The sequence below is a fragment of the Engystomops pustulosus genome, chromosome 3 (assembly GCF_040894005.1).
Source record: "Engystomops pustulosus chromosome 3, aEngPut4.maternal, whole genome shotgun sequence".
NCBI lineage: Eukaryota > Metazoa > Chordata > Amphibia > Anura > Leptodactylidae > Engystomops > Engystomops pustulosus.
In genome coordinates this window covers 42,632,994-42,742,062 of record NC_092413.1, presented here as the reverse complement: position 1 = coordinate 42,742,062, position 109,069 = coordinate 42,632,994, and the positions used below count along the sequence as shown (strand labels likewise).

The 109,069-nt window shown below is 42.3% G+C and overlaps 1 long non-coding RNA gene across 1 annotated transcript; it reads right to left on the bottom strand.

Moving 5' to 3' along the window:
- Positions 1–35,933: 35,933 nt before the first annotated feature.
- Positions 35,934–108,322, bottom strand: LOC140120455 (uncharacterized). The gene is made up of 3 exons (XR_011853800.1): positions 108,010–108,322; positions 89,227–89,356; positions 35,934–36,035 (listed from the first exon to the last, which is right to left on the bottom strand). It is a non-coding gene; the product is annotated as an uncharacterized lncRNA (long non-coding RNA).
- Positions 108,323–109,069: the final 747 nt, after the last annotated feature.

Genomic DNA, 109,069 nt, shown 5'->3' with positions numbered 1-109,069 from the left:
CTGTTTTGAATTACAATCTCCAACCGAACAGCATTAGGTATTGTATGTTGCAGGGTTCGGGGGACTCTTTTTCTACTTCCTTTTGATCTTTTTTTTTTCTTCTCCTATTTGGGTGAGGAAGGATGGGTAGTAGAAAGCAATTAAAAAATACCACTAAATCTAGGCTGTCTGATGTGGGAAGTTCCCCGGGAGAGAAAAAGAGGGATGGCAAGATGGAAAGATTCCTGCAATCCCCTGGAACTATACAGGGAAAAGGGAAAAAGGTGGAAGAGGGAAAGAACGGGACAGGTGTCCCGCAGAGGGCTAGTGATGAATCCCTGGAAAAATCTAATATGGAGGAAACAGGGCCGATTCTAGCTTTTTTGCTGCCTGAGGCGAAAACTGAAATGCTGCCCCCCCCCCCCACAAAAAAAAAATAAAATCCTTGCCCTGATCACCTTCTATATTCAGCCCACTGAATTTACATATGCAACTTAACACTAGCGCTATGTGTACAGGAGCGGGCCTTGACCGGATTGTTCATACGTTCCTATGGAAACACATGTGATCGGTAACCAGAACCTGGTGTCTTGCATTAAAACAATACAAAACACCGGGCTCTGATTGCTTACCGCTGCAAAAATTGTGATTATTTCATTTCTTCTACCCCAGAAAGTGGCATAGAAGCAGTGATAATTGTCCCCCATAAATTAAATAGTATTTACACTAAAAGCACATAAATACGCAACACATTCTATCTGTACAAATACATACATACCACTTACTACATACATACAACTTACTACATTAACATTCCACATTAATACACATTCCTAATCTATACATACATCAGCCATATATATGAAATAAACCACTACTACTCCTATAATGATCATGACTTACATTCTTCTTCAGAGGATCTTGCTGGTACATCACCAGGTGGTAGATGGAGGGGGCAAAAGAGTAACTGAGGGGGTCAAATGCGGACTAAAATGAGAAAGCAGGAGGAGCATACACAGCATCACATACAGCAGGATACATAGCATCATATACAGCAGGATACATAGCATCACATACAGCAGGATACATAGCATCATATACAGCAGACAGCAGCATGTACAGCATCACACACAGCATCACACGCAGCAGCATACACACGCAGCAGCATATACACGCAGCAGCATATACACGCAGCAACATACACACGCAGAAGGCAGCAGCATACACAGCATCACATACAGCAGGCAGCAGCATACACAGCATCACATACAGCAGGCAGCAGCATACACAGCATCACATACAGCAGGCAGCAGCATACACAGCATCACATACAGCAGGCAGCAGCATACACAGCATCACATACAGCAGGCAGCAGCATACATAGCATCATATACAGCATACACAGCATCACACACAGCAGCATACACAGCATCACACACAGCATCACACACAGCAGGTAGCAGCATACACAGCATACATAAAGAGTATACACACAAAACATCATACACAGCAGGCAGCGGCATACACACAGCATATACATGCAGCATACCTGTAGCTTACACACAGCAGCAGCATACACACACAGCAGCAGCATGCACACACAGCAGCAGCATGCACACACAGCAGCAGCAGCATGCACACACAGCAGCAGCAGCATGCACACACAGCAGCAACATGCACACACACAGCATACCTGTAGTTTACACACAGCATACACATAGCTGCTGATGAAGTTCAGGAGCTCCGAGCTGGTGGGCGGGACTTGCTCATCTGAGCTTCTAGAGCAGGTGCAGAGCTGAGCTCACCCAAGGTTCCTTTGCTGGCTGTCCGAGGCTGTGGTGGAGCAGCAGCAAAGTGATAACACTCCAACTGACTGCTGCTCCACCAGGCAGTGAAGCCTCCGCACAGGCTTCCCGCTCACCCTTCTCCTTCATCAGCCCACTGGGAGACGGTATTGCCCTTCCTCCTGCCGGCAACGCTGCTGTTCATGGACGCAGGCGGCATGACATCATCAGATGCCGCCTGCGTCCTCCATACATCAGCACTACTGTGAGGAATCGTGGCAGTGGCAGGTCCGTACTGCTTGTGGGTGATTCGGGCAAGTGCCCAAATCACCTACATCTGTTTTGCCGCCTGCCTCAGGGCTCCGCATCTGCCGCCTGAGGCGAAATTTTCATCCCGCCTCATGGCAGATGCGGCCCTGGGAGGAAAGTAATTTGATTTGTAAAGCGCCACGTAATTTGATGGCGCTATATAAATAAAGATTATAATTATTATTATAAAGTATCGGTGGAGGTGAAGGTGAGGAACCCGAGACAGAGATCTCTCTCAGGGACATTTCAGCCCAGATCTCACAGTGCTTAGCAGCAGTGGGTAATGTTCTGAAAGAGATTGGAGACCTGAAAGGCGACATGGGTCTCATCAGACAGGATATAAGCAATCTAAAGACCCGCACAGAGGAAGTTGAGGGAAAAGTGGGGACGATAGAGGACACAGCGGTAGCTATGGAAAAGAGAATAAAAAGTTTGGAAAAGAAAGAGTTAGAGACCCGGCAGAAATTATTGGATTTGGGAAATCGCTTAAGAAGGAATAATCTCCGTATGGTAGGATTACCAGAGGGTGCGGAAGGAAACAACACTACCAGATTTATCTCAGAGTGGTTGGAAACTACCTTTTCGGAGAAGGTCCGATCTAAGGTCTTTCTGGTGGATCGAGCCCATCGGGTCCCAGCGAGGCCTCGCCCGGTTGGTGCACACCCCAGAAACATCCTGACCCGGCTCCTGTCACCAAGAGATAGGGATAATATCCTTAAGGCGGCCAGGACCATGGATCATTTGCAATACAATGGCTCGCCTATCATAATCTTTCCTGATTATCCCCATGAGGTACAGAAAAAGCGAGCAAGCTACTTCAATGTTAAAAAAAGATTGAGGGAAAAGGGGGTTGTATACTCTTTATCCTATCCAGCTAAATTGAAAGTGGTGTTTAAGGGAAAGTCAGTATTTTTTGAGAATGCTGAAGAAGCAAATAAGTGGGTGGAGAGGGAACTAAAGATCTGAGCTAGACAGGCTGGTGCTGTTGCCCCAGCTACGAAAGGCGCTTGAGAATGAGTCTAAGGGTACAGCACCTTAGACAGCGGGGGAGGGGAGGGTGTGGTGAAAGGCGGTTGACGGCAGGGATGAGTGGTAAGGACCAACACATCAATGGTCTTCTCTGATATGTAATGGTAAAAATATTATCCTGGAATGTGCGGGGTGTAAATGATAAGCTTAAAAGAAAGGCAGTGTTTGATCTATGCCTCTCACATCAACCGGATGAGATATGCCTCCAGGGAACACATATGATGGGTGATACATGTAGAAAGCTGTTCAAGCCCTGGCTAAGTCACTACTACCATGCCACTTATTCGTCCTATGCCCGAGGAGTGAGCATAATGATATGTAAGAAGGTTCAGTTTGAAGAAATGGATGTAAAAATCGACAACCTTGGCAGATATATAATTTTGTATGGATCTCTGAATGGCCTTGTGTTAGTGGGAATATATTTCCCCCCCACTGCGCCCGTAGATGCCCTAGTTAATATTACAAACCGACTAAGTAAATATGAAGGAGCTTCAATATTTTTGATAGGAGATTTTAATCATGTGATCAATGAGGGGCTAGATAGAATCAAAGGTAGATCTCTTTTCCCTCCAAAAATACAGCAATCTGATACACTGTTTGGAAGATTGATAGATGAGCTGGGATATAGAGATGTTTGGAGAGAAAGAAACCCAAGCAGGAGAGCCTTTACATGTTATTCTAAGTCACATGAGTCTCTATCAAGGATAGACCTGATCTTGGGGAATGAAATGGGAAGTGCATTAGTGGAGGGGATATCCTTTGGAGCCAGGGGCTTATCAGATCATTCCCCGGTTTGTTTTACATTGAAAAGAGCTGAATTGAGGGGCATTGTCTTTTGTAAGATTAAGCCCTTTTTGTTTGATCTAGTGAAGGATAAATCAGATATAAATGGGGAAATCCACTTTTTTATTAGCAGTAACATGGGGGAGGGTGATATCCGGATAGTATAGGATGCACTGAAGGCGTACCTGAGGGGAATATTAAAAGAACAGATCAATCGGTTTAAAAGGACAGAAAAAGAGTCATACCAATTACTGAAGTCAAAGGTGATAGAATTAGAGGATCAACTTGTGGAAAACCCTACGGAGGAAAATAGACGGATATGGATAGAGGCACAGGAAGGTTTGAGGAAATTTGGTATAGAACAAGCTACTATGAAGACAAAAAGGCAAATGAGTAGGTCTATATTAGGTCAATATACATCCATGGAAAAACTAGCTAACTTGTTAAAGAACCAGAATACAAGGAATAGAATAGGTGCTATAAAAGGTAATAATGGCCGGTTAGTGGTCAGCCAAGACGGGATAAGAGAGGAGTTTCGGCATCATTTTGAAAAATTGTATACTTCGGAGAAAGAAGTGGGGGGAAAGGTGATGAATGAAGTATTAGATACAGTATGTATACCCCGCTTGACCCCGGAGGAGAAGGATTTATTGGAGGCCCCACTGAATTTGGAAGTCATTAAAAAACTTGACTAAGGGGAAAGCTGTAGGCTCTGATGGAATTCCACCTGAGGTAATGCTACAATATGTGGATGTATTACTTCCCGTATTGTTAAAAGTTTATAATTATTCTTTTCAAAAAGGCTTGTTGCCTCAGTCCCTGAGAGAGGCGATAATAATCTTAATCCTAAAGGAGGGGAAATGGACTCATATCGACCGATCTCCCTGCTGAACACAGATTATAAGTTACTAGCCAAAGTACTTGCAACTAGACTGCAAAAAGTTATACGATCTATAGTCCATGAGGACCAGTCGGGGTTCATGTCAGGGAGGTCGGTCAGAGACAACATTCTGCGTTTGTGGTGGTATGTGCAGTCCCCTTGTGAGGCAGTGGGGAAGAGGGCGGTGGTCTCACTCGACGCGGTCAAGGCTTTTGGCCGACTCAGGTGCACCCTCAGTGCTTGCCAACGAGAGGGTGATTTTGAGGAAGTAGTACACCTATTGGAGGCTTATTTCACCCCACACATGGATAAGAAAAGAATGCTCGAAAAAAGTTTTTTGTGTATGTGGGCACGCTCAAAAACGGTCTCGGAAGTGAATCACAATATTTCAATATTTAATACCACATTCAAAGTATAGATAAAAAGTATAGATAAAAACATTCACAATGGTCTTGATATAATAACAGATGGTTGAATTACTACATGTACTGGAATTTGATTATTACTCGATAGCTCTGACAAATTTGAAGTGTGTATACACTTATGTGTTTACTGTAAACTTGTGTGTTTACTGTGGACTGGTGTGTTCACTGTGAACTGTAAACTTTTGTGTCCACTGTAAACTTATGTGTTTTACTGTAAACTTATATGTTCACTGTAAACTTGTGTGTCCACCGTAAACCTATGTGTCCACTGCAAACTTATGTGTTTACTGCAAACTTATGTGCCCACTGTAAACCAATTTGTTTACTGTAAACTTTTGTGTCTACTGTAAACTTTTGTGTTTACCGTAAACTTATATGTTTACTGTGGATATCAGATAAAACAACGTTACACAAAAATCAATTGAACTTGCATGTATGAAGAAATATTAAAATGTCCAAAAAGTAAAAGACAAAAAACAAAAAACAATAAACAATAATCAATAATGAATGTCCAAAGTTGTGAGTCCTAAAAAATAAAAATAAAAATAAAAATAAAAATAAAAAATAAAAAGTAAAAAGTTTTTTATTTTTATTTTTATTTTTATTTTTATTTTTTTTTATTTTTTATTTTTTATTTTTTATTTTTATTTTTATTTTTATTTTTTATTTTTTATTTTTTATTTTTTATTTTTTATTTTTATTTTTATTTTTATTTTTATTTTTTAGGACTCACAACTTTGTAAAAAAGTTTACAGTTCACAGTGAACACACCAGTCCACAGTAAACACACAAGTTTACAGTAAACACATAAGTGTATACACACTTCAAATTTGTCAGAGCTATCGAGTAATAATCAAATTCCAGTACATGTAGTAATTCAACCATCTGTTATTATATCAAGACCATTGTGAATGTTTTTATCTATACTTTTTATCTATACTTTGAATGTGGTATTAAATATTGAAATATTGTGATTCACTTCCGAGACCGTTTTTGAGCGTGCCCACATACACAAAAAACTTTTTTCGAATTTTCTCATTGGGGCCCTTTTTGGTGTTAAGACCCTTTGTGGCTGCACCCAAGGCGGTGTGACAGAGATCAATAAGTGCCACTAAACCCACTGTATAAGAAAAGAATGCTGTCCAAGGTTTATAAAATCCTACAACAAAAGAAAATATATCCTCCTGCCAAGGAGTGTTTTGATAAATGGAAGAAAGATGTGATAAACCTAACGGTGGAAGAGTGGACGGACGCATTGCATATGATAAAAAAAATGACTAAAAATATGTCTTATATCCTAACACAAGTATATATAGTACATAGGGTGCATATAACGCCTAAACGTTTAAATTATTTTCGAAAAAAAAAAAAAATGAAGAAAAATGCCCTAGATGTAACTTAATGGATGCTGACTTGATACATATGCTATGGAGATGTCCAAAACTTCACCGGTATTGGATGGAGGTAATAGGAAAACTAGAGTCAGTATTTGAATCTAACATACCGTTGAGTGTGCAGGTGTGTATTTTGGGCACGAGATTGGGTATAAGAGGAGTGTTAAAGAATGTTATTTATATATTGAAAGGCCTGTTGATAGCCAGAAAAGTAATCCTCTATCATTGGAAGGATAAAGAACCACCCAAGGAGAGCGAATGGGAGGCAAGATTTGATATGGTATGTTACGCTGGTAGACTGGAGGCTATGGACAGGGGAGACACGATAGAGAAAGCCTGGGAAGTGTGGTTAAATAGACAACGCTAGAGGGATGATATGATAAACGTCCTAAGCAACGTGGCATAGTTGGTTGCTTTAATATTGCAAGATACTCAAGATAGCCGTCAACTGCAGGGGGGAGGGGGGAGGAGGGCAGGTGAGGGGGTGGGGGAGGAGGGCAGGTGAGGGGGTGGGGGAGGAGGGCAGGTGAGGGGGGGGAGGGCAGGTGAGGGGGGGGGAGTGCAGGGGGAGGGTTTGAGGTAAAAATAAACAAAAAATAAGTTAACTTAAATGTATATTTTGTATGATGTCTAGTGGGATAACAATTACTGAACTGTGGATTGCTGTGCAAATATGTTTCATTATTTTATCCCTGTGTAAGTTTTGTAAACAAAAACTGTTGAATTTATATATGAATAAAATTATTAAAAAAAAAAAAAGCAAAAAAAAAATATTGGAAGCACACAGCAGTTCTCTTCAATGGGAAATACAGTAATCTATTTGAATGGCTGTATTGTCCACTGCTATATCAGAGCCATGCGGCCATGGAGAGAGGAGGGGTGAGGAGCACTTCACCCCCTCCTGCACCCAGCTGTATGGTCTGCTCAGATATGCCTTACTATCAGTAATGGTTCAGCAAGTGTTGGTGTGGGATAAATACTAAGGATTTAAAGAAGAAGAATACAGTAGCAATGAAAGGAGAAATAAATACCACACAAATCTAGGAAAGTTTAAAAATATATCATCCCAAAACACATAACAGACAAAGATACAAAAAGCAGGTTGCGGACCCAATGCACTATCCAAGCAGTTTAGCTTTTGATCACCACTAATGGCATTGTCACTAAGCCCCTCCAATTTTCACCCTTACACTCCTATAAAGAGAAATGGGATTTGGTATTTCTAGGACACTGCCATTTGCTACTCCCAGGCCACTTAGGGGGAACCTGTGCCCCAGTGGACAGTGGAATCCTCATGCAGCTCCCAGTGGGGTAGGATGCTTTTAATAATCAAAGGTGAGTACTGGTTGGTTGAGGCAGATTGGCCTATTGAATATCGAGAATTGATATAGGACTATTTCTTGGGACACATAACCAGGAACAGGATTGAGTGCAAGGGTCAGAACAGGTGGAAGAGCAATGGAATGGCCTTTATGGCACATCACAGGTTACACAGGTTTTAAAAGGAAGGAAGCATTATATAAGTGCCTAACATTTTAAACAAAGAATAAAATATGACAGCCATTACTTGCCATTAAGTTCTACCTCTCTCTTCGATGTATGTTTTTGTTTGTGAAACATTTTGTATCTACTTTCAAAATTTTCCGACCTTTTAGCTTTCTCATCTTTTATGTACTGAAAACATTACTCATTGTATCAAATAATATGACTCATGTGTAACTTTTTTAGGATCTTGAATGGAGAGAACTGCAAAAAATAATAATATAATGCTGCCTTCTGATATGAAACACAAATGATAAAGATCAAGAAGTGGTGTAACCTGCATCGGCCTGGCCCACCGGAGGACTGGCGAATCATGTGACCTTGTGCTCTGAGTTTACATTGTTCCGTCGCAGGCAGACATTATTTCCTTTTGAGACTGAACACCGAATACCTTTTCAGGCTTTGCCCAACTGATTTCTGGTGCTGTCGATTGAGATTATTTCATTGGGGCAGATTTACTTACCCGGTCCATTCGCAATCCAGCGGCGCGTTCTCTGTTGTAGATTCGGGTCCGGCCAGGATTCATTAAGGCAGTTCCTCCGGTGTCCACCAGGTGGCGCTGCTGCGCTCAAGAGCATTGGAACGCACTCAAGTTCACTGGCCTATTCCTAGTGAAGGTAAGTGCAAGCTCCGTGACACTTTTTTTTTTTAAATGCAGCGGTTTTTCCGAATCCGTCGGGTTTTTGTTCGGCCACGCCCCCTGATTTCCGTCGCCTGCATGCCAGTGCCGAAGCGCCACAATCCGGGGCGGGGGCAATACAGGGAACATCGTCGCAAATCAGAAATATTCGGGTAACACGTCGGGAAAACGCGAATCGGGCCCTTAGTAAATGACCCCCAGTGTGTCTGCACCTGCACAATATGGAATGCCTTAAATTGTCGTGTCAGCCTATGCCAGAACACTGTGCCATACACCTCAGGCAGAACGGAAGGGGGGAGGGGGAGGGGCTCTGACTATACTGGGCTGCTGGGCGAACCCTGTGGCTATACTGGGCTACTAGGGGGCTTTGAATATACTGAGATTCTGGTGAGGGTCTGTGGTTATACTGGGCTGCTGCGTGGGTCCTTCTCATTATAATGGATGCTACTTTACTAGCTGCTGGGGGGATCCTGTGATTATATTGGGCTGGTGGGGAGTCTCTGTCATTATACTGGGCTGCTGGGGGCCCTGTGACTATAATGGGCTGCAGAGCAGGACCTGTCACTTAGGGTAGTGTCTCTTCATACCTGATGTCAGCATTGGTGTGAGACACTGTATGGAGTACCCACTTACTTAAAAATGTAACCTAATATATTACTACTGGATGGGGCAGGGGGGGCACACTTTTATAGCTTGTCTTCTGCCTATGACAATTTTTGATGTGGCTGTTCTGTGACTATACTGGGCTGCTAGGGAGCCTTGTGACTATACTGGTTGCTACAGTCCTGTTACAATATTGGCTACGGTAGAACCACTGTGCTTAATTTGGGGAAACTGTTACTATATTGAATACTGTGTGGGCATAGTGACTAAATTGATTTTTGTGGGGATGCTGTTAATGTTTTGACAACTATAAGGACATCATTACTACAATGCCTATTGTGGCCCGCGCCATTATGATACTTACTACAGTCGGGTCAATGCTGCAAAATTGCCTACTGTGGGACACTATACAATGTGGCTATTGTTTGAAGTGAGAAACCTAAATTTTTTGTCCCTGCCTCCTAGGGATCACACTGGCTGTCGAAGATTTAAATGGCCAGCGCATTGGTGCACTGGCTGAACACCTCCACCTTATAATCCAGCACCTCCCTTCCTGCCTTGCTGGATCTTTTGAGTCCTTTGTTGCTGTGTTCCTGTGTTGCCATGTTCCTGTATTCCTGTTTCCATCCAGTGGCTTCAAGTTCTCTGGGCTTGGCTACGTTTCCAAAGCAATCACTGTCATTGTTTTTGGATCTTATCTCTTGTATGGACTGTGCCAGGCTGTCTGCTGAAGTTCAGGACCAACGAGGAAAGTAGGGAGCCAATTTAGCATATTGGATTGTGAAAATACCCTGACTGAAATTGAATATTTCTAACTACCCTGGGCCGTCAGACAACCTGAAGGATCCGGACAATGCGCAAGACTTAACATTTAGAATTGTGTCGCAAGACACGCACTTACAAGCACTGGGAAGAAGGTGAACTCTGGCGGACCTCGGCGGGGAAGCAACGGATGCAGGAACTCGGGCGCACGATCTTAGTGAATCACGGCAGAATCCTCGTCGGACAACGCATCGGGGGATCGCGACAGGACCGGGTAAGTAAATCTGCCCCATTGTGTCTGTTGCTTTCAGAGCCATGTACACCCACCACCCAGAGGTGATGACAAGAAGACTGCATTGGGAGATCAGGAAAAGGTGAGTTTTTCTACAGCATACATCAGCACATACACAGGGGGAGGTGTAGCAGTTTCTGCATACACTGGGCCATTATATGTCAGGGGGCTAGAGAAGGGAGTTATTATAGTGCCCCTTTTCTGTGGCTATGATAATTGGCTATTGTGGGTGCACTGTGACTATTGCCTACTGCGGAAGCGCTGTAGCTATTCAGAGCACTGACACAATTAGCTACCAGTTGACCCTTTGACTATTTGCTACTATGTAGGGCACAATGACTATTTTCTATTGTATGGGCACATACTGGCTATGCTTGTGTCTCTGGTTATTTAACAATGTTTTAAGCTTTGTGGTCGACCTCAAGTGTATGATAGTAATGGTAATGGTGTATGGCACGGGTGCCCCCGCGATCCCTCTCTCGGATTGCGGGCGTATGCATGTCCTTCCTTGTGCCCCCGTGGCTGTCGCTCCCCTGGACTCACCGGTCCGGGCTCCTGTACTTCAGAGGACTGCTGTGCGCGCTCTTCCCCGCTTCCTAGGGATCGCAATGGCTGTCGGGAATTTAAAGGGCCAGCGCATTGGTGCGCTAGCTGAACACATCCACCTTATAATCAGGCACCTCCCTTCCTGCCTTGCCGGATCTTTGTGCTTAGACCATTGAGAAAGCTTCCTTGCGACATTCTTGAGTATTCCAGTGTGTTACTACTCCTGAGTCCTGTGTTGCCGTGTTCTTGTGTTGCCGTGTTCCTGCATTCTTGTGTTCCCGCTCTCCTGTGTTCCTACGTTCCTGTATCCTGTGTCCCTGTGTTCCTGTTCCCATCTGCCTGGACCACCCGTTGCTGATCCCGGAATGGCCTTGACCCTGCATCTCTGCTGCCTGCCCTGATCCTGTGCCTGGACCTGACCACAAGACTGTCTTCCGCTAAGGTACCTCGACCCTGGCTGCCACCGCGGGCTAGCCGCACCTGTGGAACGACCTGGTGGTATCCCGGCTCTGGTGAAGACCTGGTGCCACTTAGATTCCTGTCCCAGGTGTCGGCTAGTAGCAACTCCCGCGGTAGTCCAGAGGATCCACTGATCCTGAATCCTGACACTGTATAAGTGTAACTACTTAACCAGGTATACACATTTACATAGTAATGAAATAATATTTGTCCCTTTTATGGCAACAATGAGGCTGATATTGCCCCAGTGAAAATAAGTTTGATACCCCTGTTTTACATGATAAATTAAGCAGGGGGGGTGGGCTTTAACTGGTATAGGATATTGACCCTATTGTCACATGTGAAGGTTAATCCTTCCTATATTTGCTGTTAACTCCAGAAGAAACACTATCACGTCATGTAACACCTAAACAGCTCTCTGTGAATATGTGTGTAATTTCTAATAATACTGCCATAAAGTGTCAGTCTTTCAACAGCAAATTTTTCAAGTCCTAAAACAGTGTTATTTCTGGCTTATGGAGATTGGCCTCTGCAGTTTAGTCATTAATGCATGTGATTGAGATACTTCCATTTTGTGAGTAACTCAATATTTGTTAAAGTACACAACTAGCTACAATGAGGTGGGTGTATCTCAGGGTGATACTAAAAGCTCCATGTGTAAAATGGCCCAAAACAGAACAATTTTGTAGGGTAATATTGATTTGACCCCTTTGTAATATACAGTATATTCTGAAGTCGATAACTTTTTCATACTTTCTTATACAGAACTGTGTAAGATGTCATTTTTTGCAAAACAAGCTGATACCATTTTGTGGACTGTAGGATCCTTTTGATCACTTTTTATTAAAAGTTTTATGTTTTGTGAAGTTAATAAAAGTGTTGATACTGGTAGGTTGTTTAGATTGTGAGCCCCATGGGACAGGGATCAATTTGCCATGCTTTGTGCAGCGCTGCGTAATCTGTGTCCGCTATATAAAAAAAGAATTATTATTATCGGAACATTTGGCCACTATATTCCATTCTGACCTTTTACCAATGGGAATAATTGTTTTATATTTTGATAGATAAGATATTATGGGACATGGCAATAGCATGTTTATGATTGTTTTATTTTAATTAGATATTTTATTTTTTTTTAAACTTTATTTTTTTTTACAGTTTTTAGGCCCCCTAGGGTAAGTGAACCATAGGGAGGGGGGGGGTGTCTTTTGACTTATACCATTTACTGTATTGCAGTTTATAGGCTTTTTATAGCAAATCCTGCGACATGACCAGCCTATAATAGTATATAAGAGACCATCTTAGTATCATAGACTTTAGAAGAGACAACTGAGGTGTCACTTTATCAAAATAGCAGAGGACGAAAAGAGATTAATAACTAGAAAAAACAGTATTCATTTGATGACATATATTGTAAAATTTCTCATATTGACTTGTAATTTTGATTCATATAAAGTTTGAAAACCATTAGAAATAAGATAATGTTACATAATCCATATGTGTCATCCTTTGTCAGTAAAGTTTGGCTGAGGATGGGTTGATCAGTTATTTTTATTTATGGTGTATTCCTTTCCTAATAGCCTTGAATGATTTCTACCACACCCCTCTGTCCCTTATGAACTCTGCTTTGGTTTACTAACAGTTAATTCACTTTGACATAATCTCTCCCCACTCCCATTGCTGCCATGTCTGATGTCAGCGATATGAGCCAATCATCTCCTGGACCAGGACTCTGGCATCTCATAAATTGCTTTGTGGACTAATGCTCCTCACCTGCTATAGTCAGTCTTATACTAAAGCTGCTGTTTGTTCTGTCAGATTCTTTCTCCTTTTGTCTAGTTATTTTGTACTGCATTGGTTCTGACCCGTATTTGGAGACTCTGTGTTTGCACTTTGACACAAGAAGGAAAAATCAGTCCAGTTATCTCCTACCACTAATGGCAGGCAGGCCAATTAGGCAGGGATAGCTGGGAAGGAGGTTTAGTTTCAGGGCCACTGTCATTTGCATATAATGATCACCTTTAGACAACATTTTAAATTTTCTAAATTAGTTTCTAGCATCAGAAACAGGGGTGATACATTTTGAATCTTTAATAATAATAATAATAATAATTACACAGATTATGCAGCTCTGCACAGAACTTGCCAAATCCCTGTCCCCAATGGGGCTCACAATCTAATCAACCTACCAGTATGTTTTGGAGTGTGGGAGGAAACCGGAGGACCCCGGAAGAAACTCATGCAAACACAGAGAGAACATACAAACTAAAGATGTTGACCTGGATGGGACTTGAACGCAGGACCCCACCGTGCTGCCATCTTTCTTTCCGTACATCAATGCACTCCAGAAAATTTAGGTTATCAGTATATAGTATATATTTAAAATATGGACAAAGAAATCTCTTTCCAGAGTATCATTTTTTGTGTAGTGCTTCTTGATACGGGTGCCAGTTTCCTTGCTCTGTCCACCGCACCGTTCTTTATTTCACTCCTTGCTTGTAGATGACGTTGACCTTTTAGAATCTCTAAACCTTGAAATTTGCTCCTGACAATCTCATTCAGATATTGGCCATATAAAACAGCTACTCCCACAGGAATTTCCCTGAGAAAAACCCATCCCTTCCAATATTCTGTGCAGGTGTTCTCACTCTGTGGTTTTATCTGTGCTCCTGTCTTATGATCCTTTGCCTGTTTTCTGACTTTCTAAACCTCCTCTGCACACCCTGACCTATCATCTGACTGTGCAAGACCTCTGTCTGCCTAACCTCGGAGTGACCCCTGACCACTTCTCTGTAGTTTTTTTCCCTTGTAACATCCTTGTAACGCCAAGCTTACTTCCTTAGTGTATCTTCCAGATTTATTCCTTCATCCTCATCTGGGGCCTAAGCAGAGCACTCATAGAGCCAGTAATCATGTTATGGATGTACATTCAAGACATTCCCATACTAATTGGGAATTTTTGTGGCTTCAGGTGAGTTCTTCATGATGTCTTCTATTCACAGTACTTAGTTAAATGATCTCTAAGAACCTTCAAGCTGCTACGTGGAAGAGACTATGTAACTTTATGCTTTGTCTGTTGAAGTTTTATTGGAAAGGGTTTGTCCACTTTACCTCATGTTTTTGTAATGTGTGTAAGTGTGAGGGGTCAGGATATTAGGTAATTTACCATTATACATCTATTAAAAGTTCTGCACCACTTTCTTGATATGGAATGTGAAGCCTCCTGTCTTTTACCTCATCAGCTGGACATTACTGTCCATAACATGGCTGCAGGAGGGTCATGGGATCTCTAACTGTCCATAGCTAATCGCCCTGCCAGGACCTTATCATAGTATACATGAATAAAAGATCAAGGTCCTTATTTCATTGACAGTTAGAGATCACATGATCACATATTAAGAAAGTGGAGCAGAATTTTTAATAGATGTATATTGGTAAATTACCTAATATCTTGTCCACACACTTACACACAGATTACAAAAACATGAGGTAAACTGGTCAACCCCTTTAACCAAGATATAGTTACTTTACATTAAAATAACCTTATATTACATCTTGGTTAGATTTTACTAGACGGCTTGAAGGAAATGCTACAATCAAGTGGAAATGTTTTGAGGTTTTTGGAGACCAAAATCAAGGTTCTTCATTGTAAAGGATGGTGGCATCAACATTGTTCAGCAGTCTTCAGGATGTCCCAAAAAGACTTAGAGAGGGCGTGAGCATGGTAGCCATTTATCCAACTAATGGAAACCGTGTCAGTGGAATGGCTATTTAACAACTGTTACCAATAAAAGTCAAAATCAAATATAACTTTTAAAGCTGCATTTGCTATATACAGGGAAAGAACCTGCTTGTTTCCGACTATGTTGTCTGTATGCTGTATGGCTCAGAGCAGAACAGGACTGCCCTTATCATGTCTCTTTTTCAGCTTCATGTACTAATTCCACATAATCTCTCATGGTAGTCATGTATAGATTATTTCGAAACTGTGTCTGGCATCAAAGGAATAAATGCAGCACTGGGCAATTTTTTTCGCTCTTAAAAATCTTCAAATCTTCCACTTCTTAAAAACTTAAATGCAGCATTCATTTATTTATTTATTTATTTTTATTATATTTAAACTTTTAATTAAAATTCTGAACTATTTTTCAGACCCCCTAGGGTATTTTAACACTGAATTGTCAGATTAATCCTACCATATACTGCCATACTACAGTATGGCAGTACATGGGTATTTTCCACATTATCTACTATAGTGTGTAAATAATGCACACTGTAATAGATAAAAATTAGTCTCAGTTTTTATATGACCCGAGGCTGTCATGTTAACAGAGATCACAGCTTCCCGATAACATCACGGGGAGCGTCAATCTAAGTCGATATGGCGGCCCCCGGCTTTTTAACCCCTTAACGCTGAAGCCACTTTTCACCTTCCTGACACGGCCCATTTTTTCAAATCTGCCCTGTGTCACTATACATGGTTATAACTTTGGAACGCTTTAACATATCCAGTTGATTTTGAAATTGTTTTTTCGTGACACATTGTACTTCATGTTGGTGGAGAAATTTAATCAATATGTTTAGTATTTATTTATGAAATAAATGGAAATTTGGCAAAAATTTTGAAAAAAACAATGTTTTCCAAATTCAAAATTTTCTACTTTTTGGAAAGTTGGTCATATCACTAACATTTTCCATATGTCTGCTTTAACTTGGCATCATTTTTCAAACATCTTTTCCTTTTTTTAGGATGTTAGGAGGCTTATAACTTTAGGTGCAATTTTTTAGATTTTCACAAAAATCATCAAAACCTACTTTTGGAGGGTGAATTTAGTTAGAAGTGACTTTATAAGGCCCACATGACAGGAAACACCCACAAATGACACCATTTTAGAAACTACAGCCCTCAAAATATTCAAAACAACCTTTGGGAATTTTGTTAACCCTATGAACGTTTCATGAGGGTGAAAGATAAATGAAAGTGAAATTACAGAAATGTAATTTTATCTTGCTATAGATTCATTGAACACTAAAATTTGCACCTTCACAATGGGTTAAAAAGGAAAATGCATTTTACAATGTTGAGGGCAATTCCTCCTGAGTATGCCAATGCCCATTTTGTCACTGTACCCTGCTGTACGGGCACAGGGGGGCACTTGGAATGGAAAGAGCGTTGTTTTGTTTTTGGAGGGCAAATATGGCTGAAAAAGTTTTCATGTGACAGGATGCATTTGGAGAGCCATAATGGTACCAAAACAGAGGAAAGCCCCAACAAGAGACACCATTTTGGAAAGTACACCCCTTGGAGAGTTTAGCAAGGTGTAATTTGTGCATTTGCCCCAACAGGTGTTTGATTCAATTAGGCCCCAAAAGGGAAAAAGGTGAAAATTTTCTCAAAAAAGTCACTTTTACCCCAAATTTTTGTAAGCCACAAGGGATAAAAGATGAAACAACCGCATAAATGTGTAAAACTATTTCTCCTAAGCACAGAACTGCACCACTTTTGCATATAAAGTGTTGTATGGGTACGCAGTGAAGCTCAGAAGGGAAAGAGGGGCTTTGGCCTTTTAGAAGCCAGATTTGACAATCATCCTTTACATGTGTCAGGATTCATTTGGAGAGCCCTTGTGGTACCAAAACACAGGGGAACCCCAACAAGTGTCACCATTTTGGAAAGTGCACCCTTTGGAGAATTTAGCAAGGTGTAATATGTGTATTTTCCCCTACAGGTGTTTGCTTCAAATAGGTCCCTAAAAGGAAAAAGATGAACATTTTCCCAAAAAAGTCACTTTTACGGCTAATTTTTGTATCCCATAAGGCATTAAAGATGAAACAACCCCAAAAAATGTGTACTAGCATTTCTCCCAAGTATAAAATTGCCCCACACATGCAAATAAAATGTTGTATGGGTACGCAGTGAAGCTCAGAATGGAAAGAGGGGCGTTGGACTTTTAGAAGCCAAATTTGACATACATCCTTTACATGTGTCAGGATGCATTTAGAGAGCCGTAGTGGTACCAAAACAGAGCGCAACCCCAACAAGTATCACCATTTTGGAAAGCACACCCCTTAGAGAATTTAGCAAGGGGTAATATGTGTATTTGTCCGTAAAGGTGTTTGATTTAATTAGGACTTAAATAGGAAAAAGGTAAAAATTTTCCTATAAAGGTCATTTTACCCCTAATTTTTTATAGCCACAAGGGATAAAAAAATGTAATAACCCCACAAAATGTCTAAACCTTTTTCTCTCGAGTGTAGAAGTACCCCACATTTGTATATAAAATGTTGTATGGGCGTACAGTAAAAGAAAAGGGGGATGTTTGCCTTTTAGAAGCCAAATTTGACAGAAATGTTTGACATGCATTTGGAGAACCCTAGTGGTATAAAACAGATAAGAATCCGAAAAGTGACCCTAATTTTTGAATGCACACCCCTTAGAGAATTTTGCAATGTGTAATATATGTATTTGCCCCTACAGGTGAATGATCCAATTAGGCCCTAAACATTAAAAAGGTGAAAATTTTCCTATAAATGTCACTTTACCCCTAATTTTTGTAAGTCACAAGGGATAATATATTAAATAACCCCGAAAAAGGTGTAAAACTATTTCTCCCGAGTGTAGAAGTACCCCACATGTGCATATAAAATGCTTTATGGGCGCACAGTAGAGGAAAAGAGGGATGTCTGTCCTTTAGAGGCCAAATTTGACAGAAATCCTTCATATGTGTCAGGATACATTTGGAGAGCTGTAGTGGTACCAAAACAGAGGAAAACCTGAAAAGTGACCCTAATTGTTGAATGTACACCCCTTGGGGAATTTAGCAAGGTGTAATATGTGGTGTAGTGTAATACACGTGGTGAAATGAGCATTTTGAACATACAGGTGGTTTCCAAATATCATGTGCGAGATGGAAATTGCAATTATTTCTGGAAAGTTCAGTGCCCGTTATGTGGCGCCCCTTATGAAATAATGAAGGGGTATAGGGAGCAACGTGACCCAACAGTTGTTACAATTATTCATTTTACCGAAATTAATTTACAACAGGTTGGGCGAGAATTGTGAATGTGTTGTGTATAAGGAGGTAGAATATACCAAGGGACCAACTAAACTTTTGTCACTCTGGAGTTGTCGCAGGTCTCTTAGTAGTATGTAGTGTCCATCCTAACTCCTCTTTTGGAACAGACTCTTTATTGAGTCCTACTTTTAGAAGCAGCAGAATTCACCGGGAAAATGCTGTCCTGGCAAAACACAGGAACATCTAAACCAGAGGTACTGGGGCCCCGTCCTTCTTGTCCCAATATTAGTTTCCTAATGTCTTCCTCTTGAAAACGGAGAAATGATACGGCAGGACATGCACATTGGAACAGCTCGTAAGAGTTGTATACCATAATCTGTACAATGTGCACGGCCAGCACTTTTGTACCAAATCTTGGTTTTTTGTAGGGAAATTATCGCCAAGTGTTGCTCTTATTCACCCTAGCGATGCCCCTTATGACGAATATTGCTGCTTTTGGCTGGACCAAATCGACCAGCCAATAGCGGCAAACATGGACAGAGGGGGGCAACAAAACCCCTCTGGACCGCAAGGCAAAATTGGTGGCTGTCAGGAACAGCCGCCACCCTGCCCCGATCACCGTGTCTACAGACATGGTGATCGGTATTACTGACGTCATAAGTAAATTCGCTGCTATTGGCTGGTCTGAATTGATGAGCCAGTAGCAGCGATCATGTGGGGGGGACGTAACCCTTCTGGTCCATGGGGCAGGATGGATGGCTGTCAGGAACAGCCGCCAACTAGCCCCGATCACTGTCTGAACCGTGTTGGCAAGTCACTACCCGCCGAACCGTTCTATAACAACGTGCGTTGGGAATAGGCTATACAATCTTTATTTATTTTTTAAGCAATTTAGACACGTAAGGGCTTATTTTTTGCGAGATGAGATGCACTGTAAAAAAACCCTTCATTTTAGTGGGTTTTTAGCTTATTGAAGCAATTTTATTAACTTTTTACGTGTGGAGGAAAATAAAATCATCAATTCTTGTTTTGGATTTTTAGCATTTTTTTGGGGGGGTGTTCACTGTAGCATAACAATAATATATTATCTTTATTCTACGGATCACTACGATTACGGTGATACCTCATTTATATAGTTTTGTTTATATTTGTCCAATTATATTGTATATAAAATGTTGTATGGGCGTACAGTAAAAGAAAAGGGGGATGTTTGCCTTTTAGAAGCCAAATTTGACAGAAATGTTTGACATGCATTTGGAGAACCCTAGTGGTATAAAACAGATAAGAATCCGAAAAGTGACCCTAATTTTTGAATGCACACCCCTTAGAGAATTTTGCAATGTGTAATATATGTATTTGCCCCTACAGGTGAATGATCCAATTAGGCCCTAAACATTAAAAAGGTGAAAATTTTCCTATAAATGTCACTTTACCCCTAATTTTTGTAAGTCACAAGGGATAATATATTAAATAACCCCGAAAAAGGTGTAAAACTATTTCTCCCGAGTGTAGAAGGACAAGACAGGACAAGTTGTTCTTTTCATTGGTATCATTTTGGTGCTTGTAACTTTTTCGGATAACTTTTTAGAACATTTTTTGTAAAGCAATTTGATAAAAAGTTTACATTTTTGGCACGTTTTTGGCCGAGGGGGTCCAATTATGTTTAGGATTTATTGTACAGATTGTTACGGACGCAGCGATACCAAATAAGTGGGGTTTTTTTGTGATTTAGTGTTTTTTATACTTTATTACTTGTGTACAGGGAAATGTGGTGTTTGGGGGAACTTTCACTTTCTTTTATTATTTATTTTTATTTTAAAAAAACCTTTATTTATTTTTTTTACTTTTTTTACAGGTAATGACATCTAAGCTTGAACAAGTGATCTTCTGATCACTTGTTCAAGCTCTTTTACAGCTTACACAGTGCAATACAGATGTATTGCACTGTGTAATGTAAGGCACTGAGCATGCTGCGCATGCCCAGTGTCTTACAGCCGGGTCCTGCCAGAAGGCAGGGACCCGGCTTCCGGATGAAGATCGTGCAGCCCCGGGCACCGGCAGTCCCGGGGCTGCGATCGGAGCAGCGGACCCCCCCGGTAAGCGCCGCGGGGGGGTCCGATTCACCTTTACTAAACTTTAAATGCCTCTAACACGCCACGTTCAGCGCGACCGCGGCGTGTTAGGGGTTAACACCCGCGATCGGAGAAATCTCCGATCGCGGGTGTTAGAGGCAGGTGTCGGCTATAATATATAGCTGACACCCGCAGCTTCTGGCCCCGGCTCCGTTCAGGAGCCGGGGCCAGAAGCTTGACGTAATAATACTGCATTTTGCGGGAACGCACCTCCCGCCATGCAGTACTATTACGTCAAATGTCGGGAAGGGGTTAATGTCAATTTAATGCTAATGTGTGACGTACACGTCAATAAGAGTTAATTTTCACCATGTATTTCACTAAGTATTTGTACTGTCAAAAAGGAATCATACAAGCATTACTATAAACAGTATGCTTAAATAGGTATTTATTATTCGGGATGCAAAAGACCATTGTACCCAAGTTTTATATTTCAATATATGTCTACTGTTTAGACCTTATGGTTGTCTGCATTTCAGGGAAAAAATCTAAAATTATTCCCGACTAGTCAGTTTTATAATTATAATTGTTCCCATGTAAATCAATGTCAATAAAATTTTTGCAATGGCTTAATATTTTTATTCTTAGCATCAGACATATGACCTCTTATACGTGTTTTAAGGGGAAGCCCAGCATTGAATGTGTTAATGGAGGGGGTGAATGTTTGAGTAATTGAACCTGGACCAAACTTCCAGGTTGGTTTTGACCAAACTCTGCGAACCCGAACCTGGAGGGGTCCGCTCACCCCTACTTGAACACATAAAACTGTCTTATAACATTGTCTTCTTTATGATCTATGGATCGGGCCTGTTTTCATGTTCTTTTTGTATATAGTCAATTTGGGGATATCATGAGATTTAACAACTCATCTCTACTTGTCCTCATGGTTAAATATTCTCAGTTTCTTTGTATGTAGATAAAATAAAGCAGCGGTTATTCCCAATACTAAAACAATCTGCAATTTGCATTTTGTTTCTAAACCTCTCAACTTCAGAATATTTTTGCGTTGTATACATATTTTGTGTACATTTTTTATTTTTAGATGGCTTATTAAAAGGTATTTTCTTATGTCCCTTGTAGGACATATCCACAGAATTTGCTGTAAATGTGTGATCGAACTGCCCCTTACCCCCTGACCTATATCCGACAGCACAGCGCAGAATACCGTATTTTCCGGACTATAAGGCGCACTTAAAAGCATTGGATTTCCGTGGAAATCCAAAGTGCGCCTTATAGTCCGGTGCGCCCTATGTATGGCGCTGGGCACAGGGCAGCGGACCATACTTACATAGGTCCCCGCTACCGGAGATCTCCAGCGGGAGATCTGCTGTCTCCGGTAGCGGGGACCTATGTAAGTATGGTCCCCTGCCCTCCTCCACCTCCCCCTCACCTTCCCCGCTCACCTTCCCCGCGTTCCCCGTCGCGTCTCGGCGTCGCGTCTCGTCGCCGCGTCCCGTCGCCGCGTCACGTCGGGTCTCCGCCACGCCCCCGGACCTCCGCCACGCCCCCGGCTGCCGGACCCCGCGCCTTATAGTCCGATGCGCCTTATATATGTAATTATTACATATATAAGGCGCATCGGACTAATGCGCCTTATAGTCCGGTGCGCCCTATAGGGCAAAAAATACGGTAGATAGGAAGCCGCACTTGGATTGCTCTCTTTATTTGTATCTATATTCGTGTAATGTGCACTATAGACAAAAGCATCTTATTTAATTAAAATAATTAGTTTATTACACATCATGTATCTCTCTGTGCTGTACATATACCAAAGTTGTTTAGAATTTTTTTTAAATGTTGAGATTAAAAAAAATATGCAAAAATTGTCACAAATTTCATGCACAGAAACATGCAACTTTTTTATGGTACAAAACTGTACAATGAAAAGAAAGGGACATGGACCTAAGAGAAGTTGATGTTGTGTCTCTGTAGCACCCAGCACAATCACTCCTTCAGTAGTGTAGCTTCAGGCCCACAACATAGACATAAAGTCAACTGCTCCCAACTCTTGATGATAGGCCATCAATAGGCGTTCATGGCCAACCCTTTTAAATGACTTGTACCAAATTACATTATTGTAATAATAATAATTCTTTAGTTATATAGCGCACACAGATTATGTAGCGCTGCACAGAGTTTGCCAAATCAGTCCCTGTCCTTAATGGGCTCACAATCTAATCAACCTACCAGTATGTTTTGGAGTGTGGAAGGAAACCCACGCAAACACGGAGAGAACATACTCTTTGCAGATGTTGACCTGGATGGGACTTGAATCTCGTATTCACAGGATGTTATTATTATTTATTTACAGAGAACCATTGATTCCACAGTGTGGGTCATTCAGTAAGGGGTTCATACACTGACCGGCCACTATATTAGGTACACCTGTCCAACTGCTCGTTAACACTTAATTTGTAATCAGCCAATCACATGGTGGCAACTCAGTGCATTTAGGCATGTAGATATGGTCAAGACAATCTCCTGCAGTTCAAACCGAGCATCAGTATGGGGAAGAAAGGTGATTTGAGTGCCTTTGAACGTGGCATGGTTGTTGGTGCCAGAAGGGCTGGTCTGAGTATTTCAGAAACTGCCGATCTACTGGGATTTTCACGCACAACCATCTCTAGGGTTTACAGAGAATGGTCCGAAAAAGAAAAAAACATCCAATGAGCGGCAGTTCTGTGGGCGGAAATGCCTTGTTGATGGCAGAGGTCAGAGGAAAATGGGCAGACTGGTTCGAGCTGATAGAAAGGCAACAGTGACTCAAATCGCCACCCGTTACAACCAAGGTAGGCAGAAGAGCATCTCTGAACACACAGTACATCCAACTTTGAGGCAGATGGGCTACAGCAGCAGAAGACCACACTGGGTGCCACTCCTTTCAGCTAAGAACAGGAAACTGAGGCTACAATTTGCACAAGCTCATCGAAATTGGACAGTAGAAGATTGGAAAAACGTTGCCTGGTCTGATGAGTCTCGATTTCTGCAGCGACATTCGGATGGTAGGGTCAGAATTTGGCGTCAACAACATGAAAGCATGGATCCATCCTGCCTTGTATCAACGGTTCAGGCTGGTGGTGGTGGTGTCATGGTGTGGGGAATATTTTCTTGGCACTCTTTGGGCCCCTTGGTACCAATTGAGCAACGTTGCAACGCCACAGCCTACCTGAGTATTGTTGCTGACCATGTCCATCCCTTTATGACCACAATGTACCCAACATCTGATGGCTACTTTCAGCAGGATAATGCGCCATGTCATAAAGCTGGAATCATATCAGACTGGTTTCTTGAACATGACAATGAGTTCACTGTACTCAAATGGCCTCCACAGTCACCAGATCTCAATCCAATAGAGCATCTTTGGGATGTGGTGGAACGGGAGATTCGCATCACTGATGTGCAGCCGACAAATCTGCGGCAACTGTTTGATGCCATCATGTCAATATGGACCAAAATCTCTGAGGAATGCTTCCAGCACCTTGTTGAATCTATGCCACGAAGAATTGAGGCAGTTCTGAAGGCAAAAGGGGGTCCAACCCGTTACTAGCATGGTGTACCTAATAAAGTGGCCAGTGAGTGTATACATTAAGACAAGTAAAAATGCAAGTACAAAATTCAAAAACAATGAGTTCTGGAACAAGTGGAAGGAGGACCCTGCCCGTGATGGTAGATAGAGACGTGGTGAGGGAGCATCACAGTATAGGATACGGTATACGGGTTAATAATCTGTATGCTAAGGGTTCAACTGCTGGGACCTCCACCAATCACAGGAATCACTCTGACCAATGGGTGGAGCAGCAGGTTGGAGGACTTCCAACAAACATATTGGTGCCTCATTGGTGGGTACGAGAGGTCCAATGCACCAGTCCAGGAAACTAGCAACATAGGTTGAGAGAGATGGGTTATAAAGCTGTACATTCAGTCCACACATAAGGTATACTTATAATTCAGGTCATATGTGTAATCTTTATGTGAGGAGGAGCTGACAGTGTCACTTTAAATGACACTGGATAACTAGAATATGGGATTAATATACTTGTTTTTAGCGATTTCCTAACAATGAATCATTGACCATAAACTAATTACTCAATTTGGCTATTACAGTAAACTGTGGGATTGAATTAAATCATCTTAATAAAAATGTTGATAAATAGAAGATGGAAAAACGTTATGAAGGTATGAGACTATCCAAAGCAGCCCTGAAGTGCTATCAATCACAAGTAGCTTGTAAATGACAAAGACAGGATGATGCAAGAAGGTCAAGACATACCAAGGAGGCTAATGAACATCGGGAAGAATGAGGGGATAATGGAGTGTGGAAAATATGACCGGGAAGTTGAAAAGGGCAAGCTAAATATTTGCTGTCCACCTAGGGGAGAAATGTTGTATATATGACGCGTGTAAAGAATGTTCAAGTCCCCTGCTTAAGAACACCCAACTTACAGATGACCCCTAGTTACAAACGGCCCCATGGATGTTGGTAATTTACTGTAGTTTAGCCTTAGGCTACAATGATCAGCTATAACAGTTATCACAGGCGACTACAATAAAGCTTTATTGTTATTCCTGGTTCTTATAACAACCCAACGTTTTTAAAATCCAATTGTCACAGAGACCAAAAACAATTTTGTCTGGAGTTACAATTATAAAATATACAGTTCCGACTTACATACAAATTCCACCTAAGAAAGAACCTAGAGAATCTTGTATGTAATCCAGGGACTACCTATATACAAAATAGAATGGAACCATTTCGGGAAACTGCTTTATTCTATGACAATCTCCTGTAAAAGTAATATGACTGTTACATGATCTACTTGCTGAGGATCAGTGTAGTGGGACCACCATAGATCTTCACATTGAATGAAATAACAGGTCAAGTATGCAACCTGCTGCTTTATTCAATACTACACGAACATTAGAGATTACATAGTTAATCACTCTTTTTTACTGTTTATGAGAGTGCCAGAGAGAGCCATGTGCTGTGCTCAGCAATTTCTGATGCTCCCATAATATTGAATGGAATGACACAGTACATGCTTGGCCTGCCACTTCATTCAATTATGGCACTCCTGTTTGTGCAAGAGGCATACAGAATCATACGCTGAACGTGACTTCACCCAAATGTACAAAAGTTACATTTAAACTAGAAATCTTAAAGGAAACCTACCATCAATATCAAGCATGATAAACCTGGCGCACTTACTCATAGATCCAGGCACCAAGACTGTGGTCATATTCTTATATTTGTTATCCATGGCCTTATTCCTTCTAATATGAATTTATTATTCTAATAAGGGCTCCTGGGGGTGTTACCAGGGCCCTACATGCAGCATCACATGTGTTATCACACTGTCTCCCCTTCACATCTGCTCCCTCCTTGCGAAGTGTACCAGCCTGTAAACCCAGAGCATGGAGAGGCTGATTTTAGAAGGAAGGTAGTCAAATATAACAAAAATAAGATTACCACAGTCACGGTGCCTGGATCTATGAGTAAATGTCCCTGGTTTATCATGCTTGATTTTAAAGGTAGATTTCCTTAAAAGGAAATATAGCACCAGGATGAAGGATTGTAAACCAAGCACACTGACATACTAGTCTGTGTCCCCTCTGGCAGAATCTGCTCTTCTTTTAGCTTCTTATGCCCTGGCTTTTACAAAAAACAAGGCTTTTAAAATTATTCAAATGAAACTGGGGTCATTTGCATAAAGCCTTTTTTTTTTAAACAAGGGCATAGAAAGCTAAAAGAGAGACAGATACTGCCATAGATGTCCTTTAAATGGATGTATTACAGTTGCTCAATTGGCCATGGTTTGCACTTGCTATACCAAAAGGACTTAGTTGAAATTAAAAATATTTGTCGGTACAGGGCCAAATCCAAACCAAGATTTATAGCCCAGTGTAAAACCATTGATCAAAATTAGTGGATGACTTTTTAAGCAATTTAGTCAATTTAGATTTTTTTAGACAATTCTGCATTCATTCTGCAAACATATATATATATATAGGTATATTAAAAAAAATTTGAAACCCCAATATTAAAAAAATGACAACTTGGATTGCACAATGGTTTTTCATATTGTTTATTTTGGAATTTATTGTGCAGCAAATACATTTTTTCTTTTCACTTTCCTGAAAATGCAGAAGTAGTGTCAGATGAATGAACAGCGCGGTGAACGATTAGATGCTGAAGGCAATGCATTAGGAACTGATGGTAAATGATTTTCATCCAATCAGTTCCTGATGCAGTATCTACAACATCAAAATAGGAAAAAGGGGATGTGTTACTTCTAGAAATAGAACAGATATGATGACAAAATACAGTGCCAACCTACAATGAACTGCAAGTAAAAGAGGTAAAAGGAGAGAGCTCTCACAGGACAATACTGCATAGTATTAGGAGGAAATACACAACAAGATCACCGGCTTTGGGTTCTACACTACAGTCAGACAATGGGTTTTATAACCAAGCTAATGGTTTGCCCCAAACATCCATAAATGTAAAATGAATTAATTTTTTCCCCCAATAATGTTCTTCTGATAATCTACATGCTCATTGTAAGGCAGATTAGAATGTAAAGGTCTCTTATAGGCAGGAATGTTATGCACTTGGAGCCTGTGTCTATAAGAAATCTGGTGCACTGTGATGGGAACCTTTTTACCCAATGTGGGAGCCGGAGTCCTTTTCCTTTAGTTTTCCAATTATATGCCTGAAGACCCAGGTTGTCCGTTGCAAACCGCAGAAGAGGTTGTGAATAAGCCAAGATTTTCAGATGAGCTGACTCTCTGTAATAATTGTATGCTGGGAACCTTGTTTGTCCATTACTTTTATTCGTCAGCCATTGGTATGTCATAATTATGTGGTTCATCAGTTACTGTGCACGGAGTCTAACTGCATCAACTATAGTAACTGTCATCATCTCCTATGGTGCCCAGATACTTAGATAATTTAATTTAAAGCACAGATCTCACTGAGAATGTCTTTTTTAGCTGGTGACAGCTTCCAGTAGCCTATAATATACTGATTTTAGAAATTCTGAGGGGGAAAGGGGTCTTGCAGGCCTGTGTGTGCCTGTGTCAGTCTCTTCTCTTCCACACTCATGCAGCTCCCTCACCAATCCATACCTTTTGTCATGTGCACTGAGCAGGTAAGAGAGGGAGGGGGTGGTGTGGAGAAGAGGAAGAATTCAAGAGGAGACACAGGCACACACAGGCTTTAACAGTTCTTTCCCTGGGACTCACTATTCGCTGCTGGCAGGGAGCCAGGTAATGTGAAATAAACTATTATAAAATACTGAAATTATTCAGAATGCTCACTTGGGCATTTTTAAAATCAGCATAGCATAGGCTATTGGAACCTATCCCCAGCTAAACATGACATACCTGGTGACAGGTTTGCTTTAAGCAGAGAAATACTAAAAAAAGGCTTTGGGTAACTTGAGGAGAACTAAATCCATTGGGGATTCAATCCATGAAGCCTCTGTTGTACTGTCTCAACCTTACGCTCCCCATCATGAGGACATGCCTCAATCTTTAAGATGCAGTAATAGAAGGTAAAGTTGTGTGCATTTTTTGAAGGTTATGTTACTTTACATTTCAAGAGCATATTTGAACTTTTGTAGAAAAAAGTGAACACTACATAGGGCGACACATTTAACAACAGCAAAACACAAGCATGAATTTGTTAGCATCTCGAAACAAACCAGCGGATGAATAAACCTGACCAATTACTAGGCGCGCACATTAATCTGCATACCATTTAGCCTTTTACAGCTTCGCAATCTTTGATTGAGGTGATGCTTTAGACCTATTGATCCGTAAAAGCCGGGAACTGCAGTGTTTAGAATAATCCCAGAGACCACTGTGAGATAATTTATTAACTGCTCACAGTTGCCAGCTGAGATTAGGCCAATTCACAGCCACTTAGGTTATCCCTGCAAGTGTGTTCTTGTTCGATGCGTTCCTCTTCTAAATTCCTCCTTTACTGGGGATGGCTCCATTCCATACATGAGAACACCTGGCCACGGAGACGATCTGCAAACCTTTTAAGTCTTTGTTATTTATGTGTTTCATTTATAAAACTGTAAGCAGAAAAAAATGTTTACTTGTGGGCCAAAAAATACAGAAAATGTGTGCTCAGAGATCCAACAAAGAAAACGGTCAGTGAGTAAAGTGCAAGCACTAAAATGGTTTTATCTTATATGTATATTCTGTTGTTATTTGGTCCCACTGTAAAATGTGTAGCCTTGTATGGCAATTGTAGGGTCCTGATGGCTCCCAGGGTGATGTGCAATTGACCCTCTGGACCACCCTTATATTACTCCCCTGGTATTTGATATCTTGTGCTGGAAATTGATTAGTGCATACTCTTAATATTCACCAATGTTCAGGTTTTAGTATGACATTGTGGAGGATGAAATAGCTTGAGATTGATTGCTTAATATTCAATTTTATAAAAAAAGAAAAATTAGCTTCAAAGGCAAATAAACTGAGTAAAGTGCATTTTTTGATTGATATGAGTCACTGTTAGAGATTTTTATCTAGGACTCAAAACAGTCCTTCGTGTTGTAAAGGTGGCTTTCAAATTAAATATTTCATGGCTCCCGGTACCGGGGAGGAGAGAACAAAAACCTAAGACACACGTCAGTCTCTTAGTGTATGTAAAGATCTTCTCTCTTGTTTATTTCACAACCACAGTCGTATATCAGAAAAAGACAGAAGAGTCATCAAAGAGGTGTGAATAGAATACTGCAATGCTATTGGCCATAATGAATTCACCATCACATTCTGTAAGACATTCTCCCAAACGGTTAATGAATTATGCACTTTCTTCCCAGACCTTGTTCACAGTCATGTTTATACTATTTTCCCTGAGAAGAAAAAGATAAGCTGGCTCCAGAAACAAGATATAGAACTAAAGATGAAGGACAGACTGTATTCCCATTAAATGTCCAAGGGAATTAGCTGACAGGCGACCAAACAAGTTACATAAAATGAAGTTTGAATCATGACGTTAACTTGACAGTGCTTGACCCCCGTCTTGACCCTTGGCTAATACTTAAAATGGCGGACAGTCCCTTATTCTGGGATTTCTTAAGTCAAGATGGTGTCCGAAACCAGTGCGATCTCCTTAAGAGTCACTTTTAGAGTTTTGAAGCTGCCCCTATGCCAAAAGCATAATTTTAGGTACCATAGGGCTCAAAATAGAGATGTCTTAAGTTATGCTCCTCTTGCAGACTATTAATGTGACTCAGGCAATAATAACTCTTCTAGTTTTTTGGAGTTTTTTTGTAAATGGGCATGTTTTAACATTTGGAAAGTAAGAAGACTCCTTAGTGAGACTTGCTCCACTGGGGGGATTCTGGGAAATATGCAAATATGTTTTCCGCTCGGATTCTGTTCCTTATGACATAGATAGTGGTTTGACTTTAATCCCACATCATGTCATAAGGCTTTCTGAAAAGTCATGCTTGATGTAAAAGGAGGCTGCCTTACAAAGTAGCTAAGAAGCAATGGGGTGATCTATCCTCACATTGTCTGGTTTCATTTACTACTGTATGAGACTTATTTGTCTCAGTTGAGACTGGGGCGAATATGGGACAAATTAGTCTCAACTAGGGCAAAAACATCTCCCTGGTCTCATCCTAAAGATCCTAAAGGATCAGGTCCGTCCCGAAACGCGTAATCCAAATAAACTAACACTATTCAAATGAGCTACTGTGTGGAAGCTACTAAGAGTCGCTACTATCCCCTGGCGCCGTTCCAGTCCCTACTGGTACTCAACACTGAACCAACCAAACGTGTCTCGGCTGAACACTGAAGGCAGACTGTCAGGCAGCCACTCTGAGGGCAAATTTTATGGGATTTGGCACCCGTAAACCCCACCCGTGGTACGGTGACAGTAAAATGTATCATTTGTTGGTCTACCTTAGAGGGCGGTATTTCGCTTAATTTTCCCCTATTTAAAAGTAAATTACCTACCAGACAACCCTTTGTAGGAACTAGACACTATGGCAAGTTATGTGTTTCCTATCATATATACCAGGCACAAATTTGTCATGTTATTAATGGCTGTGCTTGATACGACAATGAGCTACAGCTTCATCTCATGCATGTGCATGATGTTGTAATACCAGTACTAAATGCAAGGAGATCTAGTGTAGTGTAATCGTGAAGATGTGGTGCCAAGAGTAGTAGATGGAGGGAGCCACAGCACCAAAGGAGTTAAAGTCTTTATTTACATCTCATCCAGGCATAGAAAAGCGACGTTTCGATTCCCACTGAATCTTTATCAAGCATGCCACCGATATAAAGCTCAGCTTACACCTGGATTCCACTTCACCCCCCGTTATTAATACCAGAGACAATAGCACATCTCTTTTTTTTAAACTATAATTAAAGGGGTATTCTCGTCTGGGCATTCACATTCAGTTTGATAAATATGCCATATATAAACATTTCTTCAATTAGATGTTATTAAAAAAAAATGTTCCTGTGTGAAGATAATTTCTCATAAATGTATTCATGTTGTCCCTTAGAAACGAGATAGCTTCCTCGGATACGGCCACCTCTGCCCGAGAGATTGCACAAATAAACAAAAGGTTATTGTATATAAAATGTCCTGGAGTTACTGCATGTCCCACAGCCGTCCTGTGGTAATGATTGCTGAATCCTGGTGGTCCGGCAGCACTCTATAGCGTAAGTCTGGCCACCTCTGCCAGAGTGTGACGTGGTCGTATCCGAGGAGGCCATTTGGTTTCTAAGGGACCATATGACTACATTTATGAGAAATTATCTTCACACAGGAACATTCTTTTTAATAACATCCAATTGAAGAAATGTTTATATATGGCAGATTAGTGAAACTGAATGTGAGTGCCCAGACGAGAATACCCCTTTAAGGGAAGCGCAGCGGTGAGTAATGTGAGGTCCATTGAAGTAATTGGGGTGCGAAAGGAGGGTCTTCAATTTCTGGTCTCGATTATGATCTCCTTAAATGGAGCAGGTATTACCCTGATGCAGGTATGAAATCAGCCGACCATGGCCTGTGTTATGAATATGCTATCACTTAAAATAAATCTTTTACTTGCATTTGTAGTCAGCAAAAGTGCACCATGCCCTAAGAAAATGTACATAACCCACTACAAACACAGAATTTTCAAAGGACAGAAGAACCTATAACAGTGTTTTCAATAGCCAAGGAATGTTTGAATGGTTGATTCTTTGCAAATTATGTTTCACGACTTGAGTATTAAATTGTTCAAGGTCATATTTTAAATTCTTTAGAAAATGTGATGAAATTTTAAGACTTGCTACAACAAGCTTAAAATACAGTGATAAAGCAAGCATATGAAATCACAATGTAATGGAGCTGGCTGAACAATCCGAGTATGCTTGAACTCCTCCAAAATAAGGGCATTCATTTCAGACTATGTATAATAACTTGTGTATAAAATAGATCTGTATTACAAATTTAAGGGGTCTTATTGCATGGTAGCAAATACAGCAAATTATGGAGAACCTAATACTTACCTATTGTCTTACCGTGCTTAATTCAGGCTGTCAGTCCAATAGGTTCAGTATTGCTGAACTATTGAGAATTACATTGTTTTGTTGCATGATAAGAGTGTTGAAGTTTAGTAAAACATGGTGGATCCTGATGAAATCCTTCTCTGTCATTATTACATATCTTTCTGTGTTCTCCAGAAGTCAAAATTTCTGGAGGATGATGGAACTGGCTCCTGTCACACTTAAGTTGCAATTAAAATTTCCTGACTTATGGTGTCTTTGATTATACAGATGAATGTAAAGAGGAGGACACGTACACTGTCCTCCTATCAGGATGCAATATGACACTGTGGTGAGGCATCATGGGATTGATAGCAAAGAACATGGGAAAAGAAAATTGACCGATATTTAAGAATTAACATGCTGTTTGTTTAGAAACAGAGAAGAGTCTAAACTGCAGGGCAATGAGTACATTATATAAAAATGAAGTCTAGAAAGTGAAGTGACAGAGAGAGGGAGTAGTACATTACCAAACATCTCAGCAGCTTTCCTACTAAATCATCTCTTGAGACAAAGTCATGAACAGGGTCGTAACTACACTGGTAGCAGCCATAGCAGCCGCTATGGGGCCCGATGTGTCAGGGGGCCCCGTCATCTGATCTGACACTAAAGAATGGAACATGTGCATCATTATATACATATTATGCTGCACATTGTACAGCATAATATGTATAAAACATGTATGTGATGTATATATGCTGTATATGTGTGTGTATCTGTGATGTGTATATGCTATACGTGTGTACACCGTATTTTTCGGACTATAAGGGGCACAAAAAATCCTTAGATTTTTTCAGAAATCAAAGGTGCGCCTTATAGTCCAGTGCACCTTATATAAGAACCGCACTTACAGACAACAGCTGCCTTGAACTCTGCAAAGGTCTGCCACCTGCTGGCCATTCATCCTTATAATCCGGTGCGCCTTATAATTCGGTGCGCCTTATATATGAACCTAGACGTTTTAGCAGGCATTTATTGATGGTGCGCCTTATAATCCGGTGCGCCTTATAGTCTGAAAAATACTGTATATGCTGTACGTGTGTATATATGTTGTACACCTGTATAAGGCTCTGTATATGTGCTCACATGTGTAAGATTGTATAAATGTGTATGTTTAAATGAAGAACTGTGTATATATAAGTAATATGTATGTAGTTGTAAGTGAGAAGAAATCCGCTATGGGGGCGCTGCATCTCCTACTTACGCCCCTGGTCATAAAGCTCCCATACATACAGTATACACAGTTCCTTTTGACAACTTTGTGGTAATGTCATTTGAAGCCTCATTTTATAACATTAAATAAAGTTCAGGTAGAAAAGTTGAAAAAAAGAAAACTAAAAAATGTCTTCTCAGTCATTCGGAAAATGGGAGATGTTTTTTTAATTGATTTATAAAGCGTTGCAGAATTTGATGGCACTATATAAATAAAGAAAATTATTATTATTAATTCGATTTTTTTGGGATGGGGGGTTACCATGCTCTCAGAGTGCCAGGAGGATATATTTTGGAGGGTCCGTATAATAACAGATTAACCTTTGTCCACATGTCTCTTAATATATAGAACATAGAAAGAATTTAGAACATACAAAACGAACGCACCGAGGCGATATTATAGACATTTGCCACTTTCACTCTCAGGCTCCCTGTACACAAATGTGTTATGTTCTCAGGCCTTTATCTATAAACTGATCTGTAATTACGGACCGCAGGCAGATGACACCTTAATGTGAGAGTGTAAAATCCTTTAGAACAAAAATGGATAAGGATGAAATGCACAACAATGAAAGCAATGTTCTTGTGTGTGTAGCCTTAGCCTGGAAATTTCCACATCTCAAAGTCAGGCATAATAACTCAATCCATAAGTTAAAAAAATGTGCACAAAAATATCCTCTAAAAATCCTTCTAAAATTGACAGATATCATTACTGTTATCTACCTTTCTACATGTATCTGGTTTGATGATTCTCTAAATTGGAAAAAAAAGGATTATAGCTTAGGAATGTAGGGAGATGCCACATTTTTGGCAAAAATCCTTATGGGCAGATATCCATATGCCAGATTGTGATCTACTCCAAGTCTTGCACTTGTCAGAAAGCAGAGGGTTGTATGTAGATGCACTGTGTACTGTACATGAAGGTGATATGCAAGAACATATGAAAGTATTTCACTCCATTCTACCGGTGTGTCTATAAAATGGGCTGCAGATATTCCCATCACATTCCATGCTTAATTGTGCTTGGGAGGAGATAAGCAAAATATTTGCAGCATGAACAAGAAGTATGTAAGAAATGCTGAGGATGTTTCCCTGCCATAAATAAACACAAAAATCAACCGAGGTATAAATGTAATGGAAGAGACTGAGGCAAAAACACAGATAAAATAAAAGAATAAAAATAATTGGCGGGGGAAAACGGGCACACCCAAAATTGACTTGTCCTGGTACCTGCTAGGGGAATAGTAGAATCTAGGTTACGTTCTGTCTTTGCTAGTCTGAACACTGCCTTACTCTATTCCTGGCTTTTTTAGATTGATTTCCACCACACCTGTCCGTCTCTTGTGGATTTGCTCTGGGTTGCAAACAATTAAGATAGTTGAGATGGGCAAACTCTATTTCCACTCACATTTCTACCTTGCTGGATGGATCGGAACTCTCATAGAAAGTTTGCCTACCAAATCACCAGTGCTTGCTATAAGTCTTACTTTTTGCTTGCTGGCATCTATCTTGACTTCTGTATTTTGGATTTCTTGACCCTTTCCTGTTGTCTGACCATCTTTTTTGCAGCTCAATTCTGTCCTACATTATCCTCTTGGTTCTGACCCATATCTGTTAACTACTCTTCTATGATTGTATTGCCCAGTCTTTGTCTCTGGATTTGCACTTTGGCACAGGATAGGAATGTAGACTAGTCCTCACGTACCATGTAGGGTGGGCCTGACAATTAGGTACGACAGCTAGTCTTAGGGTTAAATGTCCTAGTCCAGTGATGGCGAACCTTTTAGCGACCGAGTGCCCAAACTGCAACCCAAAACCCCCCTTATTTATTGTGAGGTGCCAAACAAAAATTAAAGCAGTAACTTATTGCTCGCTTTTCAACAACTTTCAAGCATACTGGCCTCCTGAAAACAGCAACACAGTAGAAAGATGGAAAATTTTCATCATTTTGGCTTCTTTCCAGTGTCCCTCTGTACACAGAGAAAATCGTGGGGCCAACAGGAGGTCCTCCAAAGTAATTCGGCCCTGTCTACTTATTCTCCCTCTTCCTAGAGTCCCAAATAGCGAAGTAAGTATCAAAATATCACTGAAAGCAGCATCTTTTAAGTTACTTGGAACTGCAGGAAGATTCTTTCAGTCCTGTCTGGTGTGCTGGGGCGATGGCCCGGGTGCCCACAGAAAGGTCTCTGAGTGCCGCCTCTGGCACCCGTGCCATAGGTTCGCCACCACTGTCCTAGTCTCTACTTCCTGCATTATATTAACATAACAGTTTCTAGATTGGATTTTGAAGTGGAAAGAATCCAAAACTGCTCAGACTGCTGGGATTCCCACCAATCATTAGAATGGGAACCCATTAAACTGAAGAACAGGAATCCCATTCTCACTTATGGAGCAGGTTGAGGACCTGCCTTGCTGTTCCATTCATTAGTATACGAGTGTCAGAAGTTTCCAGAAGTCTATCGGACTTATTGTCCCCTATCCTGTAGATTGTGGATAACTTGGTAACTTAGAACACTTAAGAATGGGATGTTAGATACTTACAGTCATTTTTAAATGTACAATAAATACTTACCGTCATAGTTCTTTATCACAAAACCATTGTACATACTATCCCAGCCGGTTTAATTTTCCAGGTGTCTCCATCATTGTATATTCATTCCAGAATTCAGAATTTTCAGATCTTTAAAATATAAAATATAGATTGAGTAATATTTTCATGGTGACTGGTTAGATTTTTAAAGGGTCCTTAACAAACATTTTATAAATCAATAATAGACAGAAATGTAAGAAACGTTGTAGAAAGTTGACCCCTTTCACTATCCTTTTCAAATCCCTAGCTTCAGAAATTCTTTCTGAACTCTCGATCTCTTTGAAATCTCTGCTGATTTAGCTGTGCCTGCTCAGCAAAGTATCAAAGGTACCGGGGCCCATGAATGCCTAGGGGTAGAGAATGGTAGATAATAGGCGAGTCTATTGAGACGTGATGATGTACATAAGATTAGGCTTTCTGTGTTTATTCACATTAGTACTGTTCCATAGTGCTGTATAATAACCTCCATGCAGCTTCTGGGAAAGCATATTATTGAGAAAGCAGAAACTTTTGTTTTCTCCCTTAGGCTACATGCACACTGCCGCTGCACGCCGTACCGTAGTACGGCAAGCACATGGCAGCGCACGGGGAGAGGAGGAGGAGGTGAGTGCTGCTCACCCCCACCCCTCTCCATAGGAACATATGGCACATGGCACGGTAACACGGGAAAAGATGGGACGTGTCCTATCTTTTCCCGGGCTATGGAGTGATACGGTGCCGCACGTGTGCTGCACCGTACCGCTCCCGTACAGTGCCATGAGCCATAAAAGTGTATGGGGGACGTATATTGGCCGTATATACGTCGGCTGTATATACGTCCCCCATACATGTGTGTGAATGTAGCCTTAGAGACATCACAGTAGCTAGTCTCCACAATATTCATAACTGACATTTAGATTGTGGCCCAGATATATTAAACCATTTTTTGTCTAACATTGACTGAAAAGGATGTCTCTTATTAAAGTTTCTGCGACAGTTTTGTGTTGCGGCTGCATTTGTCCAATACTTTACAGACATTTTCAACTAGAGGGGTGTGTTAGTGCTTAGGCTGCATTCACATAGATGTGTGCCTCCATGGCCTCCTTCTTTCTAAAAGGAACTTTAAAGTTATGCTAATGAAGCAGAAGGGCTCTGCCCGAGCCCCTCCTTGCCTTGGCTTACAGCAGCAGAGGATGGGGGAAATGCTCCTGCACAGTGTAACATCCAGTAAAGCTGGCACAGCATGGGTGGGCTATGGTAACACCCTTGTGTCTAATTAGAATAATTTAAAAAGTTGATTTTAAAATGAAGGAAACCATGGATAACAAATATAAGAATATAATCACAGTCACGGTACCTGGCTCTATGAGTAAGTGTCCCTGGTTTATTAATTCTTGATTTTGATGGTAGATTTTGTCTTGTGGGGAATGCAGTTAAAATACTAATGATGGGAACTTTAATTACATGCAAGGAGAGCATAATTGTACAATATACAATGCCATGTCCCATCACATGCCCTATATGTTATAGGTTTATTCAACTTCAAAACAAATACTCTATGAAGTGTTTAATTTCTATACGAGGTGTAGATAATCTGATAACACATATGTGGGATTTAATCATGCTTTACTCTGGCAAATATATCTGTCTAGTGGTATGATAATGACCTGGGAATTGGGCCAAATTGAATTTTGTTTCCTTTTTATTATGTTTTATTAGGTTTTTCTACTGGGCAAAGTGCCCAGAGTAAAAAATTATAGATGATCACATTGTTAACTGCAATCAAAATCAGGGCCACACAAGCATATTTAGTTCCATACTGAAATCCGATATAAACTGCAGATAAAATGTAATTTTGAAGTTTTTACATACAATCAATGTCACTAATGAGCTGGTAAATGAAATCTGTGAACATGTAAAATTATTCATGTTATGAAAAGATAATTAAAAGACATCTACCACCAGATTTCCTAATGGTAGTCGCCCCGAACTTACTTGCCCGTCCCATCTGTCAGGGGATGATCTCACTTTTATGAAGTCCTGGTACATCGGCATTGCTCTAAAAAACACTTTATAAAGATATTCAAATGATCTGGGTGACATAGGCCTCAGCGCCTCTCGGCTCCGCCCCTGAACACATAGGGGAGTGTGCATATATCAGCAGGAGGCGGAACCAAAAGACACTCAGGTGCCGTAGTCCTTGGAATATCTTTAGAAAGTCTTTTTTAGAACAATGCTGATGTCCCAGGACTTCATGGAAATGAGATCATCCCCTGACAGAGGGCACAAGCAAGTAGGTTTGGGACATCTACCATCAGTAAATGAGCTGCACTAAGCTGACTTGTATAGGACTTTCTGGACAATTATCATAAAAGCCTGTGCTTCCTGCACCACTGGATGTTCTAAGTGGCTTTCCAAGGGATGGGTCTCATCGATATGGTGCATCGACTAAGACAAAACACTGTTAATATTCTTAACGCTTGGAATATTGTAAATATTCCACTAATTCATAAAGAAATGCAGCTAGTAAGTAGCAATTTAAACATACAGCAAGGAGTTTACTAAGAACAGTGCAGTGTGTACTATGTGCAGTCTGCCTGTGTATAGTGTAGAGGGCGCCAGATTTAGGATTTCTGGCACCCGTTCTTCATGAATTTGGCACCCTCTGCACTTCTCTGACAGAGTGCACCACATTTTTTGGTGCTCCTTTAATGTGGGGTGTGTGACACAATTCTGTTGGACTTTGTATGTGTAATCTGGTCCCCGGTTTTCTGACAGAAAACTGGCGCACGGGCCTTAGTAAATTATCCCCCACAGTCTGATACCAGAGATGTAGTAAGATGATTTACATTTCCTAGCTTTTGCAGTTTCCAGGAAGAGAAACTAAAGAATTCCATGTTTACCCATCCAAGAGTATTAATAAGAGATTGGTGACAGTTCGACAACCAAGAACTCCACTGGCCAAGTGGCATCACCAAATATATCCTTTGTGGGGTACCGGCCAAGTGGCATCACCAAATATATCCTTTGTGGGGTACCGGCCGGTACCTCACTGTTAGAGATTTTTTTATCTAGGACTTAAAACAGTCCTTCATGTTGTACAGGTGACTTTTAAATTAAATATGTCATGGCTCCCGGTACCAGGAGGAGAGAACAAACCCAAGACACGTCAGTCTCTTAGTGTATGTAAAGATCTTCTCCCCCGTTTTAATCTCTCAAATGCATAATATCACAGACAGAAAAAAACAGCATTTGGGGGGGGGGGCATGAAGAAGGAGATAAGAATACTGTAATGCTATTGGCCATGATGAATACACCGTCACATTCTGTGAAAAAAATTAACAGGCCTTGTTCACAAACATGTTTATACTACAGAATGTACAGAGAATGTCTCCAGAAACTTCTTGATAACCAAAACAAATAATAAGAAAACAGAGGCCGAAGGACAGTAAAAATGCCAAGGATAATATGAAAGGAAAACAACAGTTTAGATAAGAAAAATAGCTGAATTAAAACATTTAACTCTATTGCTTCTGAGTGGGCAACATACACCCCCCCCCTTCCCCAGACCAGACCTGTAATGGCGTCTGTTAAGTTCTCTTGGTCAAGATGGCCGCCGTAGAGGAATATATCACCAACACCCACGAAGGATATATTGGGTGATGGCACTTGTACATTCTGTTTTAATGTATACCTGTTGTCGGAGGAAATAAAGCTTGGAAACTTTTAAAAAGGATTTACCAGTGCTGGAGTGAATTATCTTTACTTGAGCATTTATGTTAAACGTCGAGGTCCGGGCGTGCTCCTGAGCACGGTTTAGGATGAAGGTGAGCCTTTAAACAAACACTCTCTCTTATCGAAAGTTACTACAGGCTTGTAAAGAACTGAATGAAAGTTGAGCCTAGCCATTACCGAATCCATCATAGGACCCTCAGTATTCCTTTCAATGCACTGCATCAAGTGATGACCAGGTGAGCAACAGGTGATATGTACCTGGACATTGTTTTTTCTTGACAATATCCCCCACCTTGCCCTCTTTCATTGTTTTTTGGTTCTTTTCTATAAACGTTACTGAATCGATGGAATTGACTACTCCTGACTTTATCAAGTATATAATGGTGTTGCAAGCACTTCTGCTCTTATCTGATTAAAGGGGGCAGGGGATGATGGACCCCCACCAATCTAATGCAAATATATATATATATATATATATATATATATATATATATATATATACATATACTGAATGCAGCAGCTCAGACATGACAGTGCCCAAAAATCACTTACAGCAAATTGAATAAATAATCTAGTATTAAAAATATTTTAGTAAAAATAAATGATATGAGTATGTTATAGGTAATGTATTTCTAATTTTTATAACGCCTCTATTTCTATTTTATATTCTTATTGCATACACTACAATCATTCTGATATGTGCATCTTAGTCACCACTAGACTTGGAGTCTACAAGGATAACTCATATTCTTTGTAGATCAGTAATCCAGCTGTATGCAGGACATTGTTTAGCAGCTGTAAGATTTATCTGTGGTGAAATAGTTGCCTTATGACCAAGGGCTATTGTTCTATTCTGTTTCTATGAACCAACGCATACTATACAGTTTCTATCTTCTTCTAATCTGTGTTGTCAATGTCATTTGCATTGCAACAAAGTGAACTGTCACTTGTCCTTGAGCGGCTGTCCACAATGGCTGTTAAATAGCATCTGGCACGTGCCTTTTGTAAACCTCTACGAGGGCAGAGACCACCCATTGCTTGGCTACAGTTTCTGTAGCAACAGTTAAGCAGCACGCGCTTCATTATTTCAACAATGCTACCCCCTCCGCCTCTGCAGGTGTGAGTCATGCAGCTCCACAAGAGAGGTCATTGGTTTTAACTTGTCCATGTTCCTGGGTATTAGGAGAGTAACCTCATAAATACAGAATGAGTTATATAATTAATTTTAGGTTTCCGATTGGTTGGATCCTTGTTAGTTTTCTATGAAACAGAGAGTGCTAGAATTTCTTGCCCACAAAATTTAAGCAATTTTTACTAAATGGCAAATTACAATCGATACAGAGGGGCTCATTTTCTAAGGGTCCGAACGACACACTTTCATCGGGTTTCGCAATTATTTGCAACAAATTGCCCCAGGTTTTTGGCGCACGCAATCGGATTGTGGCGCATCGGCGCCGGCTTGCATGCGACAGAAACCGGGGGCGTGGCCGTCAGACAACCCAACGGATACGGACAAACCGCGGAATTTAAAAAAGGAAATGTGTCGCAAGATCAAGCACTCACATGCACTAGGAAGAAGTAGGTGAACTCCGGCAGACCACGGCGCAGAAGCGACACATGCAGGAACTTGGGCGCATGATGAATTGCGCCGGAACCGAATCCTGGTCGGACAACGCACCGCAGGATCGCGATGGGACCAGGTAAGTAAATCTGCCCCAGTGATTCTGAATTACGGTACATCTATGCATCTAGGCTATTTGAGAGTATTGTGCCTTTTCAGTAACAATCCAAGGGTAAAAAACATTTTGCCCTAGCAAATTATGCTAACGTACTATAGAGAAAATGTTTTACATATTAAAGGAAATGTCCAATGAAGACAACTAAGAATGACATTGGCTCAGCAACTGGCTGATCAACAGGTGCCAGGTCAGTAACCACTGGAGATATTGGGGCACAATTACTAAGGGTCCGCTGAACGCATTTCCGTCAGGTTTCCCAAATTTTTCCGTTATGCGCTGCATTTAACTGGGGTTTTTGGCGCATGCGATCAGATTTTGGCACATCGCCACCTGCTTTTATGCGACACAAATCAGGGGTGGGTCGTCGGACGATCCGACGGATTCGGACAACACGCAAGATTTAACAATTCAAATTGTGTCGCAAGCCCTGCACTCACATACACCAGGAAGAAGAAGGTGAACTCCGGCGGACCTCAGCGGAGAAGCGAGACATGCAGGATCTCGGGCGCACGATATTGGTAAATCGCACCGGACTTCATCTTCGTTGGACCGTCCGGATCGGGGATCGCGGTAAGTAAATGTGCCCAATTATCTCTCGTTGACTAATGTTCAATGACATATAATATCTCCAGTGGTTACTGAACTGGCACCAGTTGATCAGCCAAATCCTGAGCCAAAGTCATTCTTAGTTGACTACATGAGACACTTCCTTTAATACAGTTTGTTTCCATCTGTATTTTTATTAGGTTTTGAAAGAGAAAAAGTACAACTCAGATAAAGTCATATCAAAACATTGAGCATTGAGAACACAAAGTTCATTGCAGGGATCTTCTTTATAAATTCACAGTACAAGGAACAATATTGGAACCATCAGAAAGAGAAATCAAACAGGAACCTTCATAGATCTGATAGACCATTTAGTTTAACAACTTTTTTACCTACATTTTACCTACAGAAGCACTGCATGACCAATAAGTCCAGTCCAGTGGCAGGGCCCCTAATGAAGAAAAGTTAATCAAATGAATCACCATTCATGTACACCAAAGAGAGAGCTATTTACAAGCTGATCTAAACCAAAGATCATTCCCAGAGGAACGGGGGTCTGTGGCTGCATAAAACCTAAGGCTGGAAGAGGACATGCTCTATTTTTTGTGTTGTGGCTGCCTGGATTGGTCATGGTGTGGTGATTTAATGGAAGCCCGCAATAGACCTCTATTTGTGCATCCAGACCATGGCCACCAATACGATCATGCACGGGAACGCACATAGCATGGATCAGGACTAGTGTGCACTACTTGAATGTGATGACACTTGACCAGCCAGGCAACAGAGTGTACTGTGCAAGTTATCTACTGTATATAGAGGGCATGGGATTGTGACCATGGTGCAAGGCAAAAACAATAGAACAGTATAATAATATGAGCTTATTTTGCAGCATTATAAAGGACAAACAAAATCCTATATTTCATTTTTGCACAGGTACAAAAAAAAATACAGTATCCAATATAACAGATGGTTACATTGAAAGTAGCCACAACGGCAAATAATTCTGTAGTAAATGTTGTTTAGCAGCATCTTCATTAGAACCAGTTTAGATTCTTAAATTTTGTCTATGTAAAGCCTTGACCAAGAGCCAACACACTTTTTCAATTACAATGAGCACAGAACGTAACATCTTGATCCACCCCCCACCAGCATCCTTTGTACAAGTCAGATTCTAGGACTTAGTCATCAAGGGCGTACTCTGCTTGTAACTGTACTCTAGGTCAGTGAACACTTGGGGGAACAAAAAAGGAGATAATATTTTGCAACTATTTACAGAGAAGAAGTAACAATTGAAACAAAGTGCAAGTCATTCATTCAGATTTGCATTATTCATATCTCTAACCATAGATCACATTGTTACCCATTCACATAATTTTAGTGTTATCAAACTTTTGCATTTATTATGTAACAGCTGTAGAAACTTGAGAGTTGTAACAATACTGCATTCACTTTTATCCGCGGCAGTCGGAGCAGTACTGCAATCTCTGGCCATGGAAAGGCATAACACAAACCCATCTCATGGCCAAAGACCATGTACAGTAGCCCTAGTCAGAGGTCAATGAAAAGAAGGGTAAAGGCAGCCATTCTTTATCATTTTCATTCAGTTTTTCAAGTTACTGTATGTTATCTTCACAGTGTAAAGGTAACAACACTTGAAGTATGCAAATATGTTTTCCAAGAGGTTAAATGCAAAACTATGGGGAAAATTTACTTACCTGGTCCTGCCGTGATCCCGGATTCGGACGTTCCGACGAGGATGAAGTCCGGTGCAAATCATGAAGAACGTGCGCCCAAGTTCCTGCATCCGTCGCTTCCCAGCCGAGGTCTGCCGGAGTTCACCTTTTTGTTACCGGTGCTTGTAAGTGCCTGTCTTGCGACACAATTCTAAATGTTAAATCTTGCGCATCGTCCGAATCCGTAGGGTTGTCCGACGGCCACGCCCCCATTTCTGTCATGTGCAAGCCTGCACCGATGCGCCAAAATCTGATCGCGTGCGCTAAAATCCCCCGTTAAATGCGGCGCAAAACGGAAATCGTCGAGAAACCTGACGAAAATCCGCTCCGTGGACCCTTAGCCTCCTTTTTCTGCTTTGAAAAGCAGCCCCCTTAATACCAAGCACGACCTACAAAAGTCTAATAACATGATGTGGGATAAAACACCTGAAGGGGAATTACTCAAAGATATTACCTAAAAGATGTAAAATGAAATCAAATGCAAAAAACTGCAAGTATAATAAATAATATGATTCAATTTAACAAATTTGGCCCTATAGTGTTGGAATTAGTACCTTGGGTTCCTAGACAAAATGCTCAAAAAGTGCCATTGGGTTAGTGGACATTGGGACAGAATTTAATATTCCCTATAGGAACTTTTCCAAAGTGCAGGACCATAGGAGGAGATTGATCTAATTGAGCCAATGGTGTGTTTTGCTTATTGAAATGGTGCATTTTATTACCCTTTTGCACCCTGTTCCCACTTTGAAAAGATGGAGATGCCCTGCCAAATTGATGGGGATGGTGTAGAATTAACCCTGGTGTGGAAGGAATCTGGACACACAGGGGCTTATTTACTAAGGTCCTGCGGCCACACTTTGGTCAGGTTTTCTGACATTTTCGGGATTTGCATCACTGGGACAGGTATTTAACTGGGGATTAAACTGTAATGAGTACAGATGAGTAAATGTGCTCCACAGTCTCAGAGCCGTTTAGTATATCCCTCCTGCCGTGCCGAGGGGTAGGAACATCAGATCCCGGGAAGTGCCCCATGATAAATCCCCCTTTGTCCTTACGTCTGTAATACTACTAAGGCAAGTAATAAAATGTTTCTGCCAATCGTGCAGTAGATAATTTTGCCAGCCAGTTTCAAAGCTATTCATTAAAATCATCAGTAAGACATATGGTATAACAGGATAACATTACAAAACTGGATGCTGCAATAAGCTGATAATAAGGAGAAAATGTTACCTAAATTAACTGAACAAAAAGGAATTTTAAAGGCCAAGAATTAGGAATGTCAATTAGTGGAAATGTGGAAACGGACTAGGGAAACTTGTAATGAATATATCTGATAAACTAGAACTAATTGTCTCTCTATAACGATACTGCAATAAAAGTTATGGGTCAGGATTTCTGCTGAAAAGAAGAGAGAAATATAATAACATGCATGGTCCTTTTTCCAGAAAGCTTGTCACTGACTGATTTCCTAATGCCTTTTACTATGCCCAGAGGGAATGTAAAGAAACTCTTATTTCCTGCATGTGTACATACAGGTCAATGACTACACACGTGTCTCCTATTGTAATTGTTATATGTACACGGAAAGCCAACTTATCACTTATATGTTTCCTAGATTATATAAATATTGGGGCACATTTACTTACCTTTTCGAGGAGTTCACGAAAGTGCATTGTCTGACGATCATGCACTGTGCCGCGATTCACTAAGATTGTGTGCCCGATATATTAATGTGACATGTAGTATTTAATGGTTCATGCACAACACTGTTGGATTTAGAATGTGAACCTTGACTGTTTAAGGGAACATATCGCCACAAAATAAACTACTGTTTAAAGGGGTTGTCCACTTTCAGCTAATAATTAATATAGTTTATGAAAGGAAAAGTTATGCAATTTCCCAATATACTTTCTGTATCCATTCCTCGCGGTTTGCTAGATCTCTGCTTGATCTCATTCTATAGAAAGATCCTATGTTTACTACCAGGGGACAGAAATCTTTCCATGGTCATGTGATGTCACACAGGTGCACAGCTCATTATAACACACAGCTCTGTTACTGTCTGTGATATAATAAGTCGTGCACCTGTGTGACATCACATGACCATGGAAAGACTTTTTAGCTATGGAAGTAAACTGAAAAGATTCCTATAGAAGCAAAGATAGCAGAGATATAGAAAATAATTGTCAGGCTTGCGGGTTGTGGATCCTCTGGACAACTGCAAATGATGACACAGCCACTACCTGGGACCGGAGTCTAAGTGGTACCCGGTTTTCACCAGAGCCCGCCGCAAAGCGGGTTAGACAAGCTGCGGCGTGGTACCATCAGGTCGTTCCTCAGGCGTGACTTGTCTGCAGTGGCGGCCAAGGTTGAGGTGGTACAGAAACAGCAGTCAAGCTTGAGGTCAAAGTCCAGGCACAGGGTCAGGGCAGGCGGAAAAGATGCAACATCAGAATCTAATCCGGGGTCAGCAACAGGAGGTCCAGGCAGAGGGGTACGGAAACACAGCACACAGGACAGCAGCACGGAGGGACACTGGTACACGGGAACACGGAGGAGGTCAGGTAACACAGGTACATGGAGGGACTCAGGAACGCAGGAGACACTGGAACGCAGGAGACACAGGAACGCAGGAGACACAGGAACGCAGGAGACTCACAATAGAGCTTTCTCTTAGGCTGAGAAGCACAAAGATCCGGCAGGGTGAGATGGGAGAGGCAGATATAAATAGCCTCATTGGAAATGGGCAGCGCCAATTAATGGCGCGCTGGCCCTTTAAATTTTTTAAGGCACGGGGACGCGAGCACACGGAGCGAGGCCGGGACTCGGGAGGGGGAGAGGTATGAGGTGCTGGCACTGCGCCTGCGGGGAGCGGGAGGCAAGGGTGAGCCCGCGACCCGCGATATGGGTTGCGGGACCACCCGTGATAATCATGAGGAATTGCTACAGAAAGTGTATTGGAAAATTGTATAACTTTCCCTTACACAAAGAATATTGATTAGTCGCTAAGAAAAAAGGCTAAAAGTTTTTTATGTTAAACACATTTTACAAAATGTTTGAAGTTTTTTTTTCTACTTTTCTACAATGAGTGCATTTAAATGAACTCTGCCTCGAAATAACGAGCACTTCCTGTAGAGATCACTTCTCAACACTCATTTCATCATTTTTTCAGGTAGGATTCCAACAATAGGTATCACACACTTATATACATTTAGACAACACAACACAGAGTTTGACCCCCTGGCCTACCTTGTCTCCCATCCAGGGTCGGACTGGGGTGCCAAGGGCCCACCAGTGAAATTATTTCTGGGGGCCCACCAGCTGCTTCATGGATACATGCGAGCCACCCCCTTGTATATTTTCATTGCGTTTCTGAACGTGCTGGAAATTCAAGGTGTGAATGCAGCCTGTGGCCATGTTCACACATTGCATTTTTTGGAAAGACGAACTGTTCCTCTTCCATTTGAATGCATGTCTTTTTGCCATTCAGCAGACAAACTTTAAGTTTCTGCAACAAAAAAAACGTAATGTGTGAACGCAGCCTCAGGCTTCCTGCACACTACACTTTTACAGTTCTTGGTATGCAAACAATGGCCCCATGGGTTGCTTGTCATCGGGATGCAAGTACATAATAATAGCCTGAACCGCAAACATGGATAGGACCTGCTCTGTCATTTGCAGCTCAGGCATAATCACAACCTGAGTGAAGTTGGCCCCCCCACCTTGTTCAAATCAAACAAAATTGGTGTCAAACGTTTGTGCTACGTTTGTGCTGGTTTGTGCAGCAGAAATTTTCGTTTGTGCCGCTATCGTTTTTAAGATTTTAATGAAAGTTTCCAGAGGTCATCAGAGGTCAACCAGCCCCCCCCACATTGCCCAAATCAAACAAAACTGGTGCCGAACAATTCTGCTATGTTTGTGCTGGTTTGTGCTGTGCAAATTTTTGTTTGTGCTGCTTTTGTTTTGAATATATGAAGAAAAAATTAAAGTTCAAAAGTTCAGCCAGCCCCCGCACATTAACCAAATCAAACAAAACTGGTGTCAAACGTTAGTGCTACGTTTGTGCTGGTTTGTGCAGCAAAAATTTTCATTTGTGCCGCTATCATTTTTAATATATTCATACTTTTTTGCAGAGGTCATCAGAGTTCATTTCTTCCAAAGTACAATGTGTTTGCTAGCTCCCCCTGGTGATCAAGCCAGGGAAGTGTCACTAGGTTTGTTTTTAACCAGTTCATCCTAAACACCTCAAACACCTGAACATACCTTAAAAATTATAGGGGCACAAACAAAAATTTTTGCTGCACAAACCAGCACAAACGTAGCACTAACGTTTGACACCAGTTTTGTTTGATTCAGTTAATGTGCTTGAACTTTTGAACTTTAATTTTTTGTTCATATATTCAAAACAAAAGCAGCACAAACAAAAATTTGCGCAGCACAAACCAGCACAAACGTAGCAGAATTGTTCGGCACCAGTTTTGTTTGATTTGGGCAATGTGGGGGGGCTGGTTGACCTCTGATGACCTCTGGAATCTTTCGTTAAAATCTCGAAAACGATGGCGGCACAAACAAAAATTTCTGCTGCATAAACCAGCACAAACGTAGCACAAACGTTTGACACCAATTTTGTTTGATTTGAACAAGGTGGGGGGGCCAACTTCACTCAGGTATAATCACAGCCATGTGCAGGAGCCCATAGAAGTAAATGAGGACGTGTACAACAATCCTGCAGAAAACAAGCCTCACGCCGTGGTCACACATACTGCTAGGCGTCCGTTCATAACGCGATGCTAGCGCAGAGGGGGTGGTCCTCAGCCCGAACGCACATGCGTTTTACAGAGAAACGCATGCGATCGGCTTATCAATCGCATGCATTTCCCTGGAAAAGCACATGCGTTTGGGCCTAGGACCTCCCCCTGTGCACTAGCGACGCGTTATGAACTGACGCCTAGCAGTATGTGTGACCACGGCCTAAGGCCCCATGCACACTTTTTGTTTTTTGATGAGTTTTAACTGCATTGGAAACCGCAAAAGGGAAGGGCTTTGTCAGAACACATATGTCTTTCTGCTGAAACACTTTTGTTTTGGAATGAGCCCCTCCCTGTTTTATTTTTAATTAAAACAGATCAAGAACTGCAACGTGTGAATGGGGCCTGAGGCTTGTTATCTGCCTGTGGATAGGGCCTAACTTGTCTTCGTGGGAAAACCCCTTTAAGACATTTTTTTTTTGTACCAAAGATTTTCATTTTTTATATAAAAACTGAATAAAAAGCTTTCTGAATTTGGTGTCCTCGTGATCACACTTACCCAAGGAATTAAGGGGAGGTATGATTGGGCACAGTGAAAGCCGTACATACGTAGCCCACAAGAAAATGGCAGAAGTACGGTTTTTAGGCAATTTTACATCATTGGGATTTTTTTCCCGCTTTCCAGTACATGGCATAGAATATTAAATACCATCACTAGGAAGGACAATTTGTTATGCAGAAAACAAGCCCCATACAGCTCTGTACATGGAAATAACACAGTTATGGACTTATAAAGACGGGGAGGTAAAAATGGAAAATCAAAGATGAAAATGGTCTGGCCTTTAACCCTTTAAGGGTTAATATTCCGTGAAGTGCACTAGGATGCTGGAGAAAAATTCCGAATGTGGTATAAATGACAAAAAAAGTTGCATTATTTTTATTACAGGCTCGGTTTTACAACTTTCACACACCTCTTACTTTTTGAAACTTTGATGTACGGAGCTGGAGAAGCTGACGTTTTTAGTGATATCAGTTTGTGAAGTGAAGAAGTTTTTTCATCACTTTTTATTCAAATGTTTGTGCATTGAAATGGTGATGAATCTGCAATTTGGACACCATGACAGGTGGGGGGGTTATACTGAGGCTGCGGTCACACGTAACGCTGGGTATGCTGGTAATACTGAGGCTGCGGTCACACGTAACGCGGGGTATGCTGGTAATACAGAGGCTGCGGTCACATGTAACACGGGGTATGCTGGTAATACAGAGGCTGCGGTCACAGGTAACGCGGGGTATGCTGGTAATACTGAGGCTGCGGTCACACGTAATGCGGGGTATGCTGGTAATACTGAGGCTGCGGTCACATGTAACACGGGGTATGCTGGTAATACTGAGGCTGCGGTCACACGTAACGCGGGGTATGCTGGTAATACTGAGGCTGCGGTCACACGTAACGCGGGGTATGCTGGTAATACTGAGGCTGCGGTCACACGTAACGCAGGGTATGGTGGTAATACTGAGGCTGCAGTTACACGTAACACGGACTATGCTGGTAATACTGAGGCTGCGGTCATATGTAACACGGGGTATGCTGGTAATACTGAGGCTGCAGTCACATGTAACACTTCCTCTAGCCCTGGCATTTGGACAATACAAGACACCGGGTGCGAGTTATCCATCACATGCGTTTACATAGAAGCCCACCCCTGTGCACTTTGATTCCAATTCTAAACACAGTCAGCGCGTTACGTGTGAGATCACTCCTTATTCTACAGCAACACTTAATACAGTCAATCAAAGTACTACAACTTTCAGCATCTCATTCAACTGCTGGGAGTTGTAGTTCTTGAGTCCACTGTTATTCTATATATATGTACACATTGCAGGGATGTCATGAGGTGCACTGTGTGTGTGTAATGTGATGCACTTTTATTTTGTACCTTTTTCTTGTGCTGGAAGCCATCATGGGGAGAGCAGCAGCTCCTCATCTATCCTGAGCTCCTGCACATGAGTGCAGCCTGTTCTGTGCCAGGGGAGGACACTCCAGCAGCAGCTCCTCATCCATCCTGAGCTCCTGCACATGAGTGCAGCCTGTGCTGTGCCAGTGGGAGGACACTCCAGCAGCAGCTGCTAGCTGATTGGTGGCCCCTGATGTCTGTCATGACCAGGAGGAAGGGGGCCCCCTGTGACAACTAGGGGGCCCACGTCCTCTGGTCTGTAATTAGTGACAGCTCACTGTCTGCTCCTCCAGTGAATCAGGGGCCATGTTCTCCTGCAGTGACGCAGGGGCTGAGGTGCTCAGTGCAGGGAGGAGGAAATGTCTTACTCACTGCCCCAGCGCTGCTGTGGGAAGAGCAGAGAACCTGTCTCTCCCTCCTGCAGGACGTCATAGTCCCCCCTGCTGCCCCCCTCCTCCAGCCTCAGCTGAATGTGCCTGCTCACAGACACAGGCAGGAGATGGTGACTCATGATAAGGGCCCACCGGGGCTTTGACCGGTATCCCGGCAGGCCAGTCCGAGCCTGCTCCCATCCATACTTTTTTTGTGGCAAGAAGGGTGTAAAAGGGCCAAAAAGACAGAATTGAGACTTTGGCATGGCTTGTATGCCAGAAAACTGGTTAATACCTTGGTCTCATTGGGGCACATTTTCTTACCCGCCCGGAGGAGTTCACCGAAAGTCCATTGCCCAATGATTATGCGCCCAATATCCTGCATTTGTCACCTCCCCGCTCAGGTCCGCCGGAGTTCACCTTCTTCTTCCTGGTGCATGTAAGTGCTTGATCTTGCGACACAATTTGAAAGTTAAATCCCGCTCATAGCCCCCCCCCCCATTTGTTGCATGAAAGCCAGCGCTGCTGCGACAGAAAACGATTGCGTGAGACACAATTCCCTGTTAAATACCGGTCACAGCAGCGCAAAACCCGAAAACGTCAGAATGTCCGATGAAAGTGTGTCTGCGGACCCTTAGTAAATAAGCCCCATTGTCTTACTAGACACAGCTACCTTGGTGCAGCACCAAGCAGATGTATTTACATTGAGAAGCTTCTCTAACCGATCTTGCTGGAACAGTATTTTACAGTAGTCTTGCCCTCTGTTCTGGCTCATACCATAGGGGCACCATTATATGCTGCCCATGTGCCCACTAGGGAATAAAGACAGGGGTTTGTCTTCCAATGTCTGACTGAATGGAGCAGATTTCTCAAAAGTGTCCTAAATATACAGGGGGATCACCTCTTTTGTAGCAAATGTTACAAAAGTGTCTAACATCAATAAGATTAATAAATATGCCCCTGTGTTACCAGAATTGTGCACCAGGTACAAAAAACCCCCCTAACAAATGAAAAAAAGCTAAGAAACGGCTAAGAGACCGTGCCAATAATTCCCAAACAGCTGTCATTCACATATGGCTCGTATAAGAACACCCACACCATGTCTTGTGGTTTGTCACTCGCTAATGTAGATTTGGCTTGGAACTAGAGATACTCCCATTGACACATTTTAGTGAATAATTCATCCTAAATGAAATTGGACTCATGCCTCCCATGTTATAAGCACATTGCCGTGCGATCATAAATAAGATCCATTATGTCGCTTCTGAAGCACTGACCCCATCTGAAACATCGTCCCCTAAATGCCATCGGTGGCTGCTTGATGTGCAGCAGATAAATATTCGGATCTAATAGAGAACTACTATTAACCCCGGCCATGCTGGCAGAGAGTCAATTTCAGACCAGCTGTCATACGCCAAACACTACGTAGAATCTCATAGACATAAGTCGTCTAGTATAATAAGCAGTGTTTATATACCAATTTGATAACTGGCAAAAAATGTGATGACACGATAAAACTTGGACTTATGCCGACAGCTGTATCTTGTCATTTTCACTGACAGAAATATGCTTCGTATTTGCAGATCAAGTGGCGAGTATCAAGTACAAATCTGAGGACTAGAAAGAGTTTGGAATAACTAATTTTGCCTCAATGCTTCTCAGCAGAATGATAGTAACCGGCATTTCACATCAAACATGTGTTTCAGTCTGCAACTAGCATGTTATAGAGCAGGAAGAGTTGAGCAGATTTACAGATTTATTTACCAGGACCTAATATAATTAAAAAAAAAACATTCATGCTGTTCATTGGGGGAGATTTATCACTGATTTTTTGGCGTAAAAAAGTGGCAAAATAAATAACAAATGAAATCCCCCCCACCCATAAATAGTGCCTTAAACATAGAACCACTGCTCCTGCAACACCGTGCAAAAGCCAGATTTGCAATTTCCGATTATTTAAAATAATGGCAAAAAAAAAGCTGCATGGTCACTCCCCTCCTGGTGTATTCACTGTTGTTGCAATTTACTCTACTTGTGATTATTTAAAGAACATGTACCACCAGGATGAAGGATTGTAAACCAAGCACACTGACATACTGGTGTGTGCTCCCTCTGTTATGTTCTGCTCTTTCTGTAGCTTCTTAGGGGCTTATTTTTAAGGAAAAAAAGTTTCAAGAATTATGCAGGTGAACCTGAGGAGCCCTGGCTCCATAGATGTCAATGCAGCCTGGAGCCCCTGAGGCTCATTTACATAATATTTAAAACCTTTTTTTCTTAAAAACAAGCAGAACATGACAGGAGGGGCATACACCAGTATGTCGGTATGCTTGGTTTACAATCCTGCATCCTGGTGGTACATGTTCTTTAAGAAAAAATCCTAGAGAGATTTATTAAAGGGCCAACGCCACTTTAATACATCTGAAAAGCAGCGGAGCTCTGAAATCATTCGCAGAACTAATGATAAATCTCCCACATTGAGTGTGTTCATACAGGGAAAGTAGTGAGCAGGAGCAATGGACCACCACAACTGTCATTAAATTCATTACTAAGGCTGCATTTACATATTCAGATTTTCACATTCAGGTTTTAAAACCAAACCAGATGTGAAAGATACTGGGAGAGAAGATTTAAAGGGCACATGGTACATCTGCCATATATGCCTTTAAAAACCAACTCTGATTGTTCTCTATTACTCCTGCTCTTTAATATACAGGCAGTCCCCAGGTTACGTTCAAGATAGGTTCTGTAGGTCTCTTCTTAAATTGAATTTGTATGTAAGTTGGAACTGTATATTTTATCATCTTCGGCTATAAAGTTTAAAAAGTGTTTTAAACCGCGATACAGTGGTTTAAAACACTAACAAAAATAAGCTCCGGCACTAGCTCACCCTGAGCTGGTGCTCTGTATTTCCTTCTTATACCTGCCACTTCAAGTGGTAGGTTTCCTTTAAAGGTGTTGTCCACTTTCAGCAAATAATTGATATTGGTTGTGTAATTAAAAGTTATACAATTTTCCATGGGAAGCTTCTGTGTTTATTTCCAGTGGATAGAAATCTGTCCATGGTCTTGTGTCTTGTGGTGGACAGCCATGTGCAGGAGCCCTTAGTTTCACAGAGACTAATCAGAGCCGTGTTATAATAATGACTTGTGCACCCGTGTATATATCACATGACCATGGACAGATTATATCCACTGGAAGTAAATTGCAAAACTGTATAACTTTTCCTTACACAAACCATATCAATTATTTGCAGAAAGTGGACAACCCCTTTAATAGCCCTTGAGTTTTAGAGGAGATGTTAATTAAAATAAATTGATAGGTAAAGAGGTTCTACAAGTGCTCTCCTCTCTTCCACTACTCATATTCCCTGGGGCACTCAACCTCCTCGGTGTCTACCGAAACCACTGGAACCACCAGGAGAAGCTGCTCACAGAGTAAGGTGGGCCACACCACACTAAACAGTGTGGACTAGTCATCTCCTTTAGTGTTTTCTGTGGTTTTTGGGGAAGTTCTAACTAGGACGTTAAGTGTTGAGTGCCAGTGGGATCGGGAGTGTCATTAAAGGGAACCTACCACCACAAATCTACCTATAAAGGTAGATCGGGTGGTAGGTGGATCAATGGGACGTGAGGATAGCCCTTTTAAGGGCTAATCCTCACGTCCCCGAACTTCTTTAGTAACTTTTATTTTACTTTTATGGTAATTTTATTATGCGGCTACTGGGGCGTGGAGTAGCCACATCTGAGGTTACACGAGGCGGCTACTCCACGCCCCGGTAGCCACTTTACCCCTCCTACTCACCATCTTTGGCGCGCAGCTGCCCTTAAAAGGGCTATCCTCACCTCCCATTGATCCACCTACCACCTGATCTACCTTTATAGGTAGATTTGTGGTGGTAGGTGCCCTTTAACCGAGCTGCAGGGTGAAGATCCTGTTACCTATAATTTTTTTTCAATGGACGAATTCATTAAAAACTAATGTGGTTTTCAGTGGTCCTTTGGATGTTCCCATACAATGTGACAAAGTTTTTGTAAACCTCTCGGATTATAGCAGCCTCCTTCACTGACGGAATTGTTGTATACAAATGTAAGTAATACAAACATTGCGGCTTGCAGTAATCAGCTTATATTTTCCCTCCTAATTATATCAATTGCGCACTGTATGATTTGCTGGCAAAAGGCATTTTATCTTCTTTTCCAGAACTCAGCAGAAAACTTAGTTTTCCCCTTGATACCTCATATTACAATCCATTGAGCTGAAAGTCATTTTGTGCAATAATAGCTCCCTCTCCTGTTCCATGGTGTTAAAATTAAAAATAGCTCACCAGCTAATGAAATGAGAAAAGGTCTGAGTACAAGGTTGTATTTATAAAGAAATGATTTCTGTTAACTTTACAGAGAAACAATTAAAGCTTTTTGTATCCAAAGGCTTTTATGCACAAACTTTTTTTATTTTAAGGGAAATCTTTCAGGGGAAATCAGGTCCCCAAAGTAAAAATACCTTCTTGTAGTGCTTTCTCCACACTAAGCCAAGCGTCCATTTATCATCCTTGTCAGCCCAAAAAGTTTTTAAAATTATGCAAATCAATCTGAAAACAGCCCCTCTGGGCTCTGGCATTATCATCACCCCCAACGCCCCCCCCCCCCGACGCACTTTAGACCAATCCATCCAGACTGCCTGCTTGGACTGATTCTGACAATTTTCATGTACTTCCAAAAAAGTTGCAGTACCAAATGAGTTGGCAGGCGTGGAGACTACTGAAATTGAAGTTGGAGCCCTGGAGGGGCTCTCTTCAAACCCTGTAAAGCACTTCAGACTATTAGCATAATTTTAGAAATGTTTTTTCGGCATCATCTGGTATGATAAGTCTGACTTATTGAGAAGAACCACTACGATAAGTTAGTATGTTTTTAGTTTGAGATTGATCGTCCATGTAAGATTTCCTTTAAGAATTCTAATATTGATAATATTGAGTCTAACTCGTGGCAGATCCGTCCATTCGTAACACAACCTCCAGGTGACTTCTTGTCTAGGCAGCTTAGAAAATACTGTGAGGAATATTTGGCCCGTGAAGGATTACAAAGCTTTTCAGAGATTTATAGGAGTTTATTAGCAGCTTTGACCATAGAAAGCTGTAGACAGTTTTAGGTAGCAGCCATGGAGTAGCAGGACTGTAAAATAGGATCATATTCCAGGATTGTAGCAGGACTTGGAGCTACAATCTGAGCTTAATCTGCTTGCCAGCTGTGCAGAGAGATCTTACATGGGAGTACACCAAAGTTACAGTGACAATCCTTGAATATAAACGTTTCCACAGTCCTGCTGCTAATACAAATACACAAAAATGTATGGGAGAGATGGATTTGAACAAGGCATGAGTATTTCTGTATGAAATCTGTAAAACCTCTATATGAGAATGACAGCATACAGTGTGAAGATGAAGGGGTTGTCTGACATTTATCCCCTATTCATGGGATGGGTATCCTAGCTCTTGTGATCACTAGCTGTCCTAGAAACTAGGCCCCTAGCAATCTTACACTAAGGGGCACAATTGTCATGCACTAAGCACCAGGGTATGATAGTGCCCCCAACCCCTGGCATACGCCAGATCTAGGCTCTGGCCTCCTGATAAATCTGGGTAGGCAGCAGCGATACACTGCAGGGCCCTTCTATGACAGGTCTAATTGACCTGAAAGGCATTGAAAGGAACGGCCCATGCCAACATCCACCCACCACCAGCCATGCCCCCATCACATTCCTCCATGCCCACATGATGTGGAGGTGGCATAATGGGGGGAATAGGTGCAATTTCTGTCTTTGCTCCAGATTTCAAGCATACAAACCCTGATAAATGTGGCCCTAATTCTCTATACTGTGGAGCTATACTTTGTGGCACTTTGTGGAGTCAGAGAATCCCTTTACAGGGGTTGTCCACTTTCAGCAAAAAATGTATATTGTTTTTGTAATGTAAAGTTATACAGTTTTCCAATGTCCTTTTTCTATCAATTCCTCACGGTTTTTCAAGATCTTTGCTTGCTGAATTTTTGGGAAGTAACTACTGTATATTATTTACAGGCCACTGGACCTTAATACAGGATTACTGTTAAGTCAATGCGACAGGTTATAAATTAGAGGAGTAGTTCTGTTAAGTTTGTTTTGGAGCAGAATAAATCTTGCAATATTGTTATATTTATATTGAGGTTGAAAGAAATTATGATACATGGGGGGACATTAATCATAGGGGGTCTCAGGTTCACCTATTTTTGCGCCTGGTTTGTTCTTTTTTTTGTCTTGAGATCTATGATGGATCTAGTTCTGGCTTAGTAAATGCACTTTGGAATTGTCTCATGTCCGATTCATTTGCGCCTAAATTTGCGCCAAATTTGTCTCAAATTGTTAGATCTCATTTGTGAGCAATAATGAAAGGAGACTGAGAAAATGTGACAGAACGTTCAGGGCTTCATCTCTGCACAAAACACTATTATTGTGATGTAACTGCAGGGACTAAAAGTTACAGAGATGGAAAAAAATTTTTTTTTTGCTGAAATGAGTCTTTGCCTTTTTTATTATAATGTACATGAAATGGAGACTGATAATATTCTCAGATCTGTATAATAAGACAATAATCACTCCCAGAGATGATCCTATGGAAAATGAAGAAGTCGTTACTGGAGAAATTTTACATTTTAAAACTGCTCCGAAGTATTGTCCATGTTGCATAGAGGGAATTTTTGCATTTTGGAACCTAAAATTTATGTTTTTAGTAATGTAAAGTGATTTTTTTTGGAAGTGCACCTGCTCAGAGTAGGTGCATTTTTGCGCCTATTTTGCACCTTTTTAGGCGCACATTTGTGATAGATCCCGTGCAAACATCTGTATAGGAGACACTCTTTATGTCAGATAAGGTGCAGGGACTCAAAACCACTAAGTGCCGAACTTTGCAGTGCGCCAGAAAAAGGCCCATAAATGCGCCAAATTAACGAGATGCGCCAGATTTTTGCGCTAAAAACGCTCAAAACAGTCTAACAGACTATGATTAATGTCCCCCATGGATTAAAAGTAAGACTTGAAATTTCTTCTGCAGAACAAAGACATCCCAGCCAAGGAGCGGTAACTACTATGTATGCACACCATATGGATGAAAAAAAACTATCTATTGATTTTTTTATGCCAAGGCCTGTTCATGAAAGAAGGAGGCATGCAGAATCAGCAGTATAGTGGGGCTTTCCCTTCCTAGAAGAGCATGCTCTAGGGGTAGGGTAATCACACAGGTCCATGGTCATGTGATGTCACACAGATGCAGGAGCCGTTAGTATCACAGAGAGTAATCAGAGCTGTGTGATATAACGAGCTGTGCACCTGTGTGACCATGGTCAGATTTCTATCCACTGGATGTAAACATAAAAGCTTTCTATAGTAGGACAGCAAGCAGAGATCTAGAAAATCTATTCAGGAATTGATACAGAAAGTATGTTGGAAACTTTTCCTTACACAAACAACACAATTATTTGCTAAAAGTGGACAACCCCTTTAACAATAGATCAGTAAATATTGTGAAAATATTCTAACTAGAAAATCTTTGCCTTCAGGAGGGAAGGAACTACCACCTGACCTGTCTTAGCTAAAGTATTAGTTGATAGACAGATGGTAATAAATCATATTAACTTCACATGTTTATTACTTTTTTGTATTTAGGAGTTATTTTTTAAACTTTTTCAACCACATGTTATGCTTCCTTTTAATTAGAATTGTGTAGGCTACATGTTCACACAGAAGTGTGTTCTATGGATAAGTATATGAAAAATCTGTATGCCATATAAACAAGAAATTTCTAAAATAATAAAACCATCAAAGGGATATCAGTGCTTGAAGGCTGCATCTATCTATCTATCTATCTATCTATCTATCTATCTATCTATCTATCTATCTATCTATCTATCTATCTATCTATCTATCTATCTATCATTTATCTATCTATTATCTATCTACTATTTATCAACTATGTATCATCTTTTTAAAATATCTATCAATTTTCTATCTATCATCTATCAACTATCTATCTATCTATCTATCTATCTATCTATCTATCTATCTATCTATCTATCTATCATCTCTCTATCTTTCCATCCATCCATCCAGTATCTATGTCTAAAATCACAAGTCTCCATCAGAGACACAAGACAAGATGTAAGAACAACAAAGGCCAAAACCCGTTCCATGTCCATATTTCTGCAGTCAGGTCCCATTTTCCTCTCTGCACTTCTCACCATTAGCTTTGCAGTCTCATTGTATTATCCCTTCATTAGACAAGCCTGACAACATAACAGTAACAAGTAAAAGCCGTACGATACCTTTTGTCGCTGTTTTCCCATTTTCTGTCACTATTCATGGATGTGTCTAGAATTTCCTATGGACACTAACACTTGGATGATGAAGATAAGTGCAGCCGCTATAAAACATTTCTGGAAATGAAAGGCAGAATCTTTCAAGTTTTGTATGTGAAATCAACTGGCAGCCTATACTTTGTTATTCAATTGGAAGACAGAGTCTTTTTGACAGTCCTAACATTCTAAGCCGGGGCCCCGCTGGGCACAGCAGGAGTCAAACGCTGACGGCCATCTGTCAGAGCTTTAGACTTTTTTTGCAACCACACCTTTACTACAAGCTATAAAAAAGATACTCAAAGACACCAAGACTTTCTAGTTTCGAGTCGATCAGAGAGTTACATTATTATATTGATTCTTTTACAAGTATAAAGCAGATGTGGATTTGATACTGCACACTATACAACTTTTAAAGAAAGTACCAATGTGCTGCTACTAAATCACCTCTCATTACTTTTGTGTAGTTTTTATTTTTACAGATTTTTATATGTTCATCATATGATTTTTATATGTTCATCATATGTTTTATATGTTCATCAAAGACAATGGGGCAGATTTACTTACCCGGTCCATTCGCAATCCAGCGGCGTGTTCTCTGCACTGGATTCGGGTCCGGCCGGGATTCATTAAGGTAGTTCCTTCGCCGTCCACCAGGTGGCACTGAAAAGCATCGGAACGTGCTGGAGTTCACCGAGCCAGGCTGAGTGAAGGTAAGTGCAAGCTCCGCGACAGTTTTTTTTTTTTTAAATGCGGCGGTTTTTCCGAATCCATCGGGTTTTCGTTCGGCCACGCCCCCCGATTTCCGTCACCGATGAGCCACAATCCGATCTCGTGCGCCAAAATCCCGGGGCAATTCAGGGGAAATCGGCGCAAATCGGAAATAATCAGGTAACACGTCGGGAAACCGCGAATCGGGCCCTTAGTAAATGACCCCAATGGGCCACATTTACTAAAGCCCCTGTGGCAGTATTCTGTTGGGCTTTGCATGTTCTTTTACATGTGAAACTGCTTGCACATGTATTTAAGAATTACCGAAAGGGGCGTTCAGGTGCGCAGTCAGATGGTGCAACACATTTAACACACAGAGTCTGACAGAATTGTGTTGCACGCCCTATGTTTAAGGCGCACCAAAAAAAATTGGTGCAATCTGTCAGAGCAGTGCAGGGGGGCGACAGATTAAAAAAGAACGGCCACAACAATTCATGAATGTGGCTCCCCCACATTTTCACCTAATTTATAGAGGCTTTTAAAAGTTTTTTTTTATCACTTTTACAACTAGAAGAACAAAAGGGGTGTGGTGTCATAGAGAAAGATGGGCATGCACCCAAAGTTATGAAATTTTGGAAAACTTTTCTGCCTTAAAATAAGCCATCTAATAGTAAGTGAACAGCAATGCCTTCTCCTGAATAGATTACACATAAAGAAACACGTAGAAAGTTGCAAAGTTTGCTGCAAACCCTTATGTAAACATAATGGGGCACATTTACTTACCCAGTCCAGTGAGTCCCCCAAAAGTGCATTGTCCAATGCTAATGCACTCTGCCAGCACAGCTGTGCCACAATCCGATCGCGCGTGACACAATCCCAGCGCAAACCCCTTGTTAAATACCTTTTACAGCCGCACAAAACCTGAAAGCGTTGGAAAGTCCGACGAAAGTGTGATCGCGGACCCTTAGTAAATAAGCCCCAATGTCAGCCTCCTATAGCTGTCCTGTAAACGAGAGGAGTACCACATCTCCTATCAAATCCTTCCTGACAGTCCCCAGAGCCCTTTGAAACCTCATTCCCCATCCAGCTTGACTTCATAGTTTCGTTGGAGGGGAATAGTAGGTGGGCCAAGACAATATTTAGCTGTAGACAGTACACCTTGCTTTATGGTACGTGTGAAGCAATGTATACTATCCACACCTTTCATGGTTGCAATGCAAGTTACTAATGCACTGTAGCAAGCAGTGGCGTAACTTTAGGGGGTACAACGGGTATGGTCGCAACTGGGCCCAGGAGGTTTAGGGGGCCCATAAGGTGTCACTTTCCCATATGAGAAGACTATTACTATAAACCAGTGGTTCCGAACCTATGGCACGGGTGCCAGAGGCGGCACTCCGAGCCCTTTCTGTGGGCACCCAGGCCATCACCCCAGAATGAAGTTCACCAGACAGAACTCAAAGAATCTGCCTGCAGAATCTTCCTACAATGATAGATGAATTTGCCCTCCTCCTTTCATCTGCGTTGGTGTCCTTGGGAGGCTGAAGGATTGAAAGTTGTCAATGAACAAGGAGAAATACATTACTGCTTAAAGTGCTGTGCTGGCACTTTGCAATAAATAAGTGGCTTTTGGTTGAAGTTAGGGCACTCAGGCTCTAAAAGGTTCGCCATCACTGCTATATACCATACATTATAGTCTGGGGCCTGGCACAGACTTTGCACTGGGGCCCATCAACTTCTAGTTACTCCACTGGTAGCAAGCTTTAACACTCTCCTAATAAGATCCACACTGGGACATGTATTATCGCATCTGCGCCTAAAAAATGCCAGGATATTTAGGTTTTTGGTGCACAATAGACCAGGAAAAAAATGGTCAGAGAGCAAAATTAAGCCGTAGTCCATGTAAGATTTTGGCACACATTTTCATTGATGTTGGCATTTTTATGGCGCACGACTGATTATTACCGTCTACCCATTATTTACTTACAGCCGTGCGCCACTTTAAAACATCGGGATGTGCTTTCCAGAGACTGATCTCCGATGCCGACAGTCGTGCTTGTGCCAGAATTAGTAAATCTCCCCCATTAACTTACTAAATTGGGGCACCCGGCCGCTGGAGTTTACAGAAAGCGCATTGTCTGACGATAATGCACTGTGCCGTGATTCACTAAGATCGTGCACCTGATATCGTGCATGTCAACTACACATTGGACCTCACAAAACCAAAAAATATATATATCAGACCCACAATACAGAACTGCATAAGATACCAAGAAAAAAGAAGTGTGTTTTCTTGGTATCTTATCAATATCCTGCATGTGTCACCATCACCATCTTTTTCATGGTGCATGTAAGTGCATTCGATTGCGACACAATTTGAATGTTAAATCCCACGCTCAGTCTGAATCAATTGGATCGTCCGATGGCACGCCCCCCAATTTGTGTCGCTTGGAAGCCACTGCAACTGTGCCAAAAATCAATATCATGTGCCAAAATTCTGGCGCAGATACCTGTCCAAGACGTGTAATTCCCAAAAACGCTGCACAGTCCAACGAAAGTGTGCTCGGCGACCCTTAGTAAATGAGCCCCATTATATCAAGTATGTAATATCCCGAACCCTTTGATTTTTCTAATCCAGAACCTAATAAAATTGCAGCAGTGTTACAACCATGTAAAACCTCAATACGTCGTAAGCGCTGCCATAATCGCGTAAGTGAACCTTTTCCAATATTCTTCAGTAAGTTCATTGCCAACATTTTCCCCAGCATGCATTTCACTTTTCTGTAAATTGAGGTCAGTGACTGCTTTGTTATAAAATTCTCAGTTTAACTAACACTTTGTGAAATGTTGGCAGGTCACAGAACATTTCTGGTCCTCATGGTGTTTGGCTTGGTATTCTACAGATTGGTGGATTATTCTTTTTTTAGTAAACCTTGTGAGGAGTGCCACTGTAACTGGGCAGCCGGAGCACCTGTTCCCTGCTCGCTCCACCTGCCATTGGCTGCTGTTTCCGAGGTCTCTCGAGGCTTCTATTTGCCTTGTAATGGAATAAAAAAAGCTGAGAGTGTGGCAGTTGCTGTAAGTAATTGTGCAGATGTTCACTTTCACAGCAGTGGTCCTTGAATCTAACAGGGCTTTAGTTCTTGTCACATTTCTGCAGCCTTTCACTGAACAGATATTCACAGAATACGACAAGCCTCAGTTATAGGACACATCCCAGAAGTCCTGAGCTAAGCACAAGATAAATTGTGTATTTTATTTACTTTTCCATGATTTTTTTTTAATTTAAAAACTGATTTTTAAGATTAAGTTATAAAAATTAAAAACAGATTTTTTTTTTTTAGAGGTGTTGTGAGTTTGCTCTTAACTTTTGATGTTTTACACTGTTACTAAAGTTCTTTGCATAACAGCAAGTTAAATACAGGCGGTCTCATACTTAAGGACACACGACTCCTAGTTACAGATGGACCCTTCTGCACACTGTGACCTCTGGTAAAGCTCTCTGAATGCTTTTCTATAGTCCCAGGCTGCAATAATCAGCTGTAAGGTGTCTGTAATAAGGATTTATTTTATCCTTGGTCCCATTACAGCAAAAAATGTTGAAACTCCAAAAAAAAAAAAAATTTAGTCGGTAGCTACACTTATAAAATATATAGTTTCGACTTTCACACAAATTCATACAGAACCGATCTTGTACGTAACCCGGGGACTGCCTGTACTGTTACACATCTCCTAAAATAGGTTATTGTGTGTATTTATATGTTGCCTAAACAAGGTAATACTCTTCTAGATATTGTATGATCTCATACATGGGACAAAACTGATACTACATACAATACTAGTGTACAAGCCTGGATAAAGTCCTGGGGCAAGTCCTGGAATTGTGACTACCCCCCCCCCCTTACATGACTTTCACTTCATGCATACATGGAGGGGCATTGGGTGGGCACTAGCTACAGCCTTCACTCATTCCTGGGGTATGTTTTACCATTATTAAGTTTTACCATGATCATGATGTATGTTTTACCATGACCAAGGCAGGCTCTGGCCACTTCATACTATATCCAACATGAAAAACTGGGTGTGATGGACATCAACATTAATCGCCATTAATTACAATATGGTTGTCTCAGATAAGGTAATCCAAAATGTATTAGGTAAATGTTTCCATCACACCTTTACCTTTGCTTTTTGTGTTTTAAACACACATTAAACAAAAGCTGTAAAATAATATACCCGTATATACTCGAGTATGAGCGGACCCAAGTATAAGCCAAGGCCCCTAATTTTACCACAAAAACTTGGTAAAACCTATATTATTTTTACTCGAGTATAAGCCGAGTTTGGGTTTTCAGCACATTTTTTGTGCTGAAAAACTAGGCTTATACTCAAGTATATATGGTATTTAAAGGAAATCTTCCATCAACATACATCATGATAAACCAGGGACACTCACTCATAGGTCCAGGCAGTGTAGCTATGGTAATCTCCTTATATTTGTTATCCATGGCCTACTTCCTTCTGAAATCAACTTTTTAAATTATGTTAATGAACTAGAAGGGCTCTGCGAGCGTTACCCGAGCCCTTGCGTTCTGTAGCTTCACAGGCTCTTACACTGTCTCCCTGTTTCCATGGCACTTCCCACTCCCTCTGCCTGATATAATCTCACAGGGGGAGGGGGACATGCCTCTGCAAAGTGTAACAGCCCGTTGAAGCTACAGCACAGATGGACACTTTATTTGCAAAATTGTAACATTTTAGAAGGAAGGAGGCCATGGATAAAAAATACAAGAAGATTACCACAGTCACAGTTTTAAAAAAAAAATTTATTGTATATTTATATGTTTCTCCAAGAGTTTGTGATAATTTATAGCAAAGCCATAAAATACGGCACTGATCTCAAAAATGCCTTTACAATAATTTCCTGTGTACTGTAAAGTTACATTGGATAGCATTTGGATTTGTGAATATTTACAATAGTCTGAGACTGCATCAGATTTATGGCAGAGGCTGATCCTAACTCAACATTGGTGCTTTATGTTATCTAGTGAAGCTTTCTATCACTTCTTCTTAGTTTACTTTGCATCAAAATTTTGAGCCAAATTTCTGCCATATATTGTAACATTATAAATCACGCCTCTTACGCAAAGCATAAGTTGAACCAATTTTAGCACTGGTCTTAGTCATTGGACCCACTGATCAGATACAAAATAGAATTATTTAGGGGCTTAATTTTTTTGTATAACTTTTTTTTTTGTTTTTGTATTCATAGATATCTTTATTGAATGCAGAAAAATAACAAATAATGTTAACTGTGTGTGTGTATGTAAGAACCCTGAATATGGATTTCGGATGATATAATCACTGTCTAAATAAATAACTACACAACTTTTATTTGAGATTTAGTTTTATATCGATTTTGTCTAAAGTTACTTATACACTGAAACCTCTCAAGAAGACCACCCATTTGAGAAGGTCCCCTACCTAAAAGTCCGATTTTTTTTTCACTGTCCAAATTTTCCTCCCATAATACTCTATGGAAGCTGCCTCTCTATGAGAAGACCATCCCAAAATTGAGCGACCCGCTTAAGAGGTTTCCCAGAATTTGTATACCCTAAAATATGGTAGTTGGTGGTATGGGACACTGAACCATTATCCAACTATATTATTGTTCAGATCCAGTCTAGACAATGCTGATAAAAATTTCTACATCTCAATGTCGCCAAGTACTTTATACTCATAGGCGCCTTCATGCAGTTTTGCATTAAATCGTAAAGTTTTACAAAAATACATAAAACTATTTTCATTATGTTATCGTGGCTGTTTTTGAAGGTTTGCTCTGTGCTACATCTTTTATGCAGAAACTCCTAAAATAAGAATAGCAAATGTATTCAGTCTTTTCATATAAATAAATGTAACCATGAATGTGTATAGAACTAGGAAGCTTTGTGCAGATGCAGTTCATTGTAGTGTTAATTCTTAGATTTGATGTTTATGTGAAATGCATATGATGAAGAATAATGGGAAGTATGGCCATACTTTTAAATTCAGTATTTTGAATCAGTATATATAAGCAATAATCAAAAACAATAACAAAAACATTGAAGGAATATAAAGAAAAGATCTGTAACCCAAGATAATTTTGCAAAAAAAAGGCAAAAGCGGCATCATATCCAAGTGTCTTATGACTAAGGATGAGCGGGACCCTAACCTGAAAAATTGGGTTCATACCATTGTGGGTTTGGATCCCCGAACTCCTGGATATCAGCAAGAAGTACAGGTTCGAGTCCATTGTTCTAGCTCAACCCTCCACTGGTAACAACCTGTTAACTGTGGGTGTTAAATGCAGGCCACCATTTTTCTTAGGCCCCTTCCACACTAGCGAGTGTGATGCGATGAACTCGCATCACACTCGCAACGCAAGCTGCCGGGAACGCACGGCCCGAACGCTGCACCGCGGGAGTGAACTCAGCATGTCAGTTCACTCCCGCGGTGCAGCGTTCGGGCCGTGCGTTCCCGGCAGCTTGCGTTGCGAGTGTGATGCGAGTTCATCGCATCACACTCGCTAGTGTGGAAGGGGCCTTAGGATCGATACTCCTTTATGATGATCCTAAGAAAAATGGCACACTCACTACCAGTATTTAACTGCCACCGGTGGCTTTGCTTTTAAGCATTTAAAGGGTAACACCTACAAGTGGAGCGAGCACCCATCACAGTTGTTACCGGGTAGGATGAGTGTTTTCGGAAAGTGGTCATAAGTAGGGATGAGCGGACCCTTTCAGGTTCAAGCTCACTGAATTAGGCCAAACCCTATCCTGAAAGTTTGGTTTGAGTCTTTGTACTCTAAACCTAAAAGGGTCTGCTCATCCCTACTTATGACCACTTGTCCTTAAAGGGTTTTTTCCACGAATCAAGTTAGCCCACATGATAGGGCCTAACTTGCTGATCGGTGGGGGTCTCAGTGATGCTTTATAATTCCATCTCTGTTGAGATGTATGGAGCAGAACTGTCATACATGACTGTTTGCTCCATTACTCTCCCGGAGCGATGAGGGGTCCTACTGAGGTAACTGATCAGGATAGGGCCTAACTTTGCTTTGTGGGAAAACCCCTTTAACTTAGTATAGTCACATTCCTTAGTAAAGGTTCCCCTAGTGAATACATAGGGGGTAATTTACTAAGGGCCCGAATCGCGTTTTGCAGACGGGTTGTCCGAAAATTTCCGATTTGCGCGATTTTCCCTGAAATGCCCTGGGATTTTGGCGCACGCGATCGGATTGTGGCGCATCGGCGCCGGTGTGCACGTGACGGAAATGGGGGGGGGGGGCGTGGCCGTATGAAAAGCTGAGGGATTCGGAAAAACCGCACCACGCACCCGGCCTGGCTTAGTGAAGTTCAGTGCATTCTGATGAACTTCAGCGCAGCATCGACACCTAGTGGACGTCGGAGGAACTACCTTAGTGAATCCCGGCAGAACCCGAATCCTCCGCAGAGAACGCGCCGCTAGATCGCGAATGGACCGGATAAGTAAATCTGCCCCATAGTGTTTCCCAGCTGTAAGTGCCATGCAGACCTGGTACAGGGGCCCTAATTGCAATAAATTATTTAATGCTTTCTTATTAATGTTTTTATTGTGACAGAAATGGTGATAACATTAGTACACAGTCTCACATTTACCTCCAAGAAGGGCGGTTATACCTGTGGATAATCTATTGCCATGTTTGAATTTACTTGTATTGCATTGTACGGTATATTCATTGTCATGATAAGAGTTTTCTTGGAGTTCCTATGATGCTCTGGTAGCAGATACACGGTGTTTATATAGGGTTTATGTAACACCTAATGCTATTAATGCCTCAAAGAAAAATGCTTTATAATTTTTGTTAAGGGATATAAATTGCCTTTTGTATATGATTGTTACTTTGTGAAGAGACCAACTATAGAAGAGACAGGTTTATTACCTGGGAACCCCGTTATCAGGCTCCCTTGAACCCTGGTTGGAAAACACATCCATAGACATTAGATTGGCAACTCTCCTATAGGGAACATGTAATCATTAGACTACCAAAGTAGTATTAGGTTAAATCCCTAATTTACTACAGGAAGGGTTTATTAGCAGCTCCACAATGGGAGGCCGGGGAGCTCTCCGAAGACTTCTGGCAGCCATGGCAATTAAACAGCGGTAAAACCACTCTCTCACTGGTCATATTTAACCCTGATGACCAAGCTAATGGCTATAATGGGAGTGGGTGCTATAATGAGGTGCAAACATCTACTACACATGTATGTTGTATGTCATCTGAGAGCTAAGGGAAACCTGCCATGCTGTTTTTCCATCCATGACAACGTGTTATAGAGCAGAAAGAGCAGAGCAGATTGGTCAATAGTTTTATTTGAATGGAAATCTACCATCAAAATCCATCATGATAAACCAGGGACTCTCACTCATAGATCCAGGCACTGTGACTGTAGTAATTTGCTTATATTGTTATATTGTTGTTATATTGTTGTATTGTTATATTGTATATTGTTATATTGTTCTCCCTTCTAAAATCTAATTTTAAAATTATGCTTATAAGCCCGAAGAGCTACTGGGGAAGGTCCCAGGATCCCTCTGTGCTGCAGATTCACAGGCTGTTTTCCCCTCCCACCGTTTTACTGAAACTGCATCTGCTGCAGTGAGATTACGTCAGGCAGAGGGAGGGGAAGAGCTGAGGGAGTAGAGGGGGAGAGGGGAAGACAACCTATGAATCTGCAGAAGGGACGGGCTCAGAGAACCACCCCAGTAGCCTTTCTGGCTATCATTAGCATAATTTTAAAAGTTGATTTTAGAAGGAAGGAGGCCATTGATAACAAATATAAGATCACCACAGTCACGGGTGCCTGGATCTATGAGTAAATGTCCCTAGTTTATCATGATGGATTTTGATGGTAGATTTCCTTTAATTCAAAGAATTTATATATTCTCAGAATAGGAGCAATCTTTGTATGGACACTGCTATCATACTGTCAAACACCGATAAGAACACATACTGGTCTACTAAATTCAGAATAAGGAAAAATTTGAATACATTTCTAGTTCTTCTGATTTTTCCCCATAAGCTGTGCATGAATCAGCTCAATTCCTCTCAATCTATAACTTGCTACAGATTATGCTGCATTACAGAAGAGCTTCCCTTAAAGGGGTTTGCCATTTTACCTTATGCTTTTGTAATGTGTGTGTAAGAGTAGGGGGCAGGATATTAGGTAATTTGCCAATATAGATCTATTAATAGTTCTGCACTGCTTTACTGATATGGAAAGTGAAACCTCATCACCAAGAAATTTCAGTCCGTAAAATGGCTGCAGATGGAGGGATATGTGTTCTCCAACTAACTGGAGACTGTTCATGGACAGGTAGAGATCACATGGCTAATGAGGTAAAAGACATGACGCTTCACTTCACGTATAAAGAAAGCAGAGCAGAACTTTTAATATATGTACATGAGTAAATTACCTAATATCGTGCTCCCCTCACTTCCACACACATTACTAAAAACATACCGTAAAATGTGCTGAAAAACCTCACCTCAGCTCAATTAAAAAAAAAAAACTATATACTCACTCTCCAGTGCCCTGATACTCCACCGATCCTCGGCGCGGCTCCCAGCGGCTCCCCTTCTATCTTCTCTATACTGTAGTAGCCGACAGAGATGCGTCCACGCGATCTGCCGGCCGGTGCACACCATGATGTGGCAGTGTCGACGCTGATGATGTCATAGTGGACCCATCTCTCCAGCTACTACAGCATAGAGAACATGGAAGAGGAGCCGCACCAAGGGTCAGGAGCTGCGTGGAGCATCGGGCGCCGGAGGGTGAGTATGTAAGTTTATTTTTTTTATGTGTTGGGCTGCCTTACTTTATACTACTGGGGGGTGGCTGTAAACTACTGGGGGCTGGCTGGCTGTAAACTACTGGGGGCTGGCTGTAAACTACTGGGGGCTGGCAGGCCGTAAACTACTGGAGGCTGTCAGGCTGTATATTACTGGGGGCTAGCAAGCTGTATTCTACTGGATGCTGGCAGGCTGTATACTACTGGGGGCTGGCAGGCTACATACTACATGGGGGCTGGCAGGCTGTATACTACTGGGGGCTGGCAGGCTGTATACTACTGGGGGCTTGCAGGCTGTATACTACTGGGGCTGGCAGGCCGTAAACTACTGGAGGCTGTCAGGCTGTATATTACTGGGGGCTAGCAAGCTGTATTCTACTGGAGGCTGGCAGGCTGTATACTACTGGGGGCTGGCAGGCTACATACTACATGGGGGCTGGCAGGCTGTATACTACTGGGGGCTGGCAGGCTATATACAGTAGGTGCCCAACCCCTTTAATTCTTGTCTATGGCTACTTAATTGAAGCTGTCATTATACACTTTTTATCATACATTCTTCTCACTGGCTACAATGCTGACTTTTAATTCTTCTTAATAATCCAATATTTCATACAAGGCTACAATAAATACTTTCGTTCTGTTATGGTATCTTATTTCTTGTGTCATTGAGTTTATTCATCCTGAGACCCATCTTCTTTGACAAGATCTAATAAATGACATGGGATAATGATTAGAGATGAGCGAACATGCTCGTCCGAGCTTGATGCTCGTTCGAGCATTAAGGTACTCGAGACGGCTCGTTGCTCGGACGAGTATTTCCCCTGCTCGAGATCGAGCATTTAATTAAAAAAACACAGTGAAGAACAATGAAGAATAGAATAAAAACAGTGACCACAGTGAACACAGGATCATTTAAGTGAAAAACACAGTAAAGAACACAGTGAAGAATAGATTACAGATGTTCGGCACATCTGCTTACTTGTCGGAAGATACGCGCGGAACCGTGCGAACAAAATAGTATGTGAAGAACAATATATATGTGTGAAGAACACATTGCACAACAGCACAGAGACACCGGGGAGCAGCACAGAGACACCGGGGAGCAGCACGAAGACATGGGGCAGCGGCAGCACGGAGACATCAGGCAGCGGCACGGAGCAGCACGGAGACATCGGGGCACGGAGACATCGGGGCACGGAGACAGCGGGGCACAGAGACAGCGGGGCACAGAGACAGCGGGGCACGGAGACAGCGGGGCACGGAGACATCGGGGCACGGAGACAGCGGGGCACGGAGACAGCGGGGCACGGAGACAGCGGGGCACGGAGACAGCGGGGCACAGAGACAGCGGGGCACGGAGACATCGGGGCACGGAGACAGCGGGGCACGGAGAGAGCGGGGCACGGAGAGAGCGGGGCACGGAGACAGCTGGGCACGGAGAGAGCGGGGCACGGAGAGAGCGGGGCACGGAGAGAGCGGGGCACGGAGAGAGCGGGGCACGGAGAGAGCTGGGCACGGAAACAGCTGGGCACGGAGACAGCGGGGCACGGAAACAGCTGGGCACGGAGACAGCGGGGCACGGAGACAGCGGGGCACGGAGAGAGCGGGGCACGGAGAGAGCGGGGCACGGAGAGAGCGGGGCACGGAGAGAGCTGGGCACGGAAACAGCTGGGCACGGAGACAGCGGGGCACGGAAACAGCTGGGCACGGAGACAGCGGGGCACAGAGACAGCGGGGCACGGAGAGAGCGGGGCACGGAGAGAGCGGGGCACGGAGAGAGCGGGGCACGGAGAGAGCTGGGCACGGAAACAGCTGGGCACGGAGACAGCGGGGCACGGAAACAGCTGGGCACGGAGACAGCGGGGCACAGAGACAGCGGGGCACGGAGAGAGCGGGGCACGGAGAGAGCGGGGCACGGAGAGAGCGGGGCACGGAGAGAGCTGGGCACGGAAACAGCTGGGCACGGAGACAGCGGGGCACGGAAACAGCTGGGCACGGAGACAGCGGGGCACAGAGACAGCGGGGCACGGAGAGAGCGGGGCACGGAGAGAGCGGGGCACGGAGAGAGCGGGGCACGGAGAGAGCGGGGCACGGAAACAGCTGGGCACGGAAACAGCTGGGCACGGAGACAGCGGGGCACAGAGACAGCGGGGCACGGAGACAGTGGGGCACGGAGACAGCGGGGCACGGAGACAGCGGGGCATGGAGACAGCGGGGCACGGAGACAGCGTATCTCCCGACAAGTAAGCAGATGTGCCGAACATCTGCAATCTATTCTTCACTGTGTTTTTCACTTAAATGATCCTGTGTTCACTGTTTTTATTCTATTCTTCACTGTTCTTCACATCTGCTAACTTGTCGGGAGATAATATACGCGCGGAACAGTGAAGAATAGATTGCAGATGTTTGCATACATCTGCTAACTTATCAGAAGACATTCTTTTTAAATTAATTAACACTAGAGATGAGCGAGCACTAAAATGCTCGGGTGCTCGTTACTCGAGCCGAACATTTCCAGATGTTCGAGTGCTCGTTTCGAGTAACGAGCCCCATTGAAGTCAATGGGAGACTCGAGCATTTTTCAAAGGGACCATGGTTCGGGAATAAAATGTGTTAATTAATTTAAAAAGAATGTCTTCTGATAAGTTAGCAGATGTATGCAAACATCTGCAATCTATTCTTCACTGTTCCGCGCGTATATTATCTCCCGACAAGTTAGCAGATGTGAAGAACAGTGAAGAATAGAATAAAAACAGTGAACACAGGATCATTTAAGTGAAAAACACAGTGAAGAATAGATTGCAGATGTTCGGCACATCTGCTTACTTGTCGGGAGATACGCTGTCTCCGTGCCCCGCTGTCTCCATGCCCCGCTGTCTCCGTGCCCCGCTGTCTCCGTGCCCCACTGTCTCCGTGCCCCGCTGTCTCTGTGCCCCGCTGTCTCCGTGCCCAGCTGTTTCCGTGCCCAGCTGTTTCCGTGCCCCGCTCTCTCCGTGCCCCGCTCTCTCCGTGCCCCGCTCTCTCCGTGCCCCGCTCTCTCCGTGCCCCGCTGTCTCTGTGCCCCGCTGTCTCCGTGCCCAGCTGTTTCCGTGCCCCGCTGTCTCCGTGCCCAGCTGTTTCCGTGCCCAGCTCTCTCCGTGCCCCGCTCTCTCCGTGCCCCGCTCTCTCCGTGCCCCGCTCTCTCCGTGCCCCGCTGTCTCTGTGCCCCGCTGTCTCCGTGCCCAGCTGTTTCCGTGCCCCGCTGTCTCCGTGCCCAGCTGTTTCCGTGCCCAGCTCTCTCCGTGCCCCGCTCTCTCCGTGCCCCGCTCTCTCCGTGCCCCGCTCTCTCCGTGCCCCGCTGTCTCTGTGCCCCGCTGTCTCCGTGCCCAGCTGTTTCCGTGCCCCGCTGTCTCCGTGCCCAGCTGTTTCCGTGCCCAGCTCTCTCCGTGCCCCGCTCTCTCCGTGCCCCGCTCTCTCCGTGCCCCGCTCTCTCCGTGCCCCGCTGTCTCCGTGCCCCGCTGTCTCCGTGCCCAGCTGTTTCCGTGCCCCGCTGTCTCCGTGCCCAGCTGTTTCCGTGCCCAGCTCTCTCCGTGCCCCGCTCTCTCCGTGCCCCGCTCTCTCCGTGCCCCGCTCTCTCCGTGCCCCGCTCTCTCCGTGCCCAGCTGTCTCCGTGCCCCGCTCTCTCCGTGCCCCGCTCTCTCCGTGCCCCGCTGTCTCCGTGCCCCGATGTCTCCGTGCCCCGCTGTCTCTGTGCCCCGCTGTCTCCGTGCCCCGCTGTCTCCGTGCCCCGCTGTCTCCGTGCCCCGCTGTCTCCGTGCCCCGATGTCTCCGTGCCCCGCTGTCTCCGTGCCCCGCTGTCTCTGTGCCCCGCTGTCTCTGTGCCCCGCTGTCTCCGTGCCCCGATGTCTCCGTGCCCCGATGTCTCCGTGCTGCTCCGTGCCGCTGCCTGATGTCTCCGTGCTGCCGCTGCCCCATGTCTTCGTGCTGCTCCCCGGTGTCTCTGTGCTGCTCCCCGGTGTCTCTGTGCTGTTGTGCAATGTGTTCTTCACACATATATATTGTTCTTCACATACTATTTTGTTCGCACGGTTCCGCGCGTATCTTCCGACAAGTAAGCAGATGTGCCGAACATCTGTAATCTATTCTTCACTGTGTTCTTTACTGTGTTTTTCACTTAAATGATCCTGTGTTCACTGTGGTCACTGTTTTTATTCTATTCTTCATTGTTCTTCACTGTGTTTTTTTAATTAAATGCTCGATCTCGAGCAGGGGAAATACTCGTCCGAGCAACGAGCCGTCTCGAGTACCTTAATGCTCGAACGAGCATCAAGCTCGGACGAGCATGTTCGCTCATCTCTAATTAACACATTTTATTCCCGAACCATGGTCCCTTTGAAAAATGCTCGAGTCTCCCATTGACTTCAATGGGGCTCGTTACTCGAAACGAGCACTCGAACATCTGGAAATGTTCGGCTCGAGTAACGAGCACCCGAGCATTTTAGTGCTCGCTCATCTCTAATAATGATACGTTCGTTTGATGAAAGTTTTATGGCAATTAAGAAGAGCAAATCATTGCCAAAAAGCAGCACCTTTTGACCAGTCAGTAGGATAGATATTCCGATAAATCTGCTGCCGGTGGGATTTTAATGGAGCAGTAATTTGATTTATATTCTATTCCTATAATTTAATTCCTATTACAAACTGCTCAAAGGTTACTCACAGTGGCTGCAAGCCAGACAGATTTGACTGTGCAAAATTCACAAGCCCATTAATGTATTCATAGATACAGCGCAGGTTATGTAGTGTTTATACTTTCCACCATTCCATTAGAATAATAAGGAATCCAACAAAATTTGTTAACCTAACATTAAAATTTTAAAGCTTCAAAATAGCGACTGCAAATATGTCTACACAAGCTACAAAATATTCATGAAGCTGTCACCTACTTTACCCTACTAAACTAGCAGCTAGCACGCAATATATTCTTTCTAGAATTCCTTCTTTTATGTGAAATTTACCCATTTACCTACTAAAAATCTTGAAATATAAAAATAAGCAAAAAACTGTTTTGTCAGAGATGAATCAGGCTAAGAGATTGGGGGCAATATCTTGGGTTCTATAGTATAAAGAACCATGATTCGAGTGTAGGATTAAAGGGAACCTGTCATCAGGAGTCCTTTTTCTGGCTCCCCCATGTCCCCATAGAGAAGTGTTTTTATAATAAAACTGGCTTTTTCCAGTAAAAAGAAAAGTCAGATGAATGTGCACACAATTCTCTATGGGCACATCAGGGTGCGATAAAAAGGGCTTCTGATGATATGTTTCCTAGAGGATGAGAATTCTCTCTCTCAAACTGTGTCAGGCTCGTGGTTCTATATTCTACTGAGCCAGATATATGGGCAGATAAGCTGATAGTTGGGAATGCGAACTACAGATAAAGATTCCCACCTTTTTGTTTTATTTCCTTTATCTCCTTTATCTGTAGCTCAGTATTAAATTCTCATCTTATGGCCTTCCTCACTTGGCCAGAAACAAGGCATAACACATGGCCAGCCGGAAAAGGGGTGGAGGGGTGGTGGTGAGCCCTCCTCACCTCTCTGCTCTCCATTGGAAACTGAACTGAATGTGGGTCCTGTTCTCACTAAATGATGGCACAGCAGGTCAAGCCAAACAGCAGTCTGATCCCCACCAATCAGATTGTTATCCTGTGGACAGGGGCTAACACAGAGACTTGGTACATTCCCTTTAACCTGCCTGATGTCCCTTTGCACATTACATGGTTGTGTTAAAATCATCAGGTTTGGCAAGATTTCTGTACTGTATATGGCGGGTCTCAATTTCATACATGATAAATATGTCTTTTTTTTGTCTGTTTGATGCATCTTTACAACAGTTGTAAAAACCAATGTTCACAGAGAATTGTGTGGTTTGAAATAAGTTCTTCAAGTATTGAAAAAATGTTTTTAAAAACTGATATTTTACCTTAACTTCCTTTCTGAACATGCCTCAAAAAGTGGCATGAGATGGATAGCTTTAAAAAAGTACATAGTCATCTTTTACCATAAAACAGCAAAAAGGCTAAAGAAGAATGAGTTGAGTGAGAAATAAATAAAACTTTTTTTCATGGAATAAACTTATAGAAAAAGGTTTTGAAAAACCATTAACAAATGCCATAGTTTGGATAGAGAACCAGACATATCAATGCATATTATGCATTGGTTATAATTAGAGATGAGCGAACATGCTCGTCCGAGCTTGATGCTCGGTCGAGCATTAGGGTACTCGAAACTGCTCGTTACTCGGACGAATACTTCGCCCGCTCGAGAAAATGGCAGCTCCCGCCGTTTTGCTTTTTGGCGGCCAGAAACAGAGCCAATCACAAGCCAGGAGACTCTGCACTCCACCCAGCATGACGTGGTACCCTTACACGTCGATAGCAGTGGTTGGCTGGCCAGATCAGGTGACCCTGGGATAGACTAGCCGCTGGCCGCGCTGCTCGGATCATTCTGTCTCTGGATGCCGCTAGGGAGAGAGCTGCTGCTGCTCAGGGAAAGCGTTAGGGTGTTCTATTAGCTTACTGTTAGGCAGGAGTGATTCTCAAAGAACCCAACAGCCCTTCTTAGGGCTACAATAACGTTCTACTTTTTTTATTTTAATTTGCATCTTTTACCATTTTGTGAGGAATTAGCAGGGGGACTTGCTACCGTTGTGTTTAGCTCTTAGTGGCACACATATCCATAGCAAAGACCGAAGTGGGAAAATTCAGTAGGGGTTGGATTTCTATTAGGCAATAACTCAGTGTCATCTCATCTGGCATAGTACTGTGCTTCCTTTGATACTTGGCTAGAAAATAGCCATAGGAGAATACAAACAGCTTCTTGAAGCCTACAGTAGCGTTCTATATATTTGATTTCTGGTTGATCTGCTGGTGACTGTAGTTTCTGCAGTGCATGTACTTGCCAATTCTGAGCAATTTGTAGTGGGACTTGCGACCGCTGTGTTCTGCGCTTAGTGGCGCACATATCCATAGCAAAGGCTGAAGTGGCAAAATTCAGTAGGGGTTGGATTTCTATTAGGCAATAACTCAGTGTCATCTCATCTGGCATAGTACTGTGCTTCCTTTGATACTTGGCTAGAAAATAGCCATAGGAGAATACAAACAGCTTCTTGAAGCCTACAGTAGCGTTCTATATATTTGATTTCTGGTTGATCTGCTGGTGACTGTAGTTTCTGCAGTGCATGTACTTGCCAATTCTGAGCAATTTGTAGTGAGACTTGCGACCGCTGTGTTCTGCGCTTAGTGGCGCACATATCCATAGCAAAGGCTGAAGTGGCAAAATTCAGTAGGGGTTGGATTTCTATTAGGCAATAACTCAGTGTCATCTCATCTGGCATAGTACTGTGCTTCCTTTGATACTTGGCTAGAAAATAGCCATAGGAGAATACAAACAGCTTCTTGAAGCCTACAGTAGCGTTCTATATATTTGATTTCTGGTTGATCTGCTGGTGACTGTAGTTTCTGCAGTGCATGTACTTGCCAATTCTGAGCAATTTGTAGTGGGACTTGCGACCGCTGTGTTCTGCGCTTAGTGGCGCACATATCCATAGCAAAGGCTGAAGTGGCAAAATTCAGTAGGGGTTGGATTTCTATTAGGCAAGAACTCAGTGTCATCTCATCTGGCATAGTACTGTGCTTCCTTTGATACTTGGCTAGAAAATAGCCATAGCAATAGGATAGCATTGTTTGGTTTTAAAAACTCAAAAAAAAACAAAAAACACAAAAAAAAAAAAAAAAACACAAAAAAAAACAAAAAAAAGTAAAAAAAAAAATAAAGTTATAACTCTCATTTTAAAAATGTTTAACCCGAGGGCTAGGGGTAGAGGACGAGGGCGGGGACGTGGGCGTCCAACTACTGCAGGGGTCAGAGGCCGTGGTCCTGGGCGGGGTGAGACACCACCTGCTGATGAGGGAGCAGGGGAACGCCGCAGAGCTACACTCCCTAGGTTCATGTCTGAAGTTACTGGGACTCGTGGTAGAGCACTGTTGAGGCCAGAACAGTGCGAACAGGTGATGTCGTGGATTGCTGACAATGCTTCGAGCAATTTGTCCACCACCAGTCAGTCTTCCACGCAGTCCACCCATGTCACCGAAATCGCCACTCCTCCAGCTCCTGCACCTCAGCCTCCTCCCCCCCAGTCTGCCCCCTCCCAGGAAAATTTGGCATTTGAACCGGCATACTCTGAGGAACTGTTTTCTGGACCCTTCCCACAGTCACAAACCACTTGTCCGGTTGCTGCTGAGCAATTTTCCGATGCCCAGGTTTTCCACCAGTCACAGTCTGTGGGTGATGATGACCTTCTTGACGTAGTGGAAGTGTGTAAAGAGGTGTCCGACGATGAGGAGACACGGTTGTCAGACAGTGGGGAAGTTGTTGTCAGGGCAGGAAGTCCGAGGGGGGAGCAGACTGAGGGATCGGAGGATGATGAGGTGACAGACCCAAGCTGGGTTGAGAGGCCGGGTGAACACAGTGCTTCTGAGACGGAGGAGAGTCCTCGACCTGAACAGGTTGGAAGAGGCAGTGGTGGGGCCAGACGGAGAGGCAGGGCCAGAGCTGGTGCATCAGCGCCACTGTCAACTAGTGAAGCTCCCGTGGTGAGGGCTCTTGCGGCGAGGGCTAGATCTTCAGAAGTGTGGAGGTTCTTTAAGGAAACACCGGATGACCGACGGACTGTGGTGTGCAACATTTGCCAAACCAGGCTCAGCAGGGGTTCCACCACTACTAGCTTAACTACCACCAGTATGCGCAGGCATATGAATGCTAAGCACCCCACTCAGTGGCAACAAGCCCGTTCACCTCCGGCCGTGCACACCACTGCTCCTTCCCCTGTGTCAGCTGCTAGTCAGCCCCCTGCCCAGGACCCTGCCACAAAAACCCCATCGTCGCCTCCACGATCCTCCACAGCATCCACCAGCGTTCAGCTCTCCATACCCCAGACGCTGGAGCGGAAACGCAAATATAGTGCAACCCACCCGCACGCCCAAGCCCTTAATGTGCACATCTCCAGATTGCTTAGCCTGGAGATGCTGCCCTATAGGCTAGTAGAGACCGAGGCCTTTCGCAACCTCATGGCGGCGGCCGCCCCTCGGTATTCGGTCCCCAGCCGCCACTACTTTTCCCGATGTGCCGTCCCAGCCCTGCACCAGCACGTGTCAGACAACATCATCCGTGCCCTGACCAACGCCGTTTCTGACAAGGTCCACCTGACCACGGACACGTGGACGAGTGCTGCCGGGCAGGGCCACTATATATCGCTGACGGCACATTGGGTTAACTTGGTGGAGGCTGGGACCGAGTCTGACCCTGGGGCTGCTCATATACTGCCGACGCCGAGGATTGCGGGGCCTACCTCGGTCCAGGTGTTTCAGGCCTACTATGCCTCCTCCTCCTCCCACCCCTCCTCCACCTCCTCCTCCGAACTACCATCCGTGGGCACGGCGCCATCAGTCGGTAGCTCTAGGCACAGCAGCAGTGCCGTCGCTAAGCGACAGCAGGCGGTGCTCAAACTGCTGAGCCTAGGCGACAAAAGGCACACCGCCCAAGAGCTATTACAGGGCATCACGGCGCAGACTGATCTGTGGCTGGCACCGCTGAACCTCAAGCCGGGAATGGTTGTGTGTGACAACGGCCGTAACCTGGTGGCGGCTCTGCAACTCGGCAGACTGACACATGTGCCATGCCTGGCCCATGTGTTAAATCTGATAGTGCAGCGTTTCCTCAAGACATACCCCAATCTGTCTGATTTGCTCACGAAGGTGCGCCGCATCTGTGCGCATTTCAGGAAGTCCAGCCCAGATGCTGCCACTCTCAGGGCAGCGCAGCGCCGCCTCCAACTGCCCGCTCACCGACTGTTGTGCGACGTGCCCACGAGGTGGAATTCAACACTGACCATGTTATCCAGAGTTTACCAGCAGCGCAGAGCGATTGTAGACTGCCAGATGTCAACTTCCACCAGAACTGGTAGTCAGGTCAGTCAGCTTCCTCAAGTCTACAATGAGGAGTGGACGTGGATGTCTGATATCTGTCAGGTGCTGAGTAACTTTGAGGAGTCAACACAGATGGTCAGTGGCGATGCCGCCATCATCAGCCTCACCATCCCGCTGCTTGGCCTGTTGAAAAACTCTCTGGTCAGCATGAAGTCGGAAGCTTTGCGCTCGTCACAAGAGACGGGGGAAGAATATTCCCTTGTTGATAGCCAAAGCACCCTGAGGTCTGTTTCTCAGCGCATATCGGAGGAGGTGGAGGAGGATGAGGAGGAAGAGGAGGAGAATGTTGGCGAGACACAAGAGGGGACCATTGTTGAGTCCTTCACTGTTCAGCGTGTATGGGCAGAAGAAGAGGAGTTGGAGGAGTTGGAGGAGGAGGAAATGGACAGTCAGGCCAGTGAGGGGAGTGAATTCTTACGCGTTGGTACTCTGGCGCATATGGCAGATTTCATGCTAGGCTGCCTATCCCGTGACCCTCGCGTTCAAAGAATTTATTCCAGCACCGATTACTGGGTGTTCACTCTCCTGGACCCACGGTACAAGCAAAATCTTCCCACTCTCATCCCTGGAGAGGAAAGGAGTGTGAGAATGCATGAATACCAGCAGGCCCTGGTGCACAAGCTGAAACAGTATTTCCCTTCTGACAGCGCTAGCGGCAGAGTGCGTAGTTCTGCGGGACAAGTAGCGAGGGAGAGTAGGCGAGCAGGCAGCTTGTCCAGCACTGGCAAGGGTACGCTTTACAAGGCTTTTGCCAGCTTTATGTCACCCCAGCAAGACACTGTCACCTGTCCCCAGTCTCGGCAGAGTAGGGCTGATCTTTACAGAAAGATGGTGAGGGAGTACGTAGCTGACCATACCATCGTCCTAAATGATCACACAGCTCCCTACAACTACTGGGTTTCAAAGCTGGACATGTGGCACGAACTGGCGCTGTACGCCTTGGAGGTTCTTGCCTGCCCTGCCGCTAGCGTCTTGTCCGAGCGGGTTTTCAGTGCAGCTGGTGGCATCATCACCGATAAGCGTACACGCCTGTCGACTGACAGCGCTGACAGGCTGACGCTTATTAAAATGAATAAAGGCTGGATTTCTCAGAATTTCCAATCTCCACCAGGTGAAGGAAGCTCAACCTGAATAATTGATCCACTCCTCCTCCTCCTCCTCATTTTCCTCCTTCTCCTCCTCTTTGTACAGTAAAGCAGAGGAAACTGGCTATTTTTTGACAGGGCCCACTGGCTCTTGCTATAGTACTTCATGCATTTAATTTTTCTGGAGGGCCACCTACCCGGTCCTCTGTTTGAAACAATTTTTGTGAGTGCCACATACAGGCACTCAATCTATTCCATTTTACTGCAGGGCCACCTACCTGCTCCTCTGGTTTGAACAATTTTTGGGACTGCCACATACAGGCACTCAATCTATTCCATTTTACTGGAGGGCCACCTACCTGCTCCTCTGGTTTGAAACATTTTTGGGACTGCCACATACAGGCACTCAATCTATTCCATTTTACTGCAGGGCCACCTACCTGCTCCTCTGGTTTGAACAATTTTTGGGACTGCCACATACAGGCACTCAATCTATTCCATTTTACTGGAGGGCCACCTACCTGCTCCTCTGGTTTGAACAATTTTTGGGACTGCCACATACAGGCACTCAATCTATTCCATTTTACTGGAGGGCCACCTACCTGCTCCTCTGGTTTGAAACATTTTTGGGACTGCCACATACAGGCACTCAATCTATTCCATTTTACTGCAGGGCCACCTACCTGCTCCTCTGGTTTGAACAATTTTTGGGACTGCCACATACAGGCACTCAATCTATTCCATTTTACTGGAGGGCCACCTACCTGCTCCTCTGGTTTGAAACATTTTTGGGACTGCCACATACAGGCACTCAATCTATTCCATTTTACTGCAGGGCCACCTACCTGCTCCTCTGGTTTGAACAATTTTTGGGACTGCCACATACAGGCACTCAATCTATTCCATTTTACTGCAGGGCCACCTACCTGCTCCTCTGGTTTGAACAATTTTTGGGACTGCCACATACAGGCACTCAATCTATTCCATTTTACTGCAGGGCCACCTACCTGCTCCTCTGGTTTGAAACATTTTTGGGACTGCCACATACAGGCACTCAATCTATTCCATTTTACTGCAGGGCCACCTACCTGCTCCTCTGGTTTGAAACATTTTTGGGACTGCCACATACAGGCACTCAATCTATCCCATTTTACTGGAGGGCCACCTACCTGCTCCTCTGGTTTGAAAAATGTTTGGGACTGCCACATACAGGCACTATCCAAATTAAATTGTCTCCATAGCAGCCTCCACACGTTGTCTCCATTGCTACCTCCAAAAGTCGTCCATATAGCTGCCTCCATACATCGTCCCTTTATCAAACGAGGTGTGTCAGGCAGAAATTTGGGTTGTTTTCATGGATTCCACATCAAAGTTGTTAACTTTGTCGCCACCCTGCTGTGTTATCCACAAAATATACTGGCAAACTTTTACCATTTACGGATATTATTTCAGCGCTTCTTGCGCAGATGTTTACATTCCCCTCACCCGGCATATCCTAAACTTATAAGAACGCTACTACACTTGATCTTATACAAAAGGTTCTTAGAAGTGCTGTTTGGGGAGTAGCCTAGAGACAGGGGCTTGGATTGGCGAAAGCTCGCCTGGCAGCGGAACGCCAGCTCCATGCGCATCATGCGCTTCTTGCGCATCTGTTTACATTCCCCTCACCCGCCATATCCCAAACTTATGAGAACGCTACTACACTTAACTTGGTGCAGGCTGGGACCGAGTCTGACCCTGGGGCTGGTCATATACTGCCGACGCAGAGAATTGCGGGGCCTACCTCGGTCCAGGTCTCAAAGGCCTACTATACCTCCTCCCACCCCTCCTCCACCTCCTCCTCCTCCGAATTACCATCCGTGGGCATGGCGCCATCAGTCGGTAGCTCTAGGCACAGCAGCAGTGCCGTCGCTAAGCGACAGCAGGCGGTGCTGAAACTGCTGAGCCTAGGCGATAAAAGGCACACCGCCCAAGAGCTATTACAGGGCATTCCACATCAAAGTTGTTAACTTTGTCGCCACCCTGCTGTGTAATCCCCAAAATATACTTGCAAACTTTTACCATTTAGGGATATTATTTCAGCGCTTCTTGCGCATCTGTTTACATTCCCCTCACCCGGCATATCCTAAACTTATAAGAACGCTACTACACTTGATCTTATACAAAAGGTTCTTAGAAGTGCTGTTTGGGGAGTAGCCTAGAGACACGGGCTTGGATTGGCGAAAGCTCGCCTGGCAGCGGAGCGCCAGCTCCATGCCAAGATCCAACTAACATAGTTTTAACTGCAGCACCTTTAATCTACTACTAGTTCACTGCCTCCATACATGGTCCCCTTATCAAACGAGCTGTGTCAGGCAGAATTTTGGGTTGTTTTCATGGCTTCCATGTTAACTTTGTCGCCACCCTGCTGTGTAATCCACAAAATATACTGGCAAACTTTTATCATGTACCGATATTATTTGAGCGCTTCTTGCTCACCTCCTTTGGTTCCTCTCTGCTACCCATTGGTTTGAAGCCTGAGTCCATTTAGGGTATGTTGCCATGCCTGCCGCTGCTGCCGCTGCCTCTGCATGCCGTCCCCTATAGTGTCAGGGTCAATTATTGGATGTTTTAGATGCTATCTAGCTTCATTCTGTCACTCTGTCATGGCCATGCTGTTGCCCATAATTTTGGCATAATGGTGCGATTATGCAGCCTCAGAGGCATCCATGCATGCTGCCCCTGCTGTTTCCTGTCCATTTCCGTGGTGTTTCCATCCTTTTCTGAGGTTCCCAGGTGTTTGGCCAAGCTTCCCTGTGCAGAGCCTTGGTCCCCTTGAAAAATGCTCGAGTCTCCCATTGACTTCAATGGGGTTCGTTATTCGAGACGAGCACTCGAGCATCGGGAAAAGTTCGTCTCGAATAACGAGTACCCGAGCATTTTAGTGTTCGCTCATCTCTAGTTATAATATAATGCATGCTCTTCTATGACTATCAGGTCCTCCGTTTCTGGTTTCAATGGACGCTACCTGATGGACATTTTGGATGGACTATTATTTTGTATATAAATATAAATTGTATATAGTAAATAAATTATGGTGAGGGCATATAAAATATAACTTTTTATAAATATAAGTTAAAATAATAGAAAACATAAACCAGCAAGTTACTTTCTGCATCAAACTGTATATCTGAGGCTACATTCACACGATGTATGCCTGCCTCTCACCCCGCCCATCTCCATAGTAATATATGGTGCACAGTGCTGTATTCTGGTGAAAGAAAGGACATGTCTTATCTTTCTCCCGGTTATGCGGCACCGTACCGCTAACGTAGGGTGCCGTGCACCCATTGCCATGTATGGGGGACGTATATACGCCGTATATACATCGGCCATATATATACGTCCCCCATATATTCGTGTGAATGTAGCCTCAGTATGATAAGGTTACTAGTAGGGTAATGAATGCATACACAAGATTATACAACAGATAGTGACTCTATTGGTTACATTAGTGCAGCATAAAAAATTGTGCAGACCTCACCCACCTTCCTTTGAGGTAGGCTGATAATAACGAGTTGTAGGCACATCTAGGTAAGGATAGGAGCTCTGACCCTAGTATGCCCTAACTGAGCTCACCCTCATTCCCCGAATATAGCTTTGGTCCTGAAAAAGACGGTTCCAGGTTATCCCTATTTACAGGAATACCCTAGTAAACCCAATAAGACCAAATATACAGCGTTCCTGATGCATTTCCAGTAACACATTTACTTTTACTTTTATCAGGGCCAATCAGATTCAAATAAACATTGATGCTGCAGAAAACTGACAGTGGCCAGTGGTGTGGATGAACAGTGGCTACAGGAGTGGATTTCAGCAATGTTCATCCACACCACTTTGGTAAACTCCCGGTACCACCATGAATCTTCCATATTAACTTTATTTGGAGGATAGTAAAAATGTTGACTTATTTAGATTACCATAACATTAGAAAAATTAATATGTTAAAATTGTTGCTATTAAATAGAAAAAATATAGATGTTTTAATGTAACATTTATATAATAAAGTTAAAAGCCTTGACGTAAAAATGCTCAAACTTAATGAATAAAATTTGATAACTGGATAATAGAACATACATGCAAAAAAAAAAAAAAAGAAATCAACTCACAATTGTATTTACTTACTTTTTCCCTTCTGGACTTCTTATAGAGTCTACACAAGATGTATATGTGTATGTGGAAATCCCAGGAGAGAATGAAGAGTGAATAGTAAAACTAAAGATAGAAGCTGGTTCTTAACGACCCCTCACTAGTCCCGCCCATTACCTTCTAAGGCTACATTGCTTTATCAGTGTCTGATTATTGATTTCAGTCCCCCAGTCACTTGTTAATTAACTATTTGTTCTGCATTCGATTGAATTTCTATTGAAAAGTTGTCACATTTTCTTTGACCTTTCAGAATTTCTCTGCCTGACTAACTCTAATCTATCTTCGAGGCTTTTGTAAGATATTTTATGCTATCTCTTACATGGATGGACATTTTAACACTGATAATTGAGTTAAAGTACTTGTACTAGTTGTTGACCCATGTGACTTCTAATTAAAATGAGAAAACAATTTTAAATTCTTAAAGTCTTAGTTTGTTTCAACCTTCACTTTATGCTTGTTGCAATTCAATGTTATTATCTGATTCTTTTCCTGCCTGTCACAATGTCAGTTGGTTGTTGAAACCCTGTAACAGGTCCTGCTGCAGATAGAAGGAGAACAAGCTTAAAACGTGGAAAATGTTAAGGTTTCCATTAATTTCCTTTTTTTGGAATTACATTTACTTACTACTCCTTGGTTTTGCAATAGTGTTACATGCACACAAACCTGTGCCCACCTGGCTACAGCCGGACTGGCACTCGTCGGGCGCGCTGGAGAGGAGGAGGGATGAATGCTGCCCATCCCTCACCTCTCCATAAAAAAAGAGCTGCACGGATGTTCTTATGGCCAAAGACAGAGCATGTTGTATCTTTTTTGTGGCCACGGCATGATACTGTGAGCACAACATGTGATCAACGTACCGAGCACAGGTATCATAGACAACTATGGGGGACATATAGCTGGCCGTATATACATCCCCTATACGTTCATATGAATGCAGCTTAGCCTAATTTTTCTTATAAGGATTTTCCTAGTGTCAAAGTACACCTCCGCATATTAGTCTAACATTGCTGCCTAGCATGGAGAATGCAACTTTTAACAAAAAAAATTTGTGCAAAAAAGTTACTCTACTGCTTCACCACTTAAGATAAGGCGAGCTTTCACACACTTTTTTGTGACTTTTTTAAAAGTCACAGATGGCCACTGCTGCTATAACATTGTGTGTGCCGGTTGAAGTTACAGCTTGTGCACTGGACCGTGACAAGGACCTTCCGCTGCCGGACGGATCGCGGAAAAGACCTGGGGGGGTTGTCGGAATGGTGAGTTTTGACTTTATGAACCGGGCAAACTGGGGCTGGCGAAATCCTGGCTAGCTATATAATGGGGCAGGGGTCTGGCTATATAATGGGACAGGGTTCTGGCTATATATTGGGGCAGGGGACTGGCTATATAATGGGAAAATGCTGGCTACTGGGGCAGAGGCCTGGATACTGGGGGAATGCTGTTTGGCTATATACAGGGGCTGGCTATATACGGGGAAGGCAATATATGGGGCAGAGGGTTTGCTATGTAATGGGGCTGGCAATATACTGGGGGAATGCTGGCTGGATATATAATAGGGGCAAGAGGCTGAAAAGCTACATAGTGGGGGTGAGGCTGTGACCAATGTATTTCCCACCCTAGGCTTATACTCAAGTCAATAAGTTTTTCCATTTTTTTGTGGTAAAAGTAGGAGCCTCGGCTTATATTGGGTCGGCTTATACTCAAGTATTAACTGTAAATAAAGGGAGATTTATAACTGCTTCTATTTATTGTCATGTTTGGTGTTGTTTTAGCGCAGTTGTGGTATAGAAGCTTGTTGTGACTTTCCATTGCGCCAAATAAACATAGGACAGTGCAAAGTCTCTTTGACATAGAAATGAATCCATGATTTGCACTTTGACACAAGCTTTGGCGCAAAATAACTCCAGTCACCACCATGGTGTAGAAATAGGAGAAAAATCACTATGTCATGGGTGGACCCGCGACCCACATCGCGGGTCGCAGGCTCACCCGTGCCTCTCGCTCCCCGCAGGCGCCGCGCCAGCGCATCTCACCTCTCCCCGCTCCCGAGTCCCGGCCTTGCTCCGTGTGCGCCTTAGGGCGCGCGCGCGGCACTTCTAGGAAATTTAAAGGGCCAGCGCGTCATTGATTGGCGCTGGTCATTTCCCATGAGGCTATTTATATCTGCCTCTCCTAACTAACCCTGCCGGATCTTTGTGCCTCACAGCCTTAGAGAAAGCTCTGTTGCGATTTGCCTGCGTTCCAGTGTCTCCTGCGTTCCAGTGTCTCCTGTGTTCCTGTGTTGCCTGACCACCTCCGTGTTTTCCCGTGTACCAGTGTTCCTCCGTGCTGCTGTTGTGAGTTCTGTGTTCCCGTACCCTTCTGCTTGGACCTCCTGTTGCTGACCCCGGTTTGGATTCTGACGTTGCATCTCTGCCGCCTGCCCTAACCCTGTGCCTGGACTGTGACCTCGAGCTTGACTGCTGTTTCTGTACCTCAACCTTGGCCGCCACTGCAGACAAGTCACGCCTGAGGAACGACCTGGTGGTACCACGCTGCAGCTTGTCTAACCCACTTTGCAGCGGGCTCTGGTGGAAACCGGGTACCACTTAGACTCCGGTCCCAGGTAGTGGCTTGAGTCATCGTCTGCAGTGGTCCAGTGGATCCATATCCCGCAAGCCTGACACACTACCAAACTCATCAATACATCAAGGGACATGTGTGCCAAAAAAAGGACATTTTGTGGCAAACGCAAAAAAAAAACAATATTATGAGACAGACCAAAAAAAATAAAAAAATACTACAACACACATAGGCGGACTTGATGAATTCAGATGGAATGGAATTGAACACAGACAACCAAGTCAAATACAAATTGTAATGATGATTTTCCTGCAGTAAAATAATTGCAAATTCTAGCACAGTGAAAGATTTGGGATTAATATAGCGAATATGCCAACACCCCGCTATGTTGGTGTGGATGGGGTGCAAAGGGGCATGATGGCCAGCGGAAGCCATCAGTTCCTGGCTGCATTCTTTTGAAAAACCAGCAAACTTTTGTTCACTGGTTTTGATGCTAAACTACACCATGCCAAACCTGTTGTAGTTTTGCTTGCCGCAGGAGAGTCGGCGTTTGATAAATCTCCCTCATAAAGGGAATCCGTCTAAAAGCTGTGCACCACGGGTTGTGGTGCAAATATGGAAAAGTCGACGAAAAATGTGCAGAAAGAAAACTGGTCAAAACATCTGAGACTTTTTCATACTTTATAGCCGCCGCAGGCAGGTACGCGCTCGGCGCTTACCGTGCGCGCGGCTACATAGGAAGTGAATGAGAGCCGCGCGCATGGTAAGCGCCGAGCGCGTACCTCCATGCGCCGGCTATAAAGTTTAAAAAGTGTTTTAAACCGCGATACCGCAGTTTAAAACACTAACTAAAATAAGCTCCGGCACCAGCTCACCCTGAGCTGGTGCTCGGTATTGCCATCGGAAACCTGCCACTTCAAGTGGTAGGTTTCCTTTAAATTGGCAAAATTTTTATTAAACAGTTTTTTCAACAAAACAATACAACACAAATCCCAAAACTGCCCGATTTGTCTTTAGTTAACTAACCCTTCTCACTGTAGACCTTATATACTATGATAATTTATGGAATTATAGCAGAGTGCCGGCTGCCATATACCCAATTACTTCTAAAAAGGGCAGTGAAAAAACATATATTGGTTCTGAGGTCCTCACTATTTAGGGGATTTTTAAACTAGTTTCTTTTTGTAAGAAACTCGTAAATCTTCCGCTCTGGTGGTTTGTCATGGTGTTATGCTTGTAATTTATATGTAATGTATCAGTCAATGCTTCTATATATATATATATATATATATATATATATATATATATATACATTGGGCCAGATTTATAATATTCTTAGTTGCCCAATCACAGCTCCCCTTTAAAATATGGGTAGTGCCTGGTATTGCACCTAAGCTCCCTTCATCCTTATACAACTAAGCTGCAACACCAGAACAAACCATGGTCAGGAGTGGTGGTGTTTTTGAAAACTCGTTACCACTAAAAGCTCCAAAAAGTTAAAATCTTACCAAATAGACATGAATTAAGTATTCTTTATGTTTCATATGAATTAACTAAACAATATCAATTGGTATTAAATATATATTATGTACAAAGATGAAAAAGTAGAAACTAAAATGCATTTTCATGGTATGACATTTCTTGTTCTCCATACCTTTACACAGGACCAGAGGCTAAAAGGGATCATTGGCCAGGCCTGGATTTCCTTTATCTTCAGCAGATGGTGATTTCCCTCAGATACTCAGCACATGCACTTTGTATGTTCTATAACAATATCCAAGGCCCTTTGCAAGGAAAGATAACAGGGTTAAACACATTTGCTGCTGTCAGATAAATGATTTATGAAGCAATTGTTAGAAGTATATATTAAATCCATACAAATCTACATACACATTTAAGAATTAGAAATTTAGACTTTTTAAATGATACACATAGTTTAATTATCATGTAAGAAATAAGGAAATACTAGTGACATTCATAGAAAACATCGAAATCACAAATGTGCATAATGTGCAATAAGACACAGACTACAGTAAATGTAACTTAATGACAGTTTAACACTGAGGGGGAATAGTATCATATAAATAAATATAAATAATATAATACATTTTCTTTAATTGCAAAAACATTCAGACCCCTTGAACACTCACACTCACATCTTTTCCCCTGAGCTGTTTAGTGGGCTGGGATTTCATGGTGCTGTTTGTTCGCTAATATTCCCTAACAAACCTTTGAGGTCTCCACAAACCAGCTGTAGTTATACTGAAAATAAAATACATACAGGGTCCTCTATTTACTGATCAGGTAAGTTCTTAAGGCAAATGGACATACTAGATTTTATATAGGTACATGAGAGTACAGGGGGCTGAACAAAAACACTTTTTTTGTTTTTAATTTGCGAAAATATTGAAGCAATGCATATCTTTTTTTTTTTTTTTAAAGGGAACCTGTCACCAGGACACACATTTTCACCAAATGTCAGTTTCCCAGCCTTTTTAATACTAATTCCCAGTCTGAGTGATAATAAGCCCCTATATAGCTCTGCAATTTCTGGGTGTCAGCTGGGTGTCCATCCTCTATTGTTGGGCTACACCTAAAAAGTGCAGTAAAGCATCCAACTCTCCCTATTCAGTTTTAATAGGGTTCCTCTGGTTCTCTTGAGGTATTGATTGTTTAGTAATTGGGAAATAATCTTTGATGGAAGTACAAACTGACCTCTCATAAGTTTGTGCCTGCTATCTACACTATTTGTGGTGCCATATCTGAAGTCCCCCTTCACTGTGTTTTTTGTTCTCACTCCCAAATTTTGTGTATCAGCCTCCAATAGGATTGTGGCCCTTTTATATTAAATGCTCTTTCCTGCCCTTGACCCTTATAGATCCCCCCCATTTTGTGTGCCCTCTTCATGGCATCTCCTCTTTTTTGCTTCACCAAACTCCCTTCTATTTTTTTGTTCCCTTTCATATTTTTCTGTCCCCTTCTTGCCACGTTTTGTGCTTTCCAATTAAAAAAGAATACTTACCTATCTTTAAAGTGTGGCTAAGGATCTCAGCCTCTTTAGTACTGCGTCAGAGATGTGGTGACGTCCCTTTTCATTGGTGACACTGGGATACCGGTGCACTGTCCTCCTTATCGCCACAGCTTTCAACAGTATCGGCATCCTAAGGACTGAAGGGTAGGCTTCCATTACACTCTGAGGGTTCCCCAAACAGGAATGTGGGGTCCGGAACAGGAGCTCCAATGATAATTCTGCAACGGTTGGAACCTCACTCAAGTATAAGCTCAAGTAGGGTTTTTTCATCACAAAAATTGTGCTAAAAACTTGGCTCATACTTGAGTATATAGGTTACTTAATATTTGAATTATTTCTATAATAATAGCTACCATTGAGGGAAAATGTAAAAACTCCTAACAATTTTCAGCGAACATAATTTTAGTGACTACTTAGTTACCCAGGTAATATATTTGCTGTATATGGCTGTATATGTTGTCTCTTTTCAGAAGCCATGTCATTTCAAGGTTAAACTTCTGTAGGCATCAAATTCTATACAAAGTGCATATGTGTTAATTATTGCATTTACTCATGATCAGTCACTTGCACCTGTGAGAATGCCATTCACATTTGGGAACAGGAAGTATTATACTGTATATACCTTAATGCCCAAATACAACTAAGAGTGTCCTGCAAACAGTATGAAGATAACATATCAGTTATTGTTGTTAATTATAAATTATCTTCGGTAATAACGTGTAATTAGAGTTCTTTTGCAAAATTAATGTAGAATAACTACACTGTTTTAAAAAATCCTGTTCTTGCTTTTTGTCCTCAGACATATCCAGTAGTTTTGAGCTCTAAAAAATATAACATTACTTTAATTTCAAGTTTGAATTTAATTCCATGAATACTCCATTCTGTTTTTAGTCGTGAAGCAACAAATAAAAAAACCTTTTCTCACATTTTTTTGTAGAGCTGATTAACTCTAATGCTGTAATGGATTGCTGAGACAAACAAAAACATTGGTCCCTGAGAGTAAACCCCCTTCCCAACTCACCATGCCTATTTGCCCTACCTCCCCTAAGATGTAGAAGACAATTGGTCGAGGTACTCAAGTGCAAACACAAAGACAAGGACAAAAGAAAACAGAGAGCTATAGTTTCCAAATCGAAACAAAAGGGTCAGAGATACCAGTATAAAGGAGACATAGGGGCAGATTTACTTACCCGGGCCTGTCGAGATCCCTTAGTGCGTTGTCCGACGAGGATTTGGGTCTGCCGCGATTCACGAAGCTCGCGTGCCCGAGTTCCTGCATCCGTCGCTTCTGCGCCGAGGTCCGCCGGAGTTCACCTGCTTCTTTCCGGTGCTTGTAAATGCGTGTCTTGTGACACATTTCTAAATGTTAAATCCTGCACGTTGTGCGAATCCGTCGGGTTGTCTGACGGCCCACCCCCCAATTTCTGTTGCGTGCAAAACGGCAATGATGCGCCAAAATCCGATCGCGTGCGCCAAAAATCCGGGGAAAATTCGACGCAAAACGGAAATCGTTGGGAAACCCGACAAAAATGTGCTCCGCGGACCCTTAGTAAATGAGCCCCAGAATGAACACTGAGTACACGACTGTAGCAGGCAAAGAGCGATAGTACACAAAACCTTTTATGAGATGCCGGAGCCCTGGACAGAAGATGATTGGATCAGTTCTCTGACATCAGACAGAGCAGCAATTAGAGTGTGAAGAGATTCTGTCTATCACAGAGGATTACCGTTAGTAAACCAAAGCAGTGTTTACAGGAGACAGACAGGGGTGGTGGAAATCAATCAAGGTTGCTAGGAAATGGATTTAACAGTGTTCAGACGAGCAAGAAAAGAATGGAACAAAAAGACAGTATCAGCACATTGTCAGTCATACTTTACAGACAAAAGTCTGTAAACACAGTTTCGTCACAATTCTGGTGGTTTTGAGTCAAAAACACTGTCTAAAATGCCTTGCTCCACATTCATCAAGGCTTTTAGACCTTTTTTTGGCACTTTTCCGTCCTGTACGAATAAGGGGGCGTGGTGTTAGTGGAAATGGGAAAGGGGCAGGGCTTGCAGGAAATCGTCTGTGCGCCCAAATTTCCGGCGCACAGTTTAGACCAACTGAAAGTAGGTCTAAAGTAGGAACCAGCAGTCTTATCCTGCCCCAGAATTCACCATGACAGTGATAAATCTGGCACAGCAAGGTTAGTGTTTTCCAGCTAGAGACTGGCGGAACCTGAGACACATCGTTAAATCCCCCCCAATATGACACAAGTACAAATATAACATTAAAATATCCACATTTTAAAGTTTTGAAACACATTTCAAAGTTTTCTATAGGTCCCAATGAGTTCTAGGCAGCTCCTAACTATGTATATATGCATAGACAATCATCTTTGAATTGATAAGGCTACATGAATCAATTGGTCTCAGTGACTATTTGTCTAAATGTGTATACTTACCATTTCCACTTCTGTTGGGTGGCAGATACTACCCCTTTCCTGATTAGATAGAAGTCCCCTGAAATTCAGAGCTTTAGCCAGAGACTGGTCGTCACGGGTCTTCACATATTGAGGGTTGCGGGCTCACCCGTGCCCCTCTTTCCCCACTGGTGCGTCGCCCGTGCTCCTTACCTGTCCTGGCCCCTGTCTCGGCTCCCTCTGCTGCGTGCACGTTCCAAACTCCTAGGTCACGAGCGCGCTGGCTTCACAAGATCTAAAGGGCCAGTGTGCCGTTAATTGGCGCTGGCCATTTCCAGAAGAACATATAAGCCTGCCTCTTCCTGCACACCCTGCCGGATCTTCATGCTATTGAAGATGAGAAAGCTGTTCCCTGCGCCTTGTGCTTCACTCCTCCGCTGCCTGCCCTGACCTCTTGCTTCATTTCTGACCTTGAACCTCTGTCACCTGCATCGACCCACTGCCTGTCCCCGACTATGAGATTGCCTGCCGATTGTGTACCTTGACCTTGGCTGCCACCACGGACAAGTCACGCCTGTGGAACGACCTGGTAGTACCCCGCCAGAGCAAGACCAACATGCTTTGCAGCGGGCTCTGGTGAAGACTGGGTACCTCTTAGAATCCGGTCCCAGGTGTCGGCTTGTGTCATCGTCCGTGGTGGTCCAGGGGGCTCACTGACCCAGAGCCTTGACGTTGGTTTAGAGATCCTAGCCACACATAGACATTTTGTACCGGAAAGGGTTATGTGCCATCTAATAACATACTACTAATGTAAATGGTACATAACAGGTGGGGGCCTTGTCAAATTTTGCATTGAGATAGAGAACATTTTAACTACTATGTCTCATCACCTTGGAGATGAAAAATCAACTTCATTCATAGACTAGAATCCTATTTTAATACTTATTCAATAGAGAAAAAGCAATCTTCTAAACATGTACAGTCTACACATCAAAGGCCTTGGGTGACAATCAGAAATGTTTGTAATCAATATGTAGAATGGAAATGACTTGTAACAAGTGAAACTTCTGAGATTAATTTTCAGTCCAATTCCATAGATTCATCTATTGCTTTTACTAAAGTTGTAGCCAACCATAGTAATATCAAAATAACAGCAGCATATACAGTTATTGGAATATGGATTGCTGCCCAGTGTTGGATATGGAAGAAGTGTGCAATCCCCATAACCTATGTATGTGTCCCTGCCTACTTGACGGCTCTTCACTGAACTATAGTCAACAACTGGGGTGGTGATCCCTACCCTGAACAAGTGCACAGTATAGATATATAAGGACAAACAGACTCAAGACAGACAACAAGTGACAGGGATCGAATCCAGATCAAAACCAAGATGGTGGACAGATACAAAGTTGTGAAGCAGAAGTGTAGTTAAAGGGATATTTCAGGAATAAGCATAATTCATATACAAATGGGCCCTTAAAATATAAGCTAATATATAATTAGTTGTTATTTAAAATAGTTTTAATGGTTAGTGATGTTGTGGACATACACTGTAATGAAGAATTAAAATTCTACTGGCCCTTTAATCAGTCCTGTGATTTCCTCCTCACGGAGCAGACACAGGACAGAAGATGGCCGCTGGTCACATGTCCACAGCACATGTCCTGCACCTGAGTGGGCAGGTCATGTGATCATCACTCTTTAGGCTGTAGTCGGTTGGTTGCAGTGCATCCAGTAGGGCCAGTGTTGTGCTGAAACTTTATTTCAGTGAGTTAATGTGCAGGGATGGCATTACTATGGTAACAGAGCAGGACAGTCTGTTATATCATCACTGGGAGCAGAGCTTAAGAGGTAGGAGGAGTTACTGAGAACTAAAGCATCATGGGACATGTAGTTTCCAGTGGTGGCCATCATGGTGATAACTCCTCATACTTTAGAGGGGCCATAAAATTTTGTGAATCATAAAATCAAACTATTTTGATTTTTTTGATTATCCATTTTGTGACTAATGAAATTGAGGTTTTGTTATACTCATTTAGTTATATAATCCTGGATTTTTGTATCAGACGTTCATATTCCCGGAATACCCCCTAAAGTTGAAGCAAAAAAATCTGGAAATCACAGAAAATCACAGCAGAATATTAATAGAAAAAGAAAGGAGTCAGAACAACAAAGTCAATATTAGGCAGTGATTACGGTATATGAACCAGCAGGTACAAATGGAGTGACCAGAACCGTCCCAGAAGCTGATCGGAGCACCTTTCCAGCACTCCCATAGAACTGTATGAACACACATTTTCTGCGGAGAGGGATTGTTGAGCTCTTAATCACGCAGATTTCTGCAGAATATTACACCAGAGGCATTGGAAGAAACATTACCATTTATAAGTCATCTAAAATGATTCTTAGGAGACTTTATTAGTAGTGTGAAAAAAGGGACTATATTAAATGACACTGCTTTCTTCTGTCTAGGACCTCACTAGCTTTGGAGACTCAAAAGAAAGGGGGTGTCCACATCCATCAGACAAACCATTTTCTATAATTCCATAATTGCCTCTGCAGTCTCTTCTATCCCTGATCGCTGTATTGTATATAATCCATATAGTTTTATTAGTATATGTATACAGTATATGAACTGTTTAAAATAAAAATCTAAGACGTGCAGCTTTATTTTGCTAGTGCTCACTCACGGAATCTGCGAAGAAACGTGACTCATTACTGCCCCCTGTCACACTTTATTAACACTGCACTGCAAACTTTGCAAACAAATGGGTAGAAGATTTCCCATGATGCCTTATGTCCAATCACACAAATACTGTCACAAAGAATTGTATACTTTGTCTAGCGTCATCACTGTTTACTATATCTTATATGACAAATACATTAGCTGTTCGTCCAATTAATTAAAGCAAAGTATTATCCCCCATAGCCATGGGATCGTCTTACTGCCACAGTGATTACCAGGCTTGTTATTTGCAAACACTTCCCCATCACACCCTATCTAAGATTGACCTATTTTCTTCCAATTAAACATAAGCCTGATGCGCTTATTATTTCCAAACCAGCTTATATACCGTTTACTTTCCACATTTTGGATGGAGCTAATTATTTTGGAGATCCTTGTTATTTTTCTCTAGTAATTAGGAATTGCTAAAATAAAAATTTTGCATACAGTAATATATATATATATATATATATATAAGTCAGCTAATTATTTTATTAGCCTGGGGAATATGCTAAAGTTCTGCTCTGGTTTGTTTGCATAGATTGATGCATGACATATAAGGCCATGTTCACACATCACATAGTAATCTGACATATATTTGCACAGCAGTATTTAGAGACTGCGGATGTCCTGCTGTGTGTGCAGTGGATCTACTTGAGGATTAAAGGGAATGTTAGATTAAATTTAAAAGAAAAATGTAAACGGGTAAAGGCAGCATATGGTGCATGGTAAAAAAATTAAGATTACTCGCTTTCCTAAAGCCAGCTTTTTTGACACTCTCTTTGTGTTCAGGTCAAAAATGCAGCCTATACAGTGGGGCCCTGTATACAAACAGGTGCACGGCTCATGACAGTCATTGTACAGTAATCAGAGCTGTGCGATATAATGAGTCGTGCACCTGTGTGACATCACATGACCAGGGATATAATGAGCCGTGCACCTCTATGACATCACATGAACAGGGATATAATGAGCCGTGCACCTGTGGGACATCACATGACCAGGGACATAACTAGCCGTGCACTCTTTATTTATCTACGAGAAGTAAAAAAATGAAGCCTTCTGTTGAATAATTGCAAGCAGAGATCTAGAGAACAGTGAGGAATTGTTACAGAAACTATATGAGATAAATGTATAACTTTTTAGTAAATAATAACATTTATTTGGTTAAACAGGACAATTCCTTTAATAATTTAATAACAGTCTTTCATAAATCAATATGCTCAGCCCAAAAATATCTCTCTCCCATGCACATTTCAAAAGATAGTGGCATGAAAATGTAAAATGTTGCAAATTATTTTGTGCAAAGAGAGGCAAAATCAAAATATCATATATCAAATTATTGGAATCTGTGAGCTAATTAAATAAGCTTTGATACACGTCCCTTCTTCCTGGACTGATGGCCGAGTTGAAAACTGGCTCTTATTAATATTAAAACATAATTTGGCACTCCAAAGGTTTTCGGTCCTGAAAACTACATTTAAAACATTCTGGTCTCATAGACCTTCATCAGATACGGATTGCTGGAGGTTGAACAGTGAAAGAAGAATGAGATACAGAATAAGCCAGCCTGTGGCCTGCGGCTCGTGTGGCGTTAAAAAGGAACCTGTTGTCAGCAATTGCCATAATAAATCACTGCCAGAATATTGTCAAGCAGTGTAACACCATCTAGTTTTTGTTACTTTCATGGTCCAATGTGGTGACATCATCTAGAAAATCCACTTTGAAGTGAGCTGTAAATTGGTTGTATAAAGTCAAGGAGGAGGAGAGTTTAACACTGAAGTCAACTTGGGGAGCTCTGAACACCTAATCCTCTGTTATAGAAATCATATAAATCTGGTTAGTGATGTCTCTGGATGCAGTATCATTAATTACAGTGTAGGGGGCTTTCAGGGAAGAGCTTGACTTCAGTGTATAAATCTCCGCCTCTGTGACTTTAAAAAACAATTTACATCTCACTTCAAAGTAGTTGTTCTAGATGATGCCTCCATACTGAGCCAAGAAAGAAACATGGATCTGGGAGATGTGCCAGCTGCTTTCCAACTGGCAGTGGTTTCCCCTTGAGAATGACAGTTGACGAAACACGTGTCGGGATGGCACAGTGTATACCTCTCTCCCCGGTATGGTAACTATACTCTTGGCTCTTTTTTGGCTTTTTACTTACGAGCTAATACTTGTACTCAACTGTTTAATATTAGGTCATTTTACCATGGGCTCCATACCGATTTTCATTGCTTTTCCTTGATATTTTTCTTATTTATTGTTTGGTAATACACTGTTTTTAATTCATTGTTCCCATGGTGTTTCTACCTTCCCATTTTTTGTGATGATTACTATTTTTTGTGATGAACTAATAAAATGTATTGAATATTCATAAATAATTTGTGAATGTATCATTTATTTGTATGTACAATTTTTGGATACTCCATATTGAGCCATGAAAGAAACATGGATCTGGGAGATGTGCCAGCTGCTTTCCAGCATTGGTCTATAAGGTAAATTTCTGCTGACAGGTTCCCTTTACCGGAGCAAACCCAAATAATTTGGTTTCTGTTGCAGTTTTAACTTTTGCGATGACAAAAGGACAGAGCACACCCTTTTCATTGAATAGGAGGTTGTCCAAATTTCGGAAGCTATCCGCAATCCCAATCTATAACTTGCTAATCGGTGATGGTGGGACATTTGGGACCCCTACCGATTATGAGAACCAGGCCCCAAGCACCTAGTAGGTGCAGTGACAGGCCCCGGCCACTCTATTCTATTCTATGAAGATAGCGGATGAAGATTACCATACACTGAGCTATTCATAGTTTCATAGTTTCATAGTTTCTACGGTTGAAAAAAGACACTTGTCCATCAAGTTCAACCAAGGAAGGGAAGGGATTGGATGAGGAAGGGATTTAGGGGAAACAATTCTATATAACATAACCATCAATGTTATTTAGGTGTAAAAAGGCATCTAGACCCTTCTTGAAGCTATCCGCTGTCCCTGCTGTGACCAGCGCCTGAGGCAGGCTATTCCACAGATTGACCGTTCTCATAGTAAAAAAGCCCTGTCGACACCGGTGATTAAACCTTGATTTCTCCAAACGGAGACAGTGCCCCCTCGTCTTTTGATTTGATCTAATCTGAAACAACTTACCACCATATTTTTTGTATGGACCATTCATATATTTAAATAAATTAATCATGTCCCCTCGTAGTCGTCTCTTTTCCAGACTAAATAAATCTAGTTGTTTTAATCTTTCCTCATAACTGAGACCCTCCATACCCCTTATCATTTTTGTGGCTCTATGTTGAACCCTCTCCAGCTCCAGGGCATCCTTTTTATGGACCGGTGCCCAGAACTGGACAGCATATTCCAGGTGTGGCCGAACCAGTGCCTTGTATAGTGGTAATATTACATCCCTATCACGAGAGTCCATACCACTTTTGATACATGACATGATCCTACTGGCTTTAGAGGCAGCTGATTGACATTGCATGCTGTTATTCAATTTATGATCTACTAGTACCCCCAGGTCCTTCTCAACAAGGGACTCTCCCAGATTTACTCCCCCAAGGACATATTTTGCCTTTGGATTATTGGCCCCCAGGTGCATAACCTTACATTTATCCACATTAAACCTCATTTGCCAAGTGGATGACCAAACATTCAGTTTGTCCAAGTCACCCTGCAGCCTATGAACATCCTCCATAGACTGTATTACACTACACAGTTTGGTGTCATCTGCAAAAATAGACACAGTGCTATTAATTCCTACCTCTATATCATTAATAAATATATTAAATAGTAGAGGGCCAAGCACAGAACCCTGGGGTACACCACTCATAACTGGTGACCATTCCGAGTAGGAATCATTGACCACAACTCTCTGGATACGATCCTTCAGCCAGTTTTCAATCCAATTGCAAATGATTTCTGCCAAACCAATAGCCCTAATTTTACCCATCAGGCGTCTATGAGGGACAGTGTCAAATGCCTTTGCAAAGTCCAAGAACACAATATCCACAGCTGCTCCTCCATCCAGGCATCTGCTCACCTCTTCATAAAAGCAGATAAGGTTAGTTTGACAACTTCTATTCTTAGTAAACCCATGCTGGCTGTCACTTATTATACTACCAGAAAACCTGCCTAAGACACCAGAAAATAACATAGGGGCAAATTGACTAAAAACAGTGCAGTCTGTACTATGTGCAGTTTGCCAGTGTAGTGTGCAGAGGGAGCCAGATTCAGGATTTCTGGTGCCCATTCTGCCTGAACAGCACTGCCCTGACAGAGTGCACCATGAATTTGTACCTTTAACATAGGGGGTGCAACACATTTCTTTTGGACGGTCCAACTGAGCACCGGTTCAGCACCGACAGCACCCACTTCAGTGCAAAAATTTCTGTTGCATGAAGAATAGAGAGGCCACGCCACAACACAAGCACTTGCAACACAAATGCAGCGTTGATACTTTTAAATCCCTGTTCAAGCTGTTTGCACCTAAAATATCATTCAACGTCCGACAGAAAACTTTGTAAATGTGCCCCATAATGCCAACCTCAGCATCATCATCATGTGATGCACTAAAAAGGTCCCGATGCAGCTATTAAACAGCCTTTAAAGGAAATATACTATCATGATAAACCAGGGACACTTACTCATAGATCCAGGCACTGAGACTGTAGTAATCGTATTATATTTGTTATTCATGGCCTCCTTACATCTAAAATCAACTTTCAAAATAATGCTAATGAGCCAGAACGGCTCTGGAGGGTGTTACCTTCTAATTCTTTACAACTCCCTAAAATTATACAAATGCACCTTAAGGGTTATGGGTGTGTTACAGAAGTAAGTATTCACAGACTGCTGTTACACTGTGCAGAAGCGCGTTTCAGTCTCACCCTCCCCCCGCAGGTCCTGTAATCTCGGCAGCAGTGAGCACACAGAGGAAGGGGGAAAGTGATCACAGTTCACATGGAAACCTTCTCCACTTCAGCCTGCAAAGTTCTCCTTTGAATATTTGCTACTACCATCAAGATCTGCACCCGCGGCAGCTCCGTGGCTATGAGTAAGTGTCCCTGGTTTATCATGCTGGATTTTGATGGTAGATTTCCTTTAACTGTAAAAGAACTTCAGTGTGGGGAACTCCCATGTGTCTCTCCCAACACATAGTAGAATTCAAATTTTGAGATGCCAGCTAAGCCAATCACTGGCTGAGATGGGTCACTAATCTGCCCATGGTTTGGCTGAGTGAACATTTTGGTGTGTAAAGAGATAACCAGAAGTGGAGTGCTCCAGGGACACATACTGCATCTAAACCATAGTGTCAGGGATTAGGGCAGTGTTGGCGAACCTTTTAGAGACCGAGTGCCCAAACTACAACCCAAATCCACTTATTTACCATGAAGTGCTAACATGGCATTTAAAGCAGAAACTTACTGCTACCTGTTCTTTAACATCATTCAATTGTATTGGTTCTCCTAAGGCCACAAATAAAGTTGAAAGAAGGTGGGCAATTCAGAGCATCATTGTAGCTTCTCTCCAGGAAGAATGCTGGGTCCAGCAGGATGACCTCCAAAGATCACCAATGCAGTTAAGTCAACACCTTCTCACTTTTCCTGCAGCCAATGAAATGTCGCTTTAAAATAGCTATGAAAGCGGTATCTTTTAAGATGCTTTGGACTGCAGGAAGATTTGGTGGATTTGATCCTGTTTGGTGAAATTGGAACAATGGCCCGAGTGTCCACAGAAAGGGCTCCGAGTGCCACCTCTGGCACCAGTGCCATAGGTTCGCCACCACTGGATTAGGGCGACATGAGTAAACTATTTTATTAATGTACTCATGTGTAACCTGTAACTTACAGCAACTTCATAGCATGAAAATATCCCTTTAAATTTGGCTTGGATGATGTAATTTCATCAAACTACTCAATTACGGATTTCATGCCTGGCACTGTACTATACATTTTTTTTTCCCCTAAGTTTACTTATTTCTGCTTCTGAAATTTGATAATAACTACTTATGATGAGAACACATGTTGTGTGCGGTAATCACTATATTCACATGTGGAGTCAACAAGCGAGTTAACAATTTTGCCAGACAGCATATTACGCATCCAAGTAACAGAGCTGTAATTTCAGCAATAATTTCTTATCCCCTGCCTCATTTCCATCCCACCAGCATTGATGATAATACTCTACACAGGATTTGTCTGTATCACAGGAGATCAGACAGGCTGGTACTTATAATGTGGGGTTGTTCTTCAGGATCCGCTCACATTATGTCACTTTTCCAAGCCAAGATATTCGGCAATCAGTCACTTACTGCTCAGTGCTCTGACCAATATACATTAACCAACTACATTAGAGCAACCCTGAGGCACAACAGACTTCAACTCCATTAACATTACAACATCTGTCTCTGACCTAAGGGGTGATATGTTATTAGACCACTTTGGAAACATGGCTTTACTTCTTAATATTTAATATCAAGAAAAAAATATTTAGCTGGAATGGAAGATGTAATTTAATGGCACAGAATACATGTTGTGTTATGGCTCCTTAAATGTAGCAATACAATAAAAAGTATACTGCATAGGCACATTTATTAAAGAAAATCTACCATCTAAATCAAGCATCATAAACCAGGAACAGTTACTCATAGATTCAGGTAATGTGGCTGTGGTATCCTTCTTTAATGTGTTATACATGGCCTCTTTCCTTCTAAAATCAACTTTTAAAATAATGCTAATGAGCCAGAAGGGCTCTGGAAGGTGTACCAGTGCCACTCTGTGCTGTAGCTTTACCGTCTCATCAATTTATCATATTTCCAAACTAAAGAAGGGTATTAAAATGTTTATTTTATTGCAACACATTTTCATAACTACCATGGACTTTAAAGAAGAGTGTACTGTTCATGCGGAAAACTCTACATTCATGTCGGGCCACAAGAAAGGGTTTGGAAGGATTCCATTCTTAAAAAAAGAAGTGGGAACCAGAGGTAGGACCTTTATCTGTCCTATGGATATCCCATAAATACTGAACATGAGAACCCTTTAAGGGTGCTACTACACAGTGTGTTCTTGGACCGTTTTTATACATACTGAAAAGGCATGTGTTTTTGAATGTTTACCATGCGTTTGGCTGATTTAAACCTGTTTATCTTCATTTCTAGAAGTGCAAGCAGTTGTGAAACCAACCAGATGCACGGTAAACATTCAAAAACGCATGGGTTTTCAGTCCGTTTAAAAATGGTCCAAGAACCCTTAGAAATGCTCCCCCAACCATGCAGGAATAAGAATATAACCATGGTAAACATGTGTGTTTTCAGTCAGTTTAAAAATGGAGCAAAAATCGTCCAACAACATTCCGTGGGTTTGGACCCTCTGTGCTATCAAAACAGTTTGACTTTGGGCCACTTTTATGGCAGTTATCCCTGGATTTCAATCTTTCACTTTTGAACCCTTATATAGGTAACTGAACTGTGCTGTGGATAGATCATAAGGGTGCTACCTCTCATATCTCAGTGTCGATAACAGCTGGCCCAGGTGATAATGGTGTCAAGCACCAGTGGTTGAGCAGAATGTAGTCAGAGGCCATCCAGTTTTCAATTCAATGGAATCAAAAGGACAAGCCAATAGTCAGGGGTAATCCGCAAACAGACAGAATCCAGGGTACAAGCCAAGGGTTGAGACAAGCAGTTTACCATCACGGTCAGAACTAGCACGGGATCCATCAGCGGATACTGTCATGCAGAGAAAATAAATTCAAAACACAGAGATTTGGCACAGCTTAGCAGGAACAAAGGAACCTCAATGCTCAGGCACCTACAATGGGGTTGCTCTTTATTCCTAGAGGTGCACACAGATTGGCCAAGGGCTCCCTGAAACAGTTCTATGTCTTATTATTAATAGCGGCTTTTGGCTCTGGATAAATCTGCTGGCAGTGTCTTATGCTATGGCGGTTGTTTGCGTCAGTCACATAAAAAGTCGCTAAATACTATCAAAAGGTGGATGTATACAAGGTTAGGGACTAGAGTCACAATTCATGGATTCAGTCCTTTTGTGAAATTCTGTCTGTGCAAATAATTAATTTGGTGCAAGCAGGGTCTATAGGGCTCATTTACTAAGGTTTTTGGAGCGCATTTTCTTCGGGTTTTTCCGATGATTTCCGTTTTTAACAGGGGATTTTGGTGCATGTGATCGGATTTTGGCGCATCGGCGCCGGCTTGCACACGACACAAATCGAGGGTGGGCCGTCGGACAACGTGACAGATTCGGATAATGCGCAGGATTTAACATTTCGAATTGTGTCGCAAGACACGCACTTACAAGCAGCGGGAAGAAGAATGTGAACTCCGGCGGACTTCAGCGGGGAAGCGACGGATGCAGGAACTCAGGCGCATGAGCTTTGTGAATCGCGCCGGATTTCATCTTCGTCGGACCATCCAAATCAGGGATCACGTCAGGACCAGGTAAGTAAATTTGCACCATTTTCTTATGTTCATATGGCGCAATGAAACAGCATTTGCAACACAACTGCTTCACACCAACACCACATATACACAGAAAAGCCAATGATCACATCAGCCCAAATACATCACCTCCACTGACTCTAGGGAGTAGCATGTGTGCCCTAGGGCTCAGACTTTAGTGGAACAGGTGACAAAGCTGGCAGTCATGGATCACCGCCATTAGAATACAATAATGATTGGGCAAACCTTGTCCTACTTATTGCAAGTATTGTGTCAAACTGGGGTATCAGGGGCCCACCAGAGTAATAGTTTTAAGCGCCCACTGGATATTCAAAAGGGTTTTTGATGTACATCTTCATTTGGGTAATCCCCATGGAGATTTGCACTTAGCATTGGGGCAGATTCTAACCGTTTTTCTGCCTGAGGTGAACATTGAATTGCCAGACCACCACCCATAGATAGGATTTACTGCCAGACCCCCACTATAGATAGCATATACGGACAGAAAAGCCCCTCGGTGATAGAATATACTGCCAGACCAACACACATTGATGATATATACAGCCAGACCACCCCATAGATAGTATATTATGCCAGACACTTCTATAGAAAGTATATACAGCCAGACTACACATGGTAACCAATCAGAGCTCAACTTTAATTTAGGTTCCCTAACTGTGCCTTTATAGGGTAGTTAAAGGATCTGTAAATATTCTAGCTTTGTCATAACCCTAACAAATCACTACAAAGAGATGTAATAATGTAAAACACAAATAGCAGCATATACATCTGGATTCACAAGATGCATTAGTTTTGCAACACATTGCAAATACAACAGAGCAACTGCATAGAACATATGTTTTGGTGTGAAGCACATGTGTCTTTGTATTCATGTTTGCCTCATGTTTTTATAATGTATCTTGAGAATACAGCCTGAAAGGTTTGCACAGGCGGTCCCCTACTTAAGAACACCCAACTTACAGATGACCCCTAGTTACAAACGGACCTCTGGATGTTGGTAATTTACTATAGTTTAGCCTTAGGTTACAATAAACAGCTGTAACAGTTATCAAATGTGTCTGTAATGAAGCTTTATTGTTAATCCTGATTCTTATGATTATCCAACATTTTTAAAATCCAAATGTCATAGAGACCAAAAAAATTTTGTCTTGGTTTACAATTATAAAATATAGAGTTCCGACTTACATACAAATTCAACTTAAGAACAAACCTGCAGAAACTGTACAATTTATTCTTACTTTTACTTCTTGTAACTGAGCAAGTGACGCAGAATAATAGGGAATAATATTATCTTTACTTGCCTACACATAGACAAAAATAGATTGATCCCGACCAAGAGATGGATAACTACGGATCCGCATTCTTAAATAAAAACTGTGTATTTTAACTACAGTCTCACACATAAATACACTTATTCTTTCAGAAGGATAACTCGGTGCAGTGAAAGTTCAGCAGCCTTTTGAAACAGTGAATTGCTGGCAGACCCCCTCCCCTACCTTCCTGTACCGACTTCTGTATCAGGGAATGTGAAGTCCATTGCTAATGCAAAATGCATCTGCTGAGTGGAAGCTGCCAATAAGTCCCAAAAGCTGCATAACTCTGTAGCAGATAGAACAAAATGGGGGTCATATACTAAGGGCACGATTCGCGTTTTATCGACGTGTTACCCGAATATTTCCGATTTGCGCCGATTTTCCCTGAAGTGGCCCGGGTTTTTGGTGCACGCGATCGGATTGTGGCGCATCGGCATGCACGCAATGGAAATCAGGGGGCGTGGCCGAACGAAAACCCGCCGGATTCGGAGAAATCGCTGCATTTTTTTTAAAAAACTGTCGCTGGACTTGCACTTACCTTCACCAAGTATAGCATCATGTACTCCGGCGGGCCTCGGTGGACTTCAGCGCAGCAGCGACACCTGGTGGACATCGGAGGAACTGCCTTAGTGAATCTTCGGAAGACCCGAATCCACCGCAGAGAACGCTCCGCTGGATCGCGAATGGACCGGGTAAGTAAATCTGCCCCAGTATCTCCACACAAGGCAATTGTGGGCGGGGCCTATCTGAGGATTGAGAACCCTGAGAAACTGCACAGCTCCCCCTCCCTTCTCCTAAACTGCAGGTTCTCCAAAAGTTCAAAGGACTAGTGGGTGGGGACTGTGTGCAGAGCAGGAAATTTCATCTTTCTGCTTCAGAGCACTTTACTACTACTACATGAACTATTAGCATAAAGACAGGTCCCACCAGAGGATTCTCCGGTGGGCCAGTCCCACCCTGTGTTCATGTAAGTCTACATAGGAGCTTCAATTCACTATCAGTATTTGGTTCCCGTTTTTCCTTCAAAATGAAAGAATATAACAGAAAACCACTAGCGAAGATGTACACAGGGCCTAAGAGAAGTAATAGAGAAATAGTTGTGATCAAGAATTCTGTGAACCTGGTAAATCTCCAACAGTACATTGCACTCTCATCGTTTAGTGATATATTTATGTAAAATCTTGGTGCAATTCATTCAATTCAACATAAATCGGGTTTAGGAAATATAAAGTGCTTGATCTTGATTTATAAAATACACGTAAAACCTATCCAATATGTGAACAAGTGTAACTATTATTGGCTGAACCATCGGTTTTATTTCCCTTGGAAATATCTTTGGTTGGTTTTCCCATTGATTCCTATTAAATTGTCTTCCTCAATCATGGAACAACATGGAAACATTAACCCCTTACCCTATCACAGCATAGGCCTTTGCTGTCTAAATTTCCACAATAAAATGTATTCTTATGGAAGAACAGATTCTTATTATGATTATTTTTTATAACATTCTCTACATGGGAGCTTCATATGTTTTTAACATAAAACTTTTCTGTTTCTATATTGTAACTTTTCTATTGGAAAGAATAGATGGAGAAAAGGACATTTTCTCTTTTGTAATTCAATGGGGTAAATTGAAATAAAGTCAAATAAAATAATTTTTTTTCTCACTTTCCAAAGAATATTTTCTGAAATATATCTAAATGAAAAATGTTTAATACGTTGTTATCTGTTATATTTCAGTTGTTATATGAGGTTTTTCAGATTAGGTCAGATTATCTTCGAGAAATGTTTACATTGCACTTTGCCATTCTAGAGATCAATCTATTTCTTGACGTAATCTCTACCTATCTATAGTTAAACAAATGGTGGACGAGAAAGGGTTAATACAAATGACAATGTTTTTCCTAATATTCACAAACAGAGAAAGAGAATTACAAGAAATGAAAGTTACGCTGTTTTATAAAAAAAAATATATATATATAAAATATAAAATAAAATAAATAGCTTTTCAATTGCTGCATATAAACATTGATTTGTCTAAAATGATAAAAAACCAGACAACATTAGAAAACATCAACTAAAACAAAAAAATCGGATATATAATGTATTGAAAAAACTATTCTGAAAACGCAGAACCTGCGTTTATTCCAAAACAATGAAAAAGTTCCTTTTATTAACATGTGCATTTCACATTCTATATATTCAGGGCGAGTTTGGCCAATCCCATTTATGTATGAGTTTTAATGATGCCCATTGATGACCATTATAGAACTATAAATAATAACTATAAATAATAATATATATATATAATAAATTATCATTCATAGTCCTAAACACACAAAGTAATAAAAGGTAATAACATATAATAATAAGATGAATTGCTTTCCATGTTATCAACTTAAACAATGCAACTAAATAACAGGAAATAGAACAATAATAATAATAATAATAATAATAATAAATAATAAAATAATTAGAAATACCTTTTTTTCTTTTGGATGGCACAAAATTGAACTGCGTTCCGTAGGTTTGTCCTCATGGTTACCTCTCCTTTCTAATTCTGTGCTGTCATTTATCGAATCCTGTTGATGAACTGATTTTCCATAAACTATCCCTTGTATATCCAAGGCCTTTTCAATCAGGGTGGAGGTAGCTCCAGGAGAAGAGTAAATGACCGCAGATCATGCATCATCTGTCTCTGAAGTCTTTCTTAGTTTTAAGGTGGTTTCCATAATTTAGGACCATTGAAAGCGCTGACCCACCGAATCCTCGGAGATGGGAAGGTTTTCTCATGGTATTAGCTATGTTGTCTAATAGGGAAATAATCTGACCAGTGAAATAATCACTGCAGTCCGGCTTACCCCTATACCTCTCAGCTTCTAGCTCTCTCTGTACGAGGCCCCAGCTGATTCAGCCTGCAGTCGTCCATACATAAATCATTCCCCTTATTCTATTGGTTACATGGTACATGGCAAGTATTGATTTTTTCCCTTGCAGGAAAACCTATGATTTTTTTTACACTAAGGAAACAAGTAGAATTGCTATGAAGAAATGGTTTGTTAGATCTATACTAATAGCATTAAATATGCATTTTCTTTCTCAACCCTGATGTTTACTGTGACTTTTTTTACGTGGTGGGATAAAAATACCTACAAGTAATCAGTAATAATAAATTGTATTCAATAATAATAATATTCTTTATTTATATAGCGCCATCATATTCCATAGTGCTTTACAAATCATATACAATTATAAAATTACATTACAGAGTAATAACAGTCATATGGAACAATAGGAGTGAGGGCCCTGCTCACAAGAGCTTACAGTCTATGAGGATGAGGGGGTGACACAAGAGCTTACAGTGTATGAGGATGAGGGGTGACACAAGAGCTTACAGTCTATGAGGATGAGGGGTGACACAAGAGCTTACAGTCTATGAGGATGAGGGGGAGACACAAGAGCTTACAGTCTATGAGGATGAGGAGATGACACCAGAGTTTATAGTCTATGAGGATGAGGGGGAGACACAAGAGCTTACAGTCT